General features: G+C 41.8%; 1 protein-coding gene and 1 long non-coding RNA gene across 3 annotated transcripts; both read left to right on the top strand.

The window, feature by feature from the left end:
• The first annotated feature begins 5,989 nt into the window (after positions 1–5,989).
• On the top strand, positions 5,990–14,152 carry LOC142056921 (uncharacterized). The gene is made up of 3 exons (XR_012660475.1): positions 5,990–6,098; positions 6,853–6,894; positions 13,621–14,152. It is a non-coding gene; the product is annotated as an uncharacterized LOC142056921 (long non-coding RNA).
• A 33,999-nt stretch (positions 14,153–48,151) lies between these two features.
• On the top strand, positions 48,152–115,458 carry ENPEP (glutamyl aminopeptidase). 2 transcript variants are annotated; one of them, XM_075090649.1, is made up of 22 exons: positions 68,326–68,396; positions 69,928–69,993; positions 78,623–79,250; positions 84,160–84,301; positions 86,888–87,019; positions 91,151–91,271; positions 93,413–93,567; positions 94,194–94,307; positions 95,993–96,127; positions 100,296–100,361; positions 101,753–101,818; positions 103,097–103,248; positions 106,942–107,021; positions 108,678–108,805; positions 108,923–108,978; positions 109,809–109,959; positions 110,702–110,775; positions 110,875–110,976; positions 111,087–111,257; positions 113,184–113,324; positions 114,196–114,274; positions 114,526–115,458. In XM_075090649.1, the coding sequence occupies exons 3-22, from the start codon at positions 78,637–78,639 to the stop codon at positions 114,673–114,675; spliced, it is 2,829 nt and encodes a 942-aa protein (XP_074946750.1). In that variant the 5' UTR covers positions 68,326–68,396; positions 69,928–69,993; positions 78,623–78,636; the 3' UTR covers positions 114,676–115,458. The 2 variants fall into 2 exon arrangements, with proteins under 2 accessions (XP_074946751.1, XP_074946750.1); XM_075090650.1 differs by lacking the exons at positions 68,326–68,396; positions 69,928–69,993 and adding an exon at positions 48,152–48,302.
• Positions 115,459–135,159: the final 19,701 nt, after the last annotated feature.

Genomic DNA, 135,159 nt, shown 5'->3' with positions numbered 1-135,159 from the left:
GGCTCTGAGCCATGGGCTGCTTCTTGCCATCATGCTGGAGGATAAATGCTGCCCCATGGCAGCTATCGGCCTCCATCCCCTGCTCTTCTGCCGGGTGCTTCCTATAGGATTATACATGGATGTGCCACCTCCAGCTGAAATATCTCCTGGTGGTGCCCTCACCACAGCGTGCAGCAGCACTTGCTCCATTGCTCCGCTTGCTTCAGGTGATTCAGCTCATCCATCTGAACATCATCTTTAATACAAAGATGTGGAGAAATTAATCTGGGACACAACAAATGCTGGTGTATGTCAACTCTCTTTGGTCGAAAATGACTAGGAAATAAACATGGAAATCTGGATCCCAATTTTGAGACAATATTGTGTGTCTTGTACATTTACTCCCTTGAGTGACAACATATTTTTTCTATCTTAAAAGTCGAGTTCTTACAGAAAGATGGTTACCAGAAATTGAAATTTTATTTTTTGGGGGAAAAAAATCAATATCCCTTTTTCTCCAACTCCAAACTATTTTGGATTAGAAACTTGAGTGACTTAATGACTTGTCCCACCTGATTATTTCATTAGTATCTGGTGGGTTGAAGTTTATGGTCTATGGGTTTCTTTCTCCCAGAAAATGGTTGTCCACAACAGAAGTGCCCTAAATGTGAAGTTTCCAGAACGCGTGGATGGACTTTAGAAACCCTGAAGTGGCAGATTAGCCAGAAGGTTGAGACCTGCTCCCTTACGCTGCCAGCTTCCTATAGCCAGTGCCAGAGCTGGCGAGGTGCGCAGGATGAAGCTGAGTTATAAAATGCTATGGCAAGGGCTCCTCTAGGGTTAGGCCAGCCATGGGCCTTCAGATGAGGTTGACTATTGCCCGCAGGGTTTCTCTCTGGAAATATCTACCCTGGGAGCTCAGCTACCATCCAGACTCGCAAAGCATCCGTGTGGCATTTGGCGCTCATTCAGGAGCGCTGACCATGCAAGGCATCACAAAGGAGTTAAATCCCAGCAATGCTTGAAAATCAGCTGTAGCAGTTTCAGGAAATACAGTAACAGCCTCAAAATGCTAAACCCTGCTGGGATTCGTATGAGCCTCTACAGCTCACAAGGGGCTTCTCCAGGTTTTCAGTAGCTCACAGGACTTCTACATAGGTTAAACAATCTGCAATGAATCCTTCTTCCCTTCCTGTCCTGGTCCCACGGGGCTACCTGAAAATTCCCCGTGGCACGTGACTATCTGCAGGTTAATACCGAAGCTCAAGGTCACTTACAAAATCTGCATGGACGATTGAGGAATATATAAAATCTTCTTGGCCTTGAGGAGTTTGTAAGCCCTGCTTCTAGCTGCTTATATCAACAGCAGTCAAGAATGGTAAACAAAAAATATATAGTCTATTTTAAGGGGAAATAACTTTCATGTAACCATTTTTGAAGTAATTTAATTAATTCTCACATTAAAGCAGGAACTTGAAGCGAAAGCTGTAAATACCTTTTAGGAGAACGGATGTGGGGAGAGCGATATGGTTTCAAGAGACAGGGAGTACAACCTTAGTCCCTCTGCGCGCATTCGTGCACATACCTTTGTGTCTTTTTTTCTGTTGGCTGCCCATCTCATTCAGTAAGTGGATAGTTATTGAGCATTACTTTTTATTCCCCTTATTTAGCATGTCTCCTAAGGCTGTATAGAAAGCGTAGCAGCTAAATGCTGTATTTTATACTGGATAGGCATTAATGCCATCTCCGTCTTACCCACGACCCTTTGATGGAATAATGCAAGCAGGTTCATTCAGGATTTACAAAGAACTCTCTAATCAGGTTGGGCACCTTACCATTATCATTCCTGTTACTAAGCAAATATTTTTTCCTCCCTGTCACAGTGTTAATTTATTGCAAAAACCATTAGGCTTCTATTGCTGTAAGGAGTAATTGTGAATAGTTTGTCGTACTGATGTATAGCAAAGTCTCAACTAAACCCTTAGCAGCTGCCTGGAAATGGGATGCTATATCGCTGACAAGTCAGCTTAGGGTATAGTAAGTGGCAATGAGAGTAGACATTGTGATTTAAACATAACATCAATTACTAAAACAAACAAAAACTTGAAGGAGGCCTGTGTGCTTGAAAGCTTTTTTTCCAGCTGTATCAATCAATGCATTAAAGGATTTAATCTCTCTGTGATTTTGCTGTACTTGAAAGCAAAGTGACATACAAATAATGGAAGCCATGGAAAATATACCCCATAATCTAGAAACAATTAGGTGGTGCCCTTGAATAAGATAATAGGAGCTGGTATCAAAAATGAATAAGGGACTACTAGCTGGTCCTGACTGATCCTAACACAAAAAGTTTCATCAAGTGCCAGGGAATAAACAAAAAATGACCAAGGGATGTTTATGGGTGGCCCAAGTCTACCTGGCAAGTCAAGCCTGTGAATCGGGCTAGTCTGTGCTACTGCATTACGCCTGGACTCAACCACAGACCGCTGGGAAGCCGCTTGGATGGATGCCGTGGTAAGCCTAAGCAGACCATATGAACAAATTGTTGTACTCAGGAAGTGTCAGCTCATAATAAATCAATAGTAAGCACTAATCAGAATTAAAATGTTATAAGGGAATTTAAAGCAGAATTATTGTGTCATCTTTCAGGTCTATAGAATAACCCATGTCTCACCGTACTCCCGTGCCATCGTGCTACAGTATCCAGGGACTTCAGCTTGATCATGCAATTAAAAATCACTTGTGTGCGCTGAAATCACCTAGATCTAGGCTCTTCTGCAATATGTTTAATGCAGCTCATGTCAGTTACAACAGAAATGACAATGGGCAGGAGCAAGCTGCAGAGGGCACCGCAGGGGCCAGGCAGCAGCTCCAGGATGCAGCCCTTGTGGGTAGCTCGGACGGAAATCTGCCCCTCCTCACTGTCGGGGCCATGGCTTAGATTGGCTCGATAAATCTCACTGTGGTTGTAGGTGGGGTAATTATATCTTTGTCTTCACATGGTTCACCTCTTCAGCCCCTTTCAGTATTTTTTTCACAGCCACAAGAAGCAGAAGCTTTTTTCCATTTGTGCCGAAGCTCTAGGCCATGGTTTGTGGCAAGCAGTGGAAAATCTCTGTGGTTTTGAAGCACGTGAAGTCTTGTGCATAAAATGCAATCCAACAGCGAGACCTCCCTCATTATAGCCATTTCCACATAAATCACAGGATCTGAATTTCCCATCTTTGTGTACAGTAGTAGCAGTTCTAAGCATATCCCAGATGGTATTCATTCACAGGCAAAAACCACGAGGTTTTTTTACATTATCTGCCAGTACATCTGCAGACCTGTAGAGACCTTCATCCCTACGAGCCAGGAGAGCACGACACCAACAGCCGTACTTCCTTCCTTACAACCTTGGGCTGGACAATATCAGTAAATCTGAGAGAAAATAAATTTACTTTCTTTGCTGAGAGGTCAACAGAAATGATCTGTTTCTTAAGGAAACAAGGCGAGGCAGAGAAGCAAAAGGCAGAAGGTTCAAACACAGGCACTTCGGTTTGGAGCTGGATGCCTCTACTGAACCTCCTACGTTTGCATGCTGAGGTGATGCTAAAAGTCTATGGTGGAGGTTGGAGTAGGAACTGACTTTTATGATGTTTGATGCCAATCCATGTATTTGCTTGACATTCCTACATATTACTTTTTAACTGTATTAGGTTAAAAATGGAAAGGGTGGTTGAAGTAATGGGGTCTGTGCAATCATGTTCTAGAGACTAATTTAATTTTATGTTGCAGTACAGAAGAGCCATAGAAGCAGAAAGCACTGCTTCAAGTGATTAGTGCTGTTATTACAGTTGTCTAATTATGGGTGGGTATGTGTCTCTTTTGGGTGATGAGTGGAGAGATACAAAGATAATGACAAGTGTGTGTACTCCAACCTTAACTTTCCATGCTTTTTTATACTTTGAATTTCTTGAAGGCCTGTTTCTGCATATTTCACAATCTTGGAAAGCGAGCAAAAAAACGACAGGCACTTTAATGAAGTGGCTGCAGAGCAAAATATGGGGCACCCTGAAAATCTTGTGGTCGGGTTTTCCTCTTTGCATTTTCGGCGTGTATCATGGAGCTCACCTGCCAACTGCGGTAAGGAAAGTGTCATCGAGCAGGCCTAGACTTTTCACCTGCTTCTGCTCTGTGCAGGTTTGGCTGCTTCCAGAGCCAGCACAAGTGATATTGCTATCTCTCCTGAACAAATCCGTTCTCTCCCTTCCCTAAAGAAAACCTGATAATGCTACAGTGGTACAGAGCCAAATGGTTCTAGGCTCTGCCCCAGACCGTCACAGCATGCAGCACATACAGATCATGATTCTCTTACAGGGTTTTGTGCTGTATCTTGCAGTGGCCCTGGAATGTCCTGCTGACCTCAGCAGGGACAAGATGTGGTAGCACACTTGTTGTCTGAGGCAATGGAGTCAGCAATGGGATTTGGAAATAGTGCTTAGCCCATTCGCTGCCCATTTGAAGACTAAAGCCATCACTTGGGCTCTTTCAGAAGGAAGGCAGTAACAGGATTAATTCCTATTAATTATTCCTTAACTATTACGTTTAAGATTACTATTGCTTACCACTGTCACTAAATCAAATCTGAATGCGCTACACAAATCCGATGCAGAGATTTTTAAAATGAAGGACAGGACTCAGTCATCAGTTATGCTGTATAATCTCCCTGCTGATGATGAGATCATACAGGTACGCACAAAGGCTCACTGATTAGAAAGGGAAGAAAGAAGGTCTTGCCCTTCCATGTAACAATGTGACATTTAACCGTACAAATATTGATTGTGTTCTATTCTAGGGATTTAGGAAAAAAAAAATCCCCCCAAAAAAACCCCAACCCAACTAAAACCATGACAACCCCAAAAAAAAGTCCCACAAAAAAACCAACAAAAGATGCCTAAGCTGATTCTTCAAAGCTGAAAATGGGAAATGATTGCTGAGCTTTTCTGTTGTTCTTTCACTTCATCAGTCAGACTAATCCTGCAGTCAGTGATGAAGTGGGGTACAAAAGCAGAGTAAATCTTTATAGTCACCCTCTCTAACATCTTTAGCTTTACATAGCAAAGTCACCTGCTCTGTGCCATCTGGAATCTGTGCAAAAACAGCCTATAAAAGAACTTTGCAATTTAGGGTTGGATGCACTTTAGAGTACAAGAAAGAAAAGTCGTACAGGAAAATAGTTGCACAGTTGTACAAAGAATCTGTTTTTAAAGGTCTGCCTTTAATTTTTAAACACATCTTTGAACATCTTCTGGACTTCACAGGTATTTTTTGGCCTCAGAAGTGCTTTTCGTTGGCATGAAAAAGTGTTCTATGTTAGCATTAAATTGAATACATAAAGAAATAAGAACAAATTAAGATAATAACAAAAATGCCAGGATTTTTGTAGGAAGTCAGTAGGGTCAAAGGGAAGCTTTTGTACCCAGCTGTTACTATTTCAGAGATATGGGGAAGTCTGTGGGCAGGCTCTGCCACTGCTACTCAAGCCTAGGAGTACCCCATCTCGCAGGCAGTTTCATCAGTGTAGCTGGAGCTATGTTGTGTCATTGCTGAGGACTCTAACATTAGTCATTTCAGTCTCAACTCATTTTGAGAGAGGCAGGCATCTGGTACAGCCATTTGAGATGTCCTCCAGTGTTCTTCCTGGCCTCCAGCAGCTGTTACTCTAAATCCCATGTCCTATCTGCTGGCCCCAGGGATGTGCTGGATACCCTAGCCTACCTACCTGTGGAAGCAGACGTGCAGTTGGGTACATGACCATGCCTGTGTGCCACAAGCTGTTTGTGTTCCAAGAGAGGAGCCACAGGAATGGCTCTTCTGGAGACTGTCAGTCATTTGCAGGATGAATGCTATTTGGGGAGTGTTCTAAAATAACAGGTCATCCTGCTCTCTGCGCTCCAGCTGATTGCCACACTAACAGGCAGAGACTGCCTGGGTGGAAAGGCCAAGCCAGTCTGGTTGCCACGGAGGGGAGTTTCTGCTCCCTGCTCTGCTGTAGGTCATGCAGTCCCCCCTGCATCCCCACACCTGGCACTCCCCTGACCCCTCCGTCAGCTAATTCAACTCTCTACAGCGAGTGGGTAAGTCACCTGAAAAAACAAGTAAATAGCTTGTGTAGTGAATTGTATTGGCTCCTGGAAAGGTCAGGTCTGGCTCATGGAGGGGTTGGCTAGTGTGGCTGGTGGTGGAGCTGGAGCTGGGATGTGCCGTTGCACTCTCCCTCAAGGGGGCCAAACGAGTCCACTGGTTGCAGTGGCCAACTCTTGCAACAATGCACTTGGCCCAGGGGCTGCGGGATGGGCAGGGTAAGAAAGAGCACCTGCTAAGTACGGCAAGGGTGCTCACATGTGAAGTGTTAATCCTCTTTGGGTTTTATGTATACAAGCAGACAAGTTGTTTCTCAGTTTCAGCTATCTGGTTGTTTTTATCTTGTTTTACTGCTTCAGTCATCTATCTACTGATCTGTAAGTTGGGAAATGCGTATTGCTACAGCCGGGTGTTGTCTAAGGATAAGCCTGCAGCAGTGCAAGCTTACAGCAGAAACAACTTCTCACTAATAGGAGCAGAGTGCTTGAAACAGGTTAGCCCTAGGCCAGCTATTCTGACCAGAAAGAGGCAAGTTCGGGTTTGCTTGGCTTGGCTGACCTGCACTCCTTGTGGGAGAGGGCCTCATCTGAAGTGATCCTGATTTGGAAATTAGGGGTTTCAGAGTTCTGGTATTAGGGTTAAGTCATAAGTTGTCACATGGACATAAGGTAGGATGTGAACACATCTGTGTGAGTATTATTGGATATGGAAAAAGAGTGATAAAATCTGAAACTGTTATTTTTTCAGCATTTTTTAAAGGTGCAGATGTTGGGAAAGATCTTTCCAGAGGTAAGAAATGCCTTCCCGTAGCAGGATACCAAACTCTACCACTGTCTCTCTTTGATCCCATACTCCTTTTCCCAGTCATTTCCCTCTCCCTTTTCCAGGACAATCCGAAGAAGCTAGATGAGTTTTCTGGCATGCTCATATGATTATCAAATGAAGGTTTGAATACACAGAGGTCAGATATGACCACTGATCACCATGGGGACCTGACAAAAAGAAAATTCTTTGCATTTCCATCTAGGGCTTTTCACCATCTTCCTTAGGAAGGGCAGTGAATCAACACATTTCTTAGCTAACCATCTCACCTGCTCACACCAACACCCAGGAGACAGGAAATGTCATCATTTCCTTCATATGTGTATAACTTGTGTCACCAGAAACTCATGGCATGAGCTCCAAAGGCCAAATTGCCTATTCTTAATTACAGGAATCTACAGAACATTTGCTGGACTTCAGTCAGGCCCCAGAAGCAGACACACACAAATGTAATTTATGGTTATACCATAAAAATGTGAACTTTAAAGGTTTTTATTCATTGAGCATAAAGGAGTCAATGGCAGAGTTTCCAAGATGCTTCTGACAACTCACTTCTCTGCTTCAGTTTTTCTCTGACGAGCAGAACTAAGAACTTTCCCATCACATGTATAAAAGCTTGTCTGTGATTTGTGGTCATCAGTGAAGAAAGATCTAGATGCCATAGCGCTGTAGCTAGGTGTTAATTACTGTCATGTTGTATAATATGAGGATTGCACTTGCCATGATGATCTACTGAGCCAAAAAGAGAAAACCCACGTGTGTGTTTAATTATGCCACAGAGGGAGAGCCCTGACTGGGGAGAATGCAGAGCTAAAATGAGCAAAGGGAGGCATCATAGGAAGGACTCCCTGAGCTCTTCCTCACAGAACGAGGGCATGTCTACTGATTTGTACCTCCCTGAAGTGAGTACATCAGTTCCTCTGCACATGCTGGCTCAAAAGAGGAATGCCCTTTCTCTGCTTTGCCCCCTTTGAAATGCTGCACGGGCTAATGGAGGGGGAAGGGGGCAGAGCAGTCCCAGATCAGAGAGGAAAGCTCTCCGTGCCCTCCCTCTCAGTCCCACAGCTCACAGGTGGACTGGGCATAACAGCTACAAAAGCTTATCATCTTACAAGTTAAAGCTGGCGGTTTTTAATTTTCTTGCAATGCAATGCAAGAAAATTAATCATTGAAGCACACTGGTCTCCAGGCAGCCCTCCAATTAGTGAAAGTTTTTTGTAAATAGAGAACAAGAGCCAAATTCTGATCTCAGTCATACATCCTGACCTCATATCAGTTACCCCTGGATCAAGTACCATACAAGTGGGAAGAAATGGTCACCCTCAGTTGCTGCCTCAGGGAAGCCTGCCTGATGCACATATTCAAAATAAAATCAAATATAAGGCTGCAAAAAAGCATCATTCTGGCTGGGTTAACTTATTTTCACCTGCCCAGACCAGAGGATCATGTGCTCCGATGCCCAAAGCAGATGCTGCATCTCTTTTGAGAGTGGCAGGGACCAGTGTGTTTTTCAGGAAGAACCTCAGCTCCTTTTAGGATGTAGCTGTCGTCCACAGGAGCCAGCCCCACTAGCTGCTGGGGGATCTCTGCTCCCAGAAGCATCCTCCTGCTGCTGCTGCCACTGCCACTGCCCCAGCGTCCCACTTCTGCTGGGTGCTGTGCCCTGTGGCGGAGCTTGCGTTTTGGACACTGCTGGGTAAGGACCAGGCTCAAAATCAGGCTTGGGCAAAGATGCCAGCCAGTGCTAAAGTCCAGGTGAGTCATCCGCAGCCCCCTGCCACTCCCACCAGTGTCTGCCTCTTAGGGTCAGGTAGGCTGTGCTTCCCAGGCTGGTGCTTCAGGGATGGGACTGGTAGCAGCTCTGCCACGTGGGTTTTAAGGTCCCCGTTGGTTGCAATGGTGCCACTGCTGGATGTGGGACGGTCACTGGATAAACCCCCCCAGCAGCCCTAGGGGCAGGCACCTAAGCTCTGGCTCCCTGTTCCCAGGTGAGTTTTAGGCACAGTGTGCAGAAACACTCTCCTTTGGTTCCTCTCTGCTCCAGCAGGGGTTTAATTAATTCCTGCAGTCTGTACAAAAATTTCCAGCCTGCTAGCGTGCTTTCTTCTCTGGTGATGACTGCTTCTCTCTCCTGCGCTGAATAGAGGGAAGGCAAGTGCCAATCTTGGGACTGGGAAATGCTGATAAGTGGGTCCTACCGCTGAGCTAGCTCATAGTGTTGCTTCCTCCTTGATTTGGCAGGGAGAATCAAGACTATTGCACCAAGAGGTAATTTGGAGTTTGGCTGTGTAAGATGCAGACTGTGGGAGGTTTTTGTCAAGGCTTCACTGGATGTTTGAGCTATGCTGAGTTCATTACTCACTACCATCTTTTGTACTGTCCTGAGTATTGTTAGGTACTTGCAACCTATTTCCTTCGGCTCAGGGAAACACAGCTCATATGGAGTTAAACAAAGCAGATACAGCAAATACGATGCTCTGCGTCTGTGACTTATTATTTATAAACCTTAGAGGAATGAACCCAGTGAAATATATTTTACTGAAGGATGTCCTACTCTGGAAAATAGTTAGGTAGGATGAGGGGTGCAAGATGGATGAAGGCACTTCATGAAACTCATTTGCTAATAAGAGACAGATTTGGGTAAGGGCCAGAATTACTGGGGCAGGTTTTTACTGAGGATCAACCGCTTTAGCTGTGTGGGCATCAGTGGCAGCATGGCAGTATACATCAGCTGGTCAAAGTCTGCTACGAACTCCATCACAGCTTTTTCCACTGCTGACAGCAACATAGGGGAGGACTCTATTTCACCTTTGCATCCAGTGCAAACATCCCAAATAATTTTTTTTGTTACATGGTTTTGTGAAGACCTCCTAGAGACCAAAATGAATAGAAAAACGTGTTATTGGCTTATTCTCTCTGAGATGCCTCTATTGATGCATGTGGTCTGCATTTTGGGGATAGTTTCTGCTCTCACGTACAAGAAAGATTGTGGGATCACCTTGAATTTACCTTAGAATAGTTAAACACTTTCAAGGGGAGACTCCTTGGTAGGGAAATTGTGCTCCATGAAAGTTAATATTCATGCACACACAAAATTACTGTGGTCTACACATAGTGATGGGAGAGATTTCAATCCAATTGCAGAGCCATACTGGAAAATCCTCCCATATTAACAGCATTCTGGCATCTTAAACGAAAGCTTCCAGACTGACTTGCCATGGACAGTCTAAAGCATCCTCTGAGGAGCCCTGAAGCCAGTGCTATATGTGTTGGAGCTGTGGCTGGTGCCTAGATAAACAGACCTTGTAGTGTATCAGGCCCACAGCTTATGTAGGTCACAGTCACGGTTTCACTCAGATAAATAGGAAACACAGACATATTTTTTCCATATTTGTTCTTTAGTCTTCTGATTATATCAGTCTTCTAGGATTTTTTTCATGATGGTTTTCTTCTACACACTTTCCAGTTTCATTTCATTTCCTGATTTAGTGACCTGAAACCTGTCACTTCTCAATGCACCCAAAACTAGTAAGCCTTGATTTTGGAATAGTTGAGGGAATAAAGATGACAAACAGCACTACATACTGTACAGAATAAATTATTACTCCAAAAATTTAATAAAATTGAAAAAAACTAAATACCAAACAGGGCAGAAAAAATCACATCTTTCTACCCATCTGCACACACATGCCCCAGAACCTTTCAACTGCACTTGGCATTTTGTACTTCTACACCACAAATTTTTCTAAACACATTGGCCTAAATACATCCTTGCTGTAACTCCAGTGACATTTAATGACTGGCTTTCACAAAGGCTACATTTAACCTCAAAGGCCTGATGCACTTGCTGGGATCAGCACTGCTCGAAGGAAATCCTCATCATTTTCAGTCTCAGGCAAAGTGGTCAGACTGGCTGTGAGACTGTACTTTTGATTTGTATTGCCTGGCTGGAGCCTTGGAAAATTCCTGTGAAATGCTGCACCTGAGTGCATTTGAAATAAAGCCCTGAATTTCCAGAAAGGCTCCTAGACTTTGTCTTTTGGCCCTTACTCTTGTGTTATGATGGCCAGGAAGACGATCTGGAGTCCAATCAAGCCCCTTTTGAAATCAGTGGCAAAACTCTTCTCTACAGGGGAGCCGACGCTCTGAACTAGAAGACAAAGAGCAGGGACAAAACTGCTGAGGATCCATGAAGAAAGGAGAGAAAGGCAACCAAAGAAAAAGGGGAATTTTTCTTGGGAGAGTGTTAAATAACTATATTCGATTCATCTTTGTCACCACTGATTGTGTGTATAGAAATACTTAATGAAAAAATAAATTTCTTTTTTATACCTGTGTTTTAAACAACCATGCACCTTACTTTACCATACACCATATTAAAGGTAAACAACATTTACCTTTAATGTAAAATATATCCTAGGTATTTTGTAAAATGCAACGTGTCGTGCAATAAAGTAGTCTTTTGTATATTGTGACCTGTTTCTAGCACTGAAATGAAGTAGGACTAGAGGTTGATTCAGCACTGTATATACCTACACATATCATGACTGACATGGACACACCTTTTATTTTTGACACCTGAAACTAAGGATGGTTTTCCTACTGCCTTTTGAAGGGCATTCATCTGCAGTTTCAGCCTGGAAGGTCACCACCCTCTTCTTCTAACAGGGCAAACCCTCTCTAAAAAAAGCTGTGTGGTAGCTCAAGCTGCAGGGAAGACTGGGTCAGAGTACAGCATGATGACAGAAATGCAGGTTCTGGACTTGTATAGCGTCTCTGTAGCCCCTGTCCTCCTGCTGGCCATAATAATCACCGCCTTGCTCCAGCATCTGTTTTTTCGCTCTCTTCACATTTTCAGAGCTTGGCTGACAACTGGTGGCCTCAGTCAGATGTTAAGGAACTGAAGCCATCACCTGTTGGTTGATATCTCACTTATTCAAATAATTCATAAATAGAAGTGGCATAAGGACCTTAACTGCAGAAGATACTTCAAGGGCAAACCCTGCTCTAGATTATAAGCATCCTTCACCCCCCAGGGTAGAAATATTTCTTGGATCTTCTGATAAGCTTTGTCTAATTTGACCAAAGCAAGGGCTGACACTTTTAAAACACATCTGTTTTTCACCAGAATCAAATATTCAAACATGCAGTATGTCATTTTTATAACAATTTTTCTTTAACATCTAAACAACATCTAAAACTATTTCAGATCAGAAATAATCTTAATTTAAATAGAAAGAAATAAAAAATAAAGAGGAATGCAAATTTATGAGGAGTAACATTAGAGCCAGGCACAGACGTGTAGGATTTATCTAGAGTACAGCATGAGCACAGTTGTACCATAAACTTTAATTATTAAACAAAAAAAGAAAAAGAGCAAGGCTGGATGAAATTTTGTTAGTAAATGCAGCCAAGTGTAATAGAGAATTCAGTCTCAGGTGATCACACAGGACTTCAGCTGAATTAGACTAGATCCTGTGCTCCTCTCTGCCCCACAATAACATATTTTAGGATAATCCCAAATTTCATCTCAACACCATTGAAACCTAAAAGTTCACATTTTCATTCTGAAGAGGTTTTTCATTTTGCTTTTCCCCTCAAGAGCAAAATTAAAGGCTTCAGTTACCAGAAAGCCAGAGAAATCATCATTTGTGGTTCCATTATTTATTAAAAAAAAAAAAAAAAAGACCACTATACATCAGGTTCAAGCTCATTGCTTCTGTTCCGAACCTCTCTCTGGCCCTGCATGCCTGCCCTGGCTTCCCAGTGGCAGCACTGGCACTCCTTTTCCTGCCTTCCCTATCACCTGTGCACATCTCAGGCCCCCGCTGCTACCCTGGCTCTTTCCACCTGCATTGTAAACATTATAATGGGAAGCACTGACCAGCTTTAACTGTAGCTTTCCTTTCTGGCTCTTCTGCTGTTTCTTGTGAAAAGGAGTCCATTTAATCTTTCTTTCCACGTCAGAGTGCTGGGAATCAGTACTGCCAGAGCCAGCATGGAAATGTTTCAGCTCCCCTGTGCATGAATGTACCTAATTAAACCCACGTGCAGGTACAGCTATAATTTGTGAGGTGTGCACTGAAGCATGCAGGCAATGATCCTGGCATCGTATTTGACAAGCAGAACAATAAGGTGCTCTCTTGTGCAGCTCGGCGGCCGACAACTTTCTCAGCTCTGCCGGAAAAACAGCAACCCAGATTTTACAAAGCAGGGTTTTGCTGCCGAAGGCGCCAGGCTTTTAAGAGCTACATGAAAGCACCTGAGAACTGACAGAGCTGAGGTGCTGTTTTATTCCTACTGCATTATTATGGGGTACTCAGTCTGTAAGGGTTATGCTTATAAGGAGACATAGAGTTAAAAGGGCGTGGGGGAAACCATGTTTTTCTCCACTGAATGTAGGAGCTGAAGCAAGCAATAGCTTTAATGGGCACCTAAGTTCCTCTTAAGTGCTAAGGGAAGCAAACACATTTTCCATTTCATTTAATAATAATTGGACCCTGTTGGAATTGGTCAGTATTTCCTGATTTTCAACATTTAAGACAAAATGCTAACTGACATTTGAATTTTGGCACAGAAATGGTGTTTTTACTCATTCTGCAAAGGTCTGTGGATATTATTTTTTATAGCCAGATTTCTTGCAAATGTGCAAATGAAATGGACTTCTTCCTCTCACTCCTATTGCTCTGGCAGTTCCCTTTCAGCAAGGCAGTAAGATGTCCTTCAGAGCCTCGGACTTCAGGACTGAAGGCCAAGCATCTGTCTCCAGAGAAGAAATACCAAAAGCAGTGTGCATAATCTTACTGGCCTCCAGAATTGGAAAGGTACATCAGTTTCCAGCTGCAATCCTTCCTTGAAAGGGCAAGTAAAGCCAGTCATGGTGACCTTCGGGATCTGGACATTCATCTCATCAGAACCGGGCTGCCAGAGTTGGCTGTGTGTGCCACCAGGCAGTTGTCAAGCAGCGATGTGTCTGGTCACTAGTGACCAGGACTATATTTAAACCAATGAACTATAATGGAAAGATTTTCTCTTCTGCTGTCCCCTAAAACTACCTAAGAAACCTGAAGTTTCTTGAGAAATTTCACTGACGTTATCAAGCCTCATCAATGATGAAGTTGAGGCAAACACGTTCGGTCGTTAGGTTTTCATTCCTTAATGGAAGTGGGTCACTGTCGTAAGCCCTCCCTCCCTCCTGTACTTCGCACTGTGCGCTAACTGTTGTGCAAGGGGACTTCGTAAGGGAAAGTTCTGTGTGTTGCTGAAATGCTTATTTTGTTTATACATTCATTAAGGTACTCTGGGAACATTTCCAATGCATTTTCTGCATCTGTTATGTTTGCATTCTGAAGTAATATAGTTAGCTACAGCGGTGTCACTAAGAAGAAAAAGATCAACCATTTGATCTCGGTTTCTTTTATCAGGCTGAGAAATACATATTCTTTCTAACCTACCTCTAAGCACAAAATAGTAGCAATTAAAGGCCTTGGTAGAAATCACAGTTTGAAATACCCTCTCTCCCACCTTCTGCTCAGCGGGGAGAGGGGAGGCCTACACACCACAGTTGCTATTTCAGAACAAATCACACTATCACACAGTGGTTTTAGCAACAGCAACAAAAGAAAAAGCATAGTATTCTGATTATACAAATACAGTATCTATATAACTCTGGTGACAAAATGATCAAGCCTAGTACGTAGCCCTTATGCTAACTACAGCTGATCCCTGATAAATAATCTAAGTTGAATTCTGCTGCCTCATAGGTATAAGATATTATTCTTCTGAGGCAGAATTTTTTATTTTTTAACATACCTAAGTCCCAACATTTAAGTGACTGCTGCGTCTACCTGACTATGCAAGCAAGAAATTGGGTCTGCACTCTTACGCAAAACCAGGATTTTGCTTCTTCCTGAATTCAGTCCGTCCCAGGTCTAGTAAACAGCTGAGTGGAAATGATTGGCAAAGGAGTGTATTTGCCAAGAAATGTGGAGGACAGCAGCCCCGTTAAGATTGTAAAAGTCCATGTTCTGGTTTCCGTATCTCTGAATTTTGCACAATCCTCACTTATGCCTTTAATTATTACACTTCAAAAGCAAGCTAGCAAGACACACGGTGCTTCTCCAGGAGCAATGGTAGCTGTAATCGCGCAGACACAATTTATGCATTTATGCACTCACAAAAACCTTTCAGTGATTCTGGCAGGAGACAGGCGCTTGGATTCCATAACGAGGTGGAGGCTGACAAATATTTATTTTTTCCTTTGGTACCTATCTTGTCTGCTTTAATTGGCTGCCTAGGAATGCACTTGGAAACCTGGCAGCAGAGCACTGACACACCATCTCCTTCACTGTGGTGCTCTGGGGTACAGGTGGATGCCATCAAAAATATTTGCTTTTTAAACACGAGTGGCAGTGGGGGAAAGTTGGAAGATGCCCGACAAGGACCAACCAGGCCTATACACAAAATCCTAAGCAAGAACTTCAATTTCCCTTCCTCTCCTTTCCCTTCCTCTCCTTTCTCTGCTCTCGTCTGCTTGGGAACTACCTGATTTGAGGTAGGGGGTATTTTTTCTTGGGTGCTCTTATATTACCTAGCATAGTGGGACTGCGATACAGAATTAAGAGAAATAAAAACAACAACAACAATGACACAAGGCTATCCTGGAAAAAACCCTGACATCCCATGAACTTGAGTTCCCCTGCAACAAATAGTTACTTCCTTCAGAGCTGAATCTGGCCTATTTTGGAAGATACTGAAACAGGAAAATAACCCAATTTCTTGGGCTATGAGCATTCCAGTGGGAAAGTTTACCTTTTAAATATTAGGCTGTGAATTTTTCTCTTTGACATTTTCTAATGAAAGTTCATAATCAGTAATTTTAGCCGTCTTCTGGTAAGATTAGAACTGCTGGGGGGGGGGGGGGTGTAGAACAGAGAAACCTCTCTTTTCACTGCAAGTTGCTGAATTAACTGAACCTGAAATACTTTGCAAATGTGTGCCCATGCCAGTGAAATTTAGAAGGAAAGTAAGCAAGATCTCTTTGGCAGGTTTCTTGCCTGTCCCACTTCCCAGTCACTTGGCTGCTCTCATCCCAGGGGAAAAGATGCCAGGGAAGCTAGTCTGCCTGGCACACAGATCCCTGGCAGGCAAAAATTTTGGGGACTTCCAGGACTGAAGGCTCTAGCAGAGCCTGCTATGCAGAAGATGTTAGTCAAGGGTAAAGATGCCTTCGGTGCTGACACAGGGGACTCAAAATGTTTGGTTTTTCCACTCAAATTAGGGCAAAACCAAACTGTGAAATCTCCATATCCTCAAAGGCATAGAATTACATTTCTCTGCATAGATTTCTAGTTTTGGACAAGTCACTGATTACAGTAATAAGGGATTTCTGAATGATGGTCAGAAAGGCAATTAGAAATATTCTCCAATGGTAAAAGCTTGGTTTTCACTATGAAAGGCTCCCCTGCTTGTCAGCAAACACCTACATTCAACATATGGTATTCAAAAACAGAGAGTGCTTGTATAGGCCTGATTTTTCCCCCATTTAAAGGTTAATCAACCATAGAAAAACAGAAGTTCACCTTCATAACAATGGTACCAAGATGACAAAATAATTTTCTTTTCCTTTGTTATTTGCTTTCAGTGGCAAAGCTGTTAGCACTGCCTGGACAATAAAATACCCGCATTTTTTAAACTAATACTAACAAAACTTAATTGTTACAGGAAAATTGCTGAATGAGTAGCAAGACCATGCAAATATTACTGTTAATGCAATATTCTAGCTGCTACAGAATTTCAGAGGAAAGAGGTACGATTGCTTTATACTGCCTCTGGTCAACTGCTAATTGCACGCTGTAGTTATACGCATGTTTCCCTAGCTAGTCTAGAGGGTAGGTACATAATGAGAGTGAACTGTAATGTTAACTCAGTGCAACAAGTATGCTACATCCTTTTATTTCAAGGACACTTGCATCCTGCAGATGTCCACTTGATGTCTGCGTAAACTGTTTGCTACTGGTCCAGCACCAGCGTGGATGCATCCATCTGCTTCAGCAGCTGCAAACAATCTAGGGGCAACACAGAGGCCTGTGTAGCTATGAATATTAGCGTGCTGTTGCTGAATCTGTGAATAATAGGTACTGTAACTGTTTGTGGCAGATCTGAAACTGATGAAACTGTGACTGATGATGCAATAGAAATTACTGCTATGGAGGGAGCAGCAATTCGACATTGCAGTCCCATGACAAGTTTGTGGCCTCATCAGTATGTAGGGCTCATGAAGTCTCCAAGAAGGCTTGCAATACACAGGCTGGCCTAGTTTCCCCCTCTACCAGAAAGGAGGAGATCATACACCAATGCTTGCCTCAGTAATGGTGGAGCATATCAATCCTGAAGCCTCCCTAAGTGATGAGGAAACTCCTCCCAGTCACTGCTTGCCCCAGCCAGGAGGTATCAGGGCGATACATTAGCGATGTTCAAAAAGTCAAGGAAGAGCCTGGGCTGTGCACTGTGCTGCTAGGGGTCACATTCGTACCAAACCGGCACAGGAAGGCTGTCTGCAGCCTCCTACAGGAGCAAACAATGTTTCTCTATGCAATTACCATCAACCTCATATTCTCCTGCTTTTCCCTCCCTGAAGTCAATTTACGTATCATATAATTTAACTATTAAACATTGTGGATAGTTTGAAAATACCTACTTCATTTGTTTTTCAAAGCACCTGCTGCATTTTCTCACATATATTGGACAGGCATTAGGTGGCAGTATGGGCTGGAGACTTCTGCATGGGGCAATGGGCAAGATATTTGTATTTCTGATTCCAGTTGTAACATGGAAAGATTCTCTAAACTTTCTTTTCTGTCAGAAAAATGGAGGTGTAAGTAATGATCCACTGACATCCCATGAGGATTAATTAGCTAATGTCTTGACAGAGCTCTGTGCATGAAAAATGCACTCCATGAGTAGAGAAATACTCAAGTAGAAAATTTTTCTTTGACATCAGTTTAATGTCATACATTTTGTCCTTGGTTCCTGCAGTGACACATTTGATCCATAATTCAGCCCATACATTCTCAACTATTCTATTTTTAGATTTCAGAGAGACTCAGATAGGAACTTATCGCTAAATCTAACTTCCCAACCCATAGCCTGACAGGACTGATCAGAGCTAAGTACACAGTAGTTAGTGAAGAGCTGACAAAGTGCTTTCATAAAGTCATTGCAAGTTAAAGATGGTAAAAGCCTAGTGGGTCATCTAATCTATCTCCCTGCCTCTGAATGATTTTTCTTTATTGCACAATTTTGACAGTGCTGTATCTAAGCTGGCAAAAATGTCATTAGAAGTTTTCTAGGGAAATCCCCTGTCTTACAACCAAGGAAGACCAGATTTCCAGATCAGTTTCAGCCTCATTTTCCCCCAGTTGCAGCCTGTAACTTCCAGCAACGTGCCTTAATTCAATCTGCATTACTTCTCAGTGTGTAAAGGGGAGTTTGGCTAAAGCCAGTCAAGTATCAAAATACCCCAGCTAAATTCTGATCCGGACATACTTCAACCCACATCTAGGTCTTGCTCGAACTTATTTCAACGATTTCAAAACTGCCTTGTATTACTGATATTTCAGCTTGCAGAGGGGTATTTCTGTTCCCAGGAAAGCAAAACGTTAGCAGGGCAACTGCACATGATGCTTTGCCTGGGAACTGGCAGCAGTCCTTCCTACAGGTAGAGCCTAGACTCCAAGCTTGTGGTTTTACATACGAAATCCAGAACTAATGCCGTCTTTCATGCCACTGTATCACATATGCATATAATATCTGCAGACTCATTTCACTGGCTCTGTGCTCCTATCTTTGCACATTCTTATCTTTAAGCATAGCTGCTCTGTACAGTTTTTCCTTCCTTTGGATTATTTCCATCTTTTCCTCTGCCTCAATGAGTTAATTTACATATTTTCACTCTGAATCTCACACTGTTATTCTATGCCCATGTTGTTATCCTCGACAGCTGTTTTTTGTCTCTTCTTTTCTATTTCCTCTAGGGCAGTTACTTATACTTTCACATCATCTGCAGTTTCCATTACTCTCCCTTTAATTAGGACACCTGCATAAAAAGCAAGCCTAATACAAATACCTACCTCATCCATTTTCCTTTTAGGATTCATTCTACCCTCATGTGTTTGTGTGAAACCCCACTCTTCTCAGACCTCCTTGGCAGGAGGTTACTTGGCTTCTCTGCTACTCTCATTGCTCCACACCTTACCTGTGTTATTTGCCCAACCAACCCTTTTCAGTTCCAATATTGGATTCCTTCTTCATTTTAGCCTCAAACACTGGAACCTTCTTATATCTTTCATGACAGCCGGTGTCTGTTTTCTATGTACACGTGAGCAGTCTAGCACAATATTCGCAATGTTCAAAGCAGTGGAAAGAATTTATTTTAATTAAGACCCTGACCCCATGCTTGGATTTAGGAGTGTGTGAATGATCACGTGATTTTAACTCACGTGTTGCTTGAGATACTCTCAGCAGTTTTCTCAGATTCATAGCTCCCGAGGCCAACAGGGATGACTCTTGAGCAGCACTCCCCCATGTTAACTCTAGTTTAAGTGTAGCTGTAAGAAAAAAAAAAAACACAACAAAAATAGTTTTACGAATTACTACTATAAATTTTAATGAGACACACTCTGTTAAATCCTGTGTCTTATTTCTAGACCCATTTTTCTGGCTTCAAGACTGCAGAGAGCTATCACCAAAGCTTTCCTCTCCTGTAAACTCTTATGGACTACAAATAAGTCACCCTTTGAGTTTCTTTTTATAAAATAGATGCTAGCTCCTAGATCCAGGGTTTCTGCCCATAATAAATATTTTTGAGCTTCTTAATTGTTCTCATAACTCTTCTCTGAACCCATTTCATTTTGCCCATATCCTTCTTGAATTGCAGATGACAGAACTGGGCACAGTATTCCATTTGTGCTCTCTCCAGTGCCAAACACAAATGTCATCACTCCATTGCTATTTGAGCTACCTCTGGTTATACATCCAAGGACTTGATTAGACACAGCCCTATCAAGGAGAAGCTTATTACCAAAGCAGCTCAAATTACGCTCCCAACCCTTTACAGAGGTGCTGCTTTCTGGGGTGCAGGAAGCTTTCCTCCCCCCATTTTTATTCTAAATTGCATCCAGATCATGTATTTGTATATTAAACTTCAGATTAAGACCGACATTGTTTAGCTTATTCTCGGTTTATCCAGAGAACCACATTGTTCTGTACGGCTTTTAAGCCCAGCATTGCTGTCACTGTAAACCTTATTGGTTACTGGCAGTTAGTCCATGTCCAAGAAGTGGTTACCAGCTGACCACTTTAGAAGCACATATGCTTGCTTATGGGTACCCGCTTATAGCCATGACTGAAGACCTGTCATCCATCTTACTTTTAAGATGTGTTACGGTAATTTTGTGACATTCTTATTTATTATGCAAAATATTATGCAAGATCTAGTCAAAATCTTACCAGATGTCTAAGTACATTACATCCCCAATGCTATCCAAATTTATCCTATCTTTATCTAGCAATCTCTTTCAAATATGAAAGTATCAATTTAAGCTCTTTAATAAATGGTAATAAGTAATAATTATAAGCCCATTAATTCTCCCCTCTATTTTCTTATTGTATCCCATTTAAAATATTTTACCCAGAATGAATGTCAGAATGAGAAATAGCAGTTGAAAGCATCTGGGTCATGCCATCTTTTGACTGTAAACATTGGCATAGTGCTGGAGATTCCTCCTTGTCTAAAGAGCTATTTAAAATTCATCCTAAAAAATACTGAAGTCCTCAACCAGCTCATTTAAAACTCCTGGGTGTTGAGAAAGCAAAATACTTTCCTTCTTTCATTTTCATAGAGATTTTTAGCAAAGTTTTTGTCTCAGACTTGTCTGGGAACACAGTGGGACTGCCTAACAAAACTATCAGTAATGGCTCTGTGTTTCAGGTAGGTATTCTCAAGACTTCTCTGGGCTGCCTCCTGCCCTGGAAGCAGTAGTATCCCCATTGCATCTGTATTTCTCTTTCTGGGCTAATCCTCTCTGAACAATCAAACCAGTATTTTTGCTTGTGTATCATACTTGCAAATCCAGCTCTTGCACGCATCCTCTGAACAAACATGCCAGGCATATCCCAGTAGCCCCTTTAGTCTGGGCCTTGCTCAAAGCTGAGTGGGAAGTCTGAGCCCCCCATACGCCCCCTTTCCAGGGAAGTGACCTGTGGTGTGAAAGGCAAAAGCACCCATTTCTTGGGGCTTTTCGGTTTGATTTGGTGAGACGGAAGCTAGTCGCGGTCCTTATCTGTGGGGAATGCTCCTGCTTGGAGTGTCCCAAATGGATTCCTACCAGCCCAGATTTAAAATGAGGTGAAGGCTTCAAGCCACACTCCCTAAAGCATCCATTCCCACAGTTGGGGCCAAGGCCTAGCAAGGACCCCCTTCCTGTTGCTTATGGCCCAGCTCTCTGTGCAGCCAAGGACGCACGCAGCCCCACTGTCAGCATGCTCCAGGCACAGCCTGTAAAACCCCTCTTGGGAATTCAGCCTCGGGGAGGGCATGTTTCCCTTCCTGAACTGCCCCATTTAGTGCATGTTTCCTGGTGGGAAGCACAAGGAAAGGATGAAGGAGAGATATAGACTTTTAAGTTTATGGCTCCAGATAAAAATAAAAGGTTCAAATCCTGTGTCATACGTGACCTGGCCTCTGGATTTATTCAGAGACTTCTGTGTTAAGAAAATGTTTAGCAGGCAAGGGGAGAAGCAGGTGAGGAGCTTAAAGCGGCTTTGGTACTACAGAAAGGGTGGGTGAGAATAAGTTATATAAAAATAATCCACCTAAAAAATAAGTAGAAAAATAATTCTACTCCTATTTAGATGTGGTAATAGTGCTATTCTTTACCCTCTTGAGAAGATAACGCAGTAGATAGAAAGGTATGTAGCGTGCAAAAAAAGCACACTAAAAGAAGAAATTGATCATGTAATTAGAGAGATTTTTTTCATGGAGGCTGAGAGTGTTTTAAAACAGCCTTAGATAATGGAGATTTATAAGAGGTTGCTTTCAGAAGACAAATAGTACACTAAAAATGAGGAAAAAAAATACCGAGACATGTTACATTTCAACTATTTGACATTGCACAAACAGCCTTTGTCAACTGTAAAACCAGGCGGTTTCAGCTGAGACTTGTTAGCTGCAGCTACTGCAACTGAGAACAGGCTTATGTACACCTGTGTGAAAGCAAGCCACACAAACTCCTCCTTTGCTCCTCAGTTCTTTCTGCACTAGTTCCCAATGACTGTTTAGCAGTCCTGGTCGCCCAGCAATCCCCCATGGTTTCCACACTGAGTTAAATGCTGTCATGTGGGGCCCGCGTCTCTGCCCATGATGTGCTAACTGAAACTTGGCTTGGGGACAGAACAGAAATGAGAACAGTGCTGGGTCAGAAACCAAAGGTGAAACTTCCAGGCTGGCCAAAGATCTGAATGAGGTATGTCCCGATTTTGTGCCAAAACTGGGCTCTAAATTGAGCTGGGAAAAACCCCATAAATACCTACTATGGTTTTGATCTGTCACCTAGCAAAAAGCATGATTGTTTCATACAAGTAAAGACTCTGTTCTTGGCTTTATTCACCCAACGCTTGATTGCACTCTACAAGGCAACAATTAGTGATGGCACAGAATTAAGCAGATTCGACCTGTGAATCCAGCCATTGCAATAGTTTCTGCTCAGGACTCACACTTTTATTCATTTAATAGTCATGATCTGGGTTTGACATCTCAACCTGTGTGGTGAGGAATACTGTAAAAACAACTTTTCTCATAAGATACACCATGAGCCTCTCCATTGCCGTGATGGTGTTATTCTGCAAGCGGGATGCACAGATTTCATACTCTCTTCCTGTTTCCTTGGGAGACCACTGGCAGCTCCTTCATAGCCCTCTGCCCCCAATTTCTTTGGGGAGTACATTCATTGAGACCACCACACATAACTGCCTTGCTAGACCCTAACCTGTAGCTTTCTGCAAGCATGTAAACTCCACTGCTCTCTGGGACTACAACCCTTGAAGTCCTGTGACAAAGGTATAATGCTTTAACCTCTTCCTGCACCTGCAAAATTGAAACTCCTCCCTCCCATGGGAAGGCAAATCTCCCTCAGCCAGGATGCTGTGAGAAACAGCTGTGCTTCAGCTTGGTCCCTACAGCTCGATACCTTTATTTTTCTGAATCTTGAGTAGTTTCCACAGCTGTCACAAATGCCAACTAATTCTGAACAAAGCATTTAATGCTTTTGTTATTCATTTTCTAAAATGTATGAAGGAACTGAGTAAAGCAGCATTTAATTTAGAAAACAGCATTATTGCAGTTGCTAGAGATTGAAAACGGAGGACTGTTAAGGCACAGAGGTGTGTAACAATACAGAAATCCACATGCACTGATGTGAATCTGTGTATATGTATATGTTCAGAAGTAGTGCTACTCATTCGCGCTTTGTGTAAAGCGGCATATTTCTGACAATGGCAAGAACCGGGTGGTGATTTACTTCATTGAAAGATGTGACCTGCAGTTATAGGACATACAAGAGCATTTCACAAGTCTCTGTTGATGGTGAAAGGCAAAATCCATCAGTATTTTGGTCTGACTTGAACGTGAAAGAGGAGCTGCAGATTATTACTGCCATCTAATCTGAAGCCAACAATTGGATTGAATTTGCTAGTATGTTTTCAAGTCCACCCTTTGCTGTGAATCTCTGAAGGCTTTAAATGCTAACCCATCGGCATTGAGGAAAAAGGCAGACAAGCATCCTCCTCTTTTCGCCCCATCTGCTGAATGAGCACAACTAGAAATGCCATGTCTCTCTCCCAGCAGCACACCTTGAGACACAAACACAGAGTCACAAGCATCCTTTGCCGCACCTGGAGTGGGGAAGAAAGAAATACCCCTTGAGCCAAATGAATGATGAAATAGCACACCTATTCATCCAGGGTACCTGGTGCTGCTGTGGGAGGCAGTACTGCACGCTCACACACACACATGCACACACAGACTGATGGCCTTGAGCTGCAGCAGACACAAAAGTGAGATGGCAGCAGAGAAGGATTTGGGATTCTCTACACGCGAGGGGGCTAGTGGGAGGAGGAGTGGGAACCTTGTGCCAGTCTGGCACAGGATGGGCAACTTCTAACTAGGGCTGGAACCTCATGGAAATTCTTTTCAGGATCCAGTTCCTTGAAACTAGGCACAACTCCTTCCAGTGCAGGCCTGTATATGCTCCTATTTTCCACATAGTGCAGAGGTAAAGGCTGAAGTTTGGCATCATTAACATTACCAATGCTGAAAGTTGCACAGCTCAATGATCAGCTTCCTGACAGTGACGTAAGATGATCTGGGTTTTATTTCTGCCCCGGCCTCTCGGGCAGGCACCACTGCCACAATGACAAAATAGTGCAGGTGTACCTAAGTTAGGGACTCTTCAGGTTAGCTACTGCTGCACTGTAGCATAAAACTCGGTGTTGAAGTAACCACTCTGCTACTCGTTCAGCTTCTCCAACCTGTTTTGCAGCACATTCTGCACTCTGTGATGTTGTGGGTACAACACACAGATGTTAGCCACTCTGTTGCCAGCTAAGCCCTCCTGAGCCAGCTGGAGACACCACTACCCTGCAGTGCCTGTTGGGAGTGAATGGAGAACCTCTGTGATTAACAATTCATGTCTCTATTCTGCCGCTGTACAAGAAGGATACTGAGGATTGTTGCTCACCTTTGTAGTGCTTTGAGGATAACAACTCAAGGAATTTTCTACTGATCAATTACATGATGCCTTAGGAAATCAGCTGGTGCACAGAGAATCTGATTATGCATGACGGGAAACAGTGTCTACCCACAAATTGGAAATAAAAATCTTGACCTTATCTTCTTATTTCTGCAAAGGCCATCTGGTGGTCAGTTGGGCATTGGTTATACAAGTGTTGATGTGCACACACCACAGGGAGGCTTTAGGGAAGAGCACAGCACGGCAGCAGAGTTCCTCCAGCCCCTGCTTCACAGCTTCCAAAAGATGGAGCAGAAGTCTGCTCTCCAGACAGCAGTCAAGTGGAAGCTGGCAGTTTTTCCGAACCAGCAATACCTGCTCAGTGCCCTTGCACACATACACGTGCACGTCTGCCAGTTGTTTTCCAAAATTATCTGTTCTATTACTTTTAAAATCTGTACTTCAACTGAGGCCAAAATACTGCCTGTAGTCATTAGAAGGACTGTGAGCAGAAAGGGAAGGGACTGGGATTTGCTCCTAGGCTGGCCCTGGCACACATGATGAGGGGACTGGGGGACTGTCCAAATTAAAAGGAGAAAACCTCTTTTTTTTTTTTTTGAAGACTTTGACTGAAATAACCTGTGTGCTTGAATTCCAAGCAATCCCAGTTTCTATGCAATTTTTTTCCTATTGTAACCAGCGTAACAATTTGCAAAGAGCACTATACTATCAGAGAAATTTTGAGACTCTTGAGTAAAGTATAAAAAAATTAGGCTGCTGTTCAGTTTTCAGTCTGAAAAAAACAGCAAGCCACCCTACACTAGGGGAATTTGGATTGCATGAGGCACGTGCTGGCTACTTTTGAACTACTGCACATTTCAGTGTAGGAGCCCTGTCAGCACTTTACAGTTGTCAGTGGGATGCCTAGCTAAGAATTAATTCCTGAATTAGATGTCTCTCTGTCATATGACTATATGGCAATCAACTTCTCTGCTCATGGCCAGTGACAGCATCAGTATCAGTCTCTGCCGATAAAACCTCTTCTTGCCTTCCTGCACGCTGGGCTGTAGTTCCTGGCTGGAACTCTGCACATTAAAAATCATTTTGGTGGAAACTGGGTGGCTCAGGGAAATGTCGATGAGTGGCTGCCTTTGCTTTTTGATCGCTAGTAAGATTCCAGCTGGTGTCTTCATCTCCTGGTTACTGAAAGCAGCTACCATCTGCTTGTGTAATATTTCTCTCTGAAGACTTGGTATCACCAAGCAGTCATATAAGCCTGTGTCCATTCAGGCTACATATTTCATTTTCAGCAAGCAGTTTAAGTAGTCTAAGGGGCATGAAGACCCCCGCGTTACATATAAGTAGTGATTTTGCCTTGGCAATAGCTGTAAGGGAAAAACATGGTGCCAGTTATACAATATAATGCTGACAGCACACCGCCTCCTGTGTAAGCAGGTAGAGAGAGAGGGCTGTCGTCTGGGCAGAAGCCTGCATGTACCACCAAACTGAATTTTCTTTGGAGCTGCCTAGGCACAGGGAGAATAACACTTTGGATCTGCCAAGGATTTGTCCTGTCTTTCCAGTGGAGCAAGGAAGATAAGCCATGGAACCCCATCTGAGCCATGGAGCCCCATCTGAGCCTTTCCAAGAGCAGCATGCCAAGAGAGACCCCAGCTCCTTCTTACCTGCTCTTGAGATATCATCTTGCAAGCACACTTCATTAGCTATTTAGAAATTTATATGCCCAGTATTTTACACCTCCATTTACAGCAACTTCTTAAACAAAAAGCTGATTTTTGCTGTTGTTGGCCCAGCTCCATTCCCATTTCTAGGAAAAAAAATGTAAAGTGAATATCACAGGGTAGATATTCTGCTCCAACTTGTTCTTGAAAATAAGGTTTTTTTCACAGTTAAAGCAGACAGCTGAATTTAACAGTCAGAACTGGGGCTGGAACTGAACTAGCTGCTCTTGCAGGGCAGTGCCCATAGCTGTCCCTGAGAGTGCTAGTACTGATTATCCCTGGGTGATCCCAAATACAAAGTGGCTGGAACTCAACATTGCTGCTAATTACAGATAGGTATTTTGAAGCTGATCCCAATAGTTGCTTGAGCATTTGAGACAGAATAGGATACTAACAGAAGAAAAAATATATGAAATGATGGAGTAGTGAAAGGGAAATTACGTTGGTGGAATTGTTACCCACTTTTCTCCTCCCAAATTGCACACTGAAATTAAAAAAAATCCCAATAAACAGCTGGGAACTGCATACAGCTGAAGGATATTAGATCACTGTATACTAGATTCAGCTAAATGCTGTTTCACTCCAATGTCTCCTACAGTGCTTTAAGTGGAATGTAATTAACTATTAACTATTGGTTAGTTATTTTCAGTTGAAATTAAATCAATGACACTTTCCTTCTTTCCCCAGAGTGAACATGCCCTGCAGTATGAGCAAGTACCTTCTTTGCTTCAGGTCAGGTAGATATTTACATCTTGCTTCAAGTATGCAAAGAGCCCTTCTGCAGCCATAACTCCTGCTCTACTGTCCTGACAAAAGCACGTCCTGACTTTTATTATATAGTCCCCGTGGGGAAGGTGGGTTTTGCCCATGTGCATGGTACTGTCAATTAAGGAATAAAGTAGTAATACTTTGGAAATTATATTATCTTCTGCTTCCATTACAGAACTTGGCGTCAAAGCTGGTCTGACTCAGCAAGCTCTTTCCTTTTAAAAGTTGCCTATCAATCTTTTCTTAAAAAAAAATCTCCAGAGATGCTAATCATAACATTTTATCCATAATCAGTAAGAACGTGCATTTGCTTTTTCAAGGATATAAAGATACTTGTGGCTAAGCAACTTCCAGGTTTTGTTAGGGGAAAAAAAAAAAAAAAAAAGACTGCAAAGTATGATGGAAATTTGAACTGGGGTTAATTCCTTGCACACTTCCATTGGTGTGAATGACAGGGAGCCTGGGAGGTCAATGGCCTCAAACAAATGCAAGCCCTCACGTCTTCCCCTTGGTATGACTGCTTGTTTCAAAAGCTTATCTGAGAAACAAGCATTTCTGCAGTGGCAGAAATGAATGGGATTAAAAATAAAATCAAATTAATTTTGTGTTCAAAGCTCTTTGACCGACAGTCTGAGAGAGTCACTGGAAAAGCACAAACTTCCTCCCACACTTTCCCATAAATATGCCTCAACACTTGACAGACCGCGTAAGTAAATGATGGATTTGTGACCTTGAATATCTCAGCTTTAAATAAGTGCCTAGTAGTACTACTAAGCTTGTTTTATATAATCAGATAACAATAGGTGCCAAACTCTATTTACTATCAGACAACTAAATGCCAAAGGTATGAAGAGTTGCATCTGGTCTACTCTGTTTCCTTGAACAAGTTTATAGGACTGGCTAATTGCATGGGTGATTCCAGCACCCATACTATATCAAATATATGGAGACCTATTAAAAAAACAATGGGAAATAGTGTGGTAAAATATTTGGCTTTGTTTCTTCCTGCCTTGCTTGCATCTCTGCTAACACAAAACTGCAGCCCTCCCTTGTGACCCAAATTATGCCCCCGTCTGAATGGAAGGACAATCGAAATTGAAAGATTGTTTTCTGATCAAAACTGCGGGGCTGTGTTTTGAATATTTAAAATGTGGGGATTGCATTTCTTCATGGCAGCATCTCATGACTACTAAATAACTTACCGCTCTTTCAGATTACTGAAGCTTCTCTTGAGATTGTCTCCCACATGAAAACCCGACTCAAAACAGAAAGGTCTGCTCAGCTGCTAAAAATGGATGTAGACAGGTAGCAGACTTTCTGGTACAATCGCCGGGCATAATATGCAGGAGCAGACTAAAATGTACGAATCTATTTGAGTGAAACAGGAAGGTGGTGCTGAGGGACCTGCGGAAGCATTGCTATTCCAGGTTCTGCAATCTTGCTGAATGATTCAAAGCCATTTTAGCAATTTCTTCTGTTGTACTCTCCTGACAGACATGCTGCCTTTCTGCTAATTCTGTGGAAGGAGGAGGATGGCATTTTCAACTACCACTGTCTGCCTGCAACTCGGCCATCCAAGAGATGGAGAAAAGATGGAATGACCTAAAATAAACCATTTTCTCCAGTAAACCAACTTAATTAAAGGGGCTAGTAATATGCTGTCTCTAGCCTATTTTGCCTGTATTTCTTTAGATCTTATCCTACAGCCTGCCTATAAACCTTGCCAGGATATCTGGACTCCTTTTTTATTTGGCAGCAGATAAGGCAGAGAGGCCCTTCGATTTAATATAGCTTAGAGATAAGAGGTGATAATACACGTAAATGAAAGTGCTGTAGCTGAATTTTGCTTACCAGCCCTGACTCCCTCCAAAACTCCAGACATAGCAGTTATGTCTCTAATGGCCTTATGGTGCGGGACACCAGAAGTGGAAGGGACAGCCCTGCCCCAAAGCAGGCAGGACAGGGTGGGTAGGAGGAGCTGGCTGACCTGCTCAAGGAAGGCCCCAGAACAGGGCAGTGGGAGCTACTCTGGTCACCTCTGCATCCACCAGTGTCTGACACTGCTATGCCTACCTTTGTGGAGCCTGCAAAAGACCTTGATATGTGTTTTGATTATCTGCTTTCTGGCACTTGCGTGGAATCTTTGATGCTAACACTTGAAAAGCAGCTGCAAGTCTGCTAAAAAAAGTAATGTTTTGACAGTGCTGAAATTCAAACCATACGCTCAACATTAACTTTTACTACTACTTTGTAAATAAGGTTATCAAAGATGTTGATAAGAAGAAGGCTATGACAGTGACAAAGTTGATCACATACTGCAGCAGCAGCTCTTCACTCAGCTGCTTTTTGAAAACTCTGAGAGTTTCTGTATCCAAAAATAATCTCAGGAGTTGACATAATAGCTGTTTCCTGCAATGACCTATTTTCACTGTAAGCTTTAAAAAAAAAAACCAGAACAAAAACCAAACCAAACCCAAACCACCTGCATGAGCAGGGTGAAACTTAGGAGAGAGTAACTTTGCACTCAGTGAAAGGGAAGCCCCTTGGTCCGGCACACACGGGGTCAGGCAGTCACCGTTGCACAGCTCCTTTTGCCAGCCTCAAGGGGCAGGGGCATGAAACACAGCAGGACCTCTTTGCCACCAAGGCAGCTGCCACTGCCAGCTGGGATGTCCCCAGCAGCAGGTGTGAATCGGTACAGCAAAGGGTGGTGCATGAGAGCTTTTCTGCTTTTTCCCTTGTGTCTCTAAAGGTCAGTGATGTTGCCAATAGCAGGCTGCCTTTCACAGTTTTAATATATTTTTTTCAAGCTGCTGTATGGTCAGCTGAATTGCTGGAGGCCTCCTTCCCTCATTTTGCTGATGCCTAACTCACTTTACTCTCCTCTCTCCTTTCATCTTTACTCTTTTTTCCTTCAACTTTCTGCTCCTATGCCACTTCTCTTTGCCTTGCTGAGCCCTCTTAATAATGAAACAATTTAGATAGTTGTAAATTGCAAAGATAGTCCAGAATTTTATGTATCCTTGTCAAATGTTTTGCTAATTTAATGTTGTGTATTACAGTTAGCAATTCCTTCTCTGTTTTATTTAATTAAAGTTTAATTCCCACTAGTTGTAAAAAATAATATTTTTCTAACTCAGCTTGTGTTCTTGCACTAAACTATATTTTCAGGTACAGTTTTATTCCATTTGCAGAAATCCCAAATCCCTCTATGTCCAAAAGAATCAAGCTTAGAATGCAGCTTAAATTCCTGTTGCAAATATGCACTATACTATTATATTTTAAGAGAAAGGGAGCTGTTCTTTATGGACAAAAGTGCAGTCAATACCTTTGGGGTACTTTAATGAGAACTAGTCCCAGCTGAATAAATTCAGATTCAAAAGATTAAAATAAATTAAGATTCGTGACACCAAGTTGAGTGGTGCAGTTGACATGCCTGAAGAACAGGATGCCATTCAGAGGGACCTGGACAAGCTCAAGGTGTGGGACCATGACCTTGTGAAGTTCAACAAGGCCAAGTGCAAGGTCCTGCACCTGGGTCAGGGCAACCCCCGGTATCAACACAGGCTGGGGGATGAAGGGACTGAGAGCAGCCCTGCAGAGATTGACTTGGGGTACTGGTGGATGAAAAGCTGGACAGGAGCTGGCAATGTGTGCTCGCAGCCCAGAAAGGCAACTGTGTCCTGGGATGTATCAAAGCAAGCATGGCCAGCAGGTCGAGTGAGGTGATTCTGCCTCTCTACGCCGCTCTGGTGAGACCCCACCTGCAGTGCTGCATCCAGCTCTGGGGTCCTCAGCGCAAGAAGGACATGGACCTGTTGGAGCGGGTCCAGAGGAGGCCACAAAAATGATCCGAGGGCTGGAGCACCTCTCCTACAAGGACAGGCTGAGAGAGTTGGGGTTGTTCAGCCTGGAGAAGAGAAGGCTGCGGGGAGATGTTATAGCAGACTTCCAGTACTTAAAGGGGGACTATAAGAAAGATGGGGACAAACTTTAGCAGGGCCTGTAGCGATAGGACAAGGCATGATGGTTTTAAATTAAAAGAGGGTAGATTCAGGTTAGATGTAAGGAAGAAATTTTTTACTATGAGGGTGGTGAAGTGCTGGCACAGGTTGTCCAGGGAGGTTGCAGATGTCCCATCCCTGGAAACATTCAAGGTCAGGCTGGACGGGGCTCTGAGCAACCTGATCTAGTTGAAGATGTCCGGCTTACTGCAGGGGGGTTGGACTTTAATGGTCCTCTCCAAACCAAACTATTCTACAATTCTCCGATACTAAGAGTGTATGGAATTGATTTTTTTTTCTTTCTTGAAAGTTAGAAATTTAAGAAATGGGTTTAAATTTCCAAGTGTTAAAACAATCCTTTTCTACCTACTATCAAGTTAAAAAAAACCAACAATCTCAGGCTTTCACATCCAATGGTGCCAAAAAGAGGATAAATCTCAAGGAAGTTGTAGGAAAGAGAGTCAAGCAAATAAGAACAGCTGCAGCAGCAGTCATGTAGCCACATTTCTGATCACACACAAAATAAACCTTAAGGTCTAATAGATAGATTTATTAAGTTATAACAGAGGACAACGGTCCTTGTTGATTCAGCTATAGATTCAAAGCCACCAAGAAGGTCTTCACTTAGAAAGGCCACTTGTCTTCAGAGATCCCTTGCCAGGCATGGGCAGGATCTGGTCCAGCAATGAGGCTGAAGGAGTCCTTATCAGAAGAAACCTAAGACCCTTGGCATGGGGGAGTCACAGCATGTCCCATAAATTCCCGGGTTCAGACTCCAGGACAGTCTTCAGGATCTGCCTACCCCATGGTATTATCTCAACCAACACATACTAAGGAAAGCAATGTAGATAGGATCTGCAGGATGGCCAGCTATAGCCCTGAACAGTGATATCTTTGTTTTGGCTGACTTGTATTCCATTTAGAGAGGTTCTGAGGGATTCCTGAGGTCTTAGCTAGTCTTAGCCATGTGAAAAACTGGGGGAGGAGGTCACCACTCTTGTGCACAAGAACATGGCAGGGGAAGCCCACGCTAATTCGGTGGGAATATCTGTCTCTGCTTCCGACCTGTGTCATGTAGGAAAACTTCACTCAAAGCATCTTCAGCTCCTCAACAGACCAAGGGAGATCAGCTAACGAATATTTTGTTCCTGGGGTCTTATTTGGGCCTCCCAATACATTGCACTATGTGGCCCATATGAAATAAGTAGGTAAAGAGAGCCAAACTTCCCTGAGAAGACAATGTCTATGGAGGGAAGACAACACAGGATCAGCACTCCCTGGAACTCCTTGAAGCTCTAGATGTGCTTGAAGTTTGTTTTGGAATGGTGCAACTTGGCTCTATTAAGAGGCATTGACAGAGCTTAGCCCACTGCACCAAGCACCTAGACTACATTTTCCAATAGGGAGTTGGATGTGAAAGAGCAGTAAGCTCAGTGCTATGCGGGCTCATCCCCATTTCAGGCAAATACAAAGAGAGGAATTCTGCTGCTTTTTTTTGTTTGTTTGTTTGTTTTAAAGGGAAATAGTTTGTAATGGCCTCCCACATGGCACAATTTAGTCTTGGCTTACTTTCCTTGGAACTCCTTTTTCTTTGCCTGCTCCAGACAGATGACTAGAGCCAGAGGAGTGATCACACTATGCAGATACTACAGAAAACACAGAATAAGTAATACTTAACACCTACACACAGCTTTTATCTGCAACGTACTTTGAAAAGTCTGACCTTTTGCATTGCAGTGAGCTGCCCATAGGCAGACCCCCACAAAACTGAAGAGAGGTTAATGCAAAGAGGCAACTATCCACAAAATACAGCCGATCACTGTGTATTAGCCATTCCCAGAAACACAGCTATTCACAAGGGAAATACATGTGGCTAAATGAAGTAGTTTCAAATCCTGCCCCGATACTGCACATACAAAATTACTATGAGGTTGTAATAAAGGTGACAGCACCATTTGTCTGGCTGGGAGTTACTCTTTTAGCAAACAAGTAGTATTACTGAAAGAAAGAAAGAGATCTGTGCCCCAAGATGCTATAGTGGAACTGGCTATTAAGAGTAGATAGCACATTGCTCTCTTTATGATAAACACAATTAGATAACGTTATTATGCAGTGATATTTTTCACAGCCTGCTTTTGCATATATGCCGTTTTAGAAACACAATAAATAACTGGAGATGTTCTTCCCAATAGATTGGACTGCCTGAGGTTATTCACATATTAGACCTTCAATGCTCAGAGAGTTTTAAATAAACTGAGCACAAGAAGTCGAATGCACCATTAGAGGAATAGAAGAGGATTTATTTTCTCAAGACAGTGCTATATAGGAGTTGTGCATCAATTGCAGGTGTAAGTACAAAATGAAAACAGTGGCTTCTGAGCTAAAGAGTGCTGCTAGATGGGAACCGCTAAGAGTGGGCTAGATGCACAATGTTTCTCACCTGCTTCTCTTTCCTTCACTAAGCAAAAAGGATCAGCTTTTCTTCTCAGTTCCTCTCGGTTTCACAATCTTTTTTCTTTTTCATGCTAAGGACAGAAGCAAGGATAATGGAAAGAAAGACATAATAATCACCTGCACTAAATTTCTTTCTCTCAGTCCTGTTGTGCAGGAAAACAGAGGGTGGTGGGTAGACTGATAAAAGGGATTATTTAGTTTTGATGTGGGAATCAGAAGAAAAATGCTGGCAACTATTAATGGAAGTTTCCTGCTTGATTTGTAAACTAGGGAAAGGATGAAAAGTCATTAAAAGCTTGCAAGAGAACTCAGAGTGTGTTGGTCTAGTCAACTGTACTAAATGAAAAAAAGCGTAAATCTTCACACAGAAAGGGAAAACACACGACCAGTGCCTTCAAAATAGACATTTACAATCAGGATATTTCAGATCCCCAGGATTTATTTTTTAGCCTATATCAATAAATTCACAGTTCACATCAAATTCTTCATCTCTATAAGTCTATTCTGAGACCTCAAGTTTAGGCTACGAACGCCTCACCAGTTTTCAGGAAACTGAGTGTTATTTTCTCTACAAACTCTAAAGCAGTATGTCTTAAACTTTTTGCAGATGCATCTCCTTTTGCAGTGCCTTCCTTTCTAAGTGTTTACACAAGTCAGGAGAAAAGCTATTTTTAACTGCTGACAGGACATCAGTCACACCAAGGTGGATATTAGACTCAACTGTAAAGATCCCAGACTCCTCTGCTTTGACCCCAGTGATCAAAACACATTGCCTGAGTCACATTGACTTGGAGTATAAGAAATAGGGGGGCTATTAGTACAGCTGCTGTTTTTTTCTGCCATTCATACAACAACATTGCCCACATGAAGTCCATCACTTCAAGATAGCTATAAAGAAGATATAAGTCATAACTATAACCCTCCAGAAAGTAAAATATTTCTGGGAGCCTTATGAACAAATCTGAACTCCCAGAGAGTTCTGCTGTTTGAAGAATTCCCTGAGAATTTAGCAGGCATTATCAGGCAACAGTTATGTTCGGTACCAATGCTAGACCAGACATGGTCCTGTTTAGCAGGAAAGCAGGAGAGAGGTTCTGTGATCTAGTGAAAAGTATTAGGGAAAATCATCCCAGCCCTTGCAGAAGCTTGCAAAAGAGAACCAATCCAGAGCAATAGCACTTAAGGGGAAGATGCTGCAGTGTTTAAAGGGTGTCACTGTACAGTTTGCCCTAGACTGTAGATTAGATCTACAATGAGATATATTATAAATGGGACTTTTTAAAGCAAGAAGCAAATGTTTACAAATGGAAGACAAGTGTCACTGAACTACTCTTCAACATGGAGGGTGTTTAATGAACTGGGTGAAGGGATTTTCAGCTTTGTAGAAGACATTTTTGTAGTTGGGCTATCTTTGTTAAACTCGCATTAAATTCATCACTAGTGTAATCCCAATGACATTAGGTCCAGGAACGCAACCATTGGTTGGGGCTATCCAGTTACTACAACTTCAGTCAGACTAATTTCCTCACCCTGAGCCTAATCAAGAAAGCACACAGACTGGGGTCTCAAAGAGGGAAAAAATCAGATGAAGTTGAGTGAAGAGTGAAGTGTCATTTAGATGCCTACACCCAAAATTAAAGCCCTGACATTTTAGTTAGGTGCTAATGCTGGAGGCACATTTTGTCTATAGATATTTCACTGGTCCCCCAGTCGTGACATAGCTGAGCAACACAGCTCTAGACAGTGCCCAAGCAAAATCAGGGTCTAGAAATAAACAGTTTTCTGGCTACAGTTCTCTGCAGACCTCAGTGCAGCAGATATTTCTAGATTGCTACAGAAATCCTGAAGTCAGTCTCCACAACAGAATCTGACTGAAGAATACATAAAACAGCAAGACAAAAGCCACTGTGGGTTAATCATATAGAGGCATGATAGGGTTTGAACACCTATGGACAATCTTCAGATTATTTATGAAGGAGAGAAAATACTGCTGAGAGCGCCATTTTTGGGAGACACACCAACACAAAGATGTGTGTTATTTATAGAATCTGAATAATGGATACCATCTAAATACTTTACACAAAACAAGAATGAGATCCAAGGATCAATTTACTGCCCTCCATTCACATTTGTATATTTATCTTGATTTCACTTATGCTCAATCTATTGATCGCATCTGCCTTTTATCTAGAGGGTTATTACATTAAATGTATCATGCCATTCATTTACGCTGTATTTAAAAACAAGTTTTTCAATTGGAAAGAAACGCTTTATGACAAAAACCCTGATCATATGAAGGTCACCTGAGGTTACTGGGTACTCAGCTGGGAAAAAAGAGACAGGTGGGGTTTTTTTTCCAGCTTAGGCAGCTGTATAAAATCCATTCCCAAGCCAAACCTTAACATTTATATTTGCATCTATGAACAAAACCCACATTTGTAAACTAGGTACAATGATATTAAGAGATCTGTTATAATTTCTTTTCCATATTATAGAAAAGAAATCCACAGCCTGACAGTTAGAAATCCAAATTTAATGTAAAATCCCCGTTCTGGTATCAAATTCTGATTTCATCACTTTAATAGAGCTTCAGTAACTTAAATGACTTCAACAGAAGCTTAAATTGCCTTCACGAGTCTCTTTTAGTTTCTTTAATCACATTTCAGTCATTTATATTATGAGAAACGCTGAAGTATGTTCCATGTAAATTCAGACTTGGCCTTTTGTACAGATTTATAATTGGAGATGAACATTCAGGAGTAATATAAATAGCCATCAAAACCTAATTGAGGACAGCCACAGTGTAAAGAACTGACAGATAAGAATGAGACTACACAGAGATCCTTACACTTCTGATTTAAAAACTAATTAATACAATTTATTTTGAAAGAAAGAAGAGAGTGATAAGAAAGAAAAAGCTCTTCTGAAACAATTTCAAGGATTGCAACTGAGAGAACTCTGTCACCCCGACAAAACAAATGGGGTTCTGCAGTCAGGAGAGGAATTCAGTATACAGGAGGAGGGTGTCACTGGGCCAATTAGATCAGCCAAAACTGTAAAATCTCATGCCAATTATAATGACAGTGCTAGGAGAATTAATTAAAAACTTAAGAATTTATTTCCTCGAAGAAGCAAAAATTGAAGAAAAGACAAGAAAGAAATTGCCATCAGCAGACAAAGATGTACAAAGTTTTAGGGCAGAGAAAAAAAAGCACACATTAAATGTAGAATGCACACGTTAATTGATAGAAATTAAGGAAAACACAAAGACTTCTGGAAATGCACACTGACTTTCCAAGAGAGATTCATGACTTACTGCTTTGACATCAAAGCCTTATCTGTCCTGATGATGATACACTTGAGAAGTTAATCTTAGGCTAAAGGAAAACTTAAGTTGTTTTAAAAGACAAAACGCTCAGAGGATAAGAATTTCATTCCAGCTCCTTACAAATAAAGTTTGGGCTCATAAAGGGAGAAATTCCTTATAACCATTAAGGGTTACACACTTGATGGTGGAAAGTGATAAGACACTACAGTGAAAAGCTGCAGTGCAGAAGTATGAGACTGATGGATTTGCCTCAACAGATCTGCAAATGGGATTTTTTTAAGAGAACATTATTTTTAAATGAAAAACTAGGTAGGTTAATTCTCTGCATCTTTAATGACTTAAAATATGGTTTACAATCCTAAGCTATTTGCACTTGTGAGGAAGAGGAAAAGATACAGTGTAATTTTTTTATGTGCTGGCACTATAAAGGTTCACTAGTTCTATCTACAGTCATCAATTAGGTACAGCCAATCAGGATATTTGGGTGCTGAGCTCTGGCAGCAACCAGCGGATGAACTCTGGAGGTCTATGTCACTGCTTGCCATTTAAGAGTCTGGTCAAGTAGGCTTTTAGATATTTGAATGAGATTTTTAGGACAATCAAAGTGACTTCAGAAAGAAGTCACATGCTTCAGAGAGCACTCTGAGGTTAAGGGCCAAATTCATCCCTGGGAAGCCTAGCAGAAGCCAGCAGTTTTATTGCCAGCAGAAAACTCTGGCTAAGCCTTAGGAGGTGACACTGAGAAGGTTAAGCACAACAATGAGGAGAGAAAAAAACAGAATAGTCCAAAGACAACCGTACCACATCCTTTGTGTGTCAATGAAAAAAAATCTCACTGGTTTCAGAAGGTTGTGATTGAAATTTACTGGAAGAAACACTGTAGGACAAGGTTTGCAAGGAGTAAGAGAAGACCTTGACTGTGGGTATAAAAGGAAATACTACTATCATTTACTACACCTAGTCTTAGATTTCACAGAATCTCCTAGAATTTCTCATTCAAAATAAATCATATGTAGTGCTGGTTGAAGCAATTGCTACCAAAGGTGTCATACATTTGTAAGACACCTAACTCCAATGTGACACTTCTTGTGAGGTGAAGCAAAGAACCGAGCAGTATCACAGCTTGGAGGCAATTTCAAATTCTTAATTACATCAACTCAATTGAGTCAATATAACTGTAATGGGTCTAGAACAGAAACAGTGACCTGGCAAATGAGATAACATTTTTCTCATTTTCATGATTTTCAACATTTCTATCAGAACAAACAAAAGGCAAAGTGCCCCTAGCCAGACAGAAGTGCAGAATACCTCAACATATTTGTCTATACCTGACCTACATACTCTGTTACATCTTTCTAAAAGTAAGCAGCGAACATGTATACTTCAGAGCTTTTCTTTCAGAGAGAACACTCCCAACAGTCAGCAAATATACCATACTGCTAACACTGGGAGGTGGACTTTTCTAGTAGGTACTCCCATTAAAACTTACCAGTGAGGTGTGAACCTGAGCTTCACTGAGAGCTTCTATGTCAATGAAGATAAAAAATACCTATTTCTTGTAGAAAACCAGCTAACCTTAAAGGCCTCTAACAAGGGCAACAAGTTGTGACATTCCATAAATGCACCAGTCTGACATGTGGGGGTAAAGCTATTGACTGAAGGTGCAACAATCCAAGATTTTGCATTCGTTTTCACTGAAAAGATCAACTGTGGATTCTTTTCTTCAAGAACAGTAGGTGCTTCTGGACTTTTTTTTTCTTGCCTAATAAACCTTATGGAGGAAGAAGAAAAGGTTAGGACCACTGGTATAGAAGAGACTACTGCAGCAGTCTGAAAAAAGAACACTGAAGATTGGGCATGATAGTAGCCTACGAGTATGTAAACTGTGTTCATCTGCTCCCAATTCCATGGCAGCTGCACAAAACTCACTGGACTTACACTGACTTAGGAGAATAGACTAGATAACCTCTCAACCCTCAACCCTATTATTTTCTATGAATCAGTGGAAAAAGAAACTCCCTTCTTGTACAAATCTCGGTTCTTGAGGCTCCAAACACCCATTTTTCTTTTCAGGTGTCTAAATTATATAAACACAGGAATCTTATCATTAGACATAAACCAGACCCAACATAATTACAACACAGATCAGTTTTCAGTAGATTCTTGATCCTGCCCCTGTTGACTTTCTTAGAAGAAAAGTGCAAACGTATCAGATGACGCAAAGCTTGTCACACACAGAGAAAAAAAATAGGAATAATCACTGGGGTGATTCTGCTTGTTAGGTCTGATCATGTGTATTTTTGCCAATTTCTGTCATCAAGGGAAGTCCATTTTGTTCATACATTATCAACGTAGAGCTAGGAAGATTTCAAGGTATTTACAGTTACTGCAATCCCAAAGTGTCTAAAAGACCATTTATTTCATGCCCAACTTCATCTTTATTCATCACACGGTACCCTATAATTATACATACTCAGAGATTTTAATAAACAGATTTTTACTGCCACAGCCATCGTCACCGTATAAAAGATGTCTAGTCGGGCTGGCAAGCTTCCCCTTCTCTAGAACTCTTTCTACTGCATATTGAAATGAGATTGTAGGACAGCAAAACCAGGTGAAACAGGCTCTTGCTGAACACATACTGAATAGAAAGGTTTGCTCCATCTTTCCTAACATTGCCGGCTTTCCTCAGGCTGCATCATGTGATCATTTATGAAAGTCACTTTGTCATCATTTCTGGTAGTCCTGAATTAGCCTCCACTGTTTTGTGCTGGAAGACAGCCTGCCAGTTCCTTGGAGAAGCAAACCAGCAGCAACATAAATGATAAGGTCTCCAAAGTCAGACATATACATGTTTCTTGTTTCAGCCTTGTCAGACAAGCTACAGAGATCTTTGACTTCAATTATTTGTAACTGCCTGGAAATCAGCATAAACTGTCCATATGGGAAACTTGACAAAGCTGTCAATAATGCCTGTTTCACTGTAGATCTATGCCAAAGAACCTTCAGCTAGTACAAAATTATACAATTATTTTAATTTTTCATTTCAGTTCCCTTCTAAGTATTTTAGGAAAAAAGAAATGAGCCTACAGTTAGGTAAAAATATAAATCAAGGATGTATGCATGAGGGAAGTATAGACAGCAATAAACCAGCAAGCATAACCTTGTATCCATTACTGAGCCCCTGGGCACATATTTGACCGAAACTGCTTTTGGCAGCTTGCACATTTTGCACACAATTTATAAGAGAATTGTGTGTCACTAGTTTTGGAGTTTAGGCAGATTGCATTTGGCATCTGATTTTCAATAATATACAAGAAACACTGGAATAATTTACACTCCCATAGCACTACCATAAACTCAAAGTAATGCAATTTAAGCCAGTAAAATGTATGAGTTTGCATCAAGCATGTTCAATTAATTTATTGCGTAGCTCTTCAGTTTATTTCTGAAGTAAAACCCAGGCTCTGATGAAGTAAATAGGCATTTTACCACCTGCTTCAGCACAGTCCAGATTTTAGCCTTATGATGTGTGCTTGCACAGCAGAGGGAAAGAGACAAAAAAGAGGTAATAGGGTTTTTTAAGTTTCATACTCTTGGCTGAAATGGTCAGAGCTTGGAGAGGGAGACTCTTTTTAGACACTGCTAATTTTTAAATTTGGTCAGGAGGTCTAATTTGGTATCCTGTGGCTGTGGCTGAGGAGGGAGATCCTCTGCAGCCCAGGGAGGCTCCAGCAGTGCAGGAAAAGCATCAGCACCCTGGGAGCAGCAGCTGCTGCAAGGGCTCCTTCTGGCCGGCAAGAGTTCAGCACACACTACCAAACGAGAGAGAAGGGAGACATTGCCAGCCCAGACCATTCACCCTGCATCTGCAGGCCAGGAGGTGGCAGGCTGTGGTGCTTTCCAAGCAGACGGAGGCCTGCTTCTCACAGCCAAGATTTGGCACCAAGAGTTATTCCTTGGCAGTGTCCGTACTGATTAAGATCACTGAAGCAAACAGGGAGAATAAACTGTCCTCTCCTCCCTGAAAGGGGTCTCTGCAGCGCGAGGGGTTAAGCAATGCAGAGAAGCTGGATCCCATGTGCTTTCTTCCAGGAATTACCAACACAGCTGCCTGAGTCCTGTGCCTATTTGTGACCAATCACCAACACACAGCTAGTGTAAATGATGTGGAAATACTCCTCCCCATGCAATTACAGCTCTTTTAATCACTGCAATACAAACAATTCTAGGCAGAAAGCACTGGAAAACTTGATATTACCCTGAAAATTCCCCACAAAAAATCAGCCATGAAAGCTAAACCATTTACCAGTTTTGTCCAGAACTGGATGTGTTTTCCTCCTGGGATGTCTCGCATCCACTTAGGACTGCAGGACCTATGTAGTTGCCCTAAGCAGACTACTGTCCATCGAGGAGACTGTGACCCATGCACCGGTTGTCCTGAGCAGACGCAGGCACATGTTATGCTGTACCATACTGTGCTGCATGTATTGCTTGGCCTTCAGGACCATGCTGTGCTGTACATATCCTTTAAATCTAAACTGGGTAATTGTAATAGAAGAGCCTGGAGGTCACTCTCACCTGGCAGCAGTGATGATGCCACTAGCACGTCCTTGTCTTTATCTGGAAAGGAAGCAGCATATTTTATTTCTAAGAAAGTCCTATAAAAACTTTGAAGACTGCAGTTCCTGTGAATCTTGCCCCTGATGGGAAGTCTGCGCAGCTTGCTGTGCCTTGACCAGAGGTCATTCTGATGCTGCATCAATCCCAGGGCTCCCAGCATCAGAAGGGACACAAGATTTTATAACTTGCTGTCACCTTCAGCACTGAACCAGCATTCCTGGTGCAAAACAACATAAAGGAGTGATTTTGACATGCTCATTTTCTCCTTCCACCCAAATACTGCTGGGGACCCATCAGGGAAGCTAATTAGTGCTATTCAGCAGAAGCAAGGACAGGAGGATTTGACCCTAAACACTGCGGAAGAGCTGAGTTTCCAAACTCTTTTCCCCCTTTCCATCACGTTTCCATCTGCTTCTTTGAAAACTCACAGGTTTATATCTAACCAGCCAATAACCCCACCCTGCACTTGTACAGCCAAAATTACTGAGTTAGGCACTCAGGTGGCTCATAGTTCACTGAGATCAGGTTTGATACCACAGCTTTTCATGGAGTCAGATTGCAGGCTGCAACTGGGAGAGCTATCCTCTTTTGAAATATATTCCACTGAACTCAGCAATGGTACGGAAATACAAATAGGCCTTTGCTTGCTGAGGAGCGCAGACAGGATCTGCTGTGTTTGTTTAGGTCGTGACTTGCAATGTGGGGGAGAAATGGTTGTGAGCTCCTAAGAAGAAAGGAAAAGTCAGAGAAAAATTCTTCAGCACATGTAAAATTGATAGCAGATACGCTCATGCAGCAAACTCATATCTTCCTTGGCCTCCTGGAAATCTGATGTCACCCCTAGTTGCAAATCACTTTAGACTGCTGCATTTAAAATGCTTCCCTTGTATTTGGAAAAGTTCTCTGAGTCCCCAGTGCAGAAAAGACCCTGAAATATCTTGAGATGAGAAATTCTTGATTCCTCAGCCGGGCAGCTGAAATGTGGAAATTCAGGCACTTGTAAATGAGTTTCTGTATTGTGCCATCCCTCCAGCCCCTGCAGGCTGTGATCTGGGAAGCTGGCAGGGTACTGCAGCTGGCAGAGATCCTGCTCCCTGCTCATGCAAGCAAGCAAGGCACACGCTGTCAGCTTCAGCACCTGCTAACTGGGAGCTGAGCTCACTGCAATGATGCAATATCCATCCCATCACTTGCAAAAATACTCACATCTCTATACATGGTAAAGCTGAAGTCTTGGGTTTCTTTTGGTTGGTTTTCTGGTGACAGCTAATGCTGCTTATCATTCCTCTGCACCTCAGGCCCTAAAAGTTCTCTGAACAGCAGTGGATGTGAACTGCAAATTCTCTATTGCAAATGCATTGTGAATACCTTGCTGAAGACCTTATTAAAGAATGTTACCTACGGTAAGAGATGTACCAGTTTGGAGAAATCAGCTTTGCCATAACAGGTTCTCAGAGTGCTTTAAAGCAGAATCTAAGACTATTACTTTAAAACATATAGTGTTTGTCTGTTACTGCCTGGTTTTTGTTTATGCTTTTTGCATGGAAATGCTATGGCACAAACCATAAGGAATCTTATTTTTGTCAAAAAATGAGCTTGAACAACAGTTAACACTTCTCAGCAAATAGGCCCATACACCACTCCTGGCTACAGAACCAGCCATGAACAGCAAGCAGTTCGCCTTAGCTTATTATTCTTCAATAGAGTGTATCTTGGAGAGAACGGCTTTTCAAAAGCGGAGTTTCAGGAAGCTTGAAAGTCTTTAAAGCAGGCTTTTCTATTTTCTATGTTAAACACAGCACTGCATTCCTGCCCAAAAAACTTGTTAGCACAGCTGAGAAAAAATGCTTGATAGAAAGGCATAAGCCATCAACTCTAAAGATGGGATCAGTTCTAAGCATATGGAACTGAACTAAGAAAAAAAAGCTTCCAAAAATATTTGTGGGAGACACTGGCTTTCTGTTCCTACTCTTCTTTAAAGGCTTTTCATTAATCTTTTCTTTCTTGTTTGTTTGCATGTCTTTCAGTAATTACCTCTTTCCATCATTTAATTGGCTGCTAAGCTCCATATTATTTGACATATTTTCCCCTTTTTATTCACCTCGTTTTTCTTCTTTCATTTCCACTTTGTCCTTGCATTTTTAAATGTGTTTAAGACTCCTTGAGGTTTTATTCTTCCAGGCTGATCACACCCTGAAATGGTAGACCTGACAGTTCGATGTGCCTGTGATCATCCTTCTCTGGGAAAAGATGGCTTTTCATTTTCTGGCCTCCCAACTTCCCCATGGATGCAGACTGTAGTGGGTCTTTTCTTATTGTCCTTCAGAGAAGGAGCAAGGCAGGGCTTTTTTTTTTTTGAGAAAGAAGGTCAGCTAATAGGTACTGCTTGTGTTTCTTCAGATACCACTTCTTCTTCTCCAGTGATGAGCATCCCAGCAGGCCCCAAAGTCCTTCAGTCATTTTTCTTGTGGTCTCCACTGCGTGGTAAACCCTCCGTCCACTGAGGGAAGAGACACTTTTGTTCAAAGATGGTCAGAGGAAAAAAAAAAACGGTAGGATTTGAACTACTGCTTATTACTTAATTATTTTAAGATTTGAGCAGTTGGTGCTGCAAGAGATCAGCCACCTGACTGCTTGTCTGGTGCTTTCCAAAAGGGTTTCTGCTTGGGTGCTGAGTACAACAACCCCATCTTCAAGCAGAAGTCTGAATTGACAGGTTTCACTGGAAAAAAAGTACTTTAAAAATCTACCTTCCACCACCTAGACTGTCAAGCAACAACGTTTTGCAGAGGTCAGTGCAGAAACAAGCAGACACTGAGTGACTTTGTACTGCTCTATTGTGGAACAACACTCTTTTAGACTTCCTAATCTATCAATCTCTCTTGACACACACAGACACACATGAGAAATACCTGTAGGCTAACACCCCTCCTAGTAACACAAGGCAAGTGCATTTATGCATCAACTGCTGAACGGTGTGTATTATGTAATGTGACACCACACAAATGCTTGAAAGAAGAGTTCTGAGCAAGAAACATTTTGCAATGGCGACTTGTTTCTGTTGCAGTGGCAGAGCAATGAGATCAGCAGAGCAGTGCGGTTGGATGTAGCTGCACAGAGGATGCTTGTGATCCCTGTGACTGGCCAGTCAGGCAAACCCCTACGGTACTTCTCACTGAGGGACAGGTGCCACATCTCATGCAACGTAAAGCAAGAAGCATTTTGTTATGGTGACAATGCAACTCTTTGGTTACAACATTCTCCCCAGCCGCTTCAGTCACAGATATCATTGGCTGCTTTACATAGATATACATGTTCTCTTGCACCTTGCCTTCTGCTTAATTTCCCCACTAATATCACCCTGGAGATTCCCTATTTACAGGGACATATATCCTGGGTCCAGAAGAAGTCTTAAAGCTAAAACATTGTTATGTCCAAGGTTAGGACACTGAAGAGGTGAGTCTGCGATGAAAGTAGCCAGTCCAAAAGTCCTACATAGCATCTTGAACCAAACTTTCAGGCTAGCAGGAACCTGTGCAAAGGATCAGGATTTAACAACGTTACGGTGGTGGGAAACAGACAGGAAAAGTTAAAAGTGGAAGAAAAGCTCAGGGCACAGGCCAGCAAACACAGATTCTTATTTTAAAGCCTTCCCATCTTAGGCATACTGAGGTATAAGTTACTTAATATAGTGTCATGCACCTACATACACACCTAACTCCTTCCAGGCTGTGTTAGCATCCTGTGGCTAGCTGGTTACTTATCAGTAAAGGCAAACAAAATACATGAACAGTATTTGCAATGCAATGCAGTCGTGACCTACTAAATGAGGTAGGGTTTGGGGCTGTTCTGCTGGCTTTGTAGTTGTCACAGTGTTACGCCTGACACATCACTGCACCTTTTGTAACATCTTCCCTGTCCCCATGACGGTGTCTAATTGCAGTCAGAAAGCACTGAGGAAAGGATGATCCAGGACTTTGTCTCACATCAGCTGCTTTCTATCTAGCACAATGTAGGCATTCTCTTACTTGAGAACTCCTGGTATTCCTGGAAAACACTGAAACAGAAATATTTAAAATTCTAAAAATCTCCAGACTTCAGGGCTGTCCTTTTTGGGTTCAGAGCACCGGGGTTTAGGCAGACCTAGCACAGGAATGAAACCATCACCATATTGACTGACGAATATGTTTTACATCATCTCTGAAACTGAGGATCATAAAACTGACAGGAGATGGAGACCCATGGTGTTAAAAATAGGATAGTCATGGATGCTTTGAAGAGTTCAGATGTACATTTGAAAAGCCTGAAGAAACCCTAGGCTCATGATTTCCTTCTTCATCTGTAATTCCTATTGTTTATGGAGTATTTTATTTTTTTTTAAGAACTTGCTATCTTATGAACATAGCTGAATCTAAAGTTAAACGCTGGAAACTTTACTAGCATTTAAATGCCTTCAAATCTCAGATTTCCAGATGAAGCACTTCATCTTTGTCACTATGTTTTTATTTTCCTGAAAGTGGGGCTCATTTTTTATTTCCCTGTGTGATAGACACCAACAATTATCTCTGAGAAAAAGATTGTTTTGTCATTAAAAGTGTGGCCCAGGACTCCGGCAATCTGCATTTCTATTCTGCTCTACTACAGGTGATCTTTATGTTGTTGGGTGATCCATTTGATCTTTTCTTGGCCCATTTTCCCTTCTCTAAACTGAAGAAAATAACATTTCCATACTTCATAGGAGAGTTATGAGCATAAATTAATTCATATTTATGAGGTACTAAGGGGATTCTGATGAGTACCATAAAAAGGCTGACTTACAAATAAAACCCCCTCTGTGTTCTGGTTTTCCACTGATATAGATGTTTTTCTCTACTTCTTAAAGCAAGGACGTTTTTTTCAGAGCAATATTTTCCACTTGTGACACTTCTTGATTTTACCTCAGAACAATAAGTACTTGTACCTTGCAGTTGCAGCAATTATTTTTATGCATGATACGCTACATATGAAACTTTCAGTGTCCTTTATAGCCAAACAGAACACAATAGTTTCTTTTAAGATTTATTTTTAAAGCCTGTGAAAAAGCACCAGACTTGCAGCTGACAAGGCTGAAGCATAGCACCTTTACACATAAAGCAGGGGGAGGATGAGAAACAGAAAGAAAGGCATCGCTTATGATTGCCATTCAGTCCTAGGGAGGGTTGACTCACAGGTGAGACAGCAGAATAGCATCCAGTATGTGTAAACTCTGCCTTCTTACTCCATCTGTAAAACAGAGGTTTGTAGGGTGTCACTCAAGCTCTTTTCAAACTTTGGGTGATAACCAACAAATAAGCAAACCAGGTCGAAACCTCTAAGAAGAAAGCAGAGAGGACTATTCTCTTCTTGACCTTTCACAGGTAAACTTGAACCACTCTCTTGGCATAAAAACCAGGAAATCTTTAGCAGAATCTATCACGCAAATATTAATCCCTGCTGGTAATTTGGGCAATCGTCTACTTCTGCCCTACCTGAGGGTGGGGCCGCCCCTATGGGGAATAAGCAGTCTTGGTGTGTCTGCCTTCTCCAACTGGCAAAACCTGTGCAGTGCTTGGATCAATCCAATTTTCTCTGTGCCTGATCTCAGGGGTACAAGACGTTAGTCTCACCTCTGAGCTACTTCAGCAATTCCTTATAGAAGAGTGGTCACAGATTATGGTCAGTAAGATTTAAAAAATAGGGAGCAATGTCATCTGTTCATACTCAGTGCCATTACTATGGGATCTGACTAAACCCTATCACTGTCATGTTGGGTCAGCAGAAAGGCTTGGGAAGTGTTGCAACAATACAAAGAATTTAAGCTGCTAACAAAAAAAGCGAAGAGAGTTTTAACACCAGCTTTTCAATGGAAATCAGGTGCACAAGTTAAGTTTCTTTTGCTGACTGAATGTACTTATATCTTTATGTATATTTATGATGATACGCAAGCATTACGTGGAAATTAGCTATGCAGCGCTACTTCCAAATTCATGGTGGAAATGAAAGCCTTCAATATATGCAGGGAAAGAAATCTTTTGACTACTATAAAAAGCAGCTTTAAAACAGCTTGAGAAAAGAAAGCAATTCAAAATCTTTTCCTATACTTGAGTAGTATTAGGAATAATAGGGAGCTGCATGGCACCATTCAGACAAGAAGATTGTTTAAGTAAGCCCCTAGTCAGGGGAATTCAGTCAGCCCTCTGATTATACTTCCCTCCGAATGCCATCGAGCTGGATGAGAAAAAGCCATGGAAGAAGGAAGCATTTTAAGCCATATACTGCCACTTGCAGGTCAAACTAAGTCCATGTCAGCTACATAAAGCAATTATAGAAGCACACAAATCCATAGACGTGCAATGCAGGGCTTCAGTGAGAGATTTGGTAGATGCAGTCTGGAAGAATTTATTTGACATCCTCTCCAGAGAGCAAGTTTGAACAAAGTTAGCTTTTCTGCCAAGGAGGAAGTGCTTAGCGGCAAGCACATCTCTTAGAGAAACAGGGTTTGCATGTTTGGGTGACTGGCAGCACAGCAGGATGTCCCAGTTTTCACAACACAGATATGAGTGCATGGAGACATCAGTGTGTTGAGAGAATGCTCTCGGACGACAGAAACAGCAGATGACACAGCATGGGGTCAGCTTGTGACTGCACCAGGGTGAGTCCTGGGCTTGGGGGAAGGCACATGTGCTTTTAAGCCATCTTGATCTCTCCTTGGGGCCTCTCTGGCTCTTGGTGCCAGTCCATGCTGCCTCAGGACAGGTTTACACTGTGCCAAGAGCAGCATTCCCTGCAGGGTGGCTCTGCTGGCTAGGGCTTGTTCCCCGTTCCTCTGTTCTGCCGAGGGTGAAGCCCTGATAGATTTGGCCATTGTAGGCTTGCGCTCTGAGCTACTTTTCTGTAAAAAAGGTGGCTGTGAGGCTTCCCAAGGGCTCAACCCCTCGCCCAGAGGAAAAGCAGCATTTCAGGCTGTGGAAATCTCCTCCAGGAGCTGTGTGCAGAGGAAGCAAGGGAGGACCAGCAGTCAGGAGAGGAAGGAGGGCAGCAGAGCTGCCATTCCCAGCCCACCACGATGCCTGGAGCCTCAGAAGCAGGCAGAAGAGACAGGAGGTGGCAGAGCTAGGGTGACACTAGTTCAGTGTGTCCCAGTTGGCATGCTCCCCAGGCTGAGGTCCAGCAGACTTTCACCTCAGGCAGAACTTTGAAGCTGCTAGCTGCATTTGAGCAGCCCCATGGGGCTCCCGTGCTCTCCTGGGCTTGAGAAACAAAATACAGCAGTGATGGCCTCTGGGTCTTCATCACAATTTATATTTGAAGGGAATTCACAGAGTTTCTGCTAGTTTCAGAGGAGGCAGGGAGAAAAGAAAAATGAGTTTAACACATATGTAAGAGGTGGCCCTCATCTAGCAGTAGGGGTGCATTCCTGCTGACATTTTAAATTAATAACTCATCAGTGGAGCCTGAATTACACCATAAATATCATATTACTGCACATCCGTATTATGCCTGCATTATTTAATCACAAGAACATCCCAGACATAATTTGGGCTGATGTGAAAAATAAAAGTAGTAATAAGTGTGAGGTTATGAAAATATTAGTTGCTTTCCAGTCAGTAGGGTGACCACACACTGTACGCCTTTGGCAAGGGAAAACAACCCAGAATCTGTGCTCTAGCTCATATGCTGCTGTACTCTGACCTGCTCAGACAAGTGGGAAAGAGAATATTTTGATCCTGTTGAAAGGGTGACTGAACCTTCTTGCCTCTGGTTTTTGGCTGCAAGGTCGGCTTATTGCACTATAGGGAAGAAGTAGCTGTGTCCACTGTTTCCACAAAGTATTTTGAGCAGCTGAGAAGCTGGGAAGCTTAAATAACAGTATTGACTGAATTAAGTAGAAGTGAGAAAAATGCTGTGGAATTAATTGGTAATGGTAACTGAATACGCTGCTTAATGTAAAACTTAATTCCTCCATTTTAGTAGTAGATTATTATCTCTCTGTCAACGAATGAAATGTGTATAATCATTGAACTTAAGCTCAAAGCCGTTACACGCTATTTTCAGATCCTTTCATTCTTGCAATTTTTGTAATTAGGGATTTTGTCTTAAGCACCCTAGAACAGTTATGAATGGTTTATATTTGTATAGGATTCTCCCTGACAAATTTTTGAAGAAATTTGCTGATTTGTACCATGAGTTAGAATCCTGCTGAGAAAGACTGAACTTAAATTGTTAAAAAAAGCAAACGTGCTACATGTACATGCATAAAACATTAACTTGGGAACACAAAGCATTATGTATCTCCAAATTTATTTTGTTTGTTTATTATGACTGTAGTATAGTATTTATATTTCTAAGTATTTTGGCAAGTCTATATTAGCACAAGTACAGCAACATCTTAGGCAAAATAACAGTGTATTAATACTCTAAATTTGGGCTCTTCATCATTTTCTTCATCATTTGATCTCTACTTTGAATAAATGTGTTAAATTGTTTTTAAAATGTCTTTCAAGAGCAGATGAAAAGGATATTTGAATTTAAAAGTTTGTATGTTTTCTATGTCAGTCAGCTCCTCAAAGGTGTAGACACTTTTCACTCCAGCAACTAACGAAGGGACAAGAGCACCCTCACCATCTTTCCCAAAGAGTGCTGTACATAGCCTGGCTGTTTGTAACTCTCTGGTTAAGAGAGCATAAATACATTTGTTCTGCACACCACAAGGTTCCATTAGTGAGCACGCTCAGATGCCTCAGACCATGTCTGATTTGATGCCTCAAGCGGCAGAGAACTGCATCTGATTTCCATGACCAAAGGGTGTGGGAAAATTACAACACAGTCAGTTAAACCAAACCTTGCTCTGTAACCTGAGCATAAATTTGCTTCCTGGAGCATGGCTGAGCAATTTAATTCTCTAGAACCTGGATTTGCTGAAAGTGCTTTCCACTTTCCTTATCTTATAATTTAGCTTCTTCCCATATCGTCTGTTTTGGGGTCTACATATCAGATGGCATTAATATTGACCCTACAAATGAACCAAAATAAAAACTTTCCGTGTAAGAAAACCCAAAATCAAGGATTTGACCCCTACAATGAAAAACTATTGAGGAAATTTTAGAATAGTAAGAAAATCCCTGAGCACCTGGAATTCTTCTGTGAGGTCCTGAGGTTGCTAATGTAAATCAAGCACAACCAAATCAAAGGAGGCTTACTTCTAAGGTTTCAGACAGCAGTTGCCACATATTTATGAAAAGTTTACTGTGTGCATCTAAGTCTGGGCCCTGTAATAAAGTAAAATAATAATAATAATGATGATGATAAAAGAATATACAAAATAAGTGATACACAATGCAATTGCTCACCACTTGTTGACCAATGCCCAGCCACTTCTCAAGCAGCGGTCCCTCCCCCAGGGCCAACTCCCCCCAGTTCATATACTCAGCATGACCTCATATGGTATGGAATATCCCTTTGGTCAGTTGGGGTCAGCTGTCCCAGCTGTGGTCCCTCCCATCTTCTCGTGCACCCGGCAGAGCATGGGGAGCTGAGAAGTCCTTGACTTAGTGCAAACACTACTTAGCAACAACTAAAACATCAGTGTGTTATCAACATTATTCTCATCTTGAATCCAAAACACAGCACTATGCCAGCTACTAGGAAGAAAAGTAACTCTATCCCAGACACAACCAGGACACATTTCGTATGTGTTGAGCTCACACTCTCAGCTCCCAAGCCCAGCAAAGACTCGAATGTTACCCTTCATGGACATGTCAGGGTCCATGGTGCAGAGCTCATCATCACACTTTCTTCTCCTTTCATGCCATTCATTCTTCATCTCTAGCTTTGTATGCTGCGTAGAAAATTACATAGGTAGATATTCTGCCTCTATGGCCCAATACCCTGTGAACCAGAGAAGTCAGAGTTTCTTTTAGTGAGGTTAAATTTCACAGGATTTTTGTGTCATGAGGCGAGGGCCTACTACTGACTAGAGAATCTGAAGTAAATGTGCTCAGCACAAAGTAATTTATTTGGCAGAAGCCTTCCCTGAAGCCCTAAGACACACTGCTATAAAAATTATCTGAACCCCCAGAAATACATTTTGATATTTCTTCAGTCATGTTGAAGTCACAGCTGCCACATAGCCTCCTTTGGAGGGTTATGGAAATACTGAAGCCCCAGCTGATCAAGATACTTATCTGGGATGTGAAAGAGATGAGAACTTGGACCTGGGATTCCTCCATCGCAGGGAAAGCTTGGAGCTGTCAACCACATCCAGGGAGAAAGTTTTGTAAAGGAAATGTCAGAGGGATTACAGCAAAGTAGGAAATGAAAGTTGAAAGTTGGGCACTTTGTAGAAGGAACAGAATAAAAAATCCCACCCTATTGCACTAAGCCAGTTCCAGGAAGCACTCCCCATGATTTTGGGTGTCCAGTTTCTGCCTTTGCATTTTTACTCCCCCATGGAGATCGTCTCTGGCCCCAGCCCAGGACTGAGACAACGTTACAGTTTGTTACACAGATGAGTAAATGTTGATATTTTTTTAAAAATAGAGGAAATGCAGAGTAAACCGTGAAGTCTATGAAGTTCCAGGTTGAGTTACAGAGGGCACAAACCAAAACACTTCTTCAAAAATTTCTTAAACTCAAACTAAAATTTTAAAAGTTATGTCAATTTTCCAGCTTAAACATATGTCCAAGTTACATAAACCCTAGGCCACTGGCAAACACGGATGCAAACAACACCTGTGTTGAGAAAACAAATTCAGTTCCAAAAGAAGATTTAAAAACACCAATGAAACAGGCTCTTATTGTGAATATGCCAACAAATGAGAAATGCCTTAACCCCAGAGAGATGTTTCAGAGGCAGTTCTTATGAATGATACACAATTTCATGGGCACCATTTAAAGATAAAAATATTGTGGTGTAGTGTGCAAGTGACAAGAGCACTTAAAAGCCCTATTACCCAAGAGAGGAAGAAACAAATTTTGGGATTTCCGCAGGTAACAGAAAGAACAGTTTAAGACAACTATAATATATTCTTGTATAGAAAAGAACTAATAATTCACTTAGACTTTTAATGGCTGGAATGAGGTAGCTGCTTAAAGGGAAGAGCCATAGAAGGAAGGAACTCAATAAGTGTTTTGGGCCAAGAAGCAGCTTCTTCCTTGTATTTAATACAAAGACATTTTTCACAATTTATTTGTTAACTTCTTGGACATTTTGAATTACTTTTTACTTTGAATGCCACTATTAAGAATAGGTAGAAATGCTTAAGAGTATAATTTTAAGTGATGGAGAGTTAAAGTGATTTCACTTGATCATTTGATCAAGCATCTCAGTTTAGCATAAACATTGGTACAAAATAAAACCCTAGATCTAAACAAGAATGTTTTTCTTAAGTAGCTTAATGCCAAAGAAGCATTTCTGATTCTATCAAGCCTCCTGCATTAATAGAGCAAGGCATTTTGATAACTATCTTTGACCTATCCAGTTAAAGATCTCATATAAATGTTTTAAGGCAATCAGTAGAGCAAGAAGTCTGGGCTATACAGGGTCATCGGTTCAGAAGGACACAGTGTGGGTTTTCTTTCAGGTCTCATAGATACTGATGGATTACTTAGTGCCTCAGCTCCTGATAACAGGTAAGTCAAGTTTAGCTGTATGACAAGAAAACCTGTAGCCTTTCCAATTCAAGGGACAAATCCGGAATTTCATCAAGTACACCTGGAAGTTTCCGAAGACAAAGAGAACCTAGTGTATGTCAGAAGACTATTTTCTAAGCCAGACTCACATTGGTTGGAACCTGAAACCTGATATTTGAATGTTTGCCTCTTCAGGCTAATTCTTGTAATTCAGTTTCTTTTTGCAATGCAGAAGACTCTTACACAGTGCATCATTTTCCTTCTGCATCCAGCAGGACAAAAAGACTGAGTTGCAGCCAGCACTTCACTCTTTGGACTGACAGGGAGCCAAGTCCTCTGATTTCTTCTCCTGTGCAGTTAACACAAGAGCACATAGCAAAGATGCTAAATAGCTCTGCACAAAACCAGCTGAGAGCTAGCATGGCCAGCTCCAATCCAGATGTACCAAATCCATCTGGACTTGTTCTGATTCTGAAGAGCCCTTTGGGTATAGTTCCATTATGTTCCCACAGATTTGAGGTTATGGTCCCAGCTTTGGACCAGTGCTGCTTCATTTGATCTCTACCGAGGCTAAGCTAATAAACCTGACTGGACTTGAGCTGCTTCGCACAGAGTCTGATTGCCGTTTTGCAACCACTTTATCAGTCAGGGGTTCAACATCTGCAATGGACAGCTGAGTGTCCTGGTGCCAAATCCTGTCAGGTACTCAGCACCTCCTCTCTCAGTCCCTGTTTTTAAGGCCCCAAATGTTCAACCCTTAAAGAACAGGACAATGTCCCGTTTATTTTGTTCTTCTAGTTTTAAATCGTGTATTAAAGCTATACTTCTTACTTGGCCAGCCAAATGAGACTGTGACTATTATAAGCCAGCGGCTCATAAGCCTGGGGTTTAACACTTCATATAAATTCTGGCACCTCTCAATTTCCTCAACTACATGTTCTCACAGTTAACTGAAATTCCAGCGGGGAAAGAAGTGTATCCATACATTAATGGGATATGGGAAATGCCAGCTCTGCCTCTGACAAAGTTCCTTTAATCAGATGTATAATTTTTCTCATTAGCAAACCGAAGAGGTATGCCTTTTCTGTTACAGATGCAAATGTAACATTTGTATGGATCAGTAAATACTTTTCCACTGTAATGTAAACAGACTTGACAGTTTGAATCTGCCACGAATTTCAGTGATAATTATGCAAAAGGCATAAAATACCAAAGGAAAACAGTTGCTGAAATATTCATGTGGGAGTATTTATGCTACAATTATTATAGCAAAATACATAAGATTCAAAGTGTACTGACCATATAATGTCTATGACAGCTCTATTCCGCATGAGCAGTAAGGAAAAACTCATTGCCATCTTTCATAGTTGTGGCCACAATAATTATTACAAATCATTCTTATTAATCTACCTCCAGGTGTATGGCTGCGTAGTCCATCCACAAGAGCTCCAACAGCTAAGTCTGTACGGCCATGTAGACTGCCAGAATATGTCACTATGTCACCACCACTGTATGCCATACAGGGTTGCTTGAGGTCATGCTTGCTGTCATAATATGAAGGAAAACATGTTACCTGTGATAACAGCATCTTGCTTGTTCTGGACCTCTCAGAATACTTAGGAAAATTCTCATCTCATTTGTATCACTGCAGATTAACAGCACATTTTGTCTTCAAGGGAATTTAATAGCTAAAGGCCAGGACACTATGGAGGGTGATGAACTCCACACAGTCTGAGCATTAGAAATGTAACCTTTCTGTTATTGTAATAGTACACCTTTTAGATTCACTTTTAGATTATCATATCTTACATGATCACCAGGTGTAGATTGGTATCGGGCACAGCATTAACCACTTCTGCCTCTGCACTGTTAGGAAACCCAGTGTCAGACCATCTTCAACTGGCAGTATCCAGGGATTCACAAGAACTCCACTCAGCCCCTTGTAATAAAGGACCCTTGGCAGAATGAAGGATTCCTGAACTTTTGGTACTATCAGAAAAAAAGAATCAGTGACAGTACACCATTAGTTGCTGGCTTCTCTTCAGTATTTAGAGGACCTGGTTCTTTCCTAGCAAGGTCACAGAACTGCTTGTTTCAAGGGGATCCCACTATGAGTCCATTATGTCTAGGATAGCTACTGAAGATGTGGAAGCAGAGCAGCTGCTAATAACCACTTTGAAGATAAGGAGAATGTTTTTCACTGAGATACCTGGAACCACCAACAAGAATATTTAACTGTATTTTTTTCCCTGACCATTTCATACCACTATGATCAGGCTTCCAGCTTTTTAGATCAACCCACAATTGATGATAAGAAGCCTTGCCTCTGTGCCAGGCCATTACCACAAGCCAGTGGCTGTATACCATGACTGCTATGAACGCAGCTTATATGAGCCCTTAGACTGCAAAATCAGAAAACAGTAAGAAGAAAGTGGATTGACAAAGAAATAGACCCTTGCCTCAGAATACTTCCTGCAATCCTCCTCTTTTGTCTAAATTGATCTGCACCGGGTAAGGTTGGTTAAAGGTTGTCATGCTAGGGGAAGAGTAAAAAAAAATCACATAGCTAGTATAATCTTTACTGCATTAATCTTGTTAATTATTACCTCCCGGCCAACTGATGTCAGCAGCAAATTTCAGAACAGAATAAATCTCTAATTTCTGATCTGATCCCACCATTCCCTCTATTTTTCTTAATGTTGCAATAATAGGTGTTATTCCTGAGCTGAATTTCCTGAACTTACAGTAAAGTTTTTATGGCTGCCTTTAAGTTTTCTAAGACTAACCTGTATTAGCAATAATACTGATCTTTAACACAAGGATACCTAAGGAACAGGACTTACTCTGACTAAATTAAATATTATTCCATCCTTTAAACCTAGAGTACATCTCTTTAAAATACAAAATAAGTAAATGGAACTTTCTGCTATAATTCTGTACTATATGAATATTACCTGTACAATAAAAATGTACAGAAAAAAATGATTTGGTGCTATGAATATACATCTTACTTTGCAACACGTAGGAAATATCCTTCTGCATCTCTGTCCTTGCAAAGAGATTGAGTTACTGGAGCGTGTCCAGAGAAGGGCAACAAAACTGGTGAAGGGTCTGGAGAACAAGTCTTATGAGGAGCAGCTGAGGGAACTGGGATTATTCAGTCTGGGGAAGAAAGGAGGCTGAAGGGACTGTTTGCTTGTGTAGCTGACATGGGGCTGGGGCAGACTTCTTGCTGGTGTGGGTCACTGTCCAAAGGGGAGGAAGATCTCTGAGCAGAGGTGGATACCAGAGAGGTACAGGGGCTGTTTGCTTCCTGCTAACAAAGCTGACAGTTGCTGATTATTAGTACTGCTGTGGACTAGCATTGAATGTGCTCCTTTGTAAAAGGTGAAAGTGGGGCTCCCTTAAGAGATCAGAGGATCCCATTGCCCTTGTCTATATTTCATGTTCCTCTTGAGCTGTGCCATCTCTCCTATCCTGATGTCTAGCTGAGGGACATGTTAACTCTGAATCCAAAAGCAAGGGTAGCAAGAAAATCTTCTGGAGGCAAAGGCTTGAATTTGTCCAGTTGTTGCCACACTAAAGCTCTGATGCTTATTGCTAGATTATTTAGACGCTCTTACAGCACAGTAAATACAGAGGTATTTGCACATCATAGAATCATAGAATCAGAAAGTTTGGAAAAGACCTCTAAGATCATCAAGTCCAGCTGTCAAACCAACACCATCACGCCTCCTAGAACATGTCCTGAAGTGCCACATCTACACATCTTTTAAATACCTCCAGGGATGGGGACTCAACTACCTCTCTCGACCCCTCTTTCAGTACAGAAATTTTTCCTAATATCCAATCTAAACTTCCCATGGTGCAACTTGAGGCCGTTTTCTCTCATCCTATCGCTTGTTACTTAGGACAAGAGACCAACACCCACCTCGCTACAACCTCCTTTCAGGTAGTTGTAGAGAGCAATATAGTCACCTTTCAGCCTTCTTTTTAAGCCAGGCTAAACAACCCCAGTTCCCTCAGACACTCCTCATCAGACTTTTTCTCCAGACCCTTCACCAGCTTTGTTGCCCTTGTCTGGACATGCTCCAGCACCTCAATGTCCTTCTTGTACTGAAGGGCCCAAAACTGATCACAGTATTCAAGGTGCGGCCTCACCAGTGCCGAGTACAGGGGCACGATCACTGCCCTGCTCCTGCTGGCCACACTATTCCTGTTACAAGCCAGGATGCTGTTGGCCTTCTTGAATATAGGCATGCCTAATATACCGGTGCTGTAAAAGATTTGTCACTGCAGTTTCTAAGAGACTAAGATGGCAGTCATTAAGTTTGTGTGGTTATGTATTATAACTTTTCCATAGAACTCAGTAAAATATAAGCCTTCTTTCAGGCAAAGTGGAGGAAACAGGTATATCGGGATGTCAGAGCTACTGCTTCCAGAGGGGAGATGGTAAATAGACATTTCTGTTGGTGGCAGATGAGGGTCCCATTGATCCCTAACATTAAATCAGACCAGTTTCAGCAAAGACCCTACATTTCTTTTCAAATCAAGTATCTATGTTAGCTTCTGTTCTCCTTGACAGTTCTGCCCTTCAACAGGAACCTCAGGCTTAGTCAGTCTTCTATTTCCTTGGTATCTCAAGTGGCATAACAGTGACGGGATCTGACCCATCTTTACTGCAGTCATGAGACTGAGAAAATGCTCACATGTAAATGTCTGTGAAGTGATCACGTTGACTTCATACAGGTGCCTTCTGATCAAAAACTGTTTGGCATTTGTAGATTTTATGACATATAACACATTTATCTTCTTTGCAGTGCTGCTGTGCTTTAAAAGAAAGGGAATTAGTCTCAGGGAAGACAATTAAAATCTTGCAATCAGATAAGTAATTAAATGGAAGCTTCATTTTCTTTCCTGCAAACATCTTCAAAGTTAGATTGAGAGGAAGGCACGAATAGAAAATGACAGTTTCTGTCCATACTGTAAGAGAAGGATTTTGCCTCCAGGAACACAACAGTCATCTCCTGATACCAACACTTTCAGAATAACAAATCCTGCTCTCACTGACATGGCAGAACCCCACTGTTGTTGAAACCTTTTGCTCAGAAGGCCTGTAACCACAGCAGAACATCAGCATTTGACTTCCAATGCATCACTGCCCTTTTAGTAAGAGAGGAACAGGCGCTGAAACAAAAACACTGGTTGCAGACTTAATGAAACTGGGCTTGATTATTCCAGCTTATAAAATAGTTCTGATGAGGAAAAGTAAAAAGCAGGAAAGAAAAGAGAACAGGCAGTAATGACTTTAGTAAAAGGGACTGTATAAACATTTGGCTGCGCAGATTGAGTATAACTAAAAAAATGCTTTGGAAGTTTAGAATCCAGTATTGGAACAAGTCAATTTTTAGTGACATGAATAATGAAACAGGAAGAAAGAGCCTTAAGAATTCAAAATGTCAAGGAAGTCTAGTGTCCTTGAAAACCAACTACTGCACATACTTAATTTCTAATGGTGGGAGCGATGTGAGCAGCTAGGCTTCTTTGGAAGAGCTATCTAACAATGGAAATCATGTCTAACCTTTTTGTTAAGGTTAGAGCTGACCTAGCTCATATTCATGCTCACTGTAAGTCCTAGCTATACCTTTCCTTTCTGCCTGTTAAGTAGCAGACAGATATCAAAGGCCAAGCTATTGCCAGCTGCCATGTAAATGAGAAAGTGAGGATGCACAGGAAGACTCTTCCATCCCTTGCAGCTCCTGTTCCAATGCTTATTTACCTAGTCCCAGCACTGAACTCTAGGAAGAGCCAGTCCTACATCCAAGGTGGAAATGAAGCACCCAATTCAACTCTTAGGCAGGCAACAGAGGTCAAATAAACACCCTTTGGAACATGCAGGGTCTGTTTTCCTCCTCCTGCTGCAGCTGCTGCATTTGGGTATCAGAAATACAGCCCCTGCAGAGCTCCTTTGAAATACAGCCCCTGCAGAGCTCCTTTAAAAGGAACGATCCATGTAGTCCTTGGTTTCTACAGGTACCAAGAACTGAACGATTCCCTCCTCTCCAGGCCATGTTGCTACTACAGTACGTGTTATATAGATCCACCCAAAGGTGTGTCCCACACGTGGAATTTAACAGGTATACGGTCCTACTGCACCTGTGCACCTGTGGCACTCAAGTCGGAACACGGTTTAGAGCTTAAAAATTTTTTGCTTCCCCAGAACACATGTCTTAAGTCACTATTTATGTGGTACACTCACAGAAGCTCTCTGGTGCCTGTGTCTTCCACATGCTTTCAACATCCTCGCAACTTGCAGGGCTCCCTGATGAGGCATACCCTGTGAGCAGCAATTCTTTTGGCCAATCCAGCCGCTTCTGCAGCCCAGCAGAAATTGCAGTGTGTGTCCACACACTCTTGCAGTTCCATTGGTAGTCCTGATTTCTCAGCTGTTGTACCCAACTCTTTCTACTTATCCTGCAGTACCAAAGCAAAAGCACACTTTGTGGTGATTTCTAGGTCTTCAAAGGTCGCAAGGCTACAAAGAAGCAATCCTGAGCTCTTATTCCCACTCTGACACATACTTTCTGGCTGCATTGTTGTGCCACAGATGTGGATAATCAAGGTAGTTCATTTGAAACAGGAACAATATGGCATGTTAGGTAGGTCACTGCCTACCAGTGGCTGGCTTGTGTGTCCCTACACAGCTCTGTGCAGTGCTGTATAGTCCAACTCACCACAAATTATCACTATAGTGGGAATGCTAGGTTCCCAATTCACTGTCGTTACGGAGTTGAAACCTTTCTAATGCTGTTCCACATATACAATAGCCATGCAGAAATTGCTATAACTATCGTACTTTTTTCTAATGGTGTGCTGGTTTTGGCTGAGAAAGAGTTAATTCTGATCACTGTAGCACCCGTAGCAGTCAGGGACCTTTCCAGCTTCCCATGCTCTGCCGCGTGGGCAAGAGGCCGGGAGGGACGGGGCCACAGCGGACCCCGACTGGCCAATAGGATGTTCATTCCATACCACGTGACACCACGACCAGTACATTAACCAGGGCGGTTGTGGCTTGGGGGCTGCTGGTGATGGGGTGAGGGGTTGTGTCATCTGTGGTTTGTTTTGGTGGTTCATTCCCTGGCCCAGGTTTCACACCTCTCTCATTGTTTTCCTTTCCATTGCATTATTTTTTCTGTTGTTGTTTTACTTTAAACTGCTCTTATCTCAACCCACGAGCTTTACCCTTCTGATTTTCTCCCCCATCCTGCTGGTGGGGGAGTGAGTGAGTGGCTGTGTGGGGTTGAGCTGCCAGCTAAACCACAACAAATGGGTATCGAAGTAATTTGCTCATCATATCTTTCACTAACCTTGCTTTTTTTCTTATCTCTGGTGCATGCCCCATCTGTAATTTAGATCTTGGCAGGTTCTGCCTTGCTAAAGGTACTATGAACTTCTTAAGGGAGTGTCCTGCTAAGCACTTTCCTATTTGCTGCTAAGCAAGCAACTTCATTTTTTTCCTTCTTTGTTTTAAAGTCATTGCTGCTGATTGTGGTAATCAGCACTTTGGCAAAGCTTCCCTTTGTATTCTTCATCAAAAAAAGTCCTCATCACAGTTATTGTTCAAGATCTCTTGGCACTGTTAGAAACATTGAATCTTACCCCCACTCCCCTGCCCCAACACGCACTAGCCATTTCATTTGCAAGAAACAAACGTTATTTTTGCACCTCTGTATCAGCGAGTACACACCCTGAGTGCCCTAACAGGCCTTTATGGCCTGACCAGCCTCACTTGGGACCCCCACTCACACCCGAACCTATTGGGGCCCTATTCAGAATCAGGTTGGGCTTTTACTCCCTCCAAGCTCTGCCACAGCCTGTGCTTGGCCAAGGACTCTCACAGTGTGGCTGACTTCCTAATGAGACCCCAGCCCTACCTCATTGCTGTAGGCACCCAGGTGGTGACCTGCTGTTCTGTCAGAAATCTCACTTTTAAGGGTGGACACTTTCCTCAAGGAATGATGAGTTTTTGTTGCTATGACTAGAAAGTCTGTGGCTTTCCCTTTGAGGAAAGACAGCTTCTTTCTTGACACCAAAAGCAGCCTACTCTGAAGTCTGATATTGGAGCCAAGGAAATAATTACAGTTTGAGGCAAAAGTGCCTGTCCTGAAGCACGCCCAGTATCTGTTTTGTAGCCATTCGGTTTTGCAAGCCTTCTATTAAAGGTGAAGTAGGGAGGGAGGGGTGATTTCAATATTAAGTCTAAGATACTTCCAGGTTGAAGAAATGTTTTCAGCATTACTTACCTGTAGTCAAACTCCAAGGCTATCCTCTTATGTTCTGTTTTATTGTACACTATAAAATTTTATGGTTTTGTCTTCAGTTAGCACTACTTAAGAATTTGGAGATGTCATCAGTTTGCTTGTTTTTAAGTACCTTGCATAAAAATATGTAATCTCAGCAGAAGCCTTCATATGCTGAGCTGGTAAGCTACCAGTAATGCTACAAGTAAGCTACTGGTAAGGTATCAGTAATGGGTGGTGACATCTCATGATGCTGCCACAAATAAGCTGTGGAAAGAATTAATTCAAAAGTCACTTTATTATACCAATTTTACAAGTGGCTCAAAGTGTGTTGGCTCCTCTGTTTATAATCTTAGTGGGAGCTCTTGTACACTTCTTTCTGGCAGAAAGTTGGGTAGTGAAGGTACTGGACAGAGGTTAAATACTAATCCAGAAACTTTCTGGTCATGGCAACTGAAGTCTTGTAACATCTGTCTTGTACCCAGACATAGTGATAACAGGAGAATATCTTATAGGAGCATTGGCTTTTATTTTTATTAAGAGGTATTCATGTCTGTGAATTGTGAATGTTTCTTTAATAACTGTCAACATACTTATGGTAAACTGATTTCTTCTTTTTGCACTGAAACTTCCAGAATACAAAAAGTAAGCACTGTACTAATCATCATTAGCATAACGTTAGAAAAAAATAGTATGTTAAGTAACTTCATTATTTCTTTAAAGCAGTGCAAGACGTCTCGTGTTGCTCCTATGAAATGAACATTGCCTTTGTTCGCAACACTCTACTTCTACTCATTCCTCAGATTATACTCTCATTCAGTATCATATCAGTTGGTCAATGTGAACAAGAATCTTTTTTCATTCAACATCTTTCTTCCCCCAGTAAAAATTTAACCTACTTATGATATTTCTGATATTTCATGGCAGGTCAAGCTCTATTGCCTGCTGTGTAATCCGATATGCAAAGCCTGCAGACTTTTCCTGTTAACTCCTCTCTAAAGAATGAGTTTTATCATTTTACTGTACACCATGCTGGAACTGCCACTGAGGATAGTGCTTCAGCCCTGTGCATGCAGAAAGGCTTCTAAGCATCCCCACTAAACACCTCTCCTGCAAATGCTCCCTCCTAAAAGCTCTTTGAAAGAAGCATTAACATTACCTAGTGGAGAATACCAAGAAAGACAAAATTAAGACTTTGACAAGAAGTACTCTACAGGTATATTGTTGACCAGGACTCAAAGATTGAACAAAGACCATCATGGCATAACGGAGTTGAGGAGGCAACTTCAGATGAGATGAGAAAGCAACTGATGCAAGTGGGCCTCTCACTCTTTGGAAGAATGACCGTGACAGGAATAGTGTCAGCAAAGTGTGAACTGAGACCTCGCAGTCATATTCTAGAAAGCACAGCACTTCTCTGGGATGACACCAGAATAAGTATGAAGGATGTGAACAGCTAAACTTTTGGGTGCCTTGCAAATGAATCCTGTGTATGTCAGCACTTTGAGCATTTTAATGGAGTGAGTTCCTTTTTCATTCCAGAGAAGTAACTTACAGCGATCAGGCACAAGCAATGGTGCAGTTTAAGTTACCTAGTACTGAAATGTTGGAACCTGGCCCTAAAAATAGCTAGGTTGTAAAAAGAAGTAGCACAGTTCACTTCATAAAAGTACATTTCAGAACCAGAAAAACTGAGTACACCTTAAGTGTTAGCAATATTAAACATCTAACTTCAGAATGGGATGGCAGGGAAATATCATTCTGCTGTTTACATGAGTAGAGGGGGGGCATATAGATGCAGTGAGAGCCTGCTCTTTTAGCCTGTTGGTTTCTTTTTAACAAAAACAGTCACTGAATGATGCACCTAAAGCACAGAAGTTAATAGTCATGTGTTGGGTAATCTCCCCCAAAAAATAGCATTTGAAACTTAGGGCCATGTTTGTAAAAAATTTATCTTATTTAGCTGAAGGTCACTTTTTAAAATCTTTCTGTGGTAATAAACATTCACATTAGTCTAGTTTTATACTTGCTTGACTTTCCGTATGTGAGAACACTAATGCTATTTCTGTTTATTTTGACAACCATTAAAGCCACTACTGATGAAGGAATAAAGTCCAATTACATGTAATAAGATCACAGAATCATAGAATTATTTAGGTTGGAAAGGATATTTAAGATCATCAAGCCCAACCGTTAACCTAACGCTGCCAAGTCCACCACTAAACCATGTCCCCAAGCACCACATCTACACATCTTTTAAATACCTCCAGGGATGGGGACTCAACCATTTCACTAGGCAGCCTGTTCCAGTGTTTGACAGCCCTTTTGGTAAAGAAATTTTTCCTAATATCCAATCTAAACCTCCCATGGTGCAACTTGAGGCCGTTTTCTCTCATCCTATCGCTTGTTACTTAGGACAAGAGACCAACACCCACCTCGCTACAACCTCCTTTCAGGTAGTTGTAGAGAGCAATATAGTCACCTCTCAGCCTTCTTTTTAAGCCAGGCTAAACAACCCCAGTTCCCTCAGACACTCCTCATCAGACTTTTTCTCCAGACCCTTCACCAGCTTTGTTACCCTTGTCTGGACATGCTCCAGCACCTCAATGTCCTTCTTGTACTGAAGGGCCCAAAACTGATCACAGTATTCAAGGTGCGGCCTCACCAGTGCCGAGTACAGGGGCACGATCACTGGCCTGCTCCTGCTGGCCACACTGTTCCTGATACAAGCCAGGATGCTGTTGGCCTTCTTGGCCACCTGGGCACACTGCTGGCTCATATTCAGCCAGCTGTTGACAACACCACCAGGTCTTTTTATGTCAGGCAGCTCTCCAGCCACTCTTCCCCAAGACTGTAGCGTTGCACAGGGTTGTTGTGAACCAAGTGCACAACCCGGCACTGAGCCTTGTTGAACCCCATACAGTTGGCCTTGGCCCATCAATCCAGTCTGTCCAGGTCCCTCTGCAGAGCCTTCTTACCCTTGAGCAGCTCAACGCTCCCACCCAACTTAGTGTCACCTGCAAACTTACTGAGGGTGCACTCAATCCCCTCATCCAGATCATTGATAAAGATATTAAACAGAACTGGCCCCAACACTGAGCCCTGGGGAACAGCACTTGTGACCAGCCACCAACGGGATTTAACTCCATTCACCACAGCTCTTCAGGCCTGGCCATCCAGCCAGTGTTTTACCCAGCAATGAGTACACCTCTCCAAGCCATAAGCAGCCACTTTCTCCTGGAGAATGCTGTTGGAAATGTGACAAAAGCTTTACTAAAGTCTAGGTAGACAACATCCACAGCTTTGCCCTCATCCACAAAGCAGGTCATCTTGTCATAGTAGGACATCAGGTTAGTCGAGCAGGACCTGCCTTTCATGAACCCCTGCTGACTGGGCCTGATCACCTGGTTGTTCTCTACATGCCGTGTGATGGCACTCAAGATGACCTGCTCCATAAAATTCCCCGACACCAAGGTCAGTCTGACAGGCCTGCTGTTACTCCAGTTACTTCTTCCAGCCCTTCTTGTAGATGAGTGTCACATTTGCTAACCTCCAGTCAACTGGGACCTCCTGGGTTATCCAGGACTGCTGTTAAATGATGGAAAGTGGGTTGGTGAGCGCTTCCCATCCAGCCCCATACTTGTGTGTGTCTAAGTGGTGTAGTAGGTTACTAACTGTTTTCCCTTGGTTTATGGAGGCTTCATTCTGCTCCCTGCCCCTGTCTTCCTGCTCAGGGGGCTGGGTACCTAGAGAACAAATGATCTTAGTATTAAAGGCTGTTGTGGTTAAACCCAGAAGGGAGCTAAACATCACACAAACAGTTGCTGATCCCTGCCCCCCAGTGGGATGGGGGAGAGAACTGGGAAAAAAAAAAAATAAAATTTGTGGGTTGAGATAAAGACAGTTTAATAGGACAGAAGAGGAAGGGAAAATAATAATAATAATGATGATGATAAAATAATATACAAAAGAAGTGATGCACAATACAATTGCTCACCACCTGTTGACCAAAGCCCAGCGGTCCCTCCCCCAGGGCCAACTCCCCCCAGTTCATATACTCAGCATGACCTCATATGGTATGGAATATCCCTTTGGTCAGTTGGGGTCAGCTGTCCCAGCTGTGGTCCCTCCCATCTTCTCGTGCACCCGGCAGAGCATGGGGAGCTGAGAAGTCCTTGACTTAGTGCAAACACTACTTAGCAACAACTAAAACATCAGTGTGTTATCAACATTATTCTCATCTTGAATCCAAAACACAGCACTATGCCAGCTACTAGGAAGAAAAGTAACTCTATCCTGCTGAAATCAGAACAAAGACTGAGGCAAAGAAGGCATTATGTACCTCAGCCTTTCCTCAGCCTTTGTCACTGTTTCCTCCCCAAATCCAATAAAGGCTGGAGATTCTCCTTAGCCCTTCTTTTGCTGATAATATATTTACAGAAAGAATTTTAATTGTCTTTTATGGCAGAAGCCAGATTAAGTTCTAGCTGGGCTTTGGCCCTTCTTAGTTTCTCCCTGCATAACCTCACAACATCCTTGCAGTCCTCCCAAGATGTCTGCTCCTTCTTCCAAAAGTCATAAACTCTCCTTTTCTAGCATTTCTGAATATATTTCATAATATATTGTATTATAAAATTTCATACTATAATTTCATAATATGATATAATTTCATAATTTCATAAACCACTTCTAGCGTTTCAAAACATACTGGTGAATCCTGCATAAACTATTAACCTTTTTAACTAGAGGACTAATTGCAGTACTATAGCACAGGAATCCCTCTGAAAATGAATACCCAGCTACTATTTAAGCAACATGGTGCTCTTAGAACCATCAGCTGTGGTTACCTATACTCAAAATGCTACAAATCTATCAGCACAAGTCTAAAACAGGAGAGTACCTTGACACCATTTGCATAATCAGGCATATTGATTCAGGCTCCCTCACTGCCACCTTCATGCAGCTGCAGAAAGTCATCTGTTTTGTACTTCTTGGCATTGAAGAGAACAGGACTGTTAAATCCAGCTCTTCTCGGGGCAGAATGCATGGGGTAGAGCACAGCCTGGCTCTTCCACTCCAGCCTGAGCAGCTAGCCAACAGGGGAGCGGATTATCTTCACAGAGAAGCTAGCGTGAAGAAAGGGAAACAATACTAAATCAGGAGGAAAAAATTTTATTCTCCACACCTGTTCTTCATTGGTGTGTGAGTGAAACATCTGTTCCTATTTATAAATGAGCAGTGAAGTTGCCACAGAGTAAGACAATGGAAGATTGTGCTCATGAGAATAGTGAAAGCACCTTTTCAAGATAGGTAGCTTAGGAAAGCAGCATGGGTTTCCACTTGCTAGAACAGGGAAGTAAATCATAATCTGACACAAAAATCTCTCAGAGCCACATTTCCACTGCTGCCAGGTCACTTAGCTCACCACTTTTGGAATTCAATTATCTAAAGTATAGAAATGATCACTCAGTTTTGGGGACAGGCATAAATAAACACAGGTCTGGTCCTGGATGCTCTTATGTTGATGGGAGATGGACATGAGAGGCTGCATGTGTAACGTTAGTGCAAGGGAATTGAATCTGAAGTGTGGTACATCTGTCACTGAGTCACACAGGTGCAAAAATAAACCAACCAAAACCAACCAGGTTGCCTTGTTAACTGTTCATCCAGGGAAATGTTTTTACTTACATCCATCCTCCATCTCACTCAGTCATCAGGCCTCACCTTAGAAAGCTAGTTCCTTTAGCCACAACCCCCTTTAGCCACTCTCTTCCCAGCCTTTTTTTTCAGAGCAGTTGAGGCCATTTCCTCTTCTCCCTAGTCATTGCCTGGCTTCACCCCTTGCTTTCTGGGTGAGGTTGTAAATCCCAGCAGATCAAGGGATTTAGAACTGTATTTAAGAGACTAGTTCATGCTGTTCCCAGGGCAGGAGGTGACTATAATGATTTGCTGCATGAAGACACTTTCTCTCCCTTGTTACAATGATTTCTGACACTCCTAAAGCTGCAAATGTGTGCTGTGAAACACCCGAGAAACTGAATTTTAGAATTTTCCCCTGGCAAAAGGGAGGTGGATAAGGGTCTTTACTGACGCCAAAAGAGGAATGCAAAGGCTTTGAGGAGGCATTGTATTTAGTGTTGCAGAAAAGAATCTGAGGCAGCAGAAATTATGGTCTGTCTGACTGAGTTTGTTCTCAAGGGCTTGGTTAGTATGGACAGTATCCCTTGTCAGGACAGACAATATCCCCCTATTTGGCTACTCAGAAGGGCTGTGATACAGGGCTGAAGTGGGATCAGCTCCTCTTGGGAGAATTGCTCTAATTCCTGCTACACTGGGTGTTCTGCCCTGGGCAGAACTGCAGGATTAGTGCTAAATTTTATTTCCTGGTGGAATGAAAGAGCCAGATATCAGTCTTCCTCTGAAGCCTGCACTTACAGTCATCAGATAAAAGCTATAGTGAGAATTCACTTGGACACTGATGCTGGTCACATGCATGACCTGAAGCAACATAACAACTTTCCTCTCTGTGGGACTTTTTCAGTGTATTGCAGGAGACAAAGTCCTGAGTCTTACTGTACTGCAGGGAAGGCCTGGCACAACATGAGCGCAGACACCCAGCTCAATGTGGGGATGGCAGTAGTCCAAATGATCAAACAAGCATAACCAGCACTCATCTTTTTGTTAAAACGAGGGTGTAGTTCTGCCTGCAAGTCTAGATATAGTCAGGGGTATAACACTGTTTTTGATAGGATTCCAGGAGCACAGAGCTGCAACATGTAATACACATAAGCTTTCAGGGTAACCTTGGAAAGCAGGTACTGCCTCTTTTTTTCACTACTTATCTTCTTTCTTGCTTTTTCTTCACAAAACTATTAAATTAAATTAAAATTTCAGTAATTCTTATTTTTCTTTATTTAATTTTTCTGAAGATTCAGAGTTAAACTGGATGCTTAAGTTCACTAAGGAGCAGTTGAAAAACTGGGCCGCTTGTTTAAATTCTTCATGTGAATCAGGGAGTCTCAGCTGAGTGTGTGCCAAAATATTGCTGTGGACAATAGGGAACAGCTTGTGCAGCATGTTAAACTGTAGTGAGTCTGCCTGAAGGCAAGGCTATGAACTCTGTTTTCTCTCCAGCACTAAATGTGCAGCTACCTCTTAGAGGAAGATAAGAGTTAGGAAAACCAGTCCCCACTTTGGAAAAGCAGAAAAAGCCCTTTCTATTTCTCTATCTAGAATATTTAAGGTTTTTTTTTACCTGGTGCTGTTGAAACAGTGGCATTAAAATGTTCCACATAGCCGGAAGCATTTCTTTGTAATCTAGGCAAAATATCCCCAGAATATCAGCAGCTCAGGTGCCTGTCCCGGTCTGGGATAATGGACAATTAGAACAGTAAGCAGGAAGGACTGTGGGGTAGAAATAGGTTTCAGTGTCCTTTTACATTAACAACTTTATAATTGACTACAAAGGCAGTATTGTTTTGAACCTCTCCGTAACTTGTGATTAGCTTTAGCTCCTTTTCCATTTTTTTCCCTCCTATGGGCCATGTCTGAAGACTTGAATGTCTCTGTCAATACTAGAGATATTACAGATCAAACTAGATGGAAGGAAGAGGGTGGCATAGCTTTTGGAAAAAAAGGGCTGACCCTCCAACTGGAGTAGGCAGACTGAGATCTTGTACAGAGATGTCCTTATGTCATAGTCAACTCGGTGCACAAATTTTTATGTAAACTTAAGAAAATTATTAAAGTTCTGTCTCTGAGAGAACTTCTTGTTGCTGTGTATCACTGTAGTAGAGTATCGTCTTCAAAAAATGTTATTTCCATTGTAAAAATCAGATGGAACTTAAAGGTATGAGGGGAAGTTAAGTAGATTACACCTTGCTTTTTTGTTACCCTAAGTATATACTTCTGAAACAACTTTCTTCTCTTTTAAAAGGTAAGGTATGATAATTTTAAAACTATGCTGAACAGTTTGTCCTTTGACTTTTAATCTTTAGACTGACTCACCAGAATTGAAACACTGTTGATTGCACCATAGATATGAGTTCTGATAACTCAGCTGGCAATTGCTTTGTCTGAGAGTCCAATCAATGGAATTATTTCATTTAAAAGAACTTCATTTAAAATCCTGTGTCATCATGTGAAGCAAGCCAACAGAATGAGAGCCTGCTGTGTAATATGAATTTCATGTAATATGAATTACGTATGTTGGATTGCAAATAATCAAGATGAATAGCACATACCTACCTGCCTACATGGCTATGCTGATGTAATTGTCCTATCACTTCATTTCATTCTCCCTTTCCATTTTTTAGTACCCTACTTTTTTCTTGTTTCTAATACCAGCAGGTGCACTCTCTGGGCAAGGACCAAGCCTCTACTCCATCTAAAAAGATTAAGCTGCTCTTGAATGTAAGTATATAAATAGAAAAAAGTTCTGGGAGGAAGAAACATCAAACATCTTATGTCCAAACGTTCCCCCAGACATAGTAATAAATGTAGGCCTGCAACTTCTTTGCTCTACTTCTTGGCCTCTCTGCAGTGAATGGAAACATTATTATTGACTTCAGAAGGAACGAGAAATACCCTGAAAACAGCATATACAAGGAGTGATGTGGGTTTCTAAAAGACATTAGGACAGAGGCTGAAAAGTTGTCTTTTATACCCTTTCTCATTTATTAAGTATGTTGGTATTTTTTGTGGTTTCTATTGGCAGAAGCTCTTGGAAGGAAGTTCTTAGTAAAGGAAAATTCCTGCTGAAGTCTTTCATTGCAGTTTGAGGAAAAGGAAAATAAAAAAGTAAATTATAGTGAGAAGGGAAAGAAGGGTCTGCAGGAAATACCTGGCTGTACAACTATATCCCATCCGGTAGCTTATGTAAATACCAGTGCATAAACTTCTCCAGGGACAGCAGAGGCAGCAACCCTGCAAACTTAAAAGTGAATTGGTGCATAAGATCCAATCTCATTTGACATCTGATTATCAGTGGAAGAGGTCTTGGACAAGGGTTTAAAACTTTGAACTAGATCCAGATAGTCCAAGACACTATTTGATTATTTCCCCAACTCTAAGCCTTTTTGGCTCCATTTGTTGTTGGATATAAAGGATGTGACTCTGCAGCTGGTTTTAAAAGGAAGATGAAATATTGCTTTGATCATTTGTAAGATCTGAAATTCCTGGGTTTCTTTGATTTTGCTTGTGCTGCTTTTTCTTCAGTGCAATCTTTACCAAGTGCTGAATTTTTCTGGTCTGTTCACTTATGCTCTTGGCAACCTGTACTGCTGCATTCAAGCTCAAAATAACATGTTATATGGCTGAAGAGTAAAGATGCCCTCATCCTTGTGTAGAAACACCTACCATTTTAGTTGCTGCTGCTCATAATAAAAATTAATTTAGATATGAGGACTTACTGTCAGCCAATAAAATTGTACTCCCAGATTAGCTTGCGTTTGCTAAAATAGAACAAAATATTTTATAGTATTCTTTCTGTGTGAAAACATTTGGCCGGTTATTGTTCCAAAGGACATGACTCCCAAATAACATCAAATAAATATCACTTGTATCAGAGCCCTCCTCCTAATGTGACACCCCCTTTCAGGCAAACTTGCTGACTGGTACTCCAGTGCATACACCTCACCACCCCTCAGATATATACCTGTCTGTGAAAGTGTGTGTGGTGAGTGATTTAGGAACTTGCATGGGAATCAGCTAACAGATCTCTGTCTGTCTCCTGCTCTCCTCAGTCACTGCAGCAGCTGTTGGCAGTGGCTGAGGGTAGGTAAGGACTGATGAAAACAGAGCTGGTCCTTGAGAGAGAGATATTCCATGCAGGGCAAAACAGATGAAATAAATGTGGTTGAAGTCCCAAAGACATATCTTGTTCTATTTCCACTTTGCAGGCAAATAGATTCAACTGGGATGGGAGGAAGGGAAAGAAGCCAGATCTATAATTGTGGACTTTCTTTCATCCCTGTCCTGGTTTGGCCTGGGATAGAGTTAATTTTCTTCCTAGTAGTTGGTACATGCTGTGTTTTGGATTTAGGATGAGAATAATGTTGATAACACACAGATATTTTAGTTGTTGCTGTGCAGTGCTTACGCTAAGCAAAGGGCCTTTAAGCTTCTCATACTTCCCTGCCCGTAAGAAGGCTAGAGGTGCACAAGAAGCTGGAATGGGAGAGAGCCAAGACAGCTGACCCCAACTGGCCAAAAGAATATTCCATACTATATGATGTCATGCTGAACAAAAAACTGGGGAGTTTGGCTGGCAGGGTGGGGCTGCTGCTTGGGAACTGGCTGGACATTGGTCAGCAGGTGGTGAGCAGTTGCATTGTGCATCACTTGTTTTGTATATTATTTTATCATTATTATTATTTTCCTATTAAATTGTCTTTATCTCAACCCATGAGTTTTACCTTTTTTCTGATTCTCTTCCCCATCCCTCTGGGGGAGAAGTGAGCGAATGGCTGCGTGGTGTTTAGCTGCTTGCCAGGTTAAACCATGACAATCCCCCAGTCTCTTGATTAATTTTCAAGTGCCTTAATATAACTACAATCCTGCTTAAAAGGGGGAAAACCAATTTCTTTTATATAATATTAAATGAAACAGTTTATTCCACTCCAATTGTTTTCTCTTTTATCAGCTTCATCACCCTGGCCAAGAAAATGAAACAGGTAACAGACTTGGAAGTAACCTAAATACATGTTGACAGACAATTCCCCTGAGATTACATCACCAGCTGAGCAAAAATGTTGAACTGTCATCTTCTCTGCCATTAACTTGGTTTCATTTATGAGACTTTTCTAATCCTGGAAATCATAAGCAATAATTTTTCTGTGACTTGCCATGATTTCTGATGCACCTTCAGCAGAAAAGGACTACATGAAGCAGAACAGATCAGAAGTCTTCTTGGTCCGCTTTCTGCTTCTCAGTGGCTTTCATTAGATGCTTCACAAACAGCATCTATGGCCCCTCACTATGAATGCCACTATGAATGAGATATATGTGAGATTAAGGTGAAAGGTTTTCTTCTAATCTGTGTCAAATTTACTGCCTTTGAAACCTCTATGAGTTTCCTTGCTATTATATTATGGGATACGTAAACTATCTTAATCTAAGCTACTCATTATTTTTCACTATTATCATATCCTACTGCTCTTTTTTTCAAATTCTCAAGCACCTTGCTATTGACTGTTATGGAATTGCTTCCAGTACACACAGTTGTAAGACAGCAAGATTCAGTGTCTTAATCTCTTTCAGTGATTAAAAGGATGATTGATCCTTCTATTCTGTTTGTCTTGCCACTTAGTGCAATGCCTTCTTTTTTCTACTATATCTTTTTCAGTAAGGTGAGAAAACCACAATTTACTGTAAGTGAAAACATGCCTTCAACTGAAAATACTGTTTTCCACAGTAATCTCTATTACCTGCTCAACAAATCTAGTATCATACTTGGATTTAGTACTATCGCTGCATGCTGAGCAAACATCATCACTGGGCTGACTAATGCTTTGTTATCACTTATTTGGCCTCTGAATTTCCCCCTGCTTATAAAGGAGAAAGCAATACAAATAAACCTGCCCTGAAGGTTAACAGTTTCAGGCTGGAGCCAGTTAAGGTAGGAAGGAAATTTTACACCTCTCCTCCATCAAAATACTTTTCTTCTCATGCCCTGCTATCAGGATGTACAAATGGTTCAATATAACTGCATACCGAATGACACAGCAGTGCTCAAGGGCAGAGGTGGCACCTCTGGGAACTGCAACTCATATCAGATAGATTAAAAGTAGTGCCCTGAATTGCAAGTGGAGAGAGGAGGTCTTCTAAGGAACCACCCTCACTCACAATAACAAGCGAAGAGAGTGGAAAGCAAGTTTTTCATTCTAAGAGGATAAAATGCCCTCAGAAATTCATTGAGGTATTTCCCCCTGAATTTCTAAACCACAGTATTTGGTTTTCCTGTGGGCCTGCTGGTGTCCCAATGTATTCTAGAGGTTACACTGTAAAAGCTTGTTACTTTTCTCACTTTTGCTTAGAAAATCATTAAACAAGATATATGTTGAGTGAGTTTGAAAAAAATGTCCATATAAGTCAAATTGTATTTTGCTGATCCAGTAGAACTCTCCTCAGGCATGTTTTTAAAGACAAAAAGGAAATTTCGTACTGGATGCTAAACTCTGAAAAGCAATAAACTGTGAGTACTTTAATGACCAGTGTTGACAAGAGATAGGGTACTAAAATGTAAAAATAATAAAACATGCTAGAATTGGAAAGTTGGAACTGTATTTACCGGTATCCAGACTACTGTTCTAGTTTGCATTAAAGGCCGATGACTCGAATGAAAGAACCCAAGCAAGCTCATCTTGGTAGCAATGCAGTGGAAGATGAAATAATAGGATAGGATAGGATAGGATAGGATAGGATAGGATAGGATAGGATAGGATAGGATAGGATAGGATAGGATAGGATAGGATATGGCAAAACAAATTAATACAGTTTGACTTGCTTTGCTTACACAAATAGTACAAAAGATGACATTCACATTTCGAGGCACAGAATTTGGAATTTGAAACAGCAAAAAAAGAAAGAAAGGAAATAAAATCTCTTCTAAAGGTAACTCACAGCACTTCCTTGTGAAGAGGCTTTGAGGTAACTCCCTTCAGCCTTGACCCTAGTGATAAATAAAACATGCAGTACTGATCTGCAGGGAAAACACAGCAGAACCCAGGTGGTGGGACTGCACTGTGTTTCAACCAATGCGTTATGGAACTTGTCAGTCTGCAAGTGGAAATAATGCAGCCCTCTCGAGGCACTGCAGCCAACAGTACTCCACACCTGCGGCCAGATTTCAAAGATCTAAGCAGGGAAACAATTATGACTGGAGAAATCCTGACTCTTCCTCAAATCAGTTCAAAATATTTGCATTTCCAAACAACACAAACCCAAAAGGGCTTGTTTTGTAGTTACAAACTGACATAGAGAAGATTGTGAGTGGAACAAGGACCACTGCACGCCAGTAATTACTAAGGCTTGTGAACTCTAGGGGATTAATGATTGTTCGAGGGTGTTCGCAGCCAAAGATGGAGACAAAATCAGTCATTACAGATGTAGGAAAACATTGGACCAGGGAATTATTTCTGACACAGTTCATTTGTGACCTGGTGGAACACCACAACCAGTTTCCCATTTCTCAAATTAATGTCCTAAATATTTTTTGGTAGAGGGCCACAGGGGAAAAGAGCAGCTTTACCAGAAAACAGTCACTACAGCAGATTGCTTCATGCCTTCTTTTTTTTTTGCAATGACAAATCTAACACGGAGTGTTAGTTTAGCATAACAAGAGCCAAATTCCTCCTGATGGAGGCAGAGAGGGTGCATTTATTACGGTATCCCTAAATCTCATAACAGGGGCAGCTCAGAGAACAGAAGGAAATCAGAGGTCTGTAGACTCTGCTGCCCTCATGTTGCCTCAATACCCCTGGACACAGAGAGCCAAAGACCTCCTTGGCATAGGCCCAGTAATTGTTTCATATTATTCCAAGGATGGACTTGGCTTGGAGGAGTTTCATTTATTGTGAGTTGCAGTGGAGTTTTTTGTGGGTTGGTGTTTTTTTTAATATACTTCATTTCTTTTCATGTTTTTTATGCTTTCCAGAGCAGCTCTTTTCTCATTGTCAGCTTCAGTTAAGGATTTCCTGGGACTATGTGACTTCTCCCTGAATGCCAACAGCAGGCCTGTGCTAGTGCTGTTCCTGACTGTCACTTGTGGAAATTTTATTCCATTTTCTGAACTTAAAATTGGAAATTATATTGGAAATGAATGGCTGGAAATTTGGGGATAAATATTAGGATTCATTCATATTCCTGGTAGTTGCCTGAGAAGATGTCTGGAAATTGCTCCTAGAGGCACATACATGTCTCCACAAGCAATGTCATGACAGAGCAGAGTGACTTCATACTCCCCTCCATTTTAGGTAGCCAAAGGGGCAGAGTTAAGCTAGTGTGGTAAATCTGGTGCAGACTAAGAACTAAATCCTAACGTAAGGTGAAATTTCTTCCATTAAAAATCAACACTAAGCAAATTATAGCAGGTGTTAGCACTGTCCAGGTGACTGATAAGATTTTTTTCGATCTCTTTTCAATTTTCTAGAAATTGAAATAAAACAATTTAACCCCCAAGCTTAGCCAGCACTTGCTTATTTTTTGCCAACTCGATCCAGCCAATTATGCTGGAGCAGTCTGGGGTTAGCTTTCTTCCACTTCCCATATGGGGTTTCATCAACTTATGCCCGTGGGGAGAGGGTAGACAAATTATCTATACCTTGTTGATGAGGGCTATGGTGCTTTCCTCTCTGGGGAGGCAGTTCCTGTTCCCTGCCCCTTTCTACCTGAAGACAACCAAGCAGGGACAGCACTGGCATTGCCTTTGGGAGCAATGCCCTCTGTTATTGCTCCTGTGTAGAGGAATTAATAGTTTGAGTCTTGACTTGTCCTGGGTCATTGGTCCCTAGCTGTCTTGGCAGCTAGGCAGCTTCTTAGCACTGCTAGCTGACCCCAGTGGCGTCAGCTAGGAACCAAAGCATATTTCTGATATGGGAGGGATAAGTCTGCTCTTAGCTACCACTATCAGAAATATATTAAAACTATTTTCATCTGTAACTAGGCTTGAACCTCGGTTTTTATAAAGAGAAGATCAATGCTAGAGCTGCTCTACTGCTTTTGACTGGCAGAAGACAGCAATGATCTCTGCTACTTGTTGAGCTAATTTGTTTGTCACTCCTAATTAGCTTGTAATGGATTTTACTGCTAGTGTGGTTGTTAAGGCTTAGGATAAGGAATATTTTTGCTGTTTAGGACCAGTTCATCCACATATGTTTTTTAGCTCTTTCTGAAGGATGTAATTGTTACCAGTGAAGAAATCTGGAATTCTCTTCATAATTACAGTAGATAACCTGCTCTGCAGTCTATAAACTCAAACAGCATTTTTCATCTTCGGATTAAAAATGTAACAGAAAGCCTCACGGCTAAGGAGAATGAAAATGGGAATGATGTAAAAAGCATGTCTAAAATCAAGACACATTTACTGTCTCATCACTTATGGCCTGCTCTGGCTTAAGATGTCTTATTTAAAATCTGTTCTCACTCTTTTTCCTTGTCCTGTCCAATCAGAACAAAAGAAAAGCTGAAATGGTTTTAGATGTTAAGAACATGATCTTCAATGCTGGCTCTGTTGCTAGAAGTTAAATTCTTACCCAATCCATTAAAGGGCACTGGTTTCCCATGTCATATCTAGTTTTGATCACAGCAGAGAAATGGGAAACAATAAAAACAGACATAATGCGAAACAGATTTTTATCTTTCTGCATGACTTTTTTTTGCATTTGTTTTTCACATTTGAAAATATCTGAGTAAGAGTTAACTTGATGCTGTGCAAAAAAGACCATTTCTTCTCAGTGCCTGTTGGAAAACCTTACCTTTAAAACAAAATGCTATATAAATAGTAGTTTGCTCTAAGAGTGCCGATGTGGACTGGGTGGCTAAAGTTCCCTGTGGCGGCTGGTGATATTTCAAAGGGAGAATTAAAAAGCTTGAGAGCAGGTCCTTTTCTAAATAGACTGGATGAAGTCTATCCTGGAAAGCTCCTTCCCTGATTCAGTGCATCTCACTCAGAGCATGTGTTGACTGATTCTAGAGCCTAAGTGAACCCATCCAGGTTGACTTCATCCATCTCAAAAAAAAAAAAAAAGTCTAAATAGTCAGAGAGTTGTAATTGAATGTGAAGAGTGATGTTAATCTGTCTCCTAATAATCTAAAACAAAAGGCATGAAGCCAAACTGATGTACCTGATTAAAAATCTACTCAAGCGTGCTCTATAAGTGGAGAAAAAGGGTTAAGAGATCCAGGGACGGAGGTTTCTATTCTACACTGTTTTCCCTTAGTTCAGCATCAAACAAGGTCAAGGCTACTGCTGCACTCAGTTTCATACTGCATTAACAATGTCTTGCTTGCAGGCTTAGCAAGGCCTTACAATAAGTTCTCCCAAGCAGAATCAGGCTCTATTCAACTAATTTGTTTCAATGAAGCGCCACATCTTGATGACATGCAATAAATGCTAAATTAGATCTTTAGTAAGTAAATCATATAACTGCGTATTTAGAAGTTTCCCTCACTGCAAGGGTTCACAGGCAGCCCTGCAATTGTGCTGACTGACAAGGCAGTGCTATCCCAGGCTACCAGCCTGCATGCATGGTTACGAGCAATCTCCTGGAAAATTGACCCTATGAGAGGGGGAGAGGAATTAGACATGTTTTAAAGTTTGAAGTGAATGATCAAAATTTATTGTTCCACTGTGCATTCTTCTAACCATGACTGCCTCAAATTACTTGGCAAAGGTAAATGAGCCTAGAAAAGAAGGGAAACAGTTGAAAAGGCCTTGAAAGATGTATGTGATTTTTGCTGGATTTTTGAGACTTTGGAGATGTCATTTCACAAACTATAGGGTGAAAGTTCAAGGAAATCTTTGCTAGTAAGAGGAAAACGTAAAAAAAAAAAACCCCAAACCTCAAAAAACCCAAATAAGACAGAGCAGAGGAAAAAAAAGGAAGAGGTAGTGGCAAAGGTTGAGGGTTTGGAGCAGCTACACCTCTATCTGCAAAAGCTGCTGACAGAGCTTTGGCATCTGATCATCTCTTAACTGCTGATTAACATAGCACTGTTTTATATTTAACTCAGGCCAGAGCAGGAGGGGCTGGGGGTGGGGTTGTGCTGCTTATAAGGGGAGCACGGCAGGAACAATATTCTTCTGTGTTGGTTCCCTCCATCTCCCAGCCCAGCCGCGCTCCTTTTGATCATTCACATTTCCTCCAAATGCATGTTGTCTTTAATTAATTGAGTGTCTTGTGGAAAGCGAGGTGGGGGAGAAGGGCAGAGAACAGCTATAGCTGCACAATTAAAATACAAACCAAGTCTGCTGAGTTTACTGAATGCAAGTGCTGAAGTGACTAATAAGCTTTTTACGGTTAATGTTTTGCTCTGAGAACAGACCCGGGAGCAGAGATGGAGGGCATGGATTTTGAGGACAAGAAGTCCAAGAGGTACTGCATGAAGACAAAGCATGTGGCTGTCATCTGCGGCGTCGTGGTCGTTGTAGGTCTTGCTGTGGGGCTTGGCGTTGGATTAAGCAGACCTAAACCTCAGCAACTGCCAGAGGGAACAGTTCAGCCAACAACCCTTCCGTCCCCAGTGGATTTGGGTCCCTGTCCTCCTAAAAATGATGAGACTGGAGACTGGAGACATTTTAGGCTACCCACTTTTGTCAAGCCTGTCCACTATGATCTGGAAATGAAGCCTGAAATGGAGAAAGACATTTACACTGGGACGGTCAGTATTTCTATTGCTTTGGAAAAACCTACCAGCTACCTGTGGCTCCACTTGCGAGAGACCAAGATTACGGAAATGCCCACACTCCGGAAATCCTCAGGACAGCAGATTGCTCTGAATGACTGCTTTGGGTACAAGCCACAAGAGTACATAGTGATGAAGGCAGAAGCAGAGCTCTCTGTCACTGATGAAAGTGATCCCTATATACTCACCCTGAAGTTTCAAGGCTGGCTGAATGGTTCTCTGGTTGGGTTTTATAGGACCACCTACACTGAGAACGGAATGATCAAGTAAAGCAGTTTTTCATTTATTTATTAAACTTTCTTCTCTATTTCTACTTGCTCAGGCCTGCTCTGTTCGTGTTTCAGCTTCTCAGTCTTGTCTCTCACCAATTTGCTGACATTTCTGGGCTGTTCTTTAATTTTCTCATTCCCTTAAGGAATATGCTGTATTCAAAATCCTTTGGCTGTTGACAAGCGAATGTGGGCTGGAGAGATGAGGGGTTTGTTATTATTATTCTGAAAAACCTTTTCAAACTCTACTGGTCCCAGGTTACCTTTGAGCTTTACGAGTGGCTCCCTCAGAGGGCTGGAGGGATCGAGGCCTGTTTTTATCTCTGTAGTACAATAAATAACACACAGCTCTCACCACTCTCTCCTGTCACTCCCCAAGGTAAAATTTTTGGTATAAAATGCTCTTGTGATAGTTTTCCTGACATCGTGCTTCCTTGATGTTGCAAGCCTGAGGAATATCCAAACCAGAACTTCCCTGTCCCTCCTACAGCTGGTTTAAATTATGGGTAAAGGTTATGATGAACCAAATGATGAAGGTTATCTTTGACACAAGTTTTTTGTGCTCCAGCTTTTCCTTTTTAATATACCAATAGTTATTGAAAGATTACAAAGCCTCTGCCAGTTCAGTTAATCCATTCCACTTCCAAGGTTTGCACTACGTCAAGATGAAAGCTTGAAAAAGCCATTGTCCGCTGCTCAGAGGCATTTCTTTGCAGTTAACATATGGAGAGGACACTCATCTGTTTTCCAATATTCACGTTTCTGAAGTGACTCATTCCAGCATTTACAGCTAAAAGATAAACTTGGCTAGACTTTTCCAAGGCCCTGTAGCAGGAACATAGAGACAAGCACTTGTTTGCCCTCCTGGGACAACAGTGTTATGAGTGAGAGTCAGCTCCATTCAGCTGCTGACAGGCAATGCCAGGAGTAGCAGCAGTGACAAGCACCAGCAGCAGCAAATCCAAGAGGCAGAGGAAAAAACAAGCATTGATTTTTCATACTTAAACATAGTTATCTGATCTGGGAAGAAGCCATGTAGAGAACAGCTCGAACCCCAGCCAGCTCTTTCCCTCTTGTTTTCCTCCCTCTACCACCTCAGTATTGCTCTGAATCGGAAGGTGCTTTGGTTTTATACTTTGAGCATGTGACATTCCCACAGCAGCTTTAAAGTATAAACTCTTAGCATCCTTCTAAGAAGAGGTGTGTTGCTTCCTTTTAATTGGTAAAGGATACCTGGATATTAAATTAATTGGCCCAGGTCTGTCACAACAGCAGGACCAGAACACAGGTCTCCTGAGTCACAGAGCAGGAGGAGTGCCCATTCCTCAGATCCAAACAGTGTGGGAAGACAAGGACCAAGCATCTGATGTCAGGAAGAAATGAGAAGTTCATAAGCTAAAGAAAGCATAAAATGTGAGCTCACTTCAAGAGGGTTCCTATTTCTTGATTTGGATGCTGAAAGCTACAATTTCAAGGATGATCCTAGCCAGCAGTCTGAAAACACTCAATACAGAAAGGAACTTGAGCATGTGAGTTAGTTTGTTAGGCTTGAGGAGGGCTCTAATAAATGAGTGAATGGTGATTTCTAAAATGCTTTTCATGTGGTTAAGTTTGGGCAGATTGTTTGTGGGGGTGGGAGAGGCAATGTACATGATAGTGATACGTACAGCTTTGAAATGAAAGTAACCACCAGCCAAGCTGCTGCTATAGGGCATGAGGGTAGGTGATAGGATGGGGTGAAGAAGAATGGTGAGGGAAGGATTTTATTACTTATTAAAACTGCATTTTCCCCTGGATTTCTAGTCAGAAAAAAATGCTGATTGGAATTAGCTTTTCTATTTTGCCTTTGCCTGAAACAAACATCACCCTTAGAAAATTTCAACCCAAATAGTTCCTCTTCTTTTGTCATATTGTAAGTAAATACAAATTGAATCAGGTAATAAATAAAAGTCAAGCAAGTCTATTAATAGTGGTTGTTAGAGAGAAGGGGGCTGAGGTGAAAATGAGAACCAATGTATAACTAACCTACTCCGCTATCCCTTCCGGGCAGTGTTAGAAGCAGTGGGACCATTTGAGAGAATTAATAACACTGGAAAGTCAGCTCCCAGGCCTGAGCTGCTCCCCAGCTGGCTGTCTGTGAAGGCAAAGGTTTGCCAAAGCATTGCTATAATGCCTTTTGTTTACAAACTGGACACAAGTCCAGGCTCTGTTGTTGCTTATATTCAAATCTCCCACCACATTTTGTGGAAAACAAGTAGGCATGTGCTGAACGTCCCTGCAAGTCTGGGATCCTGGGGAGGCTCAGGGAGGAGAATGCTTAATTTGGGAATCCTGTTCAGACAGATCACACAATCCCCATCAGGACAAAGGTGCTTTTGGACATGCCCAGAACCAGATCTTGAGATACCTTGAGAGTAGAACTATTTAAATTGATGTGCATGTGTGAGTAGGGAGCAGGAAAACAGAAACTTTGCGAACGCAGATTTTAGACATAGACCTGCCCAGATCCTCCTGTGGGTACCTGAATCCAGCTGTAACCACTGAAGCCCTTTGGTAAAGCTATCCCTCTGTGCATTTCATTTCCCCATTGATGAAAGGGGGATAACGGTCCTTCCTTACTTTGCATGAATCTGTGAGCCGTTGTGTTATTTTCAGGTATTATGGAAAGGAGCACAGCAAGAGTCCTTGCCTGGTGTAATGGGTTCTTTTAACTAAGTAGTTCCTCTCAAGGAATGTGCAAAAAAACCCTGTTATTTTCTCCTTAATATTACTGATAATACAAACATGTCACAGCAGCTGGTTTTGATTTTGCATTACTATTCGTGACAAAGTATGGTTTCCCTTTTATAGGAATTCTCTCTGTTCCCCTTAAGAGGAGAACAAGAAGCTTATAAGATGCTCAGCTGGGCATATCTCTAGCAGGGAGACTTGCATTTATGATTTTATTGATTAGGGAAAGGTAGAATATTCTTTACTGTACACAAGTAACACCCCTGGATTTCTTCCTCAAGGAGAAAATTTTCTAAGCAATGAATCTGAATTTAGAGAAATCCTAGGAGAAAAATGCTTTATTAATGCTTTAATTAGCTCAAGGGGAAGGGTTTTTGCACCAACTCCCCATGCTTTGGGGTGGGGGGCGGAAAGAAAATTCATCATGGCTCTAAATGCAGCACTGCTTTATTTTGGGAACAACAGCTGGATGCAGTCTCAGGCAGATCTTCACTTCTTATTACTATGATATTTACAGCTGTCACCTCCAGTTCACATTTAAAGGTCTGGACATGAACAGCAAGTAGAAGGGCAGAAGCCACATAAGTGAGGAAAATTTTATCTAATAACTACATTATACAGTTTGAAAGGAAATTACAACCTTTCACGTTTCTAGTGCCCCTTCTATGCATGCCATAGCCTGGAGCCCTCATCATCTGTCCCATAGGAATGGTACTGCTAAGGTTTTACACTGCTGATGTCTCTCTGCCTCCACAAATATATGAGGACAGATGGATTATCACCTTATAAATCAACAGAAATATCACAGTGTTATCAGTCTGTAGGAACAAGATATAAATGTGTCAAAATATATAGCCAAATTTTAAGTAATAAGTGTGAAGCATTGCCCTGGGGACTTGAAGTTAACTTAATCATGAAATAGCTTTCATATCCTACAAAAAGTAGAGTGACATCAAACGACTTACCAAGCAAAAGAAACTCTATTCAGCCTGAAGTTATGTTAAGGTGAATTTTCATTGTGCTTTCTGCCCACAAACTTTTGAGTTACTATTCCAATGAACATGAATGATAAGAACCCAGACATATTACCTCCATCAGGCTTCTAAATGACCCTTGCTGCTACAAGTTCCTAATGACCAGTTTAGTATTTAACCGTCACAAGGAAATGCCAAGGGCAACAGAAACATTGGAAGATAGTTTGTCAAGCGAGCTTGTAGGACTGCTGCAGATCCATAATTTATGATGTACACTTTTAATTACTTTTTGGAAAGAAAAACTACCTTAATATAGTTGGAGCAGCTGTAGAAGTGCTGTCAGAAAATGCTCAACATTCCAGATTAATTGAAGAAGCATCTGTGATCCCTTTCACCATCAATCAGTGGATAATATGCACTGCCACTGTATGGTTCATTAATGGGGGGAGCCCAATGCCACTGTGGGAAGCAAGCACATGATATGAACGTTCACAGCCTTCACCTTATTTTTTTTACATGACCCCTATTGTTTAGCTCCTCCAGTTGTTTTTGCATAGCTGAGATCTAAACGCCCAACATGGCTAGCATAGCATTAGTTATATACTAGGATGTTCACCTGAACTTTCCATGCTTTCTCCAGCAGTTTCATTAATGAAGTCAGGGGGCCTTAACAGCACCAGCAGAAAAAATGTACATGGTACCTGCAGAAAAAGAAACACACAAGCAGGATGAGATTTTAGGGGCACTTACGCAATTCCCAGGTGTCTTCTCAGGAGATGTTCGAGACTCCAATCCCAAAATATGCTCTAGTGGGTAAACAACATATGGAGGGACTTAAGTAAACATCCCTATACCAGGACCTTCATTTCCTTTCAGATGATACCACCAGTAGTTTCTTTTAGGCACAAACTTAATGGGGAAGCTCACCAGGAAGGTGAGCAAAATTTTTACCGTCCATGAGAGGTTATTCATATCTTATTGCCTGGCTCCCAAAAATATTTGATAACAAGCAATTGACTTTAGCTTTTGCTCTGAAACCTACATGCCTATACGATGTCAGCTTGTGCATTTCTGATGTCACCTACATTTATGAATGGACAAGTACACACAAATATTTGTAGTTGACATTAGTTTGTGAAATTGCTAAAAAATTGTGCTTAGATAAAAATTTAAACGGTTTGCCAACGTGTTGTTTGTTTAAGGAGCATTGCAGCTACCGATCATGAGCCAACAGATGCACGGAAATCATTTCCTTGCTTTGACGAGCCCAACAAAAAGGCAACTTACAACATATCTATCATCCATGAAGACACATACCAAGCACTTTCAAACATGCCAGTACAGGTATGTATTTCCCAACTCTGCTGCCTAAGTGGAATGGTTCTGTAAAGCCACTGGAAAGGCAGCATGGATCACAAGGTCCTTGTGCATTCACAGACTCTACAACCCAGACACTGTAAAGCTAGTAGTTAATAAATATTCCATAGAACAGGACTGGTTGGTTGGTCAGGACTCCCAGTGGTCCACCAGCACACAGCATGGAAATACAGAGGCAAATCCAAAGCAGAAATGAAATGTCTCTTCTGTCCCCTGCTAACTATAAATAGGTAATAACAGGTTCTTCAGTCAAACCAGGTGGACTCTGAGAAGGAATACTCCGGAAGACAGCTGCTTCCCAAATGGGAAGTCTAAAATAATCACTGAAACTACGTAATGTTCCAAAGTGAGGGTCTGTTGATCACAATCTAATGACAAAGGATTCTGCTAGCAAGAAAGTCTAGGATTATTATTTTTAATAATACAGGATCTGAAATCCCATCTGTCATCTCATGGGTGTGGACACTTGTCGGTTCACCATGACTGTAATTTCCTAAATAATCTATTTCTGGACCTGGTGGGTCAAATTCCAAGTTTTGTATGAAATTCAATGGCATCAATTATCTACCTCTGGGCCCTCTGGAAGAAGACTGAATGGCTTTCAGCTGAGAGAGTTTCTAATGAATAGCTTAACTGAATGTGTAGTCCAATGCATAATTTCTAATGAATAAGTTCTGAAGTGGGAGATAAAGTGCCAAGATTTAAAAAAAAAAAAAAAAAGATCTTCCAACCTCCAGGCTGTTGACATTTGCATGTTCCCAATCAGACTCCCGCCCAGAAAACAAAGGTCTGCTTTACTGTGTACTATTTTATTTAAGGAGTCTCCCAAACTTTAACTATCCCCTAGCAATGCAGCTGAGAGAACTATTACCAATCTGATACAGCTGCTTCCCAAACCCTTTGCAAATTTAAATCTCTGAGCTATTGTTATTAAAAATATTTCTACCAACACCTAAAAGAGCACCAGGCACTTTGATGAGCAACACATGAAAGGAGGGTGTTTGCCGTACCTTTCCTCACAGACCTCAGACAAGTGCGGATACCAGCAAGGGAGGTGAGGGGATGAGACTAGATGTTATCAAGATTTAGCGGGGTTTGAGATTTGCTTTACACCTTTACATGTGGACCTTGCCTCTAGTATGTACATACAGAAATGAGCTTTCAAAAGGGTGGCTACCACTTGTTAATTAATTTGCTAAAACCCAAATACAAGTAGAGAAATGTAGATTACACTGGGTTCATACTCAGGTTTGACTAACAGATGATAGGAGGGCACTTTTTCATCTAGTGTGCTCACAAGGTCAGTAGCTCTGTTCTGAGTAGTGAAAGATCTTTGGGAAATCTTTTCAGCACATGGAAATGTAATGGTTTGTAAATGCAAGACACGTTGTGCGTTACTTGTCCTGTAGTAATTTTGGTGGTGTGGAGCTTTACAATTGACATGGTGAAATCAGCTCAGCAAAGTCAGAAACTTGCACATTTCGCTTACATTTTTCACTGCAGTGCTTTTTTTTTTTTTTGCTTTTTTTTCCACTGAAGTTCTGACTTTGTTGAAAGAACAAAAGATATCAAAATAGAGTCAAAATGAGTCAAATAATGGAAAAGTAGATTGCAAATATCTCTGTGAAAGAGTTTTGTGAATGTATCTGTGGAAAGGGTTTTTTTGCTCATGGAATCGTATTACCTGTAACATTCACTTTCTGTGCTTTATTTATATTGTCTTTATAACAAACAAATCGCATAGAGTATTGTATCTCTAGTAGAAGGTTACTGGTTTTTATATGGTTTACTTTTGTCCTATTTAAGTTAGTCATCTAATCAGAAGCATAAAAAATTATCAAACAGGCAATAATAGATAATGATTACCAGAAATAAATATTTGGAGGGTGAATCACATACAACAGGTTTCACGTTTGGTCATATAGTTCAGCTGAGAGTTAAGGACATTTGGGAAAATCGGGAATGGTTTTTAATTGATTTACAAAATAAAAGCTTTGATCAGCACTAAACCTTATGTACATTTAAACAACCCACCGATTAACAGTGCTATTTTTTTATCTGAATTAGTTCAGGATAGATTCATTAGAGTGGTCTTTATCCTAAGTAGCATCTCTGCAGTCCCTGACATGGGGATCCCCAATACATGATGCATGTATTTAAGAGAGGAGAGAATCTAATCTCTTCTCTGATCTGCCCAAAGTGACGTTATTTTATGCAACTATTTCAAGAACCAAACACACTAGCATTCAGTGGAAAACTCCTGTTGGCAAAATTCCTGTGCATGTGAATGATTTCAAATCCTTGATGCAAAATTAGAATCAGGTAAACTTATTTAGTGCAGAAAAACAAAGTCCCATTTCGTGCATTGCAGTATTGCAGAAAAAAACATTTTGTCTGTTCTCATGCCATCGGCAATGGGATGCCAGAAGAGGTGAACCTGGAGAGGTAATTTATCATTCCTATGTAGTTGCAGCCTTCAGAGAAATATTGTACCCTCTTCTGCATGTGTTTGCAATTCCAAAAATCAAATTAATTATTTTTCCATTTCTGCAGCAAACCGTACGGCTGAGCGATGGCTGGATTCAGACAACTTTTGAGAAGTCAGTTCCTATGAGCACTTACTTGGTATGCTTTGCAGTGCACCAGTTTCACTGGGTAGAGAGAATATCCGCTAGTGGAAAACCTGTAAGTCCTGTTGCAGCCTGAACATGGTTCAGATGATAGATGTACTGTGATTTGCATATTTTAAAAAATGAATAATCTCTTTTTATAGTACAAACAGGAACATATTTATCCCTTTCCTATAACCAATTTTATGCAGCCTATTTTATCAGATTAGGTATTCACAGTGGTCCCTCTGACTTTGATACATGCAATGTTTTGCAGTCCTTCCCTGTCTCCCATCTCGGTGAGATCCCAGTCAGTACCTTCCATACAGGCACAGGGGTGAGGAAGGAGCCCTATTTCTCCAACCTCACCCCTGACTTGAACCCTAGAGTCTAGGGGAATGTACAAGTCCAGGGTACAAGAGATTCACAGACCATGGATAGAAATAATTCACAGTTTTCTGTGGGTTCTAACATTTTAACACCTTTTAAGGTGTGAATCTATGCACTTGATGTCTTCCTACTTACGGAAGACATAGGACTACAACGCCATGTGCCATTATGTATTGGCGTTAATATTCTTTATTTTACAACAGCGACTAAAGGCAACTGCCCAGTGTAAGTTCTTTACAAATAAGTAAGAGAAGTGATAGTGCCTGCTTAAACAGCTGGGTATTTGGTAGGTGCCCTAATGAAGTGAGTATGTTTGAATCTGAATCCATAAAATTAAAATAGCTCCTCTATTTAGATGCAACAGGCAGTCCAATCCAGTTCTTGCTTAGATTCAAACCTCCCGAAGGTGTAGCTGACCAGGCACAAGGAGTTCACAAGACATTACGTTGAATTACAACCTGAAAACCTAAATACAATTTGCCCCTCAACATAAACTCCTCACTTAGCCTAAACCCTAGTCTGGGTTGCTCAACCCATTGTTAATTATGTATTGGTTTACATCTTTTTTACAGCTGAGGCAGGGGATGATCCCAGAGTTGTATGCTTTTGCTTCTTCCCCTTCCTTTCTCCTTAGGGGTGTAACACATGGTCTTGTGGTTCAGTCGAGCTGTCAGCGCTTTCCTCCTCTACTGGAGGCAGTGACACCAATGGACAGGGAATCTAGAGCAAAGCCCCAGCCAGACCACTGTTCCCCTAGCAAGTAAGCTCTTCCTGAGTTTCTCTAGCTGAAAAAGCTCAGCAAATCCTTCCCTACTTAAGGATGTCCACTGATGTGAAAATCTGCCTCGTATAAATCTCTGAAGTGCAGATCCAGTTCTTAGCAAAGACTTCCTGGCATAGCGCTGTGCTGAGGCCTCTCTCCTCTACGCCCTCACTAGCATCATGCTGTATGCTTATATTATTTCTTGACAAATGACTAGGGCTAAATTACACTTAGCCAAGCAAAAGGAGCCTGGTTTGAGATACGATGCAATATTCTTAGATCCCTGCTGTTTGGCTGAGTAATTTGCAAAACAGGAGAACATTTTAGGCCACCCAGCTACGCAATTTTGTTGACCAGATGCTCTTCAGCACGTCTGCTCCATTTATTATCAGGGACAGGATTTTTGTTATTTGGCCTCAACAGATATTCTCTAGAGTATAATCATTTTAAGAATCATAATTTGTGCAGCTTTCGTAGAACATGTGCGGTAGGGGGGAAAAAAAGTGCTGAAGGTGTATGTAAAACTCTTTATTTTCTAGACGCAGAAGTTAACATTCTCTGCTTGTCCATGCCATCTCCAGAATAAGGCTCTGAAAACAATATTTGGGATTTTTCCCCAAGCAAAACCCACAATGTTCCTGACTGGTTGTAGCTTTTGTAAATAAAAGGGAATGTTCCCTGAAACATGGTAATTAAAGTGTGTGTGTAGAAGCAGGGGTATTCATGTCAGTACAGAGGTTGCCTGAAGAAACATCTTCCAGTTCAGGCCTTGATTATTACACATTTTATTAACGCTATTCACTAAACAGTTGTTTGAGGACTTGCCTGTACTAGGAAACTTCGTTTTTATGTAAGGTTAAAATCATAACCATTCCTTTTCTCTTAGTATGGACAGAGTTTTACCAATATAAAGGACAGGTGTAAGATTGTTTTTAATCAAGACAGCCACATATACTCCATCACTAAAATCACCTTTTCCCCAGGAAAACCAGGTCTTTAGAGCTTTTAATCAGATATTTAGAAAGTCCTTCTCCTAACCAGTTTCTTTCCAAAAATTTTGAAGCCCAGCTGCGCTGAAACTGCTGAAAAGGACATTCCGCAGTTTGCTGTATAAATTGCTAGCAATAAATCCCTCATCCAACAGAAAGTATCCATGTGATCCGTATATTGCTTTCATAAACAACAGCAACAGCATACAGCTCACTTGACTCAGTAAATTATTTAAAAACTTTGCCGTTCGCTCTGAAAACTGTTGCCCTAACAAAGACAAAGACATTAATGGAATCGATGGTGGGAAATGTGCCTACAGCTGGAAACAATGCTCCTGAGCTGATTACCTGTCAGGTACCAAATGTCTGGTTTGGAAAATCACAGAGGGATTTTACAAATGAAACCCAAAGTCAGTTCTGATGCATGCTGAAGGTTTTGGAAACCATTAATACGGATCAGCTAGGGAACCAAAGACTGCTAAATTGGGTAAAGAGCTTACTAAAGTGGAAATTGTAGATTGTAATTGCAAACTGACCCTGAGGGAAATCCCCTGGCTGGAATGGAGTCCCGATTGAATTTCATAAGTTTTTTGGGGGGTTGTTTTTTCATTCCAGCTTTATTTCTGACCGCTTGCCCATCCTCCCCTCTCGTTGGAGGAAGTGTAATTTCATGATATTGAAATCAATGTGTTGTCAGGCTCCAAGAGGGCTCCTAGAGCAGGCCAGCTCCTTTGCTCAGTTTGGACCCTAAATCCCTGGCTAAAGGCAGAACTGAGGAGTAAGCAAGCCACACAAATGCAGCCAGGAGAACGTGGCCCATTCATAAGCGATGCAGAGCCTGCAAACTGAGGTGGATCAGTTTTCCCAAAGCCAGAGACTTCACTCTCCATTAAGACCTCTTACTTTCTATGTTGGAGATTTTGGGGGACAGTGGACAACCTACAGCTCCTGACAGTGGCCACTGCAGTGCTATGGCTGTGCTCTGGGGCAGAGATCTGTGTGAGCTTTGGGACAAAGATATTGAGTGAAAGACCCCCAAAAGACTCCATAAATTCTGAAGTCAAACTTTGTCTTCACAATGAGGAGATAACATCCAAAAAAAACTTTTTCAAGCTGTAGGCCTCCTCATCATGGTTATGCATGCCTCTAGTCCTCCAGGGCTTGAGGTTTCCTATTGCTTGACAGTAGTAGCCAAAGCATTCCCAGGCACCAAGACTTAGGGGTGGAAAGGTCAGCACTCAACACACTATTTGATGTGTTCAGGAGAAAAAGCATGCTCAGATGTGCAAGAGGAGCCAGAAATAGTCACTCATCGCACACAAGGCTACCAAACATGCCAGCTTTCCTGGACCTGCCTGGTAGGAAGAGAGAGAGCTGATTTTTGCCTGGGATTTCCAAATGTGCAGCAGCCCAGCAGGCACTGGGTCGCTGTATGGCCTGAGAGGTCCTGGGCAAACAGCCACTCAACCTGCCTGGGCCAGCATGTCCGGGAAGACTTCCAGATCTGGAAAAGACACTATCTTCAAAGGGTCTGAGATCTTCAAACGTACAAGGACAAGAGAAAACTGGGTAGGAAAGTTAGGAAGAAACTGAAGAATATAAGGTGTTACAGGCTTCAGACACGTGTCAAGACAGATGTGCTCCTAAAGATTGGTATGATGGGATCAGTCCAGCTCAATGTACTGCTGAGAACAAGTGGATTCCCTTCTGTTGTACTTGCCCAGGTTTCCTTCTTGAGAAAACCAGGCCTTGGGAAAGGAGGGACTGGTATGCACCCAGGCCCTGCTCCAAGCTTGGCCACTTCTGGACATGGGTCTTGTCAGTTTTGCAGTTTAGGCATACTGAGGAAAACTTGTACGGATTATGCTGACTTGGCCTTTCTTATGTACAACATTCAAAAAACTTTGTTGCATAAATGTGTTAGGGAACAGAATTCAGTGTTCAGGCCAGTCTCCTGGAGAAACCTACAGTGTTATAGGTACGTATGTTAAATGACTTTTCAGTGCTTGCCACCTCCTAAATTCTTCTAACTGAAGACTGTTCTAATTGTCTCTGTATTTTACAGCTGAGAGTTTATGCGCAGCCACGGCAAATACACACGGCAGAATATGCAGCAAACGTAACAAAAATTGTATTTGACTTCTTTGAAGAGTACTTTAATTTGAGCTATTCTCTTCCAAAACTAGGTGATTATTAATACTTATATTTTTCATTTTGTTATTTCTCTGTCATGTTTATGTTTCTCCTACAGGTCTCTGTGCTTTGGTGGAAAACAGAGCATGAAAGCAGTTCGTTGCTAACTGCTGATATTATGTCAGGATGTTTTAAAACTGTACCTGTGTAGTTCAAGATGTTCTTAATTGTCATGAGGGAGGGTTGGTCTCATGAACAGTGTAGTTACCATTTCTCACAGTTCAGCTTGCTGAACTGAAGCACTGGTCCTGGCATCGTTATTTTAAAGTGTCTTCTGAAAAATCAGGGGAAGTATTGGTGTCATCAGCAAATGGACATCATGAGTTAAATAGAGCCAGAAAAAGTTTGAGAAAAACATGAACCACTTCCATGGGAACTCCTGGACAACAGTCAGCAGTGAGATAAGTGAAGATGTAAACTGCCAGAGAGTATGTCATACCATTTATTAACCTTAGTGCAAAGTGGGTGTGTATCCACTTCCTAGAAAGATTAATGTGGTCCAGCATATAATTTGTAGTTTCTATTGCTGGGCTAAATGGAGACCCAGAGCTAAACAAGAGTGGCACACTATCAAATTCTGCCCATGGTTACAAAATAAGCAAAGAAAAAGTTGGGCATCCTTTCACTTGGGCTATCTGGATTCTGGATCTGATCTGCACAGTTTGAACTAATAAAGTTGGGAACATAATCAGAGTTTTGGAAATGCCCCCTCCTAAGACCTCCAAAGAGGTAATTCAGTTAGGTTCATGAATGTAAAAGGATGGAAAAACATTGACTGCAAACAAGTTAAGGTGATGTAATTAGGAAAAACAAAACAAAACAAAACTTTGAAGACAATTGACAATGTTGTGCAAACCTTTTATTGGCTATTCATACATGCACCTATGAGGCTAACCTGTATTAACAACAGATTTTTACCCCCCTCTTTCAAAACATCATCTGAGTTTACTGTTAATATCTCTTTGCATTTCAATGACAACTGCATTAGGGAAACCAGTATGATAAGTTGTTCTTTTGCATGCTGGTGCCCAGTAATACTTGGGACTATATCTCAACTATGCTTCATATTCAAACCTTCACTTCCATAAAAGCCTCATGATTTTGCCAGGTCAGTGTATGGATAGGGACCAGTCTGTGCTACAGAGTGGAATGGTAACCCCAGGTCAGCAATATGACAGGGTAGATGCTCTTGTAGATTTTATACTGTTTTTCTCATAATGTCTATTTATTGCACCACAAATCTTGACTTACTATGTTGTTCCCTTAATATTGGAACTCATCTATATCAAACCTGATGAATCAAATATGTTTCTGCATAATGGTTTATTTCAATATTGTATTTCACATCGATTCATGGTTTCTGGCATTGCTATTCTCCTTGTGATCCTCATTTTGACTGTCAGTGAAGCCCTTGTTAGACTATCAGCTTTGATTCTGTAATTAAGTTTTTTAAATTAAGTAATTCCTACTTTCTTTTAGGATGGAGTGAGGGTTGTTTGTTCTATTCAGTTTTAAATCCATCTGTACTTTTTCACTAACCCACACAGAAAGGCTGTGGTCATTACTTGCAGAAGCAAATGCCAGTCCAATTGAGTCTGCAATTCTCATTTAAACCTGTATTGATTACTGACCATAAATGAGTGACCCCCCACAAATTACCAGGAGTAGAAGCAGATGTTGTTCACTGCATGGGGGATTTACTTCAGTTAACATGTCAATAAATATTTTTAATGCAGCAGTGTGACAATGACATGCCTGATTATGCTATAGATAGTTTCAGGAGGTTTACTGCCTACAGCACACCCCCAGACAATACTATTAATTTCTGGAGCCAAAATTAATTAAGGTATGATACGCATACTCCCAGGAGGTGGCATAACATCACCTCACAGTACAGATCCTTGGCTATCACAACTGATCCTAGCTCTATTAATCTCAGCAGAGCCAGGGTGCTTGCTATCAGCTGCTGTAGGCCAGATCCTTGCTTCTTAAACACAGGTTATAGACTGCAGTCCACAGCAGTAAGACAGAATCACAAATGGTAAGCAAAACAGGCTGTGAATACACAGAAAAAGGACAAGCTAAGTGGCTTAAAGGATACCGCAGTAATCATTTTCTCTTTCTTTCAATGCAGATAAAATAGCTATTCCAGATTTCGGGACAGGTGCTATGGAGAACTGGGGGCTGATCACATACAGAGAAACAAACCTGCTGTATGATCCCAAAGAGTCAGCCACTTACAACAAGCAGAGAGTAGCTGCTGTGGTAGCCCATGAACTCGTTCATCAGGTACGTTTTAGGACACAATTCATTTGTATAGTGCTTCAAATGTGTAGTCACAACATTTTAATCTCAAAAATACTGTCATTAACTCCATCTCGGGATCTTCTATGTGTGCTCACAATTTGATTGCAAAATATCATGTTAAAACAGTTCCCCATTAGAGCTTTGAAGTACCATAACTACTGCCTTTGAATTTTTCTCAAGAAATGCTTAGGTCCAGACTGTGAGCCAGCTTAACAAAAATCTGTCTGAAATGCCTTAAAGGAACTAATCTGCATGTGCAGATGCCTCTTTTGGGCAAGAAAATAGGGACAACTATATGCTAAGGAGGCTGTCTGAAAACATGTCCTTACAAGCACAAATCATCTAATCAAGAGGAAGAAACTAAAAATATTTTCAGTGGCACATGAATCAGTAACAGTTTCCCCAGTAATATGTAATCTTATAATAAAAGTGATGTTTTAACACAAGGCAAGGCCTGAATTCCTATATAAATCCCAGAATTATGGTAGTTTTCATCTGGCAACAGGAAGAAATGTGAACAAATGAACGTTCTGTGTGGAGATGTGAGATACTGAAATGTATATTTACCATTTCGCTAACACTACATCTTTCAACGTTCATAATTGTAGTGGTTTGGAAATATGGTGACCATGGACTGGTGGGATGACTTGTGGTTAAATGAAGGATTTGCCACTTATTTTGAGTTCCTGGGAGTAAATGCTGCAGAACCAGATTGGCAAATGGTAATTATTTCTGTCCTGTGGAGGGCTGTTGGACTGGGGGGAATATTTTGGAAGGGAGTAAAGATTAGACAAGGATGATGAAGACTTAAAGTATATTTATAGAAAAATAATATAGTCCAGTGCAACACAAAGAAAGAGTTGGTTTAAGCTTTTCCACCTGCCTATGTTATGGTCTGAAACAAATCAAAATAAATTTTGTATAGTTAATCTGCAAGGAAGACTCATTCTTTTTTGACAAGTGAGTCAAGAGTTTGGTTATTATTATGGCAAATAATTCCTAGGTGGATTCTGGACAGAGCCTTAGTAATTTTGCCATGCTGTGTAAAGGTCTAACCCTGGAAGACAGAGATTCCCCTTTATTTATTTAGTTGGGTTGTAGTGGCCCTTCACAGGACTTGTCTTAGTATTATCTGACCTGGTGAGGGTTGAGGACCTGGACCTGTCTCCACAGCTTGGGCTACTGGTCAAGGAAAATATCAGATCCCCCATTCAGCTGCTTCCAGCATTTTAACTGTCATTTCAAATGCCCCAACTCAGACAATCTCTGCTCTGCATAGCACAAAAATAGGTACTGCTAGTGGATGGCCCACAGTACTAACTGTGCAGCAAAACAACTCCAGTCACTTTAATGTGGTTGCAGGCAAAGAGGGTAACCTTAAATATGCATTAGATGCCCAGGAAAAAAAAAAGTGTCTGAATAAAGAGACGTTTCTTGCTCTCTCCTTCCCCCCCTCCCAAGCATATGTGATGGCGCATAGCATGCATATTTCCCCCAGCTGTCCAGGTATAATGAGATTGTGGCTACTAGAAAATATATAACATATGCCAGTGGAAGGAAGCAGGTTTTGCATAGGCTAAGCCTGTTGTCAAAATATACTAGCCCCTGAGCCTAGTCACTTTAGAAACAGGCAGTGCCTACTTGGTGTTTCCCCTGCCTCCCTCCCTGCTCCCCATAAATATTTCTTCTCACCCATGTTATGTGAGGCTGAGAACAAAATCATTCCTGGGTCACCTTTTTTACACTTTGAAGTAGAGGATCTGTTGTGCTAACTATATAAGAAACATTTTAATTACTGAGCCTAGAATTTAAAGACCTTTTTGTGTCCAGACACTATGTTCATTTAAGATCTAGAGCAATTTCAGTGTTATCATCCTAGTGAGTATTAGAATAGGAAAACTAAGCCGAAATTTAGTCTTTATCATTAATACTGATTAGAAGTAAGGGGATTTTAACTACAGGCCACTTAATCTTTTAAAGCAATTATCATCACCTTAAAAAAATTATAAACCTTGGGATGGGGAGTGCTGCCTCTTTTCTCCTTCCTTCCCTTCCTCCCTAGCTCCATTCTTGCAAGAGGAGCTCATAATCCATTGCAGATATTGTCACACTGCTGAAACTGGTAATAGAGGCTCCTTTTTTTTGCCTGCAGTGGGGGTTTTTGTGTTATGATACACACGGGAAAATAGGACTTGCAGAAGGCAATTTATCTTAGTTAAGGAGAAAATTTATCCCTCCCCTCTCGGATGTAAAGTAAGAGTTTGCAAGTTCTTCTTTAGAGGAGGTGAAATTTCATTCCATTTCCAACTGCATCCCCCTAGAGAAGCTGCAGTTCAAGCTACTTATTTTGTGAAGTTAGACATATAGTCCTGCCTTTGTTTCTATTTTAACATCTTCTCTTTCTCAGCTTGATCAGGTTTTAATTGATGATGTGCTTCCTGTAATGAAGGATGACTCTTTGCTGTCTTCCCACCCAATTGTGGTTGACGTGTCATCTCCAGCTGAAATCACCTCTGTGTTTGATGGGATATCCTACAGTAAGGTAGGATATCCTCCTGTTGTGACTTTGGATGCAAAGAAAGTGGAGGCTTGGGAGAGGAGATAAAAGACAGGGGAGCTCGTAAGCATAACTCCTAACCGACTTGGGCTGTGTCTGCGCAGATATTTTTCCTGGGACATTCCCAATTGCTGTCAGTGATGATTTGGTCAAAAACAACTGGGAGGAGCCATGCAGCCAGAGCCTCGGTCAGCCACTATATGCCATGCAAAGCTGCTCACAGCATGCAGAGGTGCAGGGAAATCACAGTGTCAGCATCTTCTGCTGCTAGAGTTGTCAGGTTTAAAATTATCCTAAACCAGATACTAAGCACAGTCCTCTCCCATCACCTCATGTGCTGATGCCGCCCAGTTATGTCAAGCCTCATAATCTAATGCAAGGGCAGATGTCCATGTGTCCTTTTGCTCACTTCCCCATCACACCTTTGGGGCAGTATAACTTCTATTTTGAGGAAGCAAGACAAGGATCAGGAAAGTAACTTTCTCTCTTATGATGCTCACAGTATCCCAGCCACCCAAGAGGCCTTAGCAAAGATGGGGTACACCAGCCTCTACTGGCATTGGCCCTAAACCGGGAGATGAGTTAACTCCACATTTCACTGAGAGCTTAGGATTGACTTGGAGCACAGTAGCCTGTACCCACAAGGTGGTAGAGGACATGCCATTAGGTGTTTGACAAGCTTTTTGCTCATCCTGGGGCTGTCCCTGTCAGTGGTGGTGGCAACCTGTGCCTATAAAGGCTCTCTCAAGAGCCAGCCAGAAGTGACTGGAAGAATACTCTGAGTCTGAGCAGCAAGATGCCAGGATGCTGGTGCCATGCAACCGCTGTTGTGACCACAACATCTGGTAGTACTAGCTGTGCGGGGCAGCAGCCAGGAGCTCAGCACTTGTGGAAAAGTGCTTTGAGGTCCAGAGCATTAGAGAGGCCAGCAGCTTTTCTGAGGGTCACCACTTTGATGAGGTCAGCAGGATCCAAGCTAGTAGGCTGAAGCTGGCTTGTCTCCCTCCATATCAGGTACAGCCAAAGCCATTTTGTCCTTAGATATGGAACAAAGCAGGTCTCTCCCAGACTCCCTGGTATCTAACCAGGGAGCCTCTTGACTCAAGCTCCCTGACAACACTGTTGCTTCTAGTATTTTTTTCAGTACATTAAGAGGCAAGTCTGAAGAAGCAAGAAGGAAACACCCCTGTCCCTCTTCCTCACCACCACATATGTCATCAAGGTGAGGAAGGAGCTGGGATTCTGCTCGCTCCTCAACCAGCTATGTCCCATGTTGCTTCTGACCCTGATACACCACATTTGTGTTGACAGCTTCTTGTACAACTGTCAGTGTTCCCTATCTGATGCCATAACAAGTATCCACTGAACACACAAAATCCACCATTATTAAATCCTGCTTAATGCTTTCCCTCCAAGCTCCCATTATCATCTAAACATAAAGTATGTATTGCATTGCCTTTGGCTTTAGCTGTGCTAGAGTAGAGTCTGTAGCTGTAGATATTACTTTTATTAGCTACACTTGATCCATCCATTTCCATCAGTTTTCTGTTTTCAGTTGTTAAATCCTCTACCCAACAATACAACCAGTATTTATTGCATCATAAATGCCTCACAGTCAAATCATAAACCATGTGAAAACCTGCATTGTGTAACACTGTTCTTAAATCAAACTAACAAAAGTCAAGAAACATACAGAGCTAAATCAAACACTCTGGACCAAAATGTATTTTAGTGGTGAGCTAAGCAAGAGACATACTTTTGCATGGTCTGAAAAAACAATGGAGAAAAAATTCCAGCTTTTACTCATCACTTTGTGCCCAGATAATTGCTACATGAACTCATTTTTTTTTAAGCGAAAACACTTGAGGACTCATGCATTGTTTGGGAACACTCTGCCTGGGATATAATTTGGCTTGGGATATAATTTGGCTTGAACGAGAAAGTATTCATGTAGATTTAGTTCAAATTACTGTTGGTATTTATATATAAATGCAATACAAAATTAACTTGTTTCTTTTTTTCTTTATTTTGGCTTCTCTTTTGCATTTTTCTTACAAAAACAATCTCCTCATGGTAATATTCATCACTAAACAAATAAAGCATAATTTGGAATGCTCTCCGTTAGTTTTAACAGAGCAATTACAGGGCTTATACAATCCTAGAACTCTAATGAATTGCCTAAGGGTCTGTGGAGTCATTGTAGTGTATTCTGTAAGGGAACCTCGAACTGCTGTATGATCAGTAAGGCATTATGCCCCTAGGAAAGCTGGACTAGAGTAGAGCTGGTGACTACACAATTAATGTATATTATTTTTTTAATCTGCTCTTAAAAAGTAATTGCATCTCACCTCTTTTCCAGTTCAGTCCTCTCTTTTAATTTGAAAGATTTTATTAATGTAGCAATGAGATTTGTTGTGTTTGGGGTTCAAACATTGATTACCTTTTCAGAAAACAGATACTTAAGTAAGTTCTGCTAGAAATTTGCTCTTGGGCCCCAACGTTTTTGAAACCTCCTAGCTAAAGAAGTTTAGGATTAAATGTTCCACATTTCTGCCACATACAATCTTGTCATATACTTGGCAATTACTACACCTCTCTAGGAGAAGTTATGTGGGTGTTGATAAAAGACTCCCCCTTACATCCCCGTCAGACAAGGTCAGCTATTCAAATCAAGGTCACTTTCCTGAACATCCCCAAATAGCTGAAAGAAAAGAAAGTTATTAAATCACTGGAGTGCCTATAACTAGTAATTTTGTTAGGATGAGTTTTTCTCAATGCGCTCCATCATGGACTACAGAGGAATGACAAGGGTAGGGGGAAGAGACTGAAAAGCAGTAGTAGAAGGTGCAAGGGGCTAAATATACATTGCAATTTCAAGCAAAAGAAATCTCCTCAGTTCCCAAATGCATGCAGAAGTGTGTATTTCTGCTCCGACTTTCAATATAAATGGGAGGGGATGATCTATGAGAGGTGATATCAGATAAGAAGTGGCTTATAGATGAAGCTGAGGAACTGAGGTACCCTAGTGCATACACATGGCCTTCTGATCACCATTAATCATAAGCAGCCTTATGATTACCACTCACAGATATCTGTTCTAAAGTTTACTGAATCTTTTTTGAACATATTTCATGGCAAACACATTAAATTAATGTATTAGAAAAGAGTCATCTGCTGACCACCTTGACTCTGCAACAATAGTCTGAAAAGCAGTTTGAGGCATAGGTGTTCAAACAGTCCCTCTGCCATGGCTTGTGCAGTCAGGTTGTTATTCCCAGACACATAAATAGGGGAGACAGGATTTACTGACAATTCAGATAAAGTCCTTGTTTTCATGGGACAACTGGATTTTTAAACCATTCATAGCATTGGACTCTCAGCTGCCCTTTGATTTAGTTTGGAAAATGAAAGCATGCTAATCCTAAAATCGTATTTTGTGTTTTAGATTGGGTTTGCACTGCTTTTGTTTTTCATCATTTTGTGCCCACTCTGTTCTTTGTTCCACATGACTCTTCTACTTCTCTCTCCTGTCTTCCCTTTGTTTCTTTCTTCTTTCAAGGTTCTAATTGTTTTTCTTTCTGTGACACCCAAGTAACTTCTCTGATGCCAATTGCACCGTGCTTCAGAGGCCAAAGTTCTCACACCAGTCCTCAGCAAAGCTCATTCTGAATCTTGAGATGGCATCCCCAGCATGTAAAGCCTCGGAATTGCAGCATTTTTGGAGTTGTCTACCTGTTGGGCATTCTGCAGAAGTCACTTCACCTCATCAGGCTGTGCTGCTGGACAGGGCTAGTTCCCCAGGTGCCCTTACCCCTGCCCTGTTCAAAGTGAAACAGGGAGCCCTGCTCACAGAAACAGGTAGAGCAGCAGAACAGCAACCTCCAGCAGCAGGGCTCAGGAGTTCTTCCTCTGGCACAGTTGAACTTGGAAACGGGTGTCTGGTCACAGCTAAGGACCAACTCTCACATCCAGAATTAAGCTTCCGCAGGCATGCTGTGCCACGAAGGAATTAGAAAATCCACTTCCTTCATCAGATGGATGGTTTCTATTTTTGCATTACAAAATATTCATTCATATGTTACTCCTTACATGAACAGAAATCCAGTGTTAGAGCAGCGTGGAATGACCCTCTCCCCTTTCCCTTTGTCCTCAGGGTGCATCGATCCTCAGAATGCTTCGAGACTGGATTACACCAGACCTCTTCCAGAAAGGCTGTCAGGTAAAGGTGGCACCAAAACATGCCAGAAATGTAGCCTATCCTTGTATGACAGTAGCAAAGCCATTATTCAAAAAGTAAATATCAGAGTTCCTGGTATTAGTAGCAAAAGTATTTAATGCATTTCAGTACTGAGTGGATAACATCAAGGGGAAGAAGTTCCATGCTCCCACAAAAGCAGGAATGTGAACTGCATTAAGATTTGATAGCCTGCCAGTGAGGATCTAAATTCACACAGCTTTTAGTAGAGAAACCTCCTCCACCCCACTGTTATCCTGTTGTCAGCTAGGATCCCCTCATTCGGCTGTAAATTATGTCTGCAGCTTCGTATGGCCATGATCCTCCAACCCACCCAAGCCTGCTGTGCAGGGACACTCTTACAGGCATAAACCCTAGGGAGCTGCGGTAATAGGGGGTAGAAAAAGGAGATATTGCACAGTTCATAGTCCTTTCTCATGGAGGAAAAAATGTGATGCTACAAAATTATGGAAAGAAAAAAATGGGAGAAAGGATCCCTCCCAGAAAGAGTAAGGTTATCTGCCTTTTCCTCTGAACCGACATCTGTAATCTGTGAAGTTACAGCACAGGTTTACCACATTTGTTCTTACCTCCCTCTCTCCTGGAGACCACATTTATGGGCTGCTACAAGACAGTTGTATTTTCCTTTATTTTTCCCTTCATATATTCAGTCAGGACAGTTCCACAAGATGGGAAAATACAGCCACCTTGTCCATTTCAAAAGACTAATACTTCCTCTCTACTCAGAGCCTTCAAGAACATTACAGTAGGTAGTTGTGGCTAACAGTGAAACAAACAGCACCATCTACTGACTAAACATTACCAGGATCCAGATAAAAGGGTAGGAAATCACTCATTAAGCAGCCAGGTAAGACACAGGACAGGAGTAGTGTTTAGGAGGTGCAAACACTTAGCTGAATAGCATTATTCCTTGTAACAGTCATTTTGATCACACCTTAAGAGTTGTCTAGACTTTCCTACTTCCACTCTGAGTCCACAGCTAGTGAAATCTCCTGAAATACTTCCTCTTTCTAAACAACCCCTTACATTAGACAGAAATTTGCAACAGGGTATGCTGGTGTCCATACAAACAAAATACAAAGAACTCTTCAAGTACAAATTTATTTCACACTAAAAACTCACACTGGAAAATGCTGACTTTTAGCATTACGTGATGCATTGGAAAGCAAAGGAACTTCATCAGCTGAATAGTGATCCATTTAGCCTCCTACTCACAGTACTACTGCCCATGGATAGATACTCTGTACAACTAATCTGCCCTCTGTGTATCGCTGCACAACTGAATATGTGTATTTTTTTCATAGGCCAAAAAGAAAGACCTGGTAGTGTTTTCACAGTCTTCTACCTCTCTTTAGGAATATTTGAAGAAACACCATTTCCAGAATGCCAAGACGCAACAATTTTGGGAAGCTCTGGAAGCGGTATGTTTTGCAGCAACCCAAATCCTTGATAATAAATGTTTCATATCTTACCCACTGGTTTCAGTTTCCCAGACTTTTTTCTATTTTGTACCTCTCCTGTCAATGAGAGATCACAGGCTAGGCAGCCTCCCAGTATATTCCAACACATCTTAATTCTAGCAAATATATATTATTTCCTCATTTTTTGGCATACAGCTGTGGGAGCAGAATAAGAAACAAGGAAGGATGCCTTGATAACAAACAGCCTTCTACTGAAACATTCCCCCCACAACTCAAACTCATCTTATGGGTGAAAACACCCCTCATTCACCCCTCACATGCACCTCACACTCTCCCTTATCTCTAGCCAGATTCAACTGTTTGAAAGCTCTCAACAGTATCCATCCCCAAGTAATTTTGGTGCTTATCTCCATCTCTAGCTTCTGAGTCCCAGCTGGGACATTCTCTGTGCCACCATTTTCTGATTTTCCTTTCTCCTTGAGGCTGGGCTGTTTCTTTCCATTGTTTATCATTCACAAAAGCCCACCTGCATGCTACCAGGTTCTTCCCCTGCTGGTATTTCCTTTCCTTCCACCATTGTGGACACTCACACAGCCCAAGTTGCACTTTTGTGTCTCCTTTCAAGTTCCTATCTTCTCCTTGGTCCTAGACATCTTCCTGCTCAGCAGGACTTCTCCCTGCTGTCTCTCTGGTCTCTGCATCTTCACATCTGCTGCTTCATCTGAAGAAGGAAACAATGACCTTATCTGCCTTCCCTCATAGGTGGCATCCAGGGGAGGAAGTGGCAGCTTTCTCCAGCTTCAGTCTCTAGGACAGAAGTTCATCATCCACCGAATGGATCAAATTTTACATTAGTGCAGCTGCTGGTGGTTAATACTGGCTCCTCCTTCACATGCAAAACAGGGCATGCTGCAAGGAGACTTCTGGCTTTGAAAAGTCTCTTTATGTCCTTTCTGTCCTGTTTGGTTATTTCCTCAGAAAAAATGGAGCAATCTTAGAGCGTGCAAGGGGCCTCAAAAGTTTCTCAGTGTTCCTTGTCCATGTTATTGGCCAGTGTCCTGCCCATATCTCATTTCCTCTGTCCATGTTCAGATTTCCAGCTCATTTCTCCTTTCAGTGACAGGCACAAAGAAAGGATTTAATGGAGTGTTTTTGGTACTGAACCTGCTCTTTCCTCTGCCACTTTCTGCTCTTCTTCCTTTGTATCAGAGATACTTTTTTTTTCCCTCTTTGGACTGAATTTTCTTTTTCACTGCAACCTTTTTCCATCATTCATAGGCAAGTAATAAACCTGTGAAGGAAGTCATGGATACATGGACTAGGCAGATGGGCTACCCTGTTTTGGAGATGGGAAGTAATTCAGTATTCACACAGAAACGTTTTCTCTTGGATCCCAGTGCAAATGCTTCTCATCCTCCTTCTGATCTTGGGTAAGTTCCTGCTGTAAATGTCTATCCAAAACTGGTAGAAATACTGTACAAATACTCTCTCCAACTGACATACATGTAGGCAGTGTTATACTCATTCTTACTAAACTTACTCTCAGCATTTGTTTTCAATAAGAAACCATCAGGAAGTTAGATACAAATATTTCAAATTTAGGACAGCATCAGCCCTTTGTCTCAGGGTTTCTTTCTCAAACACAGCAGAGAAGAATTGGACAGGGTCTCCCAGAAAATCTTGCTTCCACAAGACAGCTCAGATGATTGCAAATCATCTGTTGAACAACTGCAAATTATAGTCTGCCAGACTAAGGAAAACTGACACAAAATGTCTCTGTCCAGAAATCGGGTACTTTGATCCAGGTATTTTATACGACAATAGGTTTGTTGTTGTTTTTTTTCTGTATGGTGTAGGATCTATAATACGTCACAAGGTCTTCACATGTCTCAAAAACATGAGTTGCTGTGAAATAGCTAGTTGCGTATAAATGTTATTAATCCTCATCAAGAGGTATTTTTTGTCCTGTTTCACTCAGGATGGTATTGCTTAATTTTACCCATCTAAAAGATAGGTATCTATTCAAAGTTAGCCATCTTGGGCTTTTACATGGCCAGACAGCCAGCTACACACATTAATCTACCCTATTCACAGCAGGTGGGATACTGTACAGGAGCATATTTGTTAATTAACAGATGATTAACCTGAAGGGAGATGAACCCTACCTGTGGGTTGGTGGACCTGCACAGAAAAGTGGCCCAGCAGCACCATGACATTAACCAGCTGAATAACTGTTCAGAGCTGGAATTGTGTATATTCTTAGCCAGCTCCAATTTTGAGGCAATACAACTTTGCCAACATTTCAGTGGAAGAGATTCAAATAAACCCATATTAGTAAGGTTTCGTTCTTTGAACTATCCCAATCAGCTAAAGCAGTAAAACTTGCCTGTATGAACTAGAACTAAATCTACCCAAATGCATTTTTCCATTAGCTTCTACTAGTTATTTTAATACAAAGAGCAAGAACAAGGAGAAAATTAAGAAACAGTTGTGGCCACTTTATTGACTTCTGATTAAAAAGAAAAAACTTGAGCAATAGGAAGGCCCATGGTATTGGAAATTTTGGAGAGGTATCAAAAGAGTTGGGATGAGATAATTACCCATGTATTCGCAGTGTTGTATTTCTCCCAATAAGCAGAAAAGTTTTCAGGCTTTTGAAGCAACTCTAGCTGCAAACTACAGCACTGTTCCATCTGAAGGCTGGTGTTACAAACCATTCAGGCAAAAACAGTTCTTTGTGTTAAAATTTTTTAGTTATGGCACTATGTTCTGAGGTAGCAGACTCAGGAATCCTACTTTTGCTTGACTTCAAGGCTTACAGTACATTGTTATTTGTCATTTCTTGAGTAGAAATCCCAGCACTGTTCCTACCTTAACCTGTCAAGAAGCTGAGCTCTGAGAGGGAAATTTGTTTATAAATGGCTTAAAAATAAACTGCAGTAATATATATTATAATACTGATAATACCTATCCTTGGACAGACTTACTCCCTTGCCTAAAAGTCAATCCAGTGAAAATCAATACCTCCTCCTTCCACATAACAGGACTGGCCTATTACATGTCCGGGTGCAGGTTTTGATTTGAGCAGTGAAAACTCCAAGCCTTGTGTATGCTTTATTCTCTGAATTCTTTATTGCAGAGATAGCCTCCTGAGCTGCCTGCTTGTTTCAAGCTCCTTTGGCTTGAAAGAGACCCTCCTGCATGCTGGCACTCAAAAGAGATGGAAGTTCAAAAGCTTGTGCTCTTAAAACAGTGCTGCTGGGCAAATATGTAGCTACAGCATAGCATGTCAGGACCACGTTCTCAATATGCACAGTTAACAGGACACAGCCATTGTATCTTATGCTCAGGAAAAGTATTTATGTATGTAATCTCAGGAACATATAAAGAAAACTAAATAAAATCCCACTCACTACATGCATTTACAAAACCAGGGTTTTAAAGAAAAAAATCTTTTATGGGCTTTCTCTTGGGGAAACCCAATACTGGGGCTTCTGGCCAAACAACCTTTCTAAGTTCCACGGCAGTAATCTCCATAAGAGAACTAGTAAAATCTAGAAGTGCATACATTTATTCAGATATTTTTGTTTAGAAGATACAAAATAATAGCTGATTTTTCTTCCTGGAGGCAGCAGGAGGTACCATAGCCTTCATTTTGGTATTTTCTGGAAGTTAATGACCATTCACTTGATCTAGGGTTGTAAAGATGACTCAGATTTTCCTGTAGCACTGGTCACCAGGGGGTCTAAGATGAAAGAAAAGTCTCCCTGGGATGGACTGTAATATGCTAACATGGAACATCAGTTGACCGCTCAAAAGGGCTTAATAATTTTAGCAGCCATATGCAGATGGTTGTGCAGGTACGCTCACGGTATGCTCTGCCATCCTACTTCCTTAACTGCCTGGTCACGGTCTTGGTCAGGCTGTGCCATGGCATCCTGCCAGCCCAAATGACTCAGTTTTGTCCTGGGTATGCCCTGGACTGAGGAGCCTGCACCTACCCACTGAGGGTATTCAAGGAATTGAAAAGCAAGAGGTAAGGTCACTTCTGGCTCCCAGTACTTTATAAGGGGGCAATTAAGGTTGTCTTGGAGAAGGAAAATAGGCTGGAAAAGGCAAGAAGTCCTACTGACTGTATCGCAGTGGTTGCTTAAGCTCTTTCAGTTTTCCCATCTGTGAGAAAGGTTTCATACTACTTAACCACTTATTTCAAGTCAGAGTTGCAAAGATTAACTGCTATCTGCACAAAGCCCTAGACACATCAACATTAACACTGACATCAACCATCCATATATAATCATCTTGTACTAAATTAATTGCTTTGTACCCTGCTAGATTATTATCTGACATGACATGAAGATTTTGCTTAGCAGGGCTGCATGTTCCAGAGCTGTGGTAATAAGCTACACAGTTAGCACAATGGAAATTCATTCACATCATCTCTCTCTGATTATGGGTAATTATTACCATCTCCAGCACATGGAGTCACCAAGAGGTGAAGGCTGCATTCAGAAGGTCATGGCCCTAGCAGTTCCATTGATTTTCAGGAAAAAAAAAAAAAAAAAGAAAAAAAAAAGAACCAGATAAATTGTGCAGCTTTCAGACTTAACTTTAGGCATGTAATTAACACAGTCCCATATTAACTTGACTAATCCATCAGCATCGGACACTGGACAAAATCTTACTCCATTCCCTTACTCAGTTCACCAGATGCGTTTTGAGAACTACTGGCAAATACAAAGTATTGAGACAAGGTACTGCTATTCCCCATCTCTAGAGCATGAACATGCTCAGACACTTCATGCTTTTTATTTTGCTTTTCAGGGAATATAACTGCCCCAATCATACCACACTGCCCCAGTTATACCACACCAATATCTGATGTTTTGTTGGCTGAATAGAGTATCATAGCACAGAAACATCTTTACAACATAAGCAACAGCTATTGGTAAAATGCTGCATTTTGTTACAAGGGATATTTGGTAAATGTATATGTACCAACACAGTTGGCTTCACAAAACAAGCTGTTAACATTAAACCAAATAAAAAGATACATTGGAGTTTTATTTTTAACATTTGGTTTCAAATATCTTTTGATTCTCTTTCCCTTTAAATAATTTCAGTTACAAATGGAATATACCAGTGAAATGGAGACTTGGGAATTCAACAGATTATACTTTCTACAACACATCAGATTCTGCAGGTAAACTTCCCCTTCTCTTTTAACAACAATGAATGGATAAAGCCTTTCAATTTCTGTAACAAGAAATAAAACACAGAATTAACTTTCATGCTTTTCAGTTTTCAGATCTAGGAAACAGCACACAGCTTGGTTGTGCTGGAGTTAGTAGTCACTTCTGCAATAAAATGATTGTTTCCCGTATACACACATTATGTCAGTTTAGGCCCAATTCAGTAAAGTGCTTAAGCATGTGTTTATATCCAGTCTTATTCAAGGAAGCATCTAAGCATGCTCTTAATTATGATGTACTAAAATCAGTGGGACTTAGATGCCTTTTGTCAAGTCTAAGAAAAGAGGTGAAGTGTGAGGCTGCTAAATGCATCTGTGGCATGGTAAACTGGCAGTCTGAGTTCAGTTAAAGAAAAGAGCTACAAATGATTAAACATGTTTTCTAATTCTGATTTCAGGAATGAGGAAATGCCTGCATGGGGTTTTTTTATGATTGCCTTAATTATGCTGTCAAATCTTAATTTCTCATTCTACAACCCTAGTTCCCAAAAATGGGGAAAAAATGGAAAAAAGGAAAGAAATAAATTACTGACTTTTTGAGTTTTTGAATTACATCACATGTTGGATTTTCAGGAATATCATAATCAGCTCTTCTCTTCTTGTACTTTTTTGAATGTTACCTATTTAAAATGTAATTTGTCTTTTGTTCTGCTTTTTTTTTTACCTGGATTCTCTTAGTATCCATGAAAAAGCAAACAAAAAATTCTTATGCCATGATACAAGTCAGAGATTAACACAAAGAAATTTTCCTTCTCTATCTTCCACATGACATTACAGTGGGCTGCAAGGCGCTAGTAACTTGACAAAGCCTGCAAAGGCATGATTAGGTGTTTACTTCTACATCTGTATAAATCCTGGCTAGTAGGGCAAACAGCAACTGTAGGGAAAAAATGCCTTTTGAAATACCTTGTATGGATCATCCAAACAGAAAAGTGCTTTTAATTCCAGCCACCCTCAAACCACAGATCAAAGACCACTGGGCAGCAGAAAAACTTCATAAATAGCAGCACCAACTGGACCAGGCCAAGCTTCTGAGGCAGGAACATTTTTCAAGGATTCATTTTAAATGGGAAATTCCTTAAACATGAGTGCTTGAGTAAAGTCTCAGCCTGTTTTGTAATTCCTGTATATATAGTTTAAAAAATTGAATCACAGAAGTGTACAGGGAAGAAAACCCTTTAAAAGTTAATTGAAATAAACCGAAAAATGAAAGGAACAGAGGATAAAATATGAGAACTTTAAAACTAATAGAAATCATGATGGTTAAAAGAGTTATTTACAAGAGCTGTTTCTTTGCAATTTTTTTACTTTTCATAATGACACTAATTTTCATTATCCTCACACTAATCACAATGATCTCCATTTTAAATTTAACAAACTAGCTGGTCCAAGCAATTACCACAATTCACTATTCTAAGACAACTGCTGGCATTCATTAAAGTCTATAATAACTCATCTTTACTCACAGCCATTTAAAAAAAAAATTAAGGTCTGGATCTTATTTTGTTATTTATTAAAACCAAATATTAGTTTTGGAGTTAAGGAATCTCCAGTGAGTTCTGTATCGTAGAAGATGCACAAAGTGATCACTGTTTGTTTGTTTTGCAGGAATTAACATAACATTGCCTCCAAATAATTTTGCAAACATTAATCCAGACCACATTGGATTCTATCGGGTGAATTATGATAGTGAAAACTGGGCCAGGTTAAGCGCTCTTCTGGTCAGAAACCACAGTGTGAGTGTCTTAACATTAATCTGTCTGGTGGGTCTCTTATAGAGACCTGTAGAGGCTTTTTTTTTTCCTCCAAATAATCTACATATTCTTGATCACTCTTTTCCTCTTTTCACACAGAATTTTTCAGCTGCTGACCGTGCAGGGATATTGGATGATGCCTTTTCTTTAGCAAGGTAAACTAATTCCCTGCAGAGATTTCAACACAAGTTTTTCAGTTTCCATTGCCTGTTACTTAGAATTAACTCAACAGAGGTGGTTGAAAGAAAATTTCTTAATTTGTTACAAATCTTAATTGTTTATCGGCTTATGTTGTCCTACAAAAGGGGCAAATTCATGAATGCACTGGCAGCTTGCAGTGCCAATGCGGTGAAAAGAAATGCTCCTTTTCAGTTCAGTGGCAGAAAAAAAGAGGGCTTTAATTGCACAGGTCTTAGAAAGGGGTGTTTTTGCCATGTAAGTAACAATAATAGAAGCAGTCCAGAAGAAGTTGGGTGTCCAGAAAATCAGAGGCATGCCTACAATGCATAGCATGGCATTAGAAAGTTACCACCTCAGCTATCTTATTTAGAAACTTGCTTGGAAACTTCTAGCTCTTGTACCCAGCCACGCTGACACAGATAAACTTTAGGCGACCTTCTGTGACAGCCTGTAAGTCTGAATCTCCTCAGCCTTTCAGGATGTCTCCAGAGCTAGCAGTCTCTTTTTGTGTAACAGGTGTTAATGTAGTCAGCTGAGGGCTACTCACTTCTGGGCACACTGGGCTGCTGCACAATGTGAGCAGCCTCCTCACGGCAGTGAGAGGTCCTACGGTTAGGCGTTGACCAACAGTGATCCTCAATGGTCTCTTTGGAAAACAGCTCCTAAGTTACATTCCAGACTATTTTCCGCCTCCAAACATTTATTATTTCAGACCTTCTAAAGGAAATAGTGTTCTAATATCTTTAAAGAAACAAGTTCTTCAAATTCATTAAAATAATAGAAGTTATGTTTTCTCCTTCCACAGACCTGGACTCGTGAATTACTCTGTTCCCCTAGACCTCACGAAATACCTAACAAAGGAAACAGACTATTTACCTTGGCAGAGAGTAATATCATCTGTAAATTACCTCGCAAACATGCTTGAAGATGATACAAATCTCTATCCCCTGTTTCAGGTGACGAAGCAAAAAAAATCAATCATTCCTGCATGGGACCACTGGATCTGAAAATTCAGGATCTGTAACAGCAAGAATATTGAAGTTCAAGTGATTTTCAGTGTTGCTGAGATATCAGTATTTACTTCTTATTACTGCACTCTTTTAAACATGCTGAAAACTGCTTAGTATTGATCTCTGAATTACCTGGATTCTCAGTTCAGGAGTATGCACTTGAAGGGTAGAAATTATGCCTAATTTTTCTTACAATCCATCACCATAAGTACAGACCTTTGTTAGTCAAGGCTGTCCTGCATCCAATAAAGAAGTATGTATAGGGCAGCAGAATCTCTGACATCTGCCCTCAGCATGAAGGATGGCTCTATCTCAATGTGGCAGTGAGCAGGTTTGTTAGTTGACCTAACATGCTGAACATGATTTAATGGTCACTAAAATGAGTATGCCCTGAACTCAGCATTATCTATGGAAAACAGTTGTGTCAGTGTGTCCTTGCTGTACCCCAACCTTCATTTGGGAGCACAGACAAGGCTGGAGAGAAGCAGGTTGCCTTTATTCTAGCTGTGCATCAGTTTTGCAAGCATTCAGACTTGGCATGCTGTGGTGATCTGGAAAGATTGTGCATGTGTGTGTTTGTGTTACTTTTTGTTTAAGAGGTGCTAGTTCAGGGAAAAATGAAGGAGAATAAACTATGAACAAAAGTATATTATTATTTAAAGACATCTACACCCTTTTTCTACCTCAGAAATATTTTAGCTACCTGGTAAAACCCATTGTGGATCAGCTGCACTGGAATGATTCTGGAAGCCACTTGGAGAGGTTGAATAATCTTCTTTTTTTTTCCCCTCCTCATATAATTGACAGATTCAAAGAACACTAAGCAGTAGGAAAATATCTCTCTCTCCCTCTCTTTTAAAGGCTTCTTCGTGAGTCTGTCCTAGACTTTGCTTGCAGCATGGATGACACAGAAGCTTTGAACAACGCTTCTCAAAAATTCGAGCAATGGCTACAAGGAGAACCGTGAGTGCTCACAGCCTCTGTGGCTGGTGAAAAACACAGCATGTGACTTGGTCACAGATCTCAAGCAGGAAAGGGGGAAGAATATTCAATTACTGTTTCTTCTTTTTTAGCATTCCTGCAAATCTTCGACTCCTGGTATATCGCTATGGAATGCAGAACTCAGGCAATGAGTCATCATGGAATTACATGTTCAAGAAATACCAAGAAACTTCATTAGCGCAAGAAAAAGAAAAGCTGCTGTATGGCCTGGCATCAGTGAAGAACATCACCCTTTTGGACAGGTGATTTAATCACACAAAGATTTTTCTTTCCCTACAGAAGCAACTGGTCACCATTTGCTCATTCCCCTGTCCTCTCTCCTGTGCTGTCATTTTTGTCAGATTACAGCATGAGGAATGCAACACATTTTCAAGGCCAGTTATCTAACACCCCCCTCTGATATTGTACTGTAGTAGAAAAAATGTCTTGTTCCTTTAGTGAAAAGATATTAAACACATTGTAGTTTCTGCACACAGTCAACAGCCTTCAGCTCTTCCAACAGTGCCTTCACCCTGTGTAATTTCAGCTGCCTAATACTTAAGCATCAGGAGAAAATTAGTCTTCTATGTTTCCTCTACAATCAGTGAAGGGAGGCAGGACCTCCAGAGAACTGTTAATCCTAGACCAGGAAAGGGACTTAAAACAGATAGGAAGAATTACTTCTGTGTGTTGCCAGTCACCCTCCGTCAGCTACAGAGGGAGTTTGATTAGACTAGGTGTCTACTTTCTAAGTAGCCAAAATTAGGCAAATAGCCATAAGCAATTGTTACAAACAGTCCTATAAAGGCATCCATGTGAAGTGTCAGTGCTCCTTGAAGTGCTGTGTAGAGGTGCCTGATCTAGAACCAGAAATTACGTATTCATGCCACCATGGCAGTGATGGGGAGTCTGGGTACTGCCCCAAGCTTGTCCAGCTGTCAGACTGGGCGAGCATCTCCCCAGGATGCTGCTCTGCATAGACACACTAGCTCCTTTGAGCTTTTCTAATAACTTTGCATGTAGTTGTATTACGTAGCAGAGATGCAGGCACACACTTCACCGGGGCGTTCACCACTTTGTTGGACCCCTGTCTAAATATCATAAGATGGAGCCGTCTCTGCCTGGAAGAGTTCCAAGTTTAAACAAGATGAAACAAGGAAGCGTAGGAGATTCAGAAAGAGTAAACTAGTTAGAGTAATTAAAATAGTGGTAGGAGGCAGCTGTATTCCCAAATTCTTGTGACTGCAACAGCCATAATCTAAAGCCATTCAATAACTAATCACTGACATGATCAAGACATTAATTAATTAACTAGATCAGCCTATATTTACAGAAAATAAAAAATCCCCCCTAAAGCAGGGAGAATTCGTCTCTTAATTTACTATTAAAATAACAAAGAAGGGGAAAAGAGCAAACAGATTGAGAAGATTGCCCCTTACATATAGGAAGAAAGAAGATGATCCTTAATCTCAGCATACAACATCTTAAGTGTGTTCTGCAGCTGCTCCTCATCTCCCTGCAAATATGCATCCTGAGGGATCCCTTTACTCAGCCAAAATGGTCAGTCAAAACCATTTTTGCTGGAACTGGAAGTATAACTGCAGCACTTGCAGGCATGCTATGCCCAAATGAGTTTTAATTTTGTGTGGATAAGAGTTTCAGAACAAACAGCACAGATTACAGTGTGAGCAAGCCACCTGTATGTGTGCTCATGGTCCCTATAAGATCTTTATAGCTTGGACTACTACTTTTTTGGTGGTTGACTACCCGAACAGGCTGGTCTACTGACTGATCCAATATTGTTTTCACTATTTGATTAGAATAGAGGAATAATAATGGGTTTGGGCTATTTTCAAGCAACTTAGAGACATAGATCCTACTTACTTTCTACAGAGATGCCTAACTGCTTAGATTTCTTTCAATACAATTATCTCTTGACACAGTTATCAACGGATACTTAAGTTTTAGATCGCTGTACTTCACCTTTAAAATGCTATAGACAAAAATAGTGTTCCTGCTTGGAAATGGACTGTAGACTGTGCTGGCAAATACTTGAGAAATATAGATATTAGCATTGCATTATTTCTCACCATCATCAGTTAAGTCTACACCAAAAGTGTTAACTTACTATTTGCTTTCCATTGTCTTTCATGAAAGGCTGTCATTGATTCTTGTGGCATTTCCCTTAGGTATCTTAAATATATTTACAACACCAGCCTCATCAAAAGCCAAGATGTATTCACAGTCCTGAGATACATCTCGTACAACACCTATGGGAAAACAATGGCCTGGGACTGGATACGACTTAATTGGCAGTACTTAGTGGACAGGTACGCTAATGAACTCATTGCAAACTTTAGGCCTACATCCATCTGTATATCTTGTTATATGCCATACTTTTCTATATTTTCACTCTACAGCTGTAATCACTGGCCCTTGCATAATGAAAACTGAAAGCATATTTAACACAATTATATCCATCTGCTGTGAAAAAGTACCTTGCTGCTAACTTGACAACCGTTCTTTCCCTAAATGATCACTACCAATAAATGGTGATTAAAAAGTATAAAAAATTCTACTAATGCCACAGAAATCTTGTTATTACATGGAAATTGGTCAGTCATGTCTCCACTCTTTCTAGGTTAGCGGTTGGACTCGATGATCTTAAGGGTCTTTTCCAACCTTAGTGATTCTATGATTCTATTGATTTTATAACAAGAACACAGTGTAGAGAATTATTTTAATTCCTTCTAGTGCTAACAGCGAAGAGCAAGCGTACAGACAAGCAGTGGCAGTAATAGCAAACCTTTTAGCTTTGCTCGTCCCTATCTGAGTGACTCCTCTCTCTTTCTCCTTTCTAAGGGCTTGGTGAGGGCACAGAAGCAAAGCACACCTGCAAGCCTAGATCTGTGAACTGGACAGCATTTGCGTTGCTGAGCAGCAATACACCTCATTTCCAGCATGAGACAATAAGTCATTAAATAAAAAAAACAAAAAATCCCACAGGAGAGATCATTCCATTAGTAAACAGCACAGATATTGTATAGAAGTACCATTTTCAAGTGTTTCCAAAAATGCTGAAATCTGAGTGCATGTGTTTTATTGTAGCACAGTTAGAAGTTTACGCTTCAGATAATTATTTGTGACTTTTCTTTTCTAACCATTTTCCATCAAAAATAATTTATTAAATTGTTTTTCTAGATACACTATCAATGACAGAAACCTTGGTCGAATAGTAACTATCACCCAGAACTTCAACACTGAGCTCCAGCTTTGGCAGGTATGGTGACAGCACTTCTCTTGGTTTTAAGTCAATATATTTAGATGATCTACTGGCCAGGAAACTTGATGTTTTATCCACTAAATGTATAAAGCAGTATGAGTTACTGTACAACTACCCCAGTGCTACTAGCCTGAGCTTAAATATCTCTCACAGCCAAAACTGCTCTTAACCAGGTCCCTTTAAAAAGCCACTTGCCCAATAGCAGTGTTATTTACTTCTTGTCAATTCTTTTTCTCTCTCTTTTCCAGATGGAAAATTTCTTTGAGAAATATCCTAATGCTGGGGCAGGACAATTGCCCAGGAGTCAGTCAATTGAGCAGGTGAAGAACAACATTGAATGGCTAAAAGTAAACAAGGAGAAAATACGAATGTGGCTAGAAGCACAGACAGCCCTTTAAAGTCTTACTTTGTTAAAAATAACAGGCACTAATTCTGGACTTTCAGATCCTCACAGATATTTAGCAATGTGGATTTCTCACCTAGGTACCTTAGAGGACCAAGGCCTAATATTTTTTCTACAAACACTCAGGAGACCACTGCCAGAGCAATGTTTGTGCAGTTGCCGATCCCAGATCCTGCCAGCACTTGTGTGCAGGAATAGCTTTATATTTTGAGAGATTAATTTGCCTAAAAAAACAGGACAAATGTTTAAAGTTACTCAAGGCAGAAGTGATGGCAGAACCGGGGTCTTCGCTGGTCAAGTTGGTCTCACTCCTACCGCATACCACTCTGAAAAGCTACTTCTTCGTTTGCACAGAAGTATATCTACCGCACTCAGGGATTCCTTTCCAAGTGCCCCTCATCGGAACTTTCTCTTGAAGGAAAGGGAATTAAGCAGTAATTTTAGCATTGTCTGAAAATAATTTCCTATATTTATAGCTGTAAAAAGTCTACATTTAGGATTCAGGCTTTGCTTTCTGGTACTACAGAAAGGCCAGTTAAGCCTCCCTCCCCATAGATTTTTGAAGTTTAACTACCAGTACACAAGGAATCAATATTATCAGCTTCTGTTTCAATGTTATTAGTTGGGATTCTGTAGCTTGGGGTAGGGGTTGTCTTGGTTATTTTTGTCTTATTTCTAAATCTTCTCAAAAGAAAAACTTGTGGCAGCCATTGCTGCAAGCAAGACATATGGTACTTACTGTCTCTCTTCTTCAGGGAAAATAAAATTCTAAAATATACCTGGAAATCTCAGTCTCTTTCTAATGAAGTGGTAAAACTGCCTGGCATATAGAAAAGCAGCTGTTAGATAGCCCAGCTATGCTATACATATAGCTTCTTTGACTTTTGAGGGGGAAAAATCTATTATTTCCTCTGAGAAAATAAAAAAAAAATAAATTGGCAAATTCAGGCAGAGGGGGCATATGAATCCCACTGCTGCAATTCAGCCTACTGCAGAAGTACAGACAGCACCGAAACAACTCTCAGTCCCAAGTCCCTCTACCATTATGATTCTATGATAAGGCAGCAGGGCAGCTCTGCCTGCCCCTCCCAAGCTGGGAACTGGGGTGCCTTGGACACTATATGAGCAGCAGATGTGAGCATCAGCCCCATCCTCTTTGCCTTCTGCCTGGTCTCCTGAGCGCAAAGGTGCAGCAGAAGGGAACCAGCTAGAGCTGGTCCCTGTCCAGATGCCCTGGGAGCAGGACCAGAGAGCATCTCACAGTGGGTAGCCCTGGGAGAGATTAGGCACAGCTGTCAGGAAACTCTGCAGTGAGATAGGAGGACAGAAGCACTTCTCTTCCCTTCATCCTGCAATGCTATTCAAAGGAAAAGCTAGGGAGATAGAGGAGATGGTTCTAATGCACAGAAATCCTGGGGTACAGGCTCTCCCTGCTTCTGGGCCCTGGTACAGCACAGAGGGCTCCAGAGACATTTATATAGTCCCAGATGGAAACACTTTACCCGGTTCCCCCAGGAGATTCAGGGCTGGTACTGTTTCGGGCCTCTCCCTAGATACCCAAATAGCTGCGACAAGCCCAGGCAAACCTGGTGACCAAGCCAGATGTCCTGTCAAAGGAAAACGTCAGTCATTTGCCTCTTGCAAACAAAACATGACAGGTTTTTGATTAATAGGAGTTACAACTTGCTACAGATACCACCTGCTCTTTAAGGTAAAGACGTGGCAAAGGGCCAGGCAATTTATTCCAGTTTTCCTTCTTGCTCAGATTCACACACAGAGGACAGTTAAAGTGAAGCTGCTGCCCACACCCAAACTATGAGCAGCTCAGCACACAGGGAGCAGGCTGTCCTTGGGCAGCTGCCTGTTCGGTACGACACATGTCAACTTGCCTTCACAATTTTACAGTTTTAGTGAGTGAATTGAAGGGGCAGAAGCCAAACAACAGCTCTGTCTGTCGCAAGGTCATGAACTGGTTTGGTAGCACCGCACTGTAATACTGCCTATCAGTATGTTGTACCACTGTGACTATACAAGAGTATGATCAGCTCAGAAATACGTTCTGTGCACTGTCGGTGCTGTATGTTTTAACTGAAAGTGTTTAACTACAGCTGGCCATGTAACAGTGCAACAACAACATGAAGATGTTGAAAACATAGCTCAATTGTTTTCCCTGTCAGAGAAGATTTAAAGAAATTTGGCAGAAAAATACAATGCTGTAATCATTCATAGGCCTCTGCCACAATTGGCTGCAGTAAGGAAAGTATGCGGTACGGGTACTGTGGGAATGACACAAGATTAAGTAGTTACTTTAAGAGATTTCTATCCTTTGCTACATGTAGCCCCTACTACCACTGAGGGGGAGCAGACTTGCCAATGTTGTTAGCTACAGTGGTAGGCTTTCATCAAGGAAAACATACGTAATGAGCATTTTCTATCATGCTGGAAAGGTATAGCAAAAGCAATGTTCATCCAAATCACAAGGACATACCCTATTCAAGACAGGACACATATTGGTAGTGTTGTGCATCACCGTAGTAGAAAAAATTTTAAAAGTCAATAGGAGAGAAACAACTGAAAAATACCACTGAGGCAAAGGGCAAGCTAGAAGGCAAGGACAAGCCTGAACAACTACTGGGCTTGTGACCCTGAGTGAATGGAGAAGTGGATTTAAAGTAGTGAACCAAGCAATTGCCACCTGTCATTTGATTCTTGCTCTGTTCAGGAGGGACCATGTGCAGCTTTTGTGCCTGAGATGCAAGAGATATATGGTTCATGCTTGGATACTTTTGATGTTTCAGAAAGGTTAGCTGGATTTCTACACTGTTCTTAAGTGGGTAGGTGAACATAGAAGTCAATCCAAAAGCCCCAGAAGAAGGCTGCTTTTATGGTAGGGTAAAGGTTCTGTCAATTTTAAATAATGTTCTCCAGATTATGCAGTGCTCTTGCTACCTTTAAATGGCTCATGGAGAATGTACCGTATGGCATGTGCCTCTTTCAGACTGTTTGTCCTAGACGGATAACAAATCTGGTATATGCTAAATCTTTCGGTCAGGAACTAGTGCATTTACAAATGGTCTGTGATAAGCTTAAGAATGCCAATTTGAAACTGAATCCAAAGAAATGTGAACTGTTTTAAAAAGAGATAATTTTCCCTTGGTCATTCGATCAGCAAGGAAGGAATTTCCACTGATAAAGCCAAGTGAGGGAGTGCAGAACTGGCTGGCCCCTCAGATCCACACAGCTTTCTGAGGCTCTGCTATTCCTATTGTACCACAGCAAAAGCTATTTCATGCAGTGAGGTAGAGAAACGCTTTGAGTAATCAAAGTGCGATGTGGTGGAGTTAAAGAGGGGCCACTTGTGACTGTTGCAGTGTTGCCTTACACTAGCTCTGCAAATCCTTCTCATATCAGCCACAGCTGTGTGTCTTATAGAGCCTGAGCCCATGGGCCCCAGGAGGCTGTAAACCTGATAGGCACATGAAAATGCTTTATCTTGATGATTCAGGTAAAGAAACAACTGAAAACATTGTATTACTGCACAGAACAAAAAGTAATAGCACCAATGCAAATACCAAGTCGTCTACAACTCCACGACTGAGTCAGTTCCTAAAATAGCAGTTAAGATCACTACAAATCACACAGAGATAAATACATATATATATACACTTATAGTATGTCTCACTGTTGAAATAGGGCATAATTGGGAAGTATCCTTCTAGTCTTCCCACAATGACCAGTGCCATTTCTTGGCTACCATCATTTTGGGTGATGGCGTCTTCCAGCAGCTTTTGGGACTCAAGGAGAAAGGGAAAAAGCCAGCTTGTGATGGGTGCAGGATAGACTAGCTAAACAGGGTCAGAAGCATAGGACCTCATCCCAATACTATCAGGAGCAATACCATACTGCCAGATTAAAACTTCATCTTGTGTTATATGTATCCAATTATGAAAGTTAGTCAAACAAGGTTATGTTTGCTTTCCTAAGTATCTAGGCAGAAGCCAGCTGACCTGGAGATATTCAAGCTTCACATTTACACCTATGGCAGCTGAATGTATGCCTGTATGTGAAAACTGGTGCAGAAAGATATAGCTATATGAGAATAAGGAGATGTTCTCCAGCTCACAGGTACTACAGTGGCTCATATGGCTGCCCAGGAATCTGAACTTTTCCAAGATGCACTCTGGAAAAAACATAAATCTATTTGTAAAAGCATCTGAAATGTATTTGGTTCAGATAAGTCTGAGAATTTCTGGCTTCCCAGCATATATTCTAAAGAATTGTGAGGGAAGAGCAAATCCTGAAAGACATGACTATGACACAGTATCTGAAATACACCGTTCTTAAGTGACATTCTCTAGTTGTTTCAGTAATCCCTCACCTGCAGAAAACCTTTCCATATTAACCCTCTCTTCCTCAGAAACTGATGTCCAGTGACTGCTATCCAGCTGATATCTTCTTCCTGGTGGCTTAATGATGCTGAAGCAATGTGTAGAGATGGTCTTAAGAACCAGACTGTTAGGGAAAAGAAGAGATCCAGGCATGAGAGAGGACTGGAGCCTAATTCTTCAAAAGGAAGGCTGGAGATACAGGGTCATTATTCTTAGTAAGAATCAGAAGATAATTTGAAATAGATGTTGCAGTCATATATGTGATATCCACCATGTAACCTTCATCCTAACTAAACTGTCAGTGTTAGTTTTCCTTTGGAGATGGATGAAATGGCCAGGTGCTCTCTAAATATCCTTTCCAGCACTTTTGAATTTGTCAAATTTTTTACAGTGAACAAGAGACTGGTCACTGATGTGGTTCTTCCATAGAGCACAAGGCCAAGCACAGATCATGATGTTCTGCCATTCCAGAGTTCCCATTCTGTACTGCTGGCTGTCAAATGCATTCATGCACCACAGGTTGGTGAAGAGACCTCTCCAACAAGGAACTGTATACCACAGAGCTACAGAGCTCATACCTCTAGCAAGTCTGCAGTTCGGGGGTATTTTTTATGAATTTCACCAAGAGGGAGCCTGAAACCAAACAACTGCAGGATGCTCTCTGGAGAGTAGTCAATGTAGCTATTAGCCAGAGCAAATGTTGCACAACATTATGGCAAAAAAGGTATTAAGCCATAGGTCAAGTTCTTAAGAGCCAAAAGAGTTGCTGTGACAGTCTAAGAAGCAAATTTTCCAGGTGTCTGGTGGGCAGCCAAAAACAGATTTGATTCATTTGTTTTAGCAAATAGTCACTTTCAGCAAATTGAAATTACAGCCCACCCAGGTTCATTAAGCAACTTCAGCTGGAGAAGACACTATGGACCTGCAGTTACAAAATCACTGATGAAAAGTTATCACCCCCCCACCTTCTTCTTGGGCTGGAGCACTTGCGAAGAAAGCAAGCAGATCAAGACTCCATTCTGCCTCCTCCACAGAAATGCACGTGAACTTTTCCACATGGCAGTACACGGGGCCTGGTCTTCCAAATTCCCCCATGGTACTTAAATAATAGCCAGGATCAAAAGCAAATTAGTAACTTTCTAGTTTGGTGCTTTGCATGAGCACCATGTGAATGCAGGCTTGCCAGACCTTTGTATTTTTTTATTACTTTAAGTAAAGATGGATGCCTTTAACAGAGGCTGCTAATAACCTCGGATCTGCATTAATAGGCCCTAAGTAATTAGAAATGTAAAGGAGCACCGTTCCATAGTACAATGGTTTGAGTAACAGCCTGAAAGGGCAGATGTGTGGTTTAAAATTCTCTCCAAGCAGAAACAATAATTCACCAAGTCTTCCACCTCCCGCACAAGGTCTCCAACCACTGCCTGTAAGGGGCATTCCTCTTCTCCAGTGCTCTTGTAAATGCAGCCCTTCTTTTACTTTAACACCTCAAGGACTCCAAACCAAAAGGCCCAGTCCTGTGAAAGGGAACATTTCTGTGTCAGGTGAGACAAGATTTCAGCTTTTCATTTCCTCAGCAGAAAACAAAGCTTCATTCAAGCTGCACAGACTCACTCTCCTCCTTCCTAGTTCAGGAGGAAAACAAACAAACAAAAATGTGCTCCCGAAATAACACGACTATTGGCTGCACATACAGCTGCTGAGCTCCCCAGCCAGACTGCAGCAGAGGAAAGACAAGCTCCAGGCACAAAAGTGAACCAGTGCAAACTAGGAGGTGAACTGGTGCAAACTACACCCTCAGGTATCACCCTATCCACAAAACAGAAGCACACAATTGCGTAATTTGAGAAAGGCTGATGCAAGCAGGGACTGGTTTTAATGAACATTGAGTCAGTCACCATGTATTACAAAAACGGAACAGCCAGCAGAGCCAACAAAGTGTAATTAGCATTGAACCAACACAACTGAGGGGAAGGTCAGCTGCGGCTAAGATCAGATTGCAGGAGGGGGAAATAAGGTACGCAGCCAAACAGCATGTCTTAATTGGCACTAGAGTGGCCCAGTCAGAAAAGTCAGGGCTAGGATGAAGGCTGCTATTCTTGCAAGCACGATGCTAGGCTAACATGCTGATATGGTGCCTTCTGTTCTGCTCTGCACCCCGACCAGACCGCTCGCTCCCCATGTGCCCTAGTCATGTCTGCAGATGCACGGCTAGAAGAGAGCAGAGCAGGTCAAGAATTGTTTGGCCATCTTTGCATTTTGAAAGAACAGAGAACATCTCATTCGGTTAAACCAAACTGCTCATTCTGATCTAATGGATGAGTGGGTTTACTGAGGAAAAAGGCATTTTTGGTGTACCTTCTGGGCTGTCTGAATGAGCAGGGAAGCAGTGTGCAGGTTGGAGAAACAGAGATGCAGTTTAGTTGCTGAAGCAGGTTGACACACATGTCCTAGTGACACAAAGAACCTGTTTTGTTTGTTTAGACACACCTGGTTTAGGTGTTAACTGTTCTGCACAAAATATTCAAGAGTTCTTTGCAAAATATTGAAGAGATTTTTAGTATTTTAGCTAGGACTCCTTACATAGGAGATGAATGCAACCTGTCAAAGACCAGTCAGATGGGGAAGATTAAGGACAAAAAACAACAAGCATCAGAAAACATATTAGTGAGGTATCATTAAGTGCTTACTATAGGAGATGTATTGCTCCAAAAACATATGTTAAACATACATTTCCTACTATAATTAGGAGATAATTGCTCGAATACTTCTTAAAATGCAAGTCAAAAATTTTGATCTATTTTCTGTGTGAACTAGAAAAAAATTAATATTGGTGGTCTGGGAAATGTGGTTTGTCCACATATTGCCTAATCTCACAGGGTTGTAATAGCTAGAATGATTTTATGGTTAAATGAATGGTTTAGCAATGGAAATAAATAGGATAATCATGCAGATGCATCATGGTGATGAAGTTTTTTCCTCCTGTAAAAGAAAGGGAAAAAAATTTCCTTAATGGGAGATGGAGGACGTGCAGTGACGTTTTTCCTTATTTTTATTTCTCCACAGTGTATTAAGAGCAGCCTCTAGTGACAGTTGGTAGATATTACATTTAATTATACCGGCTTTAACACAGCGTGCATGCTTATGGAAACACTTCCGTAATTATTTGTAATACAGCTTAAAAAAACACAAAGTTGCCTTAGAGATCTTATGAACAGCACCAGTCATTAAGCACCCAAGTGCTTCTAAGTAACATCGCATAACTACTTAACCTAGAATATATGGCAATCACTAAGACTAAAGTTTGTAGGCATAGAAAAAAAACCCCAGCCCATAAAATAAGCTTCTATGTTACCGTTGAAGATTACATTTAACCATTTGAGTCATTAGAAATTGCTGAAAATGCAAGTTATGTTTCAAAAAACAGTGGGGTACTGCTACGAAGGACCAAGAAGCCAAACACTCAGAACTCGAGGCAGTTGCGACGAGCTTGTATGTGCCCTTGTACGTAGCAGGCACACCGGACTCTGGCATGAGGCCATTTTTCCTCAAACAGTTGTTTGCAATTCAAACAAAAGCTTCCTAGCAAAAACAGGCATGTGTAATTTTCAGCAATCATAAATGCCCATAAACTCCCTTACACCATCCTGAGCCAGGTATCTGTTAGCTTTTTTTCACCTATAGCAACTGAGGCATTAAAAAGATATTACCTCTCCTTGCAAACTTGACTTTCTTTACAGACACACTCACACTTGTGCTTCAAGGGCTTGTGGAAACAAGCGTCTGCCCGCGATCATGCCAGGTAACTCGCTGTGCTCAGCAAAATGCTGAGGGGCCGTGGCAGGACCCGTGCTGCAGTCAGGAACAAGCTTTTGCCGCTGGAGGTGTGTCAGGGAACAACAGGGCCGGTGCTGCAGAGCCGCTTCCCCTCGGAGGCAGTGTCCCCCCAAGGCCTGCCAGTAGCCCGCAACAAAGGCCTCAACATTTCCAAAAGGGGCTTGTGTTTGTTGTTTTTAATCCATTGCTTTTGAAAGTCATATGTTCTTTTATTCCTCGCTGAAACATTAGGAAATACTTGTTTAAGAAACCTCAGCACCTGCCTTTAAGTCATTACTTCATTTACAGAAGAACAAATCATCCACCGCTGCCTGTGGTGGTTGCTCTCCCGCACACACAGGTCTGCTCGGACCTCCAGAGAACAGCTCCGGCCAGTCAAGCTTATCTTACAGAAAATGGACCCAGGCTCATGCTTACAACTGTGTCTATAGCTCAGCAATTCAGCGACACTTTCATAGCATTAGAAAGGGAGACTGGAGAGCAAGAGGCCAGGAAATGGCGGCCCAGGCTGGAGAGCAGCCAGGCGTTGGGCACCTGCCCCCTCAGCACCGGGAGGATGGCAGCTGGCACAGGGCCCCTCTCCCTCAGGCAGCTGGGCAGGCAGGCCAGGAGGAGAAGCTGCCAGAGGGACAGGCTGCCCTTGCATGGCTGACTTTCCACAGCCTATGGTGAACAAAGCCTCGTGCCCAGCGGCAGGGCAGAGTTCGCTCTGAGAGAAATGAGAGTTCAGAGCATGAAGTCCCTGTATTCAGTCATGACTCCCGTCTCCTCTCACGCCTACCTCATCCAGTGGGGTGGCCTAGCTCTTACACAGTCTGAGGGAGCCAAGACCTCTTCCAGATACTCATCTCACACCAGTCGAGCCCCCATTTTTCTCTTTTAAAGTAAAAAGCCTCTCCCTGAGCACAGCTGGAGGCTTGTCCCTGCCGCTGGGCTCCAGGCGACAGCTGAGTTGGGCCCCCATGGCATGACGGCCTTCTGCAGCTGCGACCCTGCAAGCACCCGGGGCAGCTCTGGCTTCACCTCACGGTGGCTGCTGGGCAGTGAGGTCCCTTCACAACCCCCAGACACATCGCTGCCTCAGCTGCCCTCGTGGGTGCTCCCCACCAGGGTCACCCACAGCCCACCCTGACGCCTCACCATGGTGGGGGATGGTGGCAGTGCTCGGGGGTGCGCTCAGCCAGAAAGAGGGGATGGCCCCTCCTGGCACAACACATTCCGGGCCCTCCAGAGGCTTCCATTGTGAGGCAGACCTCTCTCGGGGGGCTGGGAGCCTGCCAAGTGTTTGTGTCTTCTCCATGTAGCAGGCAGGGCCTCAGGAGGAAGAAAGAAAGGGCCTGCTGGCACACTGTGTGGTCTGCAGCACTGCGTTCCCCTGTGTATGGTTGGGCAACACCCAAACCTTCGGCAGGTCAAGTCCCCACACCGCTGGCATGCAGGGAGGGCAGGGGCGGGTGGCTGGGGCCTCTCTCATTACAGCCACTCATTGGATGCTAATCCAATCATCCTGCTAATGAAATCAGGCTGCGCTGCTAATGAAATCACCCTGCAGCGGCCAGGGTCGCTTCGCAGCACTGCTGCGCTTGGCGTTGTGTCGGCTGTGCCAGTGGGTGGCCTCTGCTGAGAGACCCCCAGACCCGCTCCCGCTGGTGGGGACAGGCAGCAGGTCCACCACCAGCTACTCCAGCAGCACGGGCTCAAGCCCTCCACCGGCAGCAGCCCTTGCCCTGCCCAGCAGACGGCAGGGAGCAGAGAGCAAGATGGCTGATAATGAGACACCAATTACTGGTTTTCTGCTTCTGCACCAGCACAGTTTTGCCCGAAGAGCTGCCAGGAGGCTGCCTGGGCCAGGCATCCTCTAACAATGGCCTCCCTGGGCCGCATGGCACAGATGCTCAGGGAGGGAGGTGGTTTCTGCAGCACTTGCAGTGGCTGCGTGGCCAGCTTCAGGATAATGCTGCTAATGGGTATCTCACATGAACTAGCACAGAAACATCCCAAAGACCTGGTCCTTGCCTCTCTGGGAGTTACTGCTGAGTGTTCCCAGAGTAGGTCTATTAATCAAAAAGAGAAAAAGCACCCATTTTCTTATGAAATGCTTTACTTCTGATACTACAATGCCAACATGGTAGAAGGTGCTGAAAAGAATGTTAATGCTGTTCCTTTTTAATGACTTTTTCCTCAGAAGCCTTTTGAAGATGCCACAAAACATATCATATTAATTTTTTTTATTATTTTAAAAGCTGCTGGATGTAGGGGAGCATCCTGAAGCATCTGGCTCACGTTTGGAGTGACGTCTACCTTTAATCAGATTTTTTTTTTTTCCAAACAACTTGGAGCTGAAAAAACGAAGGAGACGGTGATAACGGTATTGTTTGTATGAAACCTATTCATAGGGAAGGCTTTAGCATTCTGCGAGCTAGTGTGGTTCTTCAAAGGTCTGCTAGTTAATTGGTACGTTGTTTAAGGGAAGGTTTTAATGGTGCAGGAGGCATAAGCCTTTGTAAATAATATTATCTTAAATGCAGGAGACCTTATCATGCACTCCTTGCTCAGGCAAGTCTCCTCTTGAGATCATCTAGAGTTTTGTCTGAGTAAGGAGTGCAGAATCAAATCCATAATGAGCCAACCGCTTAATTGAGTGGTACAGAAAAACATATTCAAGCAGTTTTCAGTCACGTCTGCTAGACATCAGTACTGCTGTGATCTCACTAGAGGGAGCAATTTATTTTGAAATATTAGTCAATATTAGCTCAGCGCTTAGTCAGGCCACCAGTGGGTCAAAATTAAGAAGGATTTTCTGAAGCAAATATATATTTCCAGATAAAAGGACAAACAAGGAGAGAAACAGAGCAATGAAAGACCGCACTAGTCAAAAATCCTAACTTCTGAAACAATGAGTTGTAAACAGAAAAAGGAATCTATGCAACATATGGAGATTAATTTTATGTTGTTTTTCCTGCTGAAACATCTACAGTAGAGGTTTTCCCCCTGTTTCCAGTAGAGATTCCTGTTTTCAGGGATTGCAGATCATTCTGGTTGGCCCTTGCTGTGAAGTTTTGCTTTTATTTTAAAACATGGATAGAGCTATTCTCTTTTTTATCATAGGCTGTAAAAGGGAATAAATTCCCAGATACATTGAGATTCTTAGAAGTATTGCTAGTGCTCAGGCTCTGTCAACATTTCCATCTTAAATCAGTATTTAATGTTGAGTCATAAACACCTTTCTGTAAACATTTATTTAGTGCCTGACAAGGTCTTCCCTCTAAAGGGGTGGGGGATGGTGTTGCTCAGAAAAACAGAATTTTAAAATATTTTTAATGATATCTTTAAAGGCTGTGTTCTAAATCTGTCATGGTTCAATACTGTCCTTATTCAAAGTCTATATTCGGGTAAGTTTGTTCTGGACTTGTACAGTGCCTGGCACAGTAAGGTTCTCAGAGACCCAAGGCAAGGCAGCAAAAGCAAATAATACAGATTTAATACTGACTGTGTTTATGCAGTCTGACCCTGAGTACTGCTTAGCTGGGTCCTGCCGTCTGCCTCAACTACATCTTGACTCTATGTCGGGATGAAATGTGGGAATGCAATTGCTCTGCTTTGCCCCCTGCCTGGTCTGGAGGGAGGAAAGGGGGTCTGTGAGATAGGAGGGAACCAGAGCAACCTCCACGAGGTGTGTTAATGTGGAGCACCCCTGTCCCACAGGCAAGACAGCCACCAGGAATTAATCCCTCCTCACAAAGCTGAAACGACCAGCTTTGTGCATCTATGTAAGCACAGAAGCTAGCTCTTTGTTTCATGTGCTCAGCAAAGAGTTGCTGGATGCAAAATTACCAAGCCTGTTTGCTCTGGTAGGTTTTGGAATCAGCCTTTAAAAGCCCTAAACCTGCCATCTGGTCCACTAAAGAGGAGCCTTCTCTCTCTGGAGCACCAACTGTGTGATATAGTTTGCAGGCTAGGAGGTGAAAAGGTCTACATATTAGTATGCAAGATAACATCACTATACCCTACAATATGTATTAGACTGAAGTTATCGTTATTAGCAGAAACTATCAGCATCACATTATGTTTGGTGATGATGTTGGCTCTATGCTTTATACAAACAAAGACCAGTTTTTACTTTCCAGATCTGACATACACAGAGGACAGCTTATGCCCATATCCTCGCTTGATTTCAGGAGGCTGGATGGAGGTACGCGCTCTGCACTAGCCAGCCTCTGGCCACACACTGGTACAGAGAGAGCACGATGATATGCTTAAGGAAGCCATGCTTGCGGTACAGCAGGATCTGCCTGGATCTAAGTGCCATTTATCACAGGATGACAAACTGAAACATAGTCTGAGGAAGGGAAGAGGAAAAGAAGGGCCATGCAATCTTGATCTCTATCACAGCCTGGAAGAACAGCCTCTCTAATACTGCTGGTGACATTTTACTGTCAAGAAAATAAAATCTCAGTTTTCACTGGAAGATTTTAAAAGAATGGCAAGCACAGTGAGTGCAGGTTTAAGGCTACCCTCAGATGTGATTGAATAGTGGGAGAAAATAACTTTTTGTAGTTTTAATCTCTACTAATCCACTAGGGTTTTTATTTTTGGTTCCAGACTGAGATTTTCTGGTAATACTTTATAAAAAAACAAAATCAGGTCCTGGTTTATTCTACTTGCCTTAATCTAGAGGCTAATGGAGATTTAGTAGATGTGGCATCAGGCAAGGAGGAATCAAAATCTGACAGACCAACAGAATGTGACTAATAACCAGTTCATACAGAATGTCTTTTTGTTAACACCAGTGGAATTCCTTTGCTGAGCGAGCAGGGAAAAATCTATTTGGTTCTTTCAGCAGATTACTGAAGCACAAGCCTAACTTTAGCTATGTGAATAATGTCACTGACCAGTTCATATACGCAGTGTTAGAAATGTTTAAGTATTTGCACCTTCATTTAATTGCTGAGGGATCTTCCACTGCTTTGAGAATATTTCCAGAAAGAAAATTCTGAATGCTAAAGGAGATTTTAAAATATTAAATGAACATGCCTTCATGTGCCTCCCCTCCAGCTTACAATCATTTCTGGTGACACCTGCCACTGTGTGTATACATATATATTTCTGTACTCTTAGAATTACTGCAGCACCTATCTTTATTGAATTAGGTCAAATAGTAGTGATGTAACTGAATGATAGGTAGTACACAGGGGACCACATCACATCTAAAAATTGCTTTAGCAGTTTAGCACAACTGAGGCAGCAGCAACAGCCTGGGTTCTGAATTGCTTGATTTCTATTAGTGAAAATCCTGAGTGGCCTAAAAACCAATCCAAACAAGTTATGTATGTAAAGTGCACGTAAAACTTTACTATATAATAAATCCATAATATTTAGTTGTCCATCTCATAACAAACTTCTTTATGGTCCAAGGCTCCTTTGGACTAGCAGTGAGGTTAACTGGACAAAGTTAGCCCTTAACATAACAAATTTATGATTTCATTTGTGTCCCATTAAAATGTGCTGTTGATTTAATGAAGATAGAGATTCTTAGCCTGACAGGCATTTTAGCAAAACTTCAGAGGGCTCTGTATTTCTGTTATTTTAAAATGTTTGGTATTACATGTAAAACCAAAAATGTTATGTGTAAAAAAATATATATACAGAGGTTGTATTTTTTACAATCCTAAACTTAAACACAAATGTCTTCCTTCCCCACGTATGGTTGGAGGAAGGGGGGGTTAAGCTTTCACATTCACCGAACTACACCTAATTCACACGACCAGAGTGCTGTACAAAACTCACAAAGGCATCCTGTAATCAATTCTTTGGAGGAAAGTGGGTTCATCTGGTTTTGCTACAAGAAAAAGTTGTGTTTTGCAGAAAGCCCTTTGCTCTTTGCCATGTGAAATAGCAGTGCACTGCTGTTAATCTAAGTGGATTAAAAAAAGGTAAAGACTCCTGGTCCATGAAAGCCTGCTCTATAGCTAGGTTTTGTACAAGTGTAACTGTGTCGGTTTTGTGGGAGACCTGGTGGGAAAGCACGAGGGGAGTCTTTTAACTGCATCTACAGCTCCTGGTATCAATTCACTTACAGTGGCAGGAAGGTGTTTGCAATTCATTGCTTTTCCTGGACAGGAATAATAATACCAGTATGGGGTCTTTATATTGGTATAATAGCACTCAGGACATGGGGGATAGGAGAAAGGTTGTGCTGGTGCTCTTATGCCCCAGTGGTTGAAGCGACACGGCTTCTGTGTGCAGACCCAGCTGAAATAACGTGTTTCCCAAGGAAGGCAACAGCGTCGTTCTGCAGTTATAAAGCACTGGGCTTAAGAATTTTGCTTGTGAGCATATCTGGGAGCTTGGCATGCTGACTAGATAAATGTTTAAAAATAAGTCTAGTGCCCAAGCTGTCAAGCTTGTGCCTTTTTGAATATATTCATCTGAAGAAGAAAATGCATTTATCTGAAAGTCTGTTTCATTTGACTGAGGTTCTCATCAGGGATGTAATGCTTACTTGCCATTTTCCTTACTCACCTGAATATTCTTGGTATCTGGAGACAAAGAAGATAAAGAGGGTTGTACTCTATTAATCACCCTTCTCTTTGTTCTCAAGCTGCCTCTCTTCCTTCTACCCCTCCTCCAAAAACACCTCCCTCACCAAATATTTAGAAAAAAAATAATCACTGCTATATTCTTTCAGGGACTCTAGCACTTACTGGTACAATTTGTAACACTTGTGCCTGATTTGTTTTGTTGGTCTCTGAATAGGAGCCAATTAAAGAAAAAAATCACATAAAAATGGAACTTTATAAATAACAGATGTGAGCTTTTTTTGTGAAAAAAATGTTTGGTTTTTAAAATGTTCAAAGTTTTTAAGGAAAAAAACCCAATCTAATTCTGTTTGCTTATTTTATTTTCCCTTCTTTTCTTTTGTTCCTGTCACTATTTTCCTGAGGGTAGAAGGCAAATAAAATTTTCCTGGGGAAGAAAAATAGGATAAGTATCGTCTTCATTTTTAACATGGTGAAATGGGCACAGAGTAGCTAAAGTCAAGAAATTTCCACAAATATGTTGGAGGTGACACCCTTATTCTTTGAGTACTCACCGTTACATGGTACTAATCCCACTGGCGTTATTTACCTGTAACACGTCTAGCAATTATTTCCATTGGACTAAATGGGGTTTGAAGAAAGGATTTTGCAGAAGAATGTATTGTTCAGTGTTCCCTTAGAGCCAGCACTTCTGACAGCCTCCTGCTCTGTCACATGAGGATCTGTGTGGCACTGATTACAAGCCTCCTCAAACTCCAGCTCCCGACATCTCCCTTCTCTAGCTATCGTAACAGTTATAATCTCCATGCACAGGTAGAAAACTGCTCATGTATAGATACAAGCTACTAACTGGCAATGCTGACTTGTGACAGAGCCACTGAGTGCCCTCAGGTCTCCATCCTGGGGCCTATTGCAGCTCCATGCCAGGCATGGGGAATTTTGCACAGCAAGGTCCTGACCCAACGTGGGCCGGGCACATCGCTGGGACACATACGTGTGCTGTGAAAGTCTAAAGTGCTGCCAGTCCTGAGCATCTAGGCACCGTCCCAGGAGCTGAAGGCTGCACACCAGTACTGCTTTTTGGTTCCCTGTCCCCACTCATGACTAAAGATTAGGCTTGAGGCTTCTCAGCTGTGTAGCAAACCACCATTTTCCTCTCCCAGGATAAGAAGAAAAAGACAGAGGCAGCCCACTTTGCCAGGTGGAGGGAAAAGAAAATGGGATGTGCTGGAACTGGGTTCCTGTGTGCAAAATCCTAGGGATAGAGGCATGTCACTCCCAGTCTGGCTGATGGTGACAGCCCAGCTTCCTTGCCAATCACAGCTGCTGCCAACCCAGCCCTGAGCCCTTCCTGGGTGGAAGCAGCAGCCACCTGGCTTTGGATGGTCATGGCAGAGGTGATGCAGGCAGCAGAGCCCAGCCCCTCAGGCAGAGCTGCTTTCCCCAGCATGCTCTTTGCCGTGCCAATGAAGAACTCTATCCACGGCCACTGTTGATACCTCCCCTATCCGCACCTGTTGCCTTCTGCTTTTGCTTACTAACTCTGGGGCAGATATAACCCACTGCAGCTCTTCCTAATGCCTATAAGAGACTCTGTCTTTCATAGTCTCCAGCTGGGCATGACCTTCTGCCTGAAGCAGTGTTTAGCTCTCCATCATCTCTACAGAGAAAGCACTCAGTTCTCCCTAAACTGTAGTCTGGCCTGGATGACTTAATTCTTTTGGCAAGTTCTGCTTTACAAAAAGTGGCGATTCCAGCCACCACTTGGCCACAGACTCTCCTCAAGATCTTCCAAGCTGGCTGAGGACAAGCCTGCCCAGCCCGGTGGAGCCTGGGCTGGAAAGCTGGGGTTCAAAAGTGCAGCCTGCGGGTCTGTTTGACAGATGACTGGGTGGTTCCAGAAAGTGAAGCAAGCAGCAACCCCCACCTCGCCATCATCGCGGGGAACCGGCTGGGATGTACAGCAGCATTTTGGCTTTGTAACACATCGATGTATGTTTCCTTCAGCAGCTGTAGTCTGGTGAGAGCACGTAGGGGCTACAGTGTGTGTAAGCTTCAGAGAATTTAGCTGCCCAGCTCTAACAAGTCTCTCCAGAGTATATCCAAACCAGAATTTCACAAATTTGGCTGATATTATTTATGGTCCTGACACCAGAGTAACCCTGCGAGCAAATTCACATCCCGGCTCCTAAGTGCATACAAGCCAGTGCTTTGCAGTGGGATGGAGCTGTTTTTCTCCCTTTAGAAAATGAGCCAAATGACAGATTCTAATTTCATTATCCCTGGAAACACTGGCTGAGCCATTTCTGCTGAATCTTTAACCAAAAGATAAATAAATCATCAACCAAAGATAGACATCCTTCATGGATGTTTTTATATGTGAAGGAAAGTATGGAAAAATTTTAAGTGCCTAAAATAGTCTTTTACAAAAGGCAACTTTACATTCTTATGGACGCAAAGTAGTGCCATGTTTCCCAGTTACAGCATTTACTACTACAGGCATCTATGCCACACCTTTTGCCAAAGTACTTCTTCAAGGAACAGGAAAAATGTTTCACAAGTAGTGTGTTAAAAATAATCCTTCTCTTCTTAACCCATTAGTAGTGAAGTTAAATATGCTTCAGCATGGGATCTTCCCCCAGCTGCTCAGACCCCGTTATTCAAAGTACTTCCTGTGTGCTGTCTTCCTCTGCCCTACAGAGACAAATTAAGCTGTCCCTGTCCCATTTCCACCTTCCTCTGCTCACAGCTATGGTGAGGGAGTTTTACAGTCCAGAAACCAACTGAGCTGCAGGCAAAAATAGCAGCAGCTCCTCTGCTTGCTTGGAGGCATCTAAGAGGATAAAGTGTGGTCTGGGGCTTCGTCATGGACTAGCAACATCCTACCCTGCGAGGGTCTTCAAAACAGCTGTGACCAGCAGCATTCTAGGAATGCAGTTTCCGTGCAATTCTTCTTTTTGATGGCAATGTCTAATCTACTGGATAATACGACCCCATAGGATTCACAGCTCATTGGGCATTACCTGGATTCGTTGAGAAAAAAACTCCCAAAATCTTCACAAGCAGATCCCTGGGAGGGCCAAGGGCAGAGAGAGAGGCATCTTTCTGTGAATTAGAAATCATTGTTGCCTTTTGCATATGGATGCATTGAGGTGGGGAGGTTAAGTGACATACCCCAGGTTGCAAAGCAACCAGTTGGTAGAGCAGAAGAAGAAATCTGGCACCCAGACTCCTATTTGTCTCTAGTTTCTATTCTTTCATTTGCTGATGCTTTCAAATCTGTAGTTAACATTGCTATAATGCATTTAGAAGTGAACAACAAATAAATATTTTTCCTTGTGGGCAATAAAGATGAGTTGATTTTACACAGTTGTAAAATCCTGTTATGTGTAAAGGATTCTTTATTTTATAATAGCTATTAGATTGTTTGTTTGTAGGATTTTCTTGGGGTGGAAACTTCAGAAGAAGCATTGCTTTGAGCTAATCATTTAGCAAAGGACAAAGATGCTTTAGATTGCTGAATCGTCCTATAGTTAATGGTTCTCTCAGGCTTTTCTCTGTCAAATGTGGCAACTATGACATCAAATGTTATCTCTGTAAACACATGCCAACTCAAAATAGCACACGGGGTGGGGGGGGTGAGGAGGACGAAGGGTTTCTTATCCTATATTTTAGGCAAGATTATGGTCACCAGCATGTTCCTCTCACCATGGAAAAAAATAGACTTCAGGATAACTATGCTTGCCAAAAGTTAATTTTTAAAAATAAATGACCGATCCAACAAACCATTCCGCTTTCACATTAGCTACCTTAGGGGATCATACACCGAGCACATAAAATATGGAATTCTCATTTCTGGCATTTCAATGCCAGAATTTGAGTTCTGATATATTATTTGCAGAGGATCACTGTGGGCATGAGGATAGCTACAGCTGTTAGAGACTTTTTTCCCAAAGACTTCGCAGGACAGCAGACTGGCTGTTCAGAGACCCAGACTGTTTTGTTGATCTGCCACTGATCTGCCATGTGACCTTGAGGAAGTCTTTTCACTTTTCTCTAGCTCTGTTTCTCCTCCTACAATTTGCCTTATCTATTTAAATGGCAGCCTTTCTAAGCAGGGAATTTCTCACCTTGTGCTGGCTAGCAGTACTTAGCTGAATATGAACCCGTCTTCCTTGGGATTATGTGTTGCAAAGCTGGCAAGTAACACTACCAATCAAAAGCACTAGTGTAAAATACTAATATGCTATTTTTCCAGAGGGAATCTTAGCCTCAGTCAGAGGAGCAGTAATGCTCCCTTCTCCAGTACTTCACTTCTGCTGCTCTTCCTATCCAGGAGCTGAAGTTGTGATGTGGCATTACCAACACTGCCACTTTAGGGTCAGGTTTTTGGAGGCAAGCTTCAAAACCCCACATCTTCAGTGGGGTGCAGCAGGGTGAAGCAGAGCTGGCCAGCCTGAGGCTGCTGAGCCACGCTTGGCTTTGGAGCAGGTCAAATCTGCTCCCATGCTGGGCTTTATCAAGGACAACGAGTGGTGCTCCTAATCCTGACCGTGAGTGAAAGTGAGCCTGTGGGCCTGCCAAGGTGTTCCTCTGCCAGTGGTGCTGGACCTCAGCCATCTGTACTCACAGCCCTGGGAAGGCGCTATGCGGTTGGGGACCTTCAGCAGTGGCCAGCTCCAGGGAGGGTCAGGCTCACAGGCAACACAGCCCTGCTGAGCCACCCAGACCAAAGCTACAGGCACTACTGTGTGCAAAGCTCTCTCCCTTTAACCTGTGCACCCAGCCTGAAATGGCAGAAGACAAATAAGCCAGATGATTCACAGCCCACCGAGACCCCTGTGCTTGAGGAGGTAATTTAGAAGCAGCTGAACGACAAGTCTGCTCAGCAGCAAAGAGCCACAGCCTGTCCTAGTTTTTCCAGTGTGGATAACTGTCACTGGCTGTGTCTCACAATGAAATGCACCATGAATAAGAACAGGTACAGAGTACAGAGGCTTGCCATGCATGCCTTCAGAGTCCTGGGTAACGGGTGCACCTCTCCAGAATTTATATGCAAGAGCCTCAAATGCCCATTTAACAGGGCATTTGCGTGTGCGGCACCTGTTCCTGAATATTGGAAAAATTACAAAATAAAAACAACCCTAAAAGTGGACTTTTCTTCCTTCTTCATGGCACATTATCATCAGACGTCTCCAGGCAAGCAATCTGTGCAGCCTGCAGGGCTGTATCCTGCCAGACCCTCAGTTAGGGGCTGCAACCTATGGACCAACGGTGCAGGAAAACTCTGTCTTCCCTCAACATCAATGGCATTAAACACAGGTTAGAGTGGGGAAGTTTTCTGAGACTGAATCATGATTTTTGGGTGGAAGGTATGTTTTGGTCAGGGATATAATGTGTGCTGCAGCTTATGTTGACTTTGGCCAAGTGGCTTATTATCCTAACTGGTAGATGTTTGTAAATATGCCCAGAAATATCGAATATATTTTACAAGCCAGGCGCAAGCTGTCAGCCTGCAGCACATCCAGAGCAGAACCTTTTCCTCGGCATTCTTCCTATAAATTAGATAAATGCCCAGACTATTTAAGGCTGCAGTTCACTTCACAGAGCAGAATTTCTTTATATAGGTCCCAGGAGAAATGTGCCTACCTACCTCATCGGCATGATTTTGGGAGCTGAGTCTTTCTCCCGAAAGGGTTGTTCTGCACACGTTCG

The sequence above is a fragment of the Phalacrocorax aristotelis genome, chromosome 4, assembly GCF_949628215.1.
Source record: "Phalacrocorax aristotelis chromosome 4, bGulAri2.1, whole genome shotgun sequence".
Taxonomy (NCBI): domain Eukaryota; kingdom Metazoa; phylum Chordata; class Aves; order Suliformes; family Phalacrocoracidae; genus Phalacrocorax; species Phalacrocorax aristotelis.
This window is presented reverse-complemented; position numbering and strand designations above follow the sequence as displayed.

Coding starts and splice junctions, on each gene's coding strand:
- ENPEP (XM_075090650.1), top strand. CDS start 78,637: ATGGAGGGCATGGATTTTGAGGACAAGAAGTCCAAGAGGTACTGCATG. Junction 94,308..95,992: donor CAGAACCAGATTGGCAAATG/GTAATTATTTCT, acceptor TCTCTTTCTCAG/CTTGATCAGGTTTTAATTGA. Junction 114,275..114,525: donor CTGAGCTCCAGCTTTGGCAG/GTATGGTGACAG, acceptor TCTCTTTTCCAG/ATGGAAAATTTCTTTGAGAA.